The 142,606-nt window shown below is 33.4% G+C and overlaps 5 protein-coding genes and 1 non-coding gene across 7 annotated transcripts; 3 read left to right on the forward strand and 3 right to left on the reverse strand.

Annotated features, from left to right (window-relative positions):
- Nucleotides 1–26,687: 26,687 nt before the first annotated feature.
- Nucleotides 26,688–27,962, forward strand: LOC141706972 (uncharacterized). Its single transcript, XM_074509897.1, has one exon. It carries the CDS (start codon nucleotides 26,763–26,765, stop codon nucleotides 27,693–27,695), a length of 933 nt encoding a protein of 310 aa, XP_074365998.1. The 5' UTR covers nucleotides 26,688–26,762; the 3' UTR covers nucleotides 27,696–27,962.
- A 3,580-nt stretch (nucleotides 27,963–31,542) lies between these two features.
- On the reverse strand, nucleotides 31,543–41,475 carry LOC141706973 (ubiquitin carboxyl-terminal hydrolase 16-like). 2 transcript variants are annotated; one of them, XM_074509899.1, is made up of 11 exons: nucleotides 40,837–41,475; nucleotides 37,275–38,688; nucleotides 37,097–37,185; nucleotides 36,520–36,605; nucleotides 36,245–36,407; nucleotides 36,025–36,145; nucleotides 35,704–35,861; nucleotides 33,738–33,822; nucleotides 33,434–33,646; nucleotides 32,520–32,581; nucleotides 31,543–32,408 (listed from the first exon to the last, which is right to left on the reverse strand). In XM_074509899.1, the coding sequence occupies exons 1-11, from the start codon at nucleotides 41,133–41,135 to the stop codon at nucleotides 31,691–31,693; spliced, it is 3,408 nt and encodes a 1,135-aa protein (XP_074366000.1). In that variant the 5' UTR covers nucleotides 41,136–41,475; the 3' UTR covers nucleotides 31,543–31,690. The 2 variants fall into 2 exon arrangements, with proteins under 2 accessions (XP_074366000.1, XP_074365999.1); XM_074509898.1 differs by having other exon boundaries at nucleotides 37,097–37,188; nucleotides 40,837–41,474.
- Nucleotides 41,476–57,130: 15,655 nt separating this feature from the next.
- On the forward strand, nucleotides 57,131–58,694 carry LOC141706976 (aspartyl protease AED3). The gene has a single exon (XM_074509901.1). The coding sequence runs from the start codon at nucleotides 57,238–57,240 to the stop codon at nucleotides 58,564–58,566; it is 1,329 nt and encodes a 442-aa protein (XP_074366002.1). The 5' UTR covers nucleotides 57,131–57,237; the 3' UTR covers nucleotides 58,567–58,694.
- A 76-nt stretch (nucleotides 58,695–58,770) lies between these two features.
- Nucleotides 58,771–72,406, reverse strand: LOC141706975 (rho GTPase-activating protein REN1-like). The gene is made up of 24 exons (XM_074509900.1): nucleotides 72,244–72,406; nucleotides 72,091–72,151; nucleotides 71,852–72,013; nucleotides 71,506–71,542; nucleotides 71,064–71,140; nucleotides 70,513–70,583; nucleotides 70,306–70,384; nucleotides 69,224–69,365; nucleotides 67,739–67,858; nucleotides 66,833–66,910; nucleotides 66,022–66,077; nucleotides 65,869–65,938; nucleotides 65,562–65,646; nucleotides 64,301–64,544; nucleotides 63,869–64,075; nucleotides 63,489–63,611; nucleotides 63,237–63,286; nucleotides 62,605–62,665; nucleotides 62,421–62,504; nucleotides 61,744–61,845; nucleotides 61,529–61,674; nucleotides 61,031–61,088; nucleotides 59,944–60,117; nucleotides 58,771–59,505 (listed from the first exon to the last, which is right to left on the reverse strand). The coding sequence occupies exons 2-24, from the start codon at nucleotides 72,118–72,120 to the stop codon at nucleotides 59,170–59,172; spliced, it is 2,592 nt and encodes an 863-aa protein (XP_074366001.1). The 5' UTR covers nucleotides 72,121–72,151; nucleotides 72,244–72,406; the 3' UTR covers nucleotides 58,771–59,169.
- Nucleotides 72,407–91,841: 19,435 nt separating this feature from the next.
- On the reverse strand, nucleotides 91,842–91,948 carry LOC141710082 (small nucleolar RNA R71). Its single transcript, XR_012570621.1, has one exon. It is a non-coding gene; the product is annotated as a small nucleolar RNA R71 (small nucleolar RNA).
- Nucleotides 91,949–112,322: 20,374 nt separating this feature from the next.
- Nucleotides 112,323–116,541, forward strand: LOC141706977 (uncharacterized). The gene is made up of 6 exons (XM_074509902.1): nucleotides 112,323–112,736; nucleotides 113,602–113,692; nucleotides 114,176–114,336; nucleotides 114,856–114,883; nucleotides 115,005–115,113; nucleotides 116,050–116,541. Exons 1-6 carry the CDS (start codon nucleotides 112,503–112,505, stop codon nucleotides 116,129–116,131), a joined length of 705 nt encoding a protein of 234 aa, XP_074366003.1. The 5' UTR covers nucleotides 112,323–112,502; the 3' UTR covers nucleotides 116,132–116,541.
- Nucleotides 116,542–142,606: the final 26,065 nt, after the last annotated feature.

Below are 142,606 nucleotides of genomic sequence, written 5' to 3' on the forward strand. Positions count from 1 at the left end.
GGCCAATCCTACCTCTGGTAGTTTCCCTAACCATGGTCATCAATTCCTCAGTGGTCCTTTCTTCATTCTTGTCAGGATCCTCCTTGGGATCCTCCTCAACAACTATCCCTTCTAGGACAACCTCCTCAACCGCTACCTCCTCAATATCAACATCATCCGGTCCTGCGTTAGGACACTCTATCGGATCCACAATCCGATCTCCAATTAGTAATAAAGTATCATCGCGATGTTGCTCCTCAACCTCAGGGTTCGGAGTCCTGCTACCATATACGATAACGAACTACGCTCCTATCACGATATTTATAAGGGTTCCCATAAGGGTTTTAACTGTCAGTACTACGTTAGGTAGCCCGACTATGAACTTGGCAAGAGTTCTTATTATCTTAGTGAACTTATTATCTTAACGTCCCATCATCTCTGAGGTTTATAACGCTTAGCTCTGATACCATTTCTGTAACACCCCCAGATCCGGGGTCGGGGATCCGGGTCGTCACGGTCTTTCTTTCCACAATATCACTTCACTTAATTAATAATAATAACCTTATGCTGTGACCCCACACTAACACACACCACAACCCGTTATAGTCTCAGAGATGAAATTGAAATAAGTACAAGTCTTTGAATCCACAATTTAAAATTATTACAACCCAAAATGATTACTTGATAAATTTACAGTTAATTGCCATTATCTGCCACAAGTTATAATTATACATAATTGATTCTCAAAAATAGAATGCCTGATCTACCAATAGATCTACCTCTGCAGCTATAGCAGCCACAACATCATCGGGAAGACGCGGGACGCTTCCCACGCGCTTGTGCTGGGTCTGCTGGAGTCTGGCCATCTTTCCTAACTGTTGTTGTGTGATGAAGAAATAAAGCAAGAGTGAGCCTTACAGCTCGCAAGATAATATATAGTGATAACAATAATATAAGTATCTAAATGGATACTTACTAGAATCTTTTATCGTGTGTAAGATAATTACTAGTATATACTTACTAGTATATGAGCCTTCTCATAGTACTCATGAAAGTCTTGGTCAAAAGAAATGAACCAAGTTTGATATCTTAATGCGATGAAGTCGCAAAATATTCAGTATATATATACATATATACTTTTCAAAATATTGGAAGTCCTCTTCCATGCATAATATACACAAAATCCCAGTGTATAACTGTATAAAAATATCGTTGCAAGGTGATCTCATATATCTAACCTTGTCTCAACATTTTTCTGAAAATCTTTGTCATTCATAAGACAATTATTAATTAGATATAAGTTTAAAAGATGAGGTTACCAAATACCCCAATATACTTATATCTTTCCCAATACTACTTGAACTACCACTATTCAAGTTATAATCAGTTTCAAAAGTTCATCCCACTGATGAGACCACAAGATAAGACTTGAATAGATTCAATCTTTGAAATATTATTGAATGAAAAAGTTATGAGATACTTTATTTAGTCCCGATATATATATATCCACATATATATATCCCTTTAAACATTTCCTGGAATCTCTGTTATGCAAAGTATGAACAGAGTTTGAAACATCCAATGAATTTTGGAAAGGAAAAGAATTTTGGCATAAACCCGATATCTCGCTGATCAGGCAAAGATACCAATAAGTAACCTTTTCTACTGTAGATGGATGAATTCCTCACCGGTCATCACCCTGGCCGCATTAGGACCTCGCGCTCGACCGTACCCCGGTCCCTCACGCGTTGATGGACTGCCACCCAGCCACTTACACAATAATAGACCGTACCCCGGCCTGTCGCTTATGCCGACTCAATGAGATGGGCTTACTTCCCGAACGTTGGGCAAGTAATCAATTCATTTACCAAATCTGCAACCTCGTTGCGAATATAAAATACACCACAGAGCCGGATTCCCCAGGTTTTGAGCGAGTATTTAAATCCCCTTTAAAAGGAAGATCTTAAATATAAAAATGAGTTTTGGGATCCGCTCTGACTTTTAAAAATCATTTTGAAGACTCGAAAACACTTTAAAGAGTGTTTGGAGTAAGGCTGATTTAATGAAGTAAATCAGTCCCCAGAATATTAGAAAATATCTGAATATTATTAATTAAATAATATTCCCATAAAGAATAATCTTTATAAAAATAATTGAAGTAGAAGTATTAAAATTTATACTTGAAACGAGTATTAAATAACCAAAGATATACTTATATGAAAGTATTATCTTCATTTGAATAATCGAAAATAAGTTTGATTATTGACATCTTATTCTTTAATAAAATAAAGAATATATCTCAGCAAATAATCGGAGTCATAGATCCTCAAATGAATATTCAAATAATATTCAATAAATAAAATAAGCTGAGTCATAATACCTCGAATGAATATTATAAATAGTATTCATTAAATAAAATAAAGGAGTCATACATCCTCAAATGAATATTCAAATAATATTCAATAAATAATATAAAAGAGTCATAAGCCCTCGAATAATATTCGAAATAATATTCAATAATAAAATAAAGTTTAAAGTTATCGAATAAACCTTATTCGATTAATAGTTTGGAAAACTATAACCATATATATATATATAAATATATATATATATATATATCCATATCCATATATACAAGATTACTCGGGATCCTCGACTCCCGGTTTTAGAAAATATTTTCACCTTTGGGTCCCTATACTAAGGGTATATGCAAGATACTGCTATCCTCTAGCATAGGTATTATCAACTGAACCAACAGATATATATTTCAAGAATATGAAACAGGCATGCATATATACCATATCACATGCTACAATATATCGCAAGAATTTGCTAAATAACCAACATGCATCTATCCCAAGATAATGCATATACAAGTGTATTCATCACAACAACAGTATAACGGATAGAATACTTGCCTGAGCGACTTGGGTTACGAATGGCTCGGGACGAGTCTGGTAACCTATAAACAACAAGTAAGTTGGAATTAAACCAAAGTCACTTGTAAATCTATACTTTAACTAACTTATACTCTAACGCTTGTTTTGCGCTCACTGATTCGCTTAAGTCACTCGGGTACCCTCGGCTCCACCATTTTTAATAATTTAACCTTTACGAGTTTTAAAGCGATTCCTTCGCGAATGACTTACCAACTGCCTAACGCACTTACCATAAATGTTTCATACATTAATTCACCCTTTTTGGTCTTTAACCTACATTCCAAAGTAAGGCGAGGGAAAAAGTTTCGTCCGCGAAACGCCGTTACTTGAAACGGTCGTTTCTCCTAAACCGTAAATCGGAATCGGACGAACTACATATCAAAACGAAGCTCGTAACATGAGCTATCTAAACATGGCAGTGGTCACAATCTAGCAGGGGGTTCTCGGGTCCTAATGCTATGCACAAAAACAGTCCAAAGAAAATCGGACGTTACGACGGCTATGTTTACGTGATTTCCAAATTTTAACCCATTCACAAACAACCCAAATCAACCTCAAATCCAACATACAACCATCCTCCATCCTTATCACATCATAACAACCCCAACCAATTCAATTTAACCATTCATACTTATGCTTAAACTTTACTTTAATCATTCTTAAGTTCTTTTAAATCAAAACCACAATAATTACCATTCCATTTCACTACCATACCAAATCTCAAACTCTAAATCATAACAACAAGCTACAATAACATCCTACTCATCAAAATCACCTTATAATATATATGAACCTAGGGTTTGGAAATGGTATACCTTCCTTGAAGTGGTGGGTGGAGCTAGGAAGCCTTAAGAAGCTTGGAGAAGTTTTAAGAAAGCTTGGATCTTCAAGAAAACAAGACAAACTTCAAGTTAAAAATCTTGAAAACACTATTCATTGTCTTCTTCATTGATTAAATGAAGAAGTTAGAGAAAGAATTAATGGCTTAAACTCATGATATAGCCATAACTAAGCATGAAGATGATTAGGGAATTTTCTTACCAATTTAGGAAGCTTTGATCTTTGATTTTGAAAAATCTATGCTTTGAAAATGCTAAAAAGCCGTGAGCAAGATGAACTCATGCCTTGGTTGTTTTGATTTTTTGATGGAAATGATTTTTTACTTGGCTTGGTTGACTTGATTTGTATTTGATTTAGCAAATTACTATCTTGCCCTTGAATTTGTGTGGTTCTTATTCAACCACACCTCCTTCCTTCCCATGTCATGCTTACCTCATCCTCATGATGTCATCCTTCCTTCCTTGTCTTCTTTCTATTGGTTGGATGACATCATTCCCATTAATCCCTTTGATTAACTTCCTAATCGTTGCCTAATGACCGCTGATCTGTTGTACGGTTCGCTTAACTTTCGCTTTCATTTATCGTTTGAAGGATCATACCCGGGATCTTATTACTTAGGTCCCCTTAACCTTTCTCAATACATTGTATTCCTTTTATGATCCTCTCTTATAATCCTTTAATTTAAATCCTTTTTATCCTGTTACCTTATACTCAATTCTCTCCGTATATTGTGGATTTCCGGGAAAAATCAAAGTGTTCGGAATTGGATTCTGACGATCTTTACATACACTTATATACCACCTAGAGTACTAATAATATCCCATAAGATCAATAACAGAACCCCTACATAGCGTGGCATGAACAGTTTTCTCATTCAGCAAAAACACTATTCATAAGGGTTTCAAAAATTTCCAAAAATTGGGGTTATTACAATAGAAGCTGTGATGAATTGGGAAAGACCCCAGACTCCTACCGATGTCAGAAGTTTTCTGGGATTAACCGGATACTATAGAAGGTTTGTGCAATATTTCTCTAAGATTGTTGTTCCATTGACTAAGTTGACAAGGAAGAACGAGAAGTTTGTGTGGACGGATAAATGCGAGGAAAGTTTTCAAGAATTGAAGAAGATATTGGTAACCGCCCCAGTATTGGTGTTACCAGATGAGAAAGGAGAATTTGTGATCTTCAGCGATGCTTCGTATAAAGGACTTGGATGTGTATTGATGCAACACGGGAAGATAATAACGTATGCGTCAAGGCAACTAAAGTCGCATGAACAGAAGTATCCCACGCATGATTTGGAATTGGTAGCAATTGTGTTTTCCCTTAAAATTTGGAGGCATTATTATACGGGGAAAAGTGCGAGATCTACATAGATCATAAGAGTTTAAAGTATATTTTTACTCAAAAAGAATTGAATATGAGACAAAGAAGATGGCTAGAATTAATCAAAGATTACGACTGTGCAATAAATTATCATCCTGGAAAGGCGAATGTGGTAGCAGATGCTTTAAGTCGCAATGAAGGATTGAATATGTTAACTTCGTCGGAGGAATTGATCAAGGATTTTGAAAAGATGGAAATAGAGGTGCAAACTCCAGAATTTGGAGGTGAAGCAATATATGCGATGTCATTTCAACCTGAAATATTTGAAAAGATTCGATGTTGTCTAGAGCAAGTGATGAACCGCGAGAAGGATAAGTTGTCAGGAGAGGAAATCAAAGCTCAAAAGGATGAAAGAGGATTATATCGTGTTAACTCACGTATTTGGATACCTAAAGTTGTGGAGCTAAAGCACGAGATTATGCATGAAGCGCATAACTCGAGATTTTCAATTCACCCTGGAAGTACGAAAATGTATAAGGATTTAAAAGAGAGTTATTTGTGGCCAAACATGAAAAAGGAAATCGCGGAATGGATAAGTAAGTGTTATACGTGTCAAAGAGTAAAAGCGGAACATCAGAGACCAAGTGGATTGCTTCAACCAATGGACATACCAGAATGGAAATGGGAACATATCGCGATGGATTTCGTGGTAGGATTACCAAAGATCAATTCTAATCATGATGTGATTTGGGTAATAATCGATCGATTGACGAAATCAGCATATTTCTTGCCGATAAACGAAAGGTTTTCGTTAGAAAAGTTGGTCAAATTGTATTTGGACGAGATTGTGATGCGTCACGGAGTTCCAGTATCTATCGTGTCTGATAGAGACTCGAGGTTTAACTCAAGATTTTAGCGACAATTTCATGATCATTTGGGAACTAAGTTAAAAATGAGTACGGCATATCATCCGCAAATTGACGGACAAAGTGAAAGGACCATTTAGACGATCGAGGATATGCTGCGAAATTGTGTATTAGATTTCAAAGGAAACTGGTGATGGATTTTAATCGCAGCGGAGGCATGGTAAAACACTTTTACACATATAAAATCCAAATAAAAGCATATAAATCGTGGTAAAAACATAGGGATCGATTACTAACCTTTAATATGCGATCCAAAAGCAACGTTCGGAGATCCTTAGCAGCTGCTCCTCAAACGTGAAGCACTCCACCGGTATCCATCAAGAAAACGACGTTAAGAATGAGGAGGAGGAGGTGGAGAGAATTTGGTTTTCTAAAACTTTTGGGTTTTTGGGTTTTTGGGTTTCGAATAAAAATAGGGTCTATAATAGTATATTTATAGGCAAAATTTTCAGCTGAAATTTTCCCATAAATATTATTATTATTATCCCATTTATTATTCTCATTAATAATTAAAATACCTTTTAATTATTAATCCTTTTTCTAAACACTTTAGAAATAATTCTCTCTCTTGATTTAATTTCCAAAAATTAAATCCTTAATTAATAATATTAAGAACTTTTCTTAATTAATTTATAATCAATTAAATCTCATTTAATCAATTATTAAATTTGCCAATTAATTATTTATCTCACAAATAAATAATTATTAGCCATTATTAATTAATTCCTCCACCATTAAATCATTCTCTTTTTATGGTGTGACCCTGTAGGTTCAATATTAAGCCGATAGTAGAAATAAATAATAATAAAACTATTTTATCATTATTTATATAAATTCTCTAATTTATTAAATATGAGTAATTAATTAATCACATTTATTCTACATCGTGAGGGATACTTCTCAGCATATCGCGACTATCCGGATAATACGAATTCACTGCTTAGAATATCAAGAACCTATTCAGTGAATAGTTACCGTACAATAAACTCCTTCTACCCTACAATGTCCCGATTAAATACAAGGCATGGATCTCGTGTCAAGCCTATCTAATTTAATCACTTGCTTACCAATTACTATGCTTAGTTCTATGCAAATTAGAAACTCCTTTCTAATTTCATTCACTCTGGCCAGAGATTCCTGAACTAGCATAAGTGGATCAGCCTTGAACATTCGCTTCCTTCACTAGAAGGGGTAGATCCTTTATTGATCATACACTATCTTCGTGTACAAATTCTTATACCCAGTAGAGCCCTAATAATTGTCCCTGGAGACTAAGAACTAAACCAAAACATAGTTCAGTGTACACAAGATGACTATGATGACCTCAAGTCTAAGGATACTTGTACAACTATCACCATGTGAACAACTGCTGACACGTGAGTGAACTCCATCAGTTGTTCAGCTGTGCGAGTCATGTTCAGTGAACTTATTCTATAATAAGCACCTACATACTAGCTATAGTGCCACCACACAAATGTCTATGAGAACAGACATCCTTCATAATGAAGCAAGCATAGTATGTACCGATCTCTGTGGATTATTAATTACCAGTTAGTAATCCTACGACCAGGAACTATTTAAGTTTAGAGTTATCATCTTTTAGGTCTCACTATTATGATCTCATCATAATCCATAAAAAGCTTTACTCTAAACTATGGTATATCTTATTTAAACACTTAAATAGATAGAGCCCGTAATAAAAACAAAATAAGTCTTTTATTAATATCAATGAAATCAAAACAGATTACACAAGAAGTTATTCCTAAATCCTAATTCATGATTGGACTTAGGACATATTCCTTTCAATCTCCCACTTGTACTAAAGCCAATCACTCTGGTATCTAATACCCATCTAGTCTTTATGACGATCAAAGTGACTTTCAGAAAGTAGCTTTGTGAGTGGGTCTGCTATGTTGTTATGTGTGTCAACTCTATTTCAATACAATACAAGAAATGTTACCGCGCTCCCACTAACCCTTTTGTAGACGCATGGTTCATCTACGTTTTTGATAAAATTAAACTCTTTGATTGTCTCATCAAAACGAATGTTCCATCTTTCGAGAAGCTTGCTTTAAACCACATATGGTTCGCAGCAGCTTACACACTAGGTTTTCATTTCCCTTGGAAAGAAAACCATCTGGCTATATGCCAGATCACATAGTCGTAGTAAGCAGCAATCGCAAGCAAAACCCGAACTGATTTTAACAGGGCTACAGGTAAAAGGTTTCATCAAAGTCAATCCATTGCCTTTGTTTGAATCCTTTTGCCAAAATCCTGGCCTTAAAGGTCTCCACCTGGACATCTGCTCTAATCATTCTTACGTATACCGTATACATAGATTCCATTCCGGATTTCATGGCACTATGCCATTTCTCTGAGTCAACACTACTCATAGCCTCATTATAGGTCACAGGGTCGTCATCATCAATGATCGACAACTCATTGTCATTCTCAATGACAAGGCCATATTACCTCTCAGGTTGGCGAGACACTCTCCCTGTTCTATGAATGGGCTGTTCCACAAAAGGTTGTTCAGTCAGAACAGGTGTTTCCACTTGATCCGTAGTAGTTTGTGCTTCTTGAACTTCATCAAGTTCAATTTTGCTCCCACTGTTTCCTTCAAGGATAAACTCCTTTTCCAAGAAGGTAGCATGTCTGGAGACAAACACCCGATGATCGGTGCAAAAGTAATACCCTAAAGTCTCTTTAGGATATCCCACAAAACTACATTTTACGGATCGATATTCCAGCTTATCTGGGTCAACTTTCTTGACATAAGCTGGACATCCCCAAATCTTAACGTGTTTAAGACTCGGTTTCCTTTCTTTCCATATCTCATACGAAGTTTGAGGAACAGATTTTGGAAGGCACCTTATTCAGTAAATATGCTGAGGTTTCCAATGCGTAACCCCATAGGAATACTGGAAGATTTGCATAGCTCATCATGGACCGAACTATGTCTAACAAAGTTCAATTTCTCCTTTCAGATACTAATCTGGAGGAGTCCACTGGGAGACTATACCATTTACTTTGAGATAATCTAAAAACACTCCATTAATGTATTCACCACCTCGATCTGATCAAAGAGTTATAATACTATGTTTGGTTTGTTTCTCTACTTCATACTTATACTCTTTGAACTTTTCAAAGGCTTCAGACTTGTGTTTCATCAAACACATATCCGAATCTAGATCTATCATCTATGAAAGTAATGAAGTATGAAAATCCACCCATGGCATGCGTAGACATTGGTCCACATACATTTGTGTGTACCAATCCTAGCAAATCTGCAGCCCTCTCTCCATGTCCACTAAATGGAGACTGCAGTGCCACAATAAAGTGAGATTTTCATCATCCCTTTTCTTTTATTAGTTTGTTCAATCTGATGTAAATTATGTCACATACATACAGACCATTATTTAAAGTACCACGTTCATAAAGAATATTATCTCTAAGAATAGAACATTCATTATTCTCAATAATAAATGAAAATCCAGCCAAGTCTAACATTGGAATAATATTCCTCACAATCGAGGGAACAAAATAACAATTATTTAAAACAATAGTCTTGCCCGTAGGCATATGTAAATGAAATGATTCTACATCTTCAGCAGCAACTCTTGCTCCATTTCCCATCAGTAGAATCACTTCCTCTTCCTCAAGAGTCCTACTTCTCCTTGGTCCCTGCAACAATTGCAGATATGAGAACCACAGGTGGTATCTAATACCCAAGTAGAAATTTGATTTAATGACATATTCACTTCTATCATGAACATACCTGAATCAGAAGCGGTAGTCTCACTACCCTTCTTCTTCTTCAATTCTGCAAGGTAAACCTTGCAGTTCCTCTTCCAGTGCCCCACCTTGTTACAGTGAAAGCAAACAACTTTGCTCTTGGGGTCTTCAGCTTTTGATGGAACCGGCATTTTCTCACCTACTTTCTTCTTCTTGGAAGGGTTCCTCTTCCTTTTCTTAGGATTGGAACCTTCACTAATTAGAAGAACAGAACTCTTCTTAGGGGGAAAATTCGATTCTGCAGTCTTCAACATGTTGTGGAGTTCAGGCAGGCTGACATCCAACTTATTCATGTGAAAGTTCACAACAAACTGCGAGAACGAACTCGGAAGCGATTGCAAGACCAAGTCTTGGCTCAGCTCCCCATCCATGGCAAAACCAAGTTGTCCAAGACGTTCAATTAAATTGATCATCTTAAGTACATGGTCATTCACAGATGATCCCTCAGACATCCTACAACCGAAAAACTCCTTCGATATCTCATATCGAGCTGTCCTCCCCGCCACATCATACAACTCTTGTAGATGCATGAGGATAGTGTGAGCATCCATATGCTCATGTTGCTTCTGTAGCTCAATGTTCATGGAAGCTAGCATGATACATTGAGCAACATTTGCATCATCTATCCACTTACGATACACAACATGTTCATCATTATGTGCATCACTAACAGGTTCAGTAGGCTTAGGTGAGTCAATCACGTATTCCAGCTTCTCAATCCTGAGAACAATTCTCAAGTTTCGAAGCCAGTCAGCATAATTAGGACCAGTCAATTTATGAGCATCCAGTATGCTCCTGAGTGATAGTGCAGAAGACATAATGTATATTGTAAATTTGTAAATGATAAACACATAACAACACTTAGCAAATATTCGATTTCATTTTAAAATACTATATGAATCGGGTCTTTATTCATAAGTGGCTCCCACTAGTTATCTAATTTATTCAACCCCCTACGTGAAAAATTAAGCATTCATAATGCTAGTGGGAATAGGGATCCTACATTCCATTACACAACCTCGGCTGTGGCACGAAACGCCATGTAATGTTCAATAGGCAGACAACTCTTGTCAATTACATCTAATGTTATTCCCTAATCAAACTTTAGCCTCTTGAATAATTGAGTCACGGCTGTGGCACGACAAACTCAATATTCTAAGTCAAGTCTAACCAAACATTTCGTACAATTGAATCAGTCCCCAAAGGCCCACGGCTGTGGCACGTAACGACCTTTAGATTCTTATTCAATGTACACATCTCTATGTAATAGACAAGTATTTCTTATTTCGAAATCAAAGCCCTCGGCTGTGGCACGAAACGACAATGATTCAAAAATAAGAACTACTTTTCTATCATGTTGGAAGGCTATGACCGACACAAGCCCATTGTGTCATTGGCCAATTACTACTTGATATTATTTAATTTTAGAGGGATTATATTACGTTACAATCATAATCATATTATAAAGAGATTCTTCCTTTTAAATTAAATATTTCAAATCAATAATCAGATGATTCCCAGATCGGGTGGAATATTGTCAAGAGGCGTCACTTAATAACCCTTTCTTACAGATAGAAATCTGTTGTTGACAGAATCATCATTTCTCTCATATCGAAAATTCATATTCAATTACGTGTTTCATAAACACAAGAATCTCATGATTGTATTCATAATATTTTTATTAAGGTTATGAAACAATTTCACTATACTAGGTTGTCTAACAAACGCCTTATGTTCATTTAAGTTCACCTAAATCTATCATCGCATGATAAACTAAGCATATATCACATATATAAACATGAATAAACATCAAGGTAGGCATGTTACATCATCTAGCACATTAGTCTAAGCATTATACATCTCTATGTATCACATGAAGCATTTAAAAGCAATTAAAACAGTCAAAAACATCTTTAAAACACTTAATGGAATATAATCAGTTCAAAACTTTTATATAAACTAAAATTGATCACTCCATTAGATCCTTCTCGGAAAAACGAATCCAACGGTATATTGCACGCCCAAAACGGAGTTACGAAACTCCCAGAAAATCAATTTAAAATTAACAGACGGGCTGTAACGCATTACAGGAACGCGTTACAAGCCCTGTAACGCATTTCGGTGATGCGTTACAACCCTTTTAACCAATTAAAAGGTGTAACGCATTCCGTGAATGCGCCACAGGGTGTAACGCATTCCCGGAATGCGCGACACCCTTTTCCCCTCGTGCGCTGCACGCGCCAGCACTGCCGCCGCCTGCTTCTGCCGTGTCTGACAAACCCTGTACCTTTGTCTGCCTTTAATTCTTTTCGTGCAATCAACACAGCACACACAGATGCAGAAAAAAAAACAAATATATATACTTACAAATAATATATATATATATAATTTATTTAATTACGAATTTAATTGCAAGAACTTCAAAAATTCATAATAAAAAATCTATACATCATAAAATTATGAAAAAAATATCCAGACGATCTACAACACTTGTAGAACCCAGATCAACATTCCAAATTATTCTGAGAAACGATTTCTCATCAGACAAAATTAATCCATGATATAACTTGTAAAAATCATAATTAATTCATACAAGCACATAAAATTCTGAAATTTTTACCACAGATCTATATGCACACAACCTATGCTGTGATACCATTGATGGATTTTAATCGCAGCGAAGGCATGGTAAAACACTTTTACACATATAAAATCCAAATAAAAGCATATAAATTGTGGTAAAAACATAGGGATCGATTACTAACCTTTAATATGCGATCCAAAAGCAACGTTCGGAGATCCTTAGCAGCTGCTCCTCAAATGTGAAGCACTCCACCGGTATCCACCAAGAAAACGACGTTAAGGAGGAGGAGGAGGTGGAGAGAATTTGGTTTTCTAAAACTTTTGGGTTTTTGGGTTTTTGGGTTTCGAATAAAAATAGGGTCTATAATAGTATATTTATAGGCAAAATTTTCAGCTAAAATTTTCCCATAAATATTATTATTATTATCCCATTTATTATTCTCATTAATAATTAAAACACCTTTTAATTATTAATCCTTTTTCTAAACACTTTAGAAATAATTCTCTCTCTTGATTTAATTTCCAAAATTTAAATCCTTAATTAATAATATTAAGAACTTTTCTTAATTAATTTATAATCAATTAAATCTCATTTAATCAATTATTAAATTTGACAATTAATTATTTATCTCACAAATAAATAATTATTAGCCATTATTAATTAATTCATCCACCATTAAATCATTCTCTTTTTATGGTGTGACCCTGTAGGTTCAATATTAAGCCGGTAGTAGAAATAAATAATAATAAAACTATTTTATCATTATTTATATAAATTCTCTAATTTAGTAAATATGATTAATTAATTAATCACATTTATTCTACATCGTGAGGGATACTTCTCAGCATATCGCGACTATCCGGATAATACGAATTCACTGCTTAGAATATCAAGAACCTATTCAGTGAATAGTTACCGTACAATAAACTCCTTCTACCCTACAATGTCCCGATTAAATACAAGGCATGGATCTCGTGTCAAGCCTATCTAATTTAATCACTTGATTACCAACTACTATGCTTAGTTCTATGCAAATTAGAAACTCCTTTCTAATTTCATTCACTCTGGCCAGAGATTCCTGAACTAGCATAAGTGGATCAGCCTTGAACATTCGCTTCCTTCACTGGAAGGGGTAGATCCTTTATTGATCATACACTATCTTCGTGTACAAATTCCTATACCCAGTAGAGCCCTAATAATTGTCCCTGGAGACTAAGAACTAAACCAAAGCATAGTTCAGTGTACACAAGATGACTATGATGACCTCAAGTCCAAGGATACTTGTACAACTATCACTATGTGAACAACTGCTGACACGTGAGTGAACTCCTTCAGTTGTTCAGCTGTGCGAGTCATGTTTTGTGAACTTATTCTATAATAAGCACCTACATACTAGCTATAGTGTCACCACACAAATATCTATGAGAACAGACATCCTTCATAATGAAGCAAGCATAGTATGTACCGATCTCTGTGGATTATTAATTATCAGTTAGTAATCCTACGACCATGAACTATTTAAGTTTAGAGTTATCATCTTTTAGGTCTCACTATTATGATCTCATCATAATCCATAAAAAGCTTTACTCTAAACTATGGTATATCTTATTTAAACACTTAAATAGATAGAGCCCGTAATAAAAACAAAACAAGTCTTTTATTAATACCAATGAAATCAAAACAGATTACACAGGAAGTTAATCCTAAATCCTAATTCATGATTGGACTTAGGACATATTCCTTTCAACTGGAACGAACATTTGCCATTAATTGAGTTTTCCTACAACAACAGTTATCATGCGAGCATTGGCATGCCGCCATATGAAGCGTTGTATGGAAGAAAATGTAGATTTCCTACATATTGGGATGAAGTTGGTGAGCGCAAGATAATTGGCCCAGAATTAGTTCAACAGACGAAAGAAAAGGTGGAAGTGATTCGAAAAAGGTTAATTGATGCTCAAGATCGACAAACGAAGTACACGAATCGAGAACAAAAAGATATGCAATTCGAACCTGGAGATAAAGTATTGTTAAAAATATCTCCTTGGAAAGGTTTAACCAGATTCGGAAAGAAAGGGAAGTTGAGTCCTAGGTATATTGGACCATTCGAAGTACTACGACAAGTTGGAAAGGTGGCTTATGAATTAGCGCTACCTCCGCAAATGCAACATCTTCACAATGCGTTCCACGTATCTCTTCTAAAGAAGTATAATGCTGATGCAAGCCATGTGATCGAATTGGAACCAGTGGAAATTCAACCAGATCTGTCTTATATGGAACAACCAGTTCAAATCTTAGATCGAAAAGAGAGGACACTTAGTTAGAGTATTGTGGAGAAATCCGTTAATGGAAGAGTCAACTTGGGAAACTAGAAAGTGAAATGCAAAAAAAAGTATTTCCATCTATTTGCTTAGACTAGATTCTGAGGACAGAATCCATTTAAGGGGGGTAGATTGTAACGACTGGGAATTTCGCGACATAATTAAGTGAATAAAGTATGATTTTTGAGGTTTAATTATAAATTAAGTGATTAAATGATTTTGTAGTTATTTGTCCTTGTTGTATATTAGTATCTGGGAGCGTAGAAAGATGTGTTCCAATTTAAAGAGTCAGCTTAGGAGTTAAGCTGTGTTGTCGGGCCGTCAGATAGAACGGAACCCGTCTTAAAAGGGATTAAAGTGTTTAAATGTAAACTATGTGTTGATATGTGAAATGGAATGTTTAAGTGAGTATTATATTCTAGTGACATGTCGGTTGGTAAAGAATTGTAAAGCGTAATTGAAACGCTTAGCGTCGGGCCGTCAAGCAGAACGCAACCCGTTACGCAAAAAGAGGAATAATAATAAAAAGGGAAATTTCGTGATCAAACATGAGTTGTGATGTGTAAATATATATGCTTGCTTATCTGTATGCATGATTACGTGATTTGTTGATTTTTTTAAAAAGGATTTAAGGGATTTATTCGAATTTAAATAAGGTTTATTGAACCTTTATACATTTTTATAAAATTATTCGAGTAAGGTCAAAGCGTGGGATTTGTTTTGTTATCTTCAAAATAGTCCTAGAGACTTTCTAAAAATGATAGATGGATTTATTTCGTGACCGGTGCATTTTAAAATAATTTTATCGGGTTAAAATTCTATTTTGCGCGCAATCTTGTAAAATTCGTATTAAATAAACCGTACACTCAAAAATTATTCTGAAAATATGGCTGAAAAGCTAATTTCGAGATCTAAATTCTAAAATTATTAATCGTACCAATTCCATCTTTTCCAAGAGAGATATTTACTAATTAAATTCGTTTTAGGAAAGGAATAAAGAATGATTTGGTGAAATAATTGTCTAATTACTAAACTACCCTTCCTTGGTAATATATAAACCCCACCCACCCCCTTTCTTTTCTTTCCTCACCCCGACCCCTCTCTTTTTCTCTCATTCTCTCATTTCTTTTTCTCTCTCTCGGGTCTTCTCTCTCTCACTCTCGGTACTCTCTCTCTCTTCAACCATTCCCTTGATTCTTCATCATTTTCGATTGTAAGACCATGATTATGTGAGATTTTGCTTCATCTATCTAGATATATAGATGCATGTTGCTATCTCTAAGGTTTTTGAAAAATCCGAAGTTGAAGTTGGTGGTTTTGATTCGGTTCATATGAGGACAAAAAGGGTTTTGATTTTTTTAAATGATTTGAAGTGATGATATGTGCTTGCATGTGTGAATTTGTTGTGAAAATTGGTGGTTGAAGGTTGGAAACCCCCGAGTGGGGGCACCATCGTGAAGCCACCGCCACCGGTGATGAATTCTAGTGAACCGGTGGTGAGTGATGATGTTCTAACTGAGCTCTAACATTCATAAACTTGATTTTCTTTAGTTGCATGTGGTGTTTTGTTTAAAACCGAATGGGTTTTTGATTCTAAAAGAAATTAAGTTGATTTTTGTTAGTTGTTTTTAGAAAGTATGGAGTAATTAGATTAATTGATAGTTTGAAGAATCGAATTGATGCATGCATGTTATGATTTAGGTGAAATTCGAATGTTTGGATTTGTGTTAAAGAAATTTAGTTGGTTTAATTGATAAAATGACTTGTGAATGATGTGTTATAGAAATTTTTAGATGATTTTGGGATAGATTGAAGTGTGAAGTTGATTTGAATTATGCATGTTGATCTATGTGGTTAGGGCCGAATGATTGGCTTGTGTCGAAAAAGAAATTAATCAAATAAACTTGTGTGATTTGAAATTGGTGTTGATTGGTCGATAATTGTCGAAATTAAGATGATAGTTAAGCTTGTATGTGGATTTATAGTCATGCATGTCAAGATAGAGTGATGCATGTAAGTGATTAGGCTAAAAGATGATTTAAAAAGAATGAATGGTGACTTGATCCCAAGTTTATATGCGATTTTGGTGATGCATGTTAATGTTTGATTCTTGGGTTGTGTTTTATGGTTATAGCTGAATGGAATATAGGTATAAAAGTGATTGATTTGATTCTGTTACCTTGCTAAATGAATGCATGTGTAACTTCTAGAAGTAATGTGATTTATGTGTGTGTTTTGGTTCGAATGAAATGATGAAAAAGGAAGGATTGAGTCGTCTTGATATAAGGTTATATAAGTGATATGATAACTCAAGTATAGAGTTTGAAATACAAGGATTAAATGCTATATATCGTATTTGCATCGTAATGCATGATTCAAAGTCTATATGGTTAGAGTATATATATACGGGCTTTGGTATAAACTTGTTGTGTGATCATATTTGAGTACATATACTCTTAGGATATTGCGATTATGGGAAATTGTTAAGCGTTCTGGGAATGTCGAGTGAGAATCTAATTAGGGTTTAATTGTCGATTGTAGATTCGGAGCGTGAAGGCATTCGGGCTAGGAAAGGGAAAAGGATACTAGGTGGCAGTAGTTCAACTTTTGTGAAACAGGAAAGCGAATTCAGGCAGGTAACTCTACTTACTTGTGTAAATTATTATAGAGATGATATTGTTCATGCCATGTAGAGTATTAAACTTTTATAGTGATGTACCCCTGTTATTGATTCTTGAGATACCCTGTCATTGTCCTTGTGAACTTGTTATTGATAAGATTATTGTTCAAACCCTTTGGTAACCTTTTCTTATCCTGATCACCTGGTAATACCTTGAATTCTTGTAAACCCTATAAGAACCTTTGCGAAGCCCTTGTGTAATAATCCTTCATTTCTTTATAATCTTATTCATGATGATCCTTAAAACTGCTATGATTTCCTAACTTGTGTACCTTGTGATCATTTGATCAAGATCCCTAGAATTGAACTTCTCTTATCCTTGATTCATTTCTCTATCTTTGAATTCTTAAAATTGAACTTAAAAATGAGTTTCGACTTAAAAGAGTCTGAATGATTTCATATTCTTGGTAATGATAAAATGAATTTAGTAAAACCTTTCATTTCCAACACAAGGTTTTCCAAACGAATTCCTGATGGATTGGATTGAGACGTAAGAGACTAGTGGGACTAGTCCAGTCATATAAAGAGGCTAGCGGGGCTAGTCCAGTTTAAGGCTGAAATTATGTCATAGGTACCTTAAAGACCAAATGGAGGTCAGTACGGGTTGATCACCCGTATTATTATGAATTGAAAGTTAAAGAAGTCTAATCAAGGGTTTCATAATTATTTAAAGAGGAATTGAATTTTTATTCAGTGTTTGATTCTTTGAAAATGAAATGGCTTATATTGTTTTGAAAATAGATGATTGTGATATTGATTAGCTTACAGCTTGTGAACCCTGATTTTTATTCTGATGATATTATCAATCGTATAATTGATTTCTAATGATGAAAAGTTTTTCGCTTTCCATTTGATAGATCATTTGATATCTTGTTATCGATTTGTAATAAATGTCGGCTTTCACCCTATCTTGAGCCTTGTTTCCTGAAATCCCAAAGCTTTTCTTCATAACCCTTTCATAGCCCAAAAGACATAAAACTGCCACCTAGATGTTAAAGTAGAATGACCTGAAAAGTAGTAATGGTATATTATGGATTTTGTATCGTAGAACTGTTATATAGTTACTTGCTGAGTTTTATACTCATTTATTTTGCTTTGATCTAACCATGGCAGTTAAGCAAGAGGATGGCTAGGCTTAGGCGCACTGCTCGTAAGAGCGTACCTGGTGGTCCCTACCGTGTTGAGGGCTTCCAGATGCCAGAGCAGGTAGTAAAGGTTATGAGTGAGCAAGCGCTTAGCCATAAAGTTGTAAAGATACAATGGGTTATCTGTCAGTTCCAAGTCGGAATTGACTATGTAAATTTGGTTTTATTTTGGGTTGTAAGTTATATTTTATGATTGGTAGTTGTAATCTTGTCTCAAACTTTATCTTATTTGATCATGTTAGTAGTTAATCGGGGTTTATGCTGATTTAATTCATAGATTAAAGGTGTGTGGGTCCTCGTTTCCTAACCCCGAGATTGAGGGCATCACATTTGGCATCATTGAGAATGGAATTTATGCTTCATTACATTAAGCATAAATTTGGGGAGATTGTTACGTATTGATTCTCAATGATCAGAAGAAGCTCAGGATCTGGTTGTTCGGGTGTCATCAGTATTTGATGTGTCGTCAGGATTTGACACATCATCAGCATTTGGATGTCATCAGTATTTGGAGACAGTCAGCTTAGAAGATTTATTTTGTTCCTTGTATTGTGGAATAGATATCTTTTACGTCTGAGTTATAGGACTTTATCTATTCAGTTGAAGATATGTATCAGTTTCGGTTAGCTTTTGATAATGCATATCCTAGATTGTTTAGTTGTAGCTGTGTAGTATATAAACACAGTTTAGGTCATCACGTAGTGAAAAAAACTCGAGCATTATACGACCTAGAAGCTCTCAAGAACATCAGTATTTCTTGAGAGAGTTTTGTAACAGTTTTTATCAGAAATATAAAAAGCTGTTATATTTAATTACTTGTTCGAAACATTTATACAATTGTATCCAACCCCCTTAAACAATTGTATCTTTATTGGGCAACATAAACTTTGATGAAGTAGCCAATGAAGAAGGACTCAGAACAAACATAGATCTAATTGATGAGGTCCGGGACCAAGCTGTAGCAAAGATGGAAAGATACAAGGAGAAGACCATGGAGCATTTCAGTAAGAAGTCCGGAGTCAAAAACTTCCAAGTTGGAGACCTGGTTCTTCGAGACACAGAAGCATCAGATCCTACAAACATTGGAAATCCAATACCCAAATGGGAAAAACCATACAAGGTCAAAGAAGTCCTGAGACCAGGAACCTACAAACTCTTAAACATAGATGGCTCAGAAGTCCCCAATACCTGGCATGGACTCAGACTAAGAAAGTGCTAGCAATAGGAAAAAGCAAACAAAGCAACCAAAATCTTGTAGCCAGTATGGAAAGCAATCAGTTTGTTTTTCCTTATATTTTGTATGAAGGAAATTTTAGATAAATGAAAAGCATTTCTCTACATTACATTTATTAAATTTATCAAAAAAACAACCACTAATCCGGACAAACTATTAGTCTGGACTAGAGCAACCATATTTACATAGAATTATTTTTCTAGGCAAGAGAGCAACCACTAGTCCGGACCAATTATTAGTCTGGACTAGAGCAAACATATTTACATTGAAATAATTTTCTAAGTAAAAAAGCATCCACTAGTCCGGACCAATTATTAGTCTGGACTAGAGCAAACATATGTACTTAGAAATAATTTTCTAAGTAAAAAAGCATCCACTAGTCCGGACCAATTATTAGTCCGGACTAGAGCAAACATATTTACTTAGAAATAATTTTTTAAGTAAAAAAGCATCCACTAGTCTGGACCAATTATTAGTCTGGATTAGAGCAAACATATTTACTTAGAAATAATTTTTTAAGTAAAAAAGCACCAATTATTAGTTTGGACTAGAACAAACAAATTTACTTAGAATCAATTTCCAAAGTAAAAAATACATCCACTAGTCCGAACCAATTATTAGTCTGGACTATAGCAAACATATTTACTTAGAATGAATTTTCAAAGTAAAAAAGCAACCACGAGTCCGGACCAATTATTAGTCTGGACTAGAGCAACCATGTTTACTTAGAAATAATTTTATAAGTAAAAAAGGCATCCACTAGTCCGGACCAATTATTAGTCTGGACTAGAGCGAACATATTTACTTAGAATGAATTTTCTAAGTAAAAAAAAACATCCACTAGTCCGGACAAACAATGAGTCTGGACTAGAGCAAACATATTTACTTAGAATGAATTTTCAAAGTAGAAAAGCAACCACTAGTCCGGACCAATTATTAGTCTGGACTAGAGCAAACATATTTACTTAGAAATAATTTTCTAAGTAAAAAGGGCATCCACTAGTCCGGACCAATTATTAGTCTGGACTTGAGCAAACATATTTACTTAGAATGAATTTTTTAAGTAAAAAAACATCCACTAGTCCGGACAAACAATGAGTCTGGACTAGAGCAAACGTTACTTAGAAATAATTTTATAAGTAAAAAAACATCCACTAGTCCGGATAAGTTATTACTCTGGACTAAAGCAAACATATTTACTTAGAAATAATTTTTTAAGTAAAAAAAAGCATCCACTAGTCCAGACCAATTATGAGTCTGGACTAGTGCACACATATTTACTTAGAACAAATTTTCAAAGTAAAGCAACAACCACTAGTCCGGACCAATTATGAGTCTGGACTAGAGCAACCACATTTACCTAGAATAAATTTTCTAAGCAAAACAACAACCACTAGTCCGGACCAATTATGAGTCTAGACTAGAGCAAACATATTTACTTAGAAAAAACTAAAAAAACAATCATAAAAGCAAATAAATCAGAGTTAACCAAGCCAAACGAGCCCGGAGCTAAGAATAGTATTACAATTATAGATCAAGAATCAGTCTGAAAACAACAACAAGTTCAGAATTTAAGTTCAAACATTCAATTATGAATCTAAGAATCTGGAGCGGTTGGCGGGAGGAAGCTAGGACAAGGACCATCGAAAGGCCCCGGTTCCCGAGCCCAGCCTCGATATTTTGCTTTGCCTTAATGAATTCTTAAAAAAAGATTTCCCAGTCCGCCTCCGGATTAGTTTATAAGCCAAAGAGGAAGATACAAATCTCAGAAAAATTTATAATCCAAAAATGGAAGAAAAACAACAAATGCAGAAACATTGTGTACCTGACCCCAAAGACGAGTACACTCTTTTATTCAGCTGGAGAAGGAATCTCAGCCATAAAACGAGCAACTCTAACCTCCATCTCCGGGTTGTTCCTCTCTGAACATTCCTCTTCAACACCCTTCCCCTTGTCCACCTCGGACTCAGCATTAACATTAGCCTTCTCAGCGCGAGGCATCTTTGAACTAACACTCCGGAGCTTTCTTCTCCTCCTCGTAACATCCACTTCAGGAACATCGCCCAAAGGGTCAATTTCCTCCAAGTTCTCAAACTCATCTCCGGCCTCCACCTCATCGTTTTTCTCCGGAACCCTCTGCCGTTCCCCGGACTCCGGTCTAGAAATAACATTACTTTGAGATCCCTCCTCCGGAGGAGGGTTAGATCCGGAGCCCGCAACAGAAGCCTTCTTCGTCAATTTGAAGGCAGTTCCCAGCCCTTTCAAAGCATCACTATACGTAGAAGACGACATGTCCGGATTGAAATGAGGTAAACCTGCCAAAGCACAAACATGAAAAACTATAAGCACAAGTACTTTACAAAGAAATATTACAAGTCAATAACACCACATAGTCCGGAACACAAAAAACACACTTACATCCTAGTCGGTGAATAGTCGTATGGATCATAAAGGTGTCTCGGGTTAACAGGATACCCAAACACTCACAAAATGAAAAAAACTAGTCGGATTGCATCTCCCCGGAGAGTGGCCCGAGGAAACCTGGTCCAGACTCCCTCAGCAGCAATAAGAGGGAGATACTGCAGGTCTAGACCCCTCAGCATAATCAACTCCCCGTTCCAATGCTTCAGGGAAGACTGTTGGATAACCGGCTTATAAGAAGAACCATAGCCACACTCCGCAGCCCGGAATCGAAGCTCATACAGTGGCATCTGGCTAGACCTTACTAAACTAAATATATGGTGCCACAACCTGAATGTGGGTTGCACCTTAAACTGATTACAGCAAGCAAACCAAGTCATCCACTTTATCCCGTTGGGAGTTATCTGCATCGGAGACAGCTGGTACTCATATTTGCACAGATGCTTCAAGAAGAGGTGCCAGTGCGGATTCCACCCTGACCGCAGATGCTCCAACCACACCGGAACGAAACCATTCCCCGGTCTATGGTAAATCCGTTCTCCGGGCTCGGGCCACCTCCACTCAATTCGGGGATCCAGCTGGAAGGCAGCCCGGATTGATGGATCTTGTGCCGCATGATCCAAGGCAGCATACTCCTCTTTCAGCTCGTAAGGCTCATTGGCCACAATACTACCTGCAAACCTCCTATCAAATTCAACCCAGTCATACGTCCCCAGACCTGCATTCGGTTGCCTCGCATAGTCGGACCTGATACTCCTGTAGTACCAGCTATTTTTTATTTCCTCACTCTTAGTGATGAAATAGTTTGGCACATCAACCCACAACCCCTCCGGAGTACATGGAACCTTCCTAGGGGAAATCTTTCCTATGGTCAGGTTAGTGATGGCATTGGCGTCTGAAGTGCTAGCTTTCTTACCCATCTCAGTTCGGTCTGAATCAGAACTCGAATCGGAGTCTGAAGGTCCCGAATAGCAAGAGAAGGAGATTCTGGCACGAGCTTTAGTCCGGACCATATACCTAAAACAAGTGACAGAGGTTAGTCTAAAATCGTACCAGTTATTTATCTTGTAAACTATGATGGTCCGGACTACCCTATGTCCAATTTTATTAAATTTATAAACATCCAGTCCTGAGATGTGGACCTCAATTTACAAAAACACTCCCAAACCCGCGAAAGCAATTCAAACCTAGACTACAAAGTCCAGACTACATTCACAGTAACCCATTAAACACAGCCAACCTAAGTCCGGACTCAAAATACACCAGAACCAAGAAAACCACAAAAAACAAAACAATAAGTCTGGACCCATTTCAACGGTTCGGACTAAGCCAAAAACCACTAAACACGGAAACAACACCCAAACGAAATCAAACACCAAATTATATCCAAAACACAGCATACACATATATACATACACGAAAACTCAACCGAAAAAACAAGAAACATGAACACAATACCCACAATCACACAACCAAAACAGAACGAATATGACATAACTGATTAAAGAAAAAACGTGAAGAAAACAACAAGAAGGAGAGACAAAGCTTACAGGAACAGAGATTACGGAGCGATTGGGGACGACCAAAAGCACTTCTCGACCAATCGAAAATTCCTCCAAACGCCGAAAACATAACACAAGGAAAAAGAAAGCAAAAGAAAAACAGGAGAAGATTAAAATAAAAGAAGTGGGGGAGCCTTTTTATAGGCACGACGAATCCTAAAGGTCCACGCCACGTGACTCCATCTGGACCGTCCATCCGTAAATCATATATACACATCAATATATATATATATATACAGTGATTAATGGTAGTAATTATTATTGCACGTCTTTTGAAAAAAGACAACTGTAATAATTCAAATCATTGGGGGGGAATCAAAAATGCTTCATCTTCCAGTTCGGACCCCCTAGCTCAACCCAATCCGGACTGGGGGCAAGCAAAGCTCAAATTCTTCTAAAGACAACCAACCTTAGTCCTGATTGGCTGAACTCAACACAATCCGGACTGGGAGGCAACCAAAGCTTAATTTCTCCTCAAGACAACTAGCCTTAGTCCTGATTGGCTGAACTCAACACAATCCGGACTAGGGGGCAAGCAAGGCTCAAATTATTCTAAAGACAACTAGCCTTAGTCCTGATTGACTGAACTCAACTCAATCTGGACTGGGAGGCAACCAAAGCTTAATTTCTCCTCAAGACAACTAGCCTTAGTCCTGATTGGCAGAACTCAACACAATCCGGACTGGGGGCAAGCAAAGCTTAAATTCTTCAAAAGACAACTAGCCTTAGTCATGATTGGCTGAACTCAACACAACCCGGAGTGGGGGCAACCAAAGCTCAATTTCTCCTCAAAATAACTAGCCTTCGTCCTGATAGACTGAACTCAACACAATCCGGACTGGGAGGCAAGCAAACCTCAAATTCTTCTATAGACAACTAGCCTTAGTCCTGAATGGATGAACTCAACACAATCCGGACTGGGGGACAAGCAAATCTCAAATTAATCGAAAGGAAACCAACCTTAGTCCTTATTGGATGAACTCAACGCAGTCCGGATTGGGGGCAAGCAAATCTCAAATTCCCTAAACAAAACCAACCTTACTCCCCCATCCAGAAAATCTGCATAAGAGAGTGGGGGGCACATGATAGTACATGTAGCTCCTGCAAGAGCCATGCCCGGACTCCTAACTCCATCTAGTCCCGCACACCACTAGTCCAAACTCCTAACCGACCCAGTCCCCCAAGCCGAACTTTGAGAGGTCCAGCACGTGAGGCACATGCCAAAACACATGATAGGGACAACTGTCACCCATCAATTATATGAATAATGAAGGCACGTGTCAGAGGATCATCATAACATTCCCAACCATTCCCGTCCCGACACGTGTAAAGTATCCACTCCAGTCAGGTGTCATCCGCTCCTAGAAAAAACAACTACGATTAAAAGGTACCAACCCCAAAACCCTACCATTGGGCTATAAATAGCCACCTTGTATTCCTTTCTATCTTCGTCTTCCCCCAAAAGCGAGTTCTTACTCTCACACAGGAGGCGCCGCGGGACCCGAACCCCCCTTCTGGTGTTGTTTTGTAAGAACCCCGCCACAACTACACCTCCACGGCGGCGAAGGATCCAGGCACGGCGTCGAAGGAGCTGCCACGCCACCAGGAGTTATCAATGTCCTGAATGGATTTTCTCTAATAAAAAGAATGTATTAAAACAGTTAATAATTTATAGGTAATATTCTTGTATATGAGTAGCATTTTGCAAGTTAAGTTGGAGTAAAACATGGATGACAATCATGTCGGTCAAAAAGAATTGTGCAAAAATTAAATCCAAATCTGAATCCGCCGGGATATATTCGGCTTCAGTTCGGATTCAGTTTTGTACATCTCTACCAAATTGCACCTTGATTCTCACAAATTTTATTGAATGATTAATAGGATCTTATTCAAACAAAGGGTATAGATCTAACGATATTGAAATTTTTGAGATTGAATTAGAGGATTTCGAGTAGGCAATGGATCGGAATTCTAATAATGAAATTGTTGCTTAAAAAATGCAACAATCTTGACGGGTTATAAAATACTTGTATCCAACCCTAATACTGAAAACATATTTAACGATATAATATTAGACTTTAATGCAATAATTTGTACAAAATATAATCTTTCTACTACTAATATTAGTAATATTTGGTATTATATATCATAATAATACTTTCAAAATATAAAATATTATTTACATATTAACACGGGTTTTGGGTTAGAATGAAATGAGTTTCGGGTTTTCGGTTCAGGTTCGAAATGGTATGCCTTCAACCGAAACCCGACCCGAAAAGAGTTCGGGTTTAAAAATCATACCTGGACCCGAACCCAAACCCGAAATATTCGGGTTCGGTAAAACCCTGTCAAATCGATACGGATCGGGTATTCATCAGTTCGATACAAATTGTCATCGCTAAAGTAAAAATTTATGTACCCCATTAAAATTCCTTGCTACTATTAAATATTTTCTTGAAATATCAAAAAATATTAATACCTGATACCTAATTGAAATATGCATACAGAAAAGAAGATATCAATCATATATAATATGACCATAAATATTTTAATTATATTTTATATTCTGTAGAAAAGAGAAATACTAGTATTCCCAAAAAATTTCAGAATGCATGGTTATCAATATATAATTATTTATTATCTCGTTAATGATATGAAACACTTGTATATATATATGTTTGACGAATAAAATCACGCCACATATCATTTTGTAATATTTTTTGGAACCATTTTGAATACGTAGCACAGCTCGAAAGAGAAAAGTAAATACCTAATATTATAACGTATATTATAAACACTTTAGCCCCTATAATTTTAGCCATATGTTGCGTAAAAAATGGAAAAAAAATTATTAAAAATATTAAATTAATTTATATTTCATTCAAATTTACTATTTCACAATTTCCGATAAATTATAAATCGATATCTCACCCCGATTAACTCCGGGTTAAAAAATCCAGACTCTCCCCCTGCATTTCCCCATTTCAGTCTCCAAACCCCTCTTGAAAAAATGGAAGACACCCCCAATTCCAATTCCGACACCAGAGCGGAGGCGGAGCGCCTCCTTAGCATCTCCGAGAAGTTCTTAAACACCCGTGATCTCTCCAGTTCTCGAGATTTCGCTCTTTTAGCTCAAGAAACCGCTCCTTTACTCGACGGCTCTGATCAAATCTTGGCGATTCTCGATGTTCTCCTAGCTGCCGATACCAAGAAAATTAATAATCAGAACAACTGGTACGCGATTCTACAGCTCGAAAAACGGGATAATTTGGATAATATTAAGAAACAGTATCGCAGATTGGCGCTTTTGTTGCATCCTGATAAGAATAAGTATTCGTTTGCTAGTGAGGCGTTTCAGCTTGTCGCGGATGCGTGGGGGGTGTTGTCGGATGTGAGTAGGAAGAATGTGTTTGATCGGGAGCATGACTTCTTTACTAAGATTAATTTAGGGGGAAATGAAAAAGTGAATCGAGAAAAAGGGCATACGGGTGGGGTTTCGGGTACTGAGAGGCGAGAGGCGCGGAGTTTTTGGACTGTGTGTCCGTATTGTTATTATATGTATGAGTATCCTAGGGTTTATAAGGATTGTGCTTTGAAATGTGGGAATTGTAAGAGGGCTTTTCATGGTGTTGAGATTACGACTTTGCCTCCGGTTGTGCCAGGGCAGGATGCTTATCATTGTTGTTGGGGGTTTTTTCCTTTGGGGTTTGGAAATGATGGAGTTGGAGGCGGGAGTGGGAGTGGGAGAGGTTCGGGGTTTCCTAGTTGGGGACCGACTATGTTTGGGGCGAATGTGAATGGAGGGAATGAGGATGGGAATGTGAATGGGAATCGGAGTGGAAATGTGACCCCGGTTCATAGGAATGTGAGTGGGACTCCAACTGCGGCTCCTTCAACAGGTGTTAAGAGGGGCAGGGGAAGGCCAAGGAAGAATCCACAATGATGTGTGGGTTTCGACAAGTTTAAGAAAGTATTGAGTTCGGTTAGTTTTGCATTTGTAGTGCAATAGACAGGTAGTTTTTTTTATAAAAAAAAATTGTTGGTTGTTATGCTATTTAATGTTAATGATGGCAAAATTGCTATTAGAGGACTGGTGTTTTTTTAGGTTTCAAATCTTAAATTGTTATAACTGTGTTGGAAGTTGTAAGTTGTACTATTGCTGTTATTTGTTTTTTTCAAATAATAGACAGTTTAATAATTATGTCCTCTATCCTTATGATGGTCTTGTTTGTGATGAAGGCTGGTGTATATGATAATCTAGGAGCATGTTTTAGGCTATTTTCATGTTGTTGGACCTTTACATGATCATTTTGTATAATTTTTATGTACTTTGGAAACTTAAATACTTAGGTATGAGCGCATAGTTTTAAGTTGATGCTTTTTATTAAACAATTGATTGACCTTGTATAATCCTTTTACATCTCTGAAAAAGTTTCTTGGGATGGCATTTTGATAGTTGATGGGGAGAACGATGAAAGGGGATGGGAATGAGAATGGTTTGGAGTGCGAAATGAGTTTTGCAATTCCAACTCAATCAAGATGAGAACAACATTCTTATTCCCATTCCCATATAATCGGATTCAAATATCATTAATCAGATAGTCTGTAAGTTGATTACTTGATTGCTTGTTTCAACAAGTGTTCAAATTTGTGTTATCATTATCAACCTTAAACCACTCAAATCAAGGGCCACGTTAGGGGTATTGCAAGTTAAAACAAGGCCTGTAACTTTATAGTTACCAGGACTGTAATTTTATTGTTTGTTTAAAAAGAAACAAATCTTGGTTTACGGGTAAGACGATGACCCTCTTGCAGTCTTGCTTGAGGAATGGACAGGATGAAGGGATCAATTTTAAGATTTTTCATATGCCCGGGATATGTTTCCTAGCCTCTCCTTTTCAAAATTATATAAACTTAGTTTTCGTTTCTTTTCTCATTTGGTTATAAAAACTTTGGCTAATATTCCTTGTATTACGTCCTGGTATTCTGTTACAAAAATTTTGACAAGTTTTACATCTCGTTTGCTAGATCATATTCTAGTTTAATTCCTTCTGTTTCTTTCATGTTCTACTCCGGTCATTATTTTTCTTTAGGACATTTCATAGTCATTCTCATTTCTCAACCCCATTTCATTTGTAAGCTGGTACACTTTGTTCCTTTCATGTTCTTCTTCGGTCCATTATTTTAGAACTTCTCATGTGATTCTCATTTCTCGACCCCATTTCATCTGTAAGCTGGTATGCTTTGCTACTTGGTGTATCATGTACTTGATCCCCCACAGACTAATTTATAAAACTTGGATGAGGTACTGCATGGTTTGGACACGACAGTAGTGGCACTAGTACCACCCCTGAAATCATTCGATCACAATATATTCTGTGACAGATTAAATCTATATGAATGCAGCAGGGAATTACATTCGTTCTCGGGTTCTCATAAGATTCGTTAGGGTCCTCGCATAAACCAATGTTTCGAAAAAGTTTATAGCTGTTATATATTGTACGTGGTTGTATCTTTTAGAAAAAAGTTTTTAATCGGTCATTGTTTACAAAATCACATGTATTTAGTATGGTAAATATATTGAATATATAAAATTTCCTTTAATTGTTCTGTTTTTTTCTATTAATATTTTAATTAGCGTGCTCGTGGATTTTACTTTGAGTTCTTCTGTAGTTTATAGTTCAGTTGGCTGTAACGACCCGCACTTCCTGACCATTAACTCTAAAACCGAAACTAAAAGCAAATACAATTTCTTGATTAAAAAGTCTATTACAGAGGTCACTATTACAAAAGCGCAGCTAAAAGCGGAAGCCCAAAGGTCAATCTACTCCCATACTAAGATCCTCGAACTCCAATGTTATCCAACTCGAAACCTTAGGCGAAACCTGAAATTGAAAGAATGAGCTATACAGCCCAGCAAGAAACCAATCGATCCAACTAGCAGGCCAAGTAACATATACACATATAACAAAATACGATAATCTATACGATACGATATACGACATATGAAACAAACACTTTCGATACACTTTCATATTCTTATTCTTATTCTTATTCGATACACACAATACACACAGCACATAGACAACAATAATTCCAAAATCAATAACTCATGCCAAGACCACTACAACCCGGTGATAACGGTCCTAAATTTTCTGAAAACTGTCACTACAATCCGGTGACTGCGGTCCTAAGTTCTTATTCGATATTTTCACAAACCATGGCACAAATCAAAGATCTCAAATTATCGTCTAGACATCACATATACACATCGATACATATTCTATATCACATAATAATATCAAATATATGATCACTTAGCCCAAGTTTTGATAATCAAATATAAACGCACAACACACAATTTTGAAAATACTAGCAAGATTGATCGAAAACTTACCTCAAAATCTGACCAGATCTGAATTTAGCCTTTTTTGACCCTCTAAACGACGTTATCTTGAAAAACACAAAACACAAAAGTTGTAGAGAACGAAAAGACCTTTCCGAAAAGTCCAGAATCACTGAATTCTGACTTATGATGAATTTTCTACGAATTTTACAAAACAGCTGATTTTTGCTGAGAAAGTCCTACGAATTTTAATGATGAAAACAAGGAATACGAATATGGTGTATTTATAACGATACAAAACCCTATTTCTTAACCTACAAGTTATCCATATTAGAATCTGATCCAAATTTTAGGCCCATTAGTCTAATTAAATTTTAAATCCTAATCTTAATCAAATTTTAATACTTTTTTCTATTATTCTATTATTAATCGAATTCTAAAAAAATTACGGGATATTACAGTTGGCGTTGCCTAACTTTTGTTTTCTGAAAGTGATAATATACAACCCTTAGAAGCTCGTCACAACCAATGGAGAGCGTAACAAAAGGGTCTAAATCAATTTCTGAAATTTAAAACAGCGGTGATTTTTATAGTAATGCTACAACAAAAACTATGGAGACCAACTCCTCCACATTAGCTTGACACTACTGAAAATATATTTTTACAAGTACTAAGATCAAAACTCTTCAATATTCGAGAATGACTGAAGGATTCTCACCCAGCCTTTCACAAGGTAGAAATGAAATTAATGACCTCAACTTTTAATGTTCATAGATGCGAAGATAGCTTTGCATTGTTGTATTTCCTCAGGGATCTTGTTCTGCCACTGCATCTTTTTGGCCTAAAAAAACCAAGTTCCGATGGCTTCACCTTCCGTTCTTATCATCTTTCGGAAGTGCAAGGTCAATTATCAAATGCAATACCGAGGTACAGAGACTGAAACAATTTTTGGAAAAAGGTGCCAGGTTCATTAGGGAAGCTTAGTTTTCTTGTGTGAAAAGATTATTACTGAATTCTCAAGTAGTGTCTCCAACATAGGACTTCATAGGGACAACATCAACAAGATTGCTAACACCTTGAAGCTATTTCGGATCTTCAAGTATCGCTACTGCAGTGGTGGTAAACATGCCCTTCTTTCATTCCTTCAAACGACGAAGCAGGGTTAACAGACTACTTTCAATTCACTCTGCTTCTGCAATCAAACAACTTAAATGTAACCGGGATTGCTGTCCTTGGATCATGAGCGAACATCATCAGAAGCTTGTTATTTCTCGAAGCTGATCTTATACCCTGCCACCTCTGCTTCATCATTGAGATTGCATATAACCAGAATTCTACCCAGTTTTTCTTCTTTTCTTTTGGGGGGGGGGGGTCAAGATGGTGGTAGTTGGCAAAAGAAAATTGGACGGCAACAAATTTTATTTTACTCTGTAAAAGGGATGTATATTGACAAAATGGTGGCTCATTTATTTAACAAAGCCAAGAGAGTACATAAAATACAACAAACTTACTCCCCATACAGGCTCTCAAGCTCTTATTAATCCTCTCTTAGCTTATCAAAACCCTTAGTTGTCACATAATCTTTTATCCCGCTATCCTCTACTAGATCTTCTGAGAGACATCCCAGACTTTACACTATTCAAAAGGTTGGGCTTTCCTAATTTATCTAAGTTAGTTTCCCTACAGCTACTACAATTACTGTTACTATCTAATTTTCTACAATGCTTACTCTTTTCAGAATTCAAGACGGGGTCACTTCCTTTACCTTTCATATTTTCAACATTGCTACACTTGCTTGGTTGCTTTGCCCAAACATGACCATCCTCAGCATATTCTGCATGATCAGCTGCATAGAGGCTCTCTTTGTTATATCTTGTAGCATAATGATCCGAGCTGGTTTGTATATTTTTGGAGTACAGAGGAGAGGGAGATGATGAAGAAGATGAAGTGTCGGAGTCTGATGAATTCCACCGGGAGTTGTGTCTAGATTCACTAAATATTTGATCAAAAAAGTCATCAGAGCTTGTTGAATCCTTGGTGCTGCTTTCAGTACTGCATGAACAAGCCTCGGAGAATATAGAGGAAGAATTGTCACTTGACGAATCGTCATCCAGTGTGGAACAAACCCGTCGGTAACTTGGATGATCTTGAAAAAAGCCCTCACTGTTCTGATAATTCATATGGCCTGTTCTGGGGGAGTCACATGCACCTGTGGACTGGGATCTTGACAACAATGATAGATTCTTTGGTTTTCTTGGATCACGGGGTACCATTGAGTTTCTTATTAACTTTGGAGCCCGTGGAGAACACCTGTGGGAATATAGGCGAATCATTAGTCTTCAAATAACATTATAATCCTACTTTTCAAAAAAAATCAGTTGAATCAGGTTATCAGTGACGATAGCAATTAAATATCTGTACCTTGCATAAAGAAGCATATATGCTCCTTTCGTCAAGACGCTCTCAAGCTCCACATCATTCACCTGTAGTACCACCAAAGCATCAGAACAACTACAAAAAGACAGCATCGTCTAACGCTTCAACAATAAAAATGAAATTAAGATTTAACCACCAACATGGGAGTCAAGGATATATCTTGACATCCTGTACTAAACATAACCACCAAATCAGATAACGAAAATTACCCAGCCTACCTAATTCAATGGCTACTGTCCATACAAGTCAACGAAGACTTATATTTTTATAGTATATTCTCTGCAAGGTATAATACAAAGTAAAGTTCATTACATACTACTGGCAATTTGAGAGGGCATACAGGAAATCAAAATTAATATATTTACACATCATGCTAAGCAAAACAAGGTTTAAGATACTCTAAAAGAAGCGACGCAAAACAAGTTCATGATACTCTAAAAGAACCGACGCAACCCTCTTCGTATCAAACACAGTGTATCCACTTGCTTTTCCCAGATCACTAAACTTGTTTCACCCAAGCCGAAGAACAAAATTTATTCACAAAGAAAAAACTACAATTGAACAGGTTAAAGATTTACAAAAACTATGCGAGACTAATGCAATCACGAGTTCACAAACTTATATGAAATACTTTTGAGTCAAAACTATTAAAGCTCTGCTTGTATGTTCAATTATTATCAGTGTAATATTTTCTTATCCCCCCTTTTTCCCTCCACGTTAATTTTCTGTTCCACTTACCTCTTGGTTGTGCGTTTGTAACAGTTTTCATCAAAAAGAAAAAAAAAGAACAGTATCCATGAATTTGGTTAGAATGCTTGCAAGGAAACTTCACGAGAGAATTAAAATAACATGTCCTCCAAAATATTTAAATACAAGTTTAAAATGTAGGAGAAACGTACCGAACTATCATCAATCTTGAACCATTTGTTTTGAATATTTTTAACATAGCTTACATAATGACCAGAAAACGAGGCATTCATGATATCCAAGTGAACGACCACTCCATATAGCCTGTATATTGGAGACATATCACTTTTTGAGCTCATAAACGGGGTCATGTTCAAAACCTCCGGGAACTTTATAGACTTGCTAAGTTTTCCGAACTTGCCCGACTGCAAAAGTGTTGCAAGGTATAACAAACAATTAAGCACTGAACAAGACAAATACAGTAAAACACTAAAAGGTCAATTACGAAACATATACCTGAAACCTCTTCAATGCAATGGTCAGGACATTAGGAGCCTCTATTATGGTCAACTTCTTTTTAGCTTTCTCGTAAGATTTGCATCTGCAAAACAAAAGAACAATGTCAATAAGTTACTTCAATACCCTACAAAACTGAGACCATACGATTGGGTACTAAAGACAATTTAAACTTTATAAACTGTAATCAACTAAGATAGGATAACTGAATACATGCACAATAATAGCACTGGGAATACTCGTAATATTACTCCGATAAACATTAGCAGGAACTGCATTCAAATTGCAATAAAATCTGGTCATATGACTCATATCGCTATTCCAGGATTATTAATTTAACTTGTTACATAAATGGTCATAAACAGGACCAGTTTCCAATTGGATATATATACCACAAATATTAGTTAAAATATTTTTAAATTCAATTTTCATACTTTATACTTATCATATTTTCAAGGCTTCTCATTAATCTGTTAAACCAGAAAAGAGAGTTGCCACCAAAACACAACAGTACTTCGAGAAGAGATATTTAAAGCATCAGTTTTAAATCTGTAAGAAACTACACACACACACATAGGATAATAAAACGAGATCCACTTCCAGCATCTATCATCCGTTACATGTTGACAAGACATTAGATCCAAGTTTATGAATTTAGAGTGCTTTAGGAAAAACTGCAGAAATGCAGGTGAATAAGATAGGCAGGGTCTGACATAGTTGTGAGTTTGAACCTATGAAAACAGTCCCTAATAAATAAATAAATAAATAAGAATAAAGTAGCGTATAGCGGAACCTTTCCCCACACATGTTGACGTGGGTGCCTTGTGCAGTGGATAAGACCCTAGGGCCTAGAGTATAGTATCTCCTCAAACTCTCATACTTTTTTATCAGTAGTCCCCACTCCTCTAACTCCCATATTTCCTGATTCATGCATTATCTAAAATCTTCCCAAGGCAGTAACAAGTATTAAAATGATTAAGTGGTCACTAAGGGATGATAGTTCTTTGGTTTCTGATATTGGATTTGTACAAGTTGTAAGAAGAATTAGCAATGATCCATTTCTCAACATACAATCCATTTCTCAACATACAAAGCAATAAAATAATGTATTTTTATTTCATCTTACGTGTCTCGCTACTAAGAGCAAGTCCAATGCAATGCTATAAGTGGTGTCATTTCCATAATTTGAAACCAAATGCTAAAAATTTCAACTCCAAACGAGTTCTATCCTTGGATGCAAATAAGCATATATGCATCTTTGGTTCTAAATTTGAAACCAAGAATGCATTTATGCATCCATGCCACATCATCAAGTAACCATAAATGACATGCATACTGGTAAACTTTAATTAAGATATAGGAGGTAAAGACAAAAATGAGTTAAATTTGGAATTATTTGGTTTCAAAATGCAACTAGACTTGGAGTTGAAGTTCTATTATAGCATCAAAAAACACTTTTTGATGCCAAATTATAGCAATGACTATAATCATTTTGCATCTAGCATTGGACTTGCTCTAAACAAGTTCCCCACGTAAGATTTGATATCAACGAAATATTCCAAGGCAGTTTTTAACTAAAAAAGTCAATTCTTAAGATAATGAAAATAATTTCAGTACAGATGTTCATTTAAAAACTTTTTCATTAATCAATAGAACCAAGCCAACAGAAGGAAGAATAGCGGCCAACTAATATTGTCTCCATAATTGTCTTGTAAAAAATATCCTTTAATGGCATGTAATAGAAGACATACTTGTTTAATTTATTTTTCTCACAATTGGTTAGAGAGGGAGACAAGGAGATTGCAGTTGAATTACAGTAGTGAGTACAATTCTCACTCTCCCAGGCATCAAGACTAATAGCCAAGCTTCAAATATTCAAGTGAGTACCAGAATCCAAAACACAACTAAATTTAGCTATGCTAAGACATGCTTCTTGATTTGTGGCATATAGATGAATACAACTAACCTGCTACACTTGTACTTGTTTTCACCGTCAAGAATTTCAGTACCCGTAAACTTTCGTAGAGCCTCCTCCAGGGTACATATGTTTCCATCTATTTCAACAGCGAGGTCCATTATTCTCTCTTGGCGCTCAGACTTGACTCCACATTTCATGCATTTAATCTGGACATTTACAAACACCATCAAATATTTCAGATTCGTAAAGACTCAAGAACAATCTAGCATTCTAATTTAATGGGAACACAAACGAGCACAGACACACATGCAAAGGGAAGAGTTCTATTTGGTTGTAAAACTCATTCAACTTTCAGGAACCATATATTACCTTGGACCGGAGGTAACCCCCAAATGTGAGGCCTATGAGAGTAGTTTCTTCATTTAAAGAGCCTGGGCTTTTTGAGGTGGCTTCCTTGAGGCAAGAAGATTGCATTGTATCAATGGCACACCTGTAAACTAGATAAATTTCAGTACTGCTTATATTTTAATACTTTATGCATAAGACAACCTTCAGAAGTAGAAACTCTGCCGTCGCGAAAGTTACTCACCTTAAAAACTCATGTGCATCTTCTTCTTTACCATAATTAAGATGACTCCCTATGTTTCCGATATGGGAAAGTATTATAATTGGAGATAGTGGAGAATTGCCTTCCTTTGCCTTCACAATTAGACTTTCGAATTCACAGGTAAAACACCAACCTTTAGATTGACCTAATGCAACAATAATAATAAATATGTAAAGAACACATTTAAGTACAGATATTAAAAAATACAAGTTGATAATATTCAGATAACCCGATGCACGAGCTATTAAGAAACATACATGTCTTGGAATGGAGCCGTTGCAAAAGATATGCAGTGATAGGTGGTGTAAATGCCAAGCACTGGAGCACCGCATTTGCATAACAACTGCAAAAGTTTGAAAAAAGGAAAATGAGAACCACACGTTCAGTACAAAAGAAAGAAGATCAAACTCAAAGAAATTTGCACCAATTTTTATTTTAAAAAATATAATAAGATAAAATAAGACTCGCTAACTAGGTCATCTATGAGATGACCTTCTAGCTATTAAGACTTTAGATGGTGGTGTGCAACATGCAAATTAATAAACACAAACGTTAATCTCTCGATTTATGTCCTGACACATACTAAACCCAGATCAGGTCATTGGCATCTCAGCCTGCAAGTATGCAGAATAAACAATGATGAAGGATCCATAATAAAGATTTAGCTAATAGCTACTAGGAATTTAGGGGTTAGGATTAAGCAATATAATGATCAATATCCTAAAGGATTTAGTATTTGTTAGATGACTGGTACTAGATATAAACTTATTACTCTTATATGAATAGAAGTGTGTTGCTGTCTATTTGTTTTTTTTCTCCAAAGCCAGCTAATACCTGTTCCCACAATTTATGAGGCCACATGGTTGCATTTCAACTTTATTCCAATTGTAAAGCTTAACAAACTGTTCGTACGGAGATAGACCCTGCTGAAAATGGATTTAAAAGCTAAATTAGAAAAAAGCATACTTAGAATAAAATGCATTTATGAAATCTAACAGGTGGTAAACGGCACCTTGAGACTGTATTTTCCCAGAGCCTCACTACCAACCCCCGTTGAATAGTGTCTTGAAACTTTGGAAGGCTTGAGCTGGTCAACAACCTTCAACATAGTTGATTTTAAACCATGTTTAGCATTTGCTGAATCAGTTGGCAACTGGGGGGAGCAAGTGGTAACCCTATGAACACCATCATCAACATTTGACAACTTTGCCTTGTGATCTTCATCTATGCGGCAGCTGGATGTCAAGCCCGCATCAGAATTCTTGCACATTATAGTTCCAACATTCTGAGATCTCGAAGCACGTGAAGAAATAATTGTGTCATTGCCCACTTTATTTGATCTTTCCGAGCTATTATTAATGCTCTTAAAATCTTGAGCTACCATGTGCCCTTTATCAGTGGCATCTAGTACAGCACAATAATCACTCGGGGAAGATTTAGTCTCTCTAGACTTCAGATCCAACAAACCACCACCAGAGTCCATGTGTATACTTGTAGATATTTTTGATGTTGACATTCTGGAATTTAAAGCATCTTTACATGATTTTACTGATAAGGCAGCTTCACTAACATGCCTCTCAGTCCCAAATGCAGTTGGACCATCATCACTTATCATTGTTTTGGTTTTCAAGCCTTGGTGCACAGGAGGTCTATTATTTTTAGCCAAGTTCGTTGGAACTCTCACAGAAGATCCAGAACCTAACATCACGTTCAATTCACTTAAACTGGAACTATTACAAATATCATTAGCATCATTTGTAGATCTCCTAGATTTGATAGTTCCTTCCCAGAATCCAGAAGAGGGTGTGGCAGGATCAGAAAGAGAATCATTTGAACCACCAAAATTCCGACCAGATGAACTGCAGGATGCACAATTACAATTTCCATCACTACAAACAGGTGTGTTCTGACCAAACTTAATGGATGACTTCTCCAGAGAGGATGATTTCTCAGTGAAAGGTGACCTGTTTTGATCCACGTTCGTGCATGCAGTATCGGACTTAACTGGGATACCAGCAACATTCTGAATTCCATTTGATCCATCAGAATCATTCATGCTGTAGACAGAAGCATCAAGTGAAGCTTCACTGGAGGTAATAGTCGATTCAGAACTCCCGTCAAAAAAATGAGAAGTATCAGACGAGTTTGATTCCACATCCTCGGCAATAACTCCGCCCTCCATATCACCCTTTCTGTGCAGAACATCAGGGGTACCTACATGTGTATATTTTTCAGGAAACGCTGTGACTTGCTTAGCATATTTCCTCCGATCCAACTCATAGCTATCACCATGGCTCACATGATCGTCTTCATTAGACACTTTCTGACTATGAAGTTTATCTTCATAGCTCTTACTGAACATGGCATACTGATGGCATTCATCTTTGTGAATTTGTCTCCAGTGAATAATTTGACAATTCCCAGAGCTGAAAACATCAAGATCCATTAATAATTAACAAAAATATGAAAAATCATAGGTGTGTAGACACACAAACATCAAGTTAAAGAAGCATAATAGTCGAGCATTATCCTAATTTTTAATGTTTGGATTTAGAGTGGATGAGGCATTCTTAACTTCAGCTTTCCTTCTTTGGTCTTAACTATGCCTTGGACAATAGTTACAAATTGTTATCAATTAACTAGAATCGACTCCCTAGTATCAATATTTGATTTTAGCTTATAAAAACATCCCTCTTAATAATGTGATTACAATAAGGTGAGCACATATAAATACCAGATCTTAGCACCGCCTAGAAACATTTGAGAAACGATGAAAATCTGGCACTTTATTAATAACCAAAATAGAAGCCTATTCCAATTATATTCTTCAACAAAAAACTTAATTATAATTTTAATATTTAAAAAGAAGTGTTGAATTAGTCATTACTTGGCGTGACCGTAATTTAGATAGACCTATTATCTCCACATGTGCGAGCTTATGTAGTTACAAATTGATAAATTAAGGTGTACAGGAAGGTACATTCTGTAATTATTTAATAAAAAAACAGAAAAAAATTGTAGCGACAAGTGCTAAGGCATCTGTACAGATATAGGTTTTGCTAGATGCAAGATTCTATTCGAACTTTCGAAGTGCCAAAGATCGGTTACTGAGATGCTTAAAAACAAAACTAAGGATGTTATATACTGCAGCATGGAAAAAGGCCTGGTCTATATATCTTCTTTTCACTAACGTATCTGTCTTGAGAGGAATGCTCATTATTATCTTTAATAAACGTGATTTCAAGGATTAATTTCCAACTAGGAAGCAGAAATATTCCATACCTCACTGAAAGTTCAAGGTCTAGGATAATTATGCTACAATTTATGTATCCTTAATACTTTATTAGTTTAAGCATATTGAACACTTCACTATAATGTTTGTTGTTTCTACCTTCATGTTTAACAAATCCATTTACGGAGTGGGAATTGTGAGATGGTTTATTTTCCTTTGTAATATATATTCCTTTGAAAAAATTGCTATTAATAGAATTAGTACTATTTGTATCTATCTACGGAGACAGATAATACATGTGTTGAACCGTACAATAAATATCCAAAAAAACACCAGTAAATGAAACGCAGTAAAAAACAACCGTTTTCCACAATTGTATTGGTGCTTCTAAGGTACAGATTTTAAGCCTGTATAATTATGTGAGATGAATTTGCTTCATCACAACTTCTCAGCCCAATGAACAAATGATGTGTAATAGATAGGCTATTACTGTTGACATGTTACAAGGGGGATTCCAAAAATCTCCCTATTTGCAGCAGCACTTGTTAAGTTCAGCAATTGACACAATCAAAAGACATGGACTACACCAATTGCCAGAGAATTGAATGTTTTGGTGAGACACCTATAATTCGTAATGGACAGACCAAAGTCACAGATAATTATATAACCTATAACATTTAATATATGACTTATAACAATTTCACTTCTTCCACTCTTCTAACGTTACAAGTTTGGAAAGATCTATTTCTGTTGGGCATTATATTTTTCCTACGATGCGGTTTCACTAACTGTACTAATCTAACAAAAAGTTAGCACAGTCCAACTTCTTATAGAATTTAATGCAATAAATATTGAGTGGTATGAACTGATTCATGTACTTCTATGTACTTCTGCATGTGGTACATGTCATTAGTCATCAATGTTGTCTACAAAAATTAATTCATCTCAAACCTAGCGGCATCGTAAGCAACACATCATTTTTCTCATAACCTATAACAATACTAGTAATTAGTGGAGCAATCATTCAATTCGGCTCTACGACAAAATTTAACTATCAGAAATTCAAATCAACAAATGACAGTTAACAACACAATCTTCCATTCAGAAAAACCAAATCCGTCTTCTCAACTACCACAAATAAACTCCAATACCTCCAAAATAATGATCCTAAAGAACAGATATTCATTCATTCATCATAATACACCGCATTTCAACACTAATATCAAATTTACACCAAACAATTCACAATTCAATGCAATCCAAAAACCTAAAACACAATCACATTTTCACATTAACAAAATCCAAACCAAACTCATCAAAAAAACGACAAAAATCACCATACCAATAATAAACCGCTTTACACTGGGAACAAAGCTTCTTAGTAGGCGAAAAGCAAAGTGCACACTCATTCTGCCCCGCCTTCTTTTTCTCCTCCTCAACAACCTCCACAGCCTCCCCGATAATCGAATACTCCACCTTAGCCTCAAGCTCCACTCTAGCCGACTCCTCCGCAGCCAAAACCAACAACCTCCTAATCTCCTCCCTTCTCGAAACCACAATTCTCCATTTCCTCCTCAAAACCACCACCAAAACCACCACAATCACTAGGGACACAAACCCTAGATCCCCTCTCACACGCATTTACACAAACACATCAACCCTAATCTCAATTCTCACCAATTTAACAACCCTTTTCAACACTTATAAATCTTAGCAATACAAAACCATACAAAAACATAAAACATGTAAGTATCATTTATTTATTCATGTAATAAGATGTTAAGAGTGTCGTTTGGGCAAGCAAAAAGGACAGACATATAGATACAGAAGGTGTGTGTATATGTGACGATTGTAGGAACGTGGATTGTGACTGGATATGTGAATTTCAGATCAAGAATTTAGGGAGAGAGAGAGAGAGAAAGAGAGAGAGAGTGACAATGACAAGATTGTAAAATTATTACAGGAGAGTGTGTTTATTTTATTACATGGAGGATGGAATTTTATTACAGTGGGGGGAATTTAGAAGGCGCAATCTGTAAGTAAATGTCGGTAATTTATTACTACTGTACTAGATTTTGTACCTTTAATATCATTTAATATTATATTACATTGATGTTATCGATCAAAGTATCTTCGGGCATCTCCGGTTTTTCCTTTTGTAACGGGGAGTACTAAATTTCACTTTGAATGGGGCATGTGTTTAGCAATCAAGTTCGATTATATAAATGGTAAGTGTGCCTGTTCTTTACCGGGAGAGTAATTTTATAAAATATTTATAGGATTATTATTAGAATAACAGATGAATCGTGAACATTTAGGTAAAAAATCGGGCCTGAATCTGAAAACAGTAATGGCATGAGCTTGGGTTATCGAAACGAGGTGGTATTTGTAGTTGTTTTTAGATTGAATTTACAAAAATTCTGAGTGATGGTGACGAGCTATTTACTACTCAGCTATGGAAGTACTCTAAAATAATATTACAAAGCATCTACTCGATATCCTGTATATAATGTAAATGTATGTAACCCTGCAAATGATATGCATATCCTACATTTATTTTTTAAAACGACTAGTTATTTAACATAATATCAAAAATCGAGTTTGAAGAGAGATCCGGGTTCGAGTCCTCCTATCCTCGTTTGTTTGATTTTAATATTTATTATTGATGTTAGTAAGGTGTAATTCGGTCCAGGCGAGCTGAATTTCGAGTGTGGGTGTAATTCGAGTCGGGTTTAATTATGTCGAGTCGAGCCGAGCCGGCTCGTTTAATTAAACGAGTCTAAATCTCTGCCTAAATCTGACTCGTTAATTTTCACGAGTCGAGTCGAGTCGACTCGTTTAGCTAAACGAGCCGATTTTAACGTCTCATTCAATTTTAACTAAATCTAGTTTAAAACGTTGCCCGAATTCGACTCATTTAATTTCATAAGTCGGGTCAAGCCAACTAGTGTAATTAAACGAGTCGAAATCTCTACCCAAACTCGAGCCCGTTTACTACATCAGCCGAGCGAGCTCGCGAACTGCCCGAATTGTATTACAGCCTTAGACGTCGATATATATTTGATTATGTATGTAATCAGATAAATCGATACAAAAAAATTTATACGATTGAGGGGCAGATCATATAAAAAATGTAATTGATCCTTTTATTTCTTTATGTCATTTGCCTAGAGTTTCGGGTTTAAAACTGATATTTTAGCAATGAATCTAAGAAACCAAGTGTAGGGCTTGGGTATTGGGTGTATTTAAAATATATTAAAAATAATAGTCCTTGTTTTTTTTATGATTCTAGGCTAGAGTTGGAGTGAAAGAAACACTTATAATGGGGTGGTTTAGAATATCTTAAAAAATTAAAATATAATATAATTTTTAAATTATAAGCTAGAGAGTCATATAACTTCACAAAAGAGGTAAAATGAGCCGAATGTTATTATTTTTGGTGTTGGGGCATAATTAATAGTAGAGGTTAAAAAATACATTAGTCTAATTAATAGATATACTTTGAGTAAAATAACAAAGAACCTCTACCAAAGTGATTCCCTTTCAAATTACCATTATTGAACCAATCACCGCAGTTTAATTGTATTGCAACTTGAAGGATGATTAGTAAATTGGTGATAATTGCGAAAGTAACTACTCAACTGGAGATTGGCAGGCAGGGTTGCTTGAAATAAGCATTTTGATGCAGACAATTGAGCACAACCAACGGTGAAGATCTCACAAGAATATGTTTTTTAACGGTTGTGATTTATTCTAGGTAAATGAAATGACTAACGATTTTGATTTTGATTTTGATGGGTCACTTGCCCAATCACCGAGTTTCTGAATTTAAATGATTAAAATTGTGAAGATATTTATTTCTTGGGTTTGGTCAATTAGTTGATAGTACTATTGTAATACTGTTGTAAATATAGTGTGATTTGGTTGAAAACGAGTCATGCCTGTTTTTAAAAAGCAATAAGAAACCGTGTCATATCCGACTCAGCAAACATTAAGATTCAAGGTTTTGGAATTTTTATTCAACTTTTTTCCAACAAATAACAAGTTTATTTGTATTACTGTATTTAGTCTCGTCTAATTTTTAAAGCAAGTGCAAGACTAACTAATAGTTTTTCAACTATGAGTCTATGATATAGTATATAACTAATTTTTAAAATTCACATTAATATAAATCAAAAACGAATCTGCAATTTTTTTTTGAAAGATAATTCAAAGATAGTATGATGGCCAGGAAGAATGAGCAGGTCCCTTTGGCTAATATTGTGGCAAAAACAATCGGGTTCGTTTAGTTCGCCACTTTCTGAAATCAGGTATCAGTTTGAGTAATTTCACGTTTGATTCAAAAAAATCAAATTTTATACTCATTCCTCAAACTCCCGAAGCATGGATTTTTTATTCGCGAGCGTTGTAAAAAGCGCAAACCGGACCTAAGCGATGAGTTCACCTTCTAGCGCTTAAGCGCCAAAACGGGCACTTAAGCGGTTTTAAAAGCGGACGCTTAATCGGATTATAAATAAATAAATAAATATGTATATATTAAAAGTATTGAATATATTTTCGAATAAAGAGATAATATTCACGTATTATAATAAATCAATAAAATAATCATTCACAAAGTCATAATCAACTTAAAAAATACAAGTAACATTTAAAAATATCAAATTATACCTTTTTTAAAAATAAGATTTATTTTTTTCTAATTATTTTAATTCCCCTTTTAATTGGTCAAAAATCGCTTAATCGGTCAAAATCCGCTTAATTCTGCTTAGAAACGCTTAAATTTTATTAAACGCTTAAATATCCGATTTTGCATTAATCCAAGCGCTTTGACCTCCGATTCCGCTTAATCCCCCGCTTAAGCGTCCGCTTAATGCGCTTTTTACAACACTGTTCGCAAGTAGAGAGTTGGGTATAAGGGAGGGATATCAGTATCAACTTTTATTTCATTATTTTAATTTATATTTAAACAATTAAATATAAATATTTAGTATTAAAAAAATTTATGAACCTAAAAAATATTAAAATAATAATAAAATAAAATATCAAAAACTAAAGATGTCGTTTAGCTCGAAAACTAAAATAAACCCCGACATTTTATGTGCAAGATCAAAACTTTCCAACTATTATAACTGATAACTAATTATTAAAATCCAAGCCTTAATATAAATCAACAAACAAATTATTAAAAGTTAAAGATGACGTTTAACTTGAAAAGTAAAATGAATTTCGACATTTTGAATGCAAGGTCAAAACTTTTCAAATTACGAAATAGCTAATAATTAATTTTAAAATTCACAAATTAATATATAAATAAATTATTAGGATAAAAAATAAAAATAAAATTTAGCTCGAAAACTAAAATGACCTCCGACATTTGGGATTAAATGGCAATTATTTTTACCAAAAACAAAGAGAGGGGAAATTCAATGCAAGTGTTTCCTTTTATTGGCATGTGCGGCGATCAAACAAAGTGGGGATAGGCAGCCGTGTATTAAACGGAAACGTAAAATACACCCACTTTGAACTATTTCGGTGTTCACCAAAACTCACATTGTACACATTCTGAATATTCGAATTACCAGAAATGTTACCATTGGTGTAGGTGAACTAATAGGTCCACTTCCACTACACATTGATTGAGGGGTACAAATTTGCGTTAACAATTGATAAAATTAAATATATATAAATTTGATTCAAACCCAACTAAAATATTTATTATCAAATTTAAAATTTTTATTAAATTAAATGGTTATTACTCATTTGTGACGGTCATCGATAATAGAAATTGTTCTTACTAATAATTTATTTTACGTCATAATTTGAAATATTAATTTTTATGGTTATAGGAGAGCGGAGAAAGGGCAGGATTAAGGAGATTAGAGGGAGGCTGGTGATGTTAACCGTCCAAGATTATTACTATCTTTTATATAAAGTATTTAACAATTTTAAATTTGAATTAATCCCCTTTAAATATCATTTGTTCTCTCCTAAATTAAATCCGGGCTCCCCAAAAGCCCGAGAATCATCATCTTGTTGTGCGGCTACGTATATAAATTTTTTTTTTTGGGAGGCGAGGAGGTAAAAAGAAATGATTCCTTGGAAAATTTTGGATGATCCATACATGAATCTACATTTAAAAAAAAAGATAATTTGAAGTTTCAAACTAAAGAATGATGGTCAGGAAGAAGCAGTGTTACAGATTTCGGAAATCGGAACTATTCGGTTGAAATACCGATTTATAATTTATCAGACGATTTTAAAAAAAAATCAGATGATTAATCGGCGATTTATCAGAAATCGTTTAAATCGGACAAATATTTTTGAGCAATTTATCGACAATTTTTAAAAAATCGGTCGATTTTTATAATAGAGGGGAGAAGATATAATGCAACCAAAATATACATAGACCCCTATGTAATTGCATATCTATTCAATTTTATAATTATTTTTTTTACAAACGAAGGGAAATATCATTCAGAGAAATATATTCTCATCCAATTGTTGAAATGCGAGGTACTAAATTTTTTCATAATAGACAAAATTAATAGTCATTAAAGGATTTTTTTTCTAAAAACACTATTAATATCGAAAAATCTAATAAAATATTTGAATTGAACGATTATTTTAAATAAAACACGTGTATGTAATCACGAGTTACAACAATGAAATCATTTTGTTGTAGAGAAATTGGGCGGACTAAAGAACCCGCTCAGAGAAGAGAGGTGAAATTGGGTTATGCTCTTTTAGGTTTTTAGAGAAAGAATGAAAGTTACAATTAAACATAACTATATCATCTTGTTTATGTGATTAGCTGCGTATTTTTAATTTTGATTTTGAATTAAAACAATAAAATTTGGGGCTAATATCCAATTGAGACTCGACTGAAATTATCATTTTGTTCAAGTGTGAATAGCTGCATTATTTTAATTTGATATAATAAAATTTGGTATTACATACTTAACGGAAAACATTAAATAGAGTCTTAAATAATATTTTATTTGCTAATACAAGCATGATATATTATTGAAACCGCATCAATTCGGTATGGACTTTCACTCCTCTAACATTAAAACAAATTATTATAAAAAATATCACATTTTAAAAAGCATCAACGGGACAATAGATGTAATTGACATTACAAATATTTGTCATTATTTTTTAATCTTCCCTAATTGCTCACATTTTGTGGCAAGCTCAAATACATTTGCCTTAATTGCTTCCAACTTATCAGCAACTTCTTTCATCTGCTCTTCGATAACAGCTGCTTTCTTACTTTCTTCGACAAATTTCTTTTTATACTCCTCAAAAAATCGAGCAAACTCGTCGTCTTTCTTGTGAGACAAGTTACATCCTTTAACATCCTATACCAATCAATAATTATTAGTGAAAGTTTAATATTTTTTTAAAAAAACTAAATCAACAAAATAAATGTGACTAACGTGATGGTCTTGCTCAGAGGATGATGAGCCACTGGACGATGATCTGGACAAACTGGCCATGGAATTTTGATTGGACACCAAATTGAAGCTGATGGATAGTGAACTTTTAATTGTGTTTGATAGAGGGACAATGAAGGTGATATATATAGGTACCAAATGTAGGTGTTATAATACAATTATATGTTTTTAGCGTTTTTTTCCGCAACAGATACATGACACATTTTTTATTTTAGAATTCAAAAATCAAATTCTTCTTCTAAACTTATACACGGATATGAAATATAACCGTCGTTAAATATGCTTATTTTTTCGACCTTGTAATTCAATATTCAAATTTTTTTGTTAAAAAAGTTTAGAGATATTAAATATAACCGTTGTAATTATTACGTTTATTTTTTTTATTTTCCGGTTATGATTTAAGACACGTTATCTCTCTCGTGATTTAAAAATAAAATTTTCGTTGTTGAACGTTTTTTGTTTGATATTTTTTATCATTTAAATGAATATTTATCATTACTCGTAAACATTCATCTTGACGAACAATTTGACATTGAAATTTTTATGACACTCCGGTTTCTCACCGTTATATGCTAAATTTAGCAGGTCACGTAAAACTAAGTTGGACTTAATTTTGGGCTGACACTACAAAGGCCCGAAGAAATTAATCTGGACCTCTTTTGACATCCTTGCTCTAAAACGAAATCTTTCGCCAATTCAAAATTACCTTTTTTGTACTATTATCCTATTAGGGATTGTTGTCCCTGAGGAAGACATGCCTCAAGTTAAAAAAAAGCATTGGGGTACTTTTGTAAATATAGAGGTCGTATTTATATTTACAAATTTGTCCTTAAAATATTATAATATAAAATTTCCTAAACTCATGTAATTTACCTGAGGACACCTTAGGTCCAATTTTCTCATCTTATTATTACTTACTCCCTTTTAGGTTAGTAATCGAGCCGAGTCGAATACTGTCAGGCTCGGCTCGAACTCAATTAAAATAGTTCGGGCTCGAATTCGAACCTGACTGATCCTTTAATTTCAAGTTCAAAACTAGGGTCGTAAAATATTCGGTAGGCTCGAGTTCGGCTCGAAAGCTCAAATTAATTTACTAAATATTAACAAAAATTTGAAATATGATTAGTTCGGCTCGAGTTCGGCTCGATAAAAATAAATAATATTTAAAAAATATATTTATAATAAAAAATTAAAAATAATATAGGCTCGATAATTTGAAGCTCGATATTGGCTCCGTTAAAAAATAGAAAAGCTCAAGCCGAACTCGATTATTTTCGAGCCGAATTCAAATTTTTTACGAGTCAGACTCTAGTATCTCACTAACAGCTCATTTACACCCCTCCACCCTTCGTCCCTTTAAGTCCGTTAACATTTGAAATGAAGTTTTCAATGGACATTTTAAAACTCTTATCTAGTATAGTTGTATAACATATTTTGAAAAAATAAATCTTTTTGAAAAAAAATAAATATTTAATATTTATTCAGAACAAAAAAATTTCAAAATAATTTATATAAATATACTGGACATGAACTTTAAAATACGTGTCAAATATTTTATTTCAAATATTAGCAACTTAAAGGGACACAGAATATAAGTTTGTAAGTGTGATATGTACAATTATCTTATTACGGAAACAAACATTTAAAAACTCTGTTACGATTCTATCAACAAAATAATTTTTCATGATAAAAAAAACATAAATACCAAAAATAAAAAAAATTGCAGTAAAATGTCCTAAAATGTTTTTATATTCTATCACGATTCAAGACGACTGAGACAAGGCCTCATTCTGTTCGCCACATAAATGCTAACTTTTATGTTTGAAAAATTTTATACACAATAAAAATTGTTTGAATATCTCCAAACAATCAAGTCTTAAAAAATATTTTAAGAATCTCCTTCGCGACGGATATTATATTTTGATATAATTCATTCACCTGAAAGTATCTCTTGACAAAAAAATAAATAATTTGTAGTAATTACTACTGGTTATCATATTTTTTTGTCTCGTTCATTTCTATACAGTTTTACTTTTTTCATACCTTATTCAATTTTATACATTCTGAATCTTACCCAAAATAATAAAGTTTGAATATAAAAATTAACCTCACCCTCTTATTTTCACTCATTTCTTTTACTACACCCTTATATTCATTAAATATTGATTGAATCCATCACTTTATCCAATATTTTTATTTTTTCCATTAAATTACATATTTTCTTAACTTTGATACCTAAATTGTATACAAATCAATAGAAGAGAGGGAATGGTAAAAAATAGAGATATTTTTGTATGACATGACATATAGGCCAATCTGACATTCTGGTCCCAGGAAGGATTAACGAATTGGACTGCCACAATTTCTGGTACTTTTTTTTTTTGCCAAAATTTCTGGTACTTTTTTTTTTTGCCAAAATTTCTGGTACTTTTATATTCATCTGAACTAAATAGAAGTCTCGTGAGCTTCTTTTGGGCCTTCTTTCGATGACAGGATAAGGTTAATTTATATCTGGACCTTTTATTCTTATTAATTTTAAAATTATTATTTAGTTATTTTAATAAGGTCTCCAGTTCAGTGTCAAATAAGATTCCGGAAGTACACAACTGTTGAATTTAATTAAAAAAATATTATGTCTCTTGTATAGTATAGATAGTCTCGTTTAATTTTATTCAATTTCTTTTTTACATGTCCCTCTCAATTTTATATATTCCAAAAAAATAAGTTTTATAATATAAAATTTAACCACATTTATTTATATCCACTAATTTCTTTTCTTACAATTATTTTAGACATTTAATATTTATTGATCACATTATTTTATTCACTTTTTTATTTTTTTCTCTATTAGATTATATATTTTTATAATCTCGGTGCCACATCACATATCATATAATTCAATAAGACAACGGGAGTTATACACAATTTGGTATTATGCCTAGTTGTAGTTTGGTTATTCTCAATAATGACCCATATATTTAATTAAATGATCAGAATTGTTTAGTTTAAATACTAATAAAATACATTATCTAAGTTTTTAGATTTGAATCCCGGCAATATTATTATTTATATACCACGTAAATTTTTATATTCAGACTCCCGGAAATAACAAAATTTATATTATTTTTATAAACATATTAATAAGGTTAATAAATCAAATCTTATCAATCATAAACATTGGACGCTATATAACAATTATAATATAATCATAACTAGAAATGGTACACATTCATATTCAATTTTCATAATAAGGTTATAATTCTATATTTTTTTTATAAATAAAAAGCTTTCATCAATTTGAACACAGTATAGTCGGGATAAACCTACAACTGCCGATATAACCAGATGGTAAAACAAATAATTTATTAAAATAATTAGATGATTTGTTTTATAATCGTTTAACACACACAATTTACAAATATTTGAACCTAAAAACGAAATCACAGTCATCCCGAGCGATCCAAATTGCACTATTATTTAACCTGGTATCAAAGCTCAGTTTAGGGGGTGGTATCGAGTCCGAGTCCTCTCACCCCCCATTTATTTAATTTAGATATTTGTCATTGGTATTTGTTATTGGTATTAATTATTTTTGTTGTTGGCAATCGTAGAAAAACGTATCGTACCATTGACGAGGAATGTTAAAAAGTATAAGATCTTATTCGGAACTTTCTTCCTTCCTCTACCACCTTAAGGTTTTAGCTCTACTGGTTACTTAACGGCCGGATACCAGCTATAAACATGCCGAACGTATAAACTCGTGAAGGATGAACAATCTTTGGTTGTGAAAAGTGAGCTCTTGCAGTGATCACCACCGTCCCAGATTCGATAAAGACTTTCCATATTATCAATAATATTAATAAACTTGTTCTCAACACATCTAACACCAAATAAATCCAACAATAACTAAAAAAACATAACAAAACACTCTAAAATAAAAGACAAAACACACGCTCAAAGGAAAGAGACCCAGAAATACAAAAATATTGGGTTTTATTGAAATGAAATTAATGATAACAAAAGAAAAGGGACCCAGAAATACAAAAATATTGGGTTTTATTGAAATGAAATTAATGATAACAAAAGAAAATGAATGGACTGTGGCTTTCCACAGAGAAAACCAGTAAAAGTCCCTAGATTTACTTGAAAATGGATAAATCCGAGGAGAGGAGAGGAGGGAGGCCGTTGGACCTTCCAGTTTAATGACCAGGATCGTTAGATCAAAATATTAAGGGTCCAAAATCGAAATTTTCGTGTTCGAATTCCGCTAACATGAAACATTTTAAACTAGATATAAAAATGGCGACTAGGGTTGATGTTTCCATTTTTATATTATTATTTTAAAAAAAATAAAAAGGTTAACCGTTTATATTTTATCATTCATATATTATTTGATTTTAACTGAAAATTTTATAAATTCAAATTAAAATTTTCAAAATAAGACTGTCATTGTACATCAATTTATTTTATTATTTTGTTAGTTACATTCAAATTATTAACAACAATATAAACAAAAAAAATACAAATATTAATAAAGAGGGCTGTAAAAGCTAGTATTTGTAGTTCCCGGGTTCGTTTTTTCGGTGCAAGTACTCTTGCACATAGGGTTTATTAGGCCATTATTGAATTTCCGTTGGATATAATTATACAAACCGGAATATTAAAATGTGATAGTTTTGACCGAAATAAACGACGTTTGGTGGACTTGAAGATAGCAGTAGTAAATAAATGGAGGGAGGTGGGTCCGGCTCAGCTGGAAGTTTGTTTGTGCGAGTGCGCCCCGTGACCGACCGGATTCTCGTGGTTGACCAGCCTTGTCAAAAGATTCCAAAAAACCCAGCTCAAGTTGCTTTTGGTTCACGAGTACGTCTGTGCATGCGATTATACTACTGTGTATATTCCTATTCTCCTCATCCTTGTTTTCTCGATAACTCTTTTTGTTAGATCCCGTAATTTTGAATATAACACGACTTATATGATATACAATAACATAAAATACTAATAATTTATAGTTATCATTTTAGTACACGACATGGATATTTACAAATATGAAAGTATATGATCGGAATTTAGTATAGTTATTGTATTTCATTTTTGAGTACACCACATGACACGAAATATATGAAATAAATAAATATTATAATTAAAAATTAATATTTATAATAAATATATACATATATTTTTTTTAAATAATACTTGATTTTACAATATTTTATAAAATGTGATCCAAAATATATATTTTCAATTTATTTTGTAAAAAAATTAGCTAACAAACTTATATTTTTATATAATTTATTTATATATTTTAATTAATATTAATATTCAATTTTATATGAAAAACACGATACGAAATGACCAGAAATGAAAGTACATGAAACAAAGATACACGAGTCCTAAACATGTTGATTTTATATTTAACATTCAAGTATATGAAACAAAAAAAAATACACTATACAAAAATATACGACACTCACGAATTGACAGGTATACTTCATATCCTTTTAACAGAGAACTTGTCAAGATAGTTTGTATAATGGTATTCCCAGGGCGTCTCAACCAAGTCTGAGACCCTACGCGAATCTTAGAAATGAGGTACTTATTTTTTAACATATATCAAATTAATTAATAAAAAACATCCTTACATAATAAAGAATTTTTTTACAAAAATAGTATATTAACAAAAAATCTATGTTCTATTTTCAACTTGATATATTAAAAAATCCAGAATGAAGAGACTAGCACTACCTCATAAATCCTGAAATAGAGTTCACTGTTGCAATAACACATACATCAATAGAACATTTAAAAATTAATAAAACACAATATTATATTATTTAAATATTGCTCTTGCTTTTTTAGAAGCAAAATCACTAATTAATTTTTTGTATTTAATATCTTTTAACAAATCATTTTCAATGGATAAAATAGCTAACCCATTTAATCTTTCTTGAGACATGGTGGAATGTAAATAATTTTTTATCAATTTTAATTTTGAAAAACTTCTCCCCGCAGATGCAACTGTTACGGGGATTGTTAACAAAATTCGATAAATAATAAAATAATTTGAAAATGAGTCAATTTTACTAATAAATGATAAATTTATCTTTAGATTTCTTGTAAAACAACACGTTTGCTATTGATATTAAAGATCACATTTTTTTGATAAACTGATAAGCCCCAACAAATGTAACAACAGGAGCATCTCCAAGGGGAGTAGCTATAATTATTAGCTAAAATTATATAAAATATGTATTATCTAGAATTTGTTAAATTTGTAAGAAATTTTGCTTTGACGGTATTAGCTATAATGATTAGCTATATTTGAAAAAATAATTTTGATTTATTAATTTTAAATTTCAACACTAATATTTTTAATGACTACGTTTTGATAAAAAAAGGATTGTGAAAGAAATATTAATAAAACATTGATTATTTTTTTATTTAATACAAGTGGAAATAAATTATACAATTCATAAAAACATATTTAATGATATTATTGTAATATTTAAACATGTGAAAAAATTAGTTATTAAACATTGAATATACATTTCAAAATATTTGCTAACTTTTTTATTATATTAGTTTATTAGTAATTTTACATAAGTAATATAAATTCGGTTAACACTAAAAGAAAACTTATATTTTTTCCTGTAAAATATTTTAATATGTACACTTGACATTATTTTATATAATTATATATATAATTATATATATATATAATTATATATATATAATTATATATATACTATAAATATCAAATTATAAATATTTATATATATGTACACCCGTTAGGGTTAAAGTAGGATATATATATAATTATATATAATTATATATATATATATAATTATATATATATATATATAATTATATATATACTATAAATATCAAATTATAAATGTTTATATATATGTACACCCGTTAGGGTTAAAGTAGGAGAGTGCATCATAGTAAAGTTTTTTATATAGATGATGGCATTTCATTCAATATATCTAGCGTGCTGTCATCTAAAAATAGTTAGGTCTGTGCGTTGGAGTAGTCCTTTTTTTACATATTAGTTATAATTTCAAAAAGTTTCTTGCCACATAGATATTATAGTTAACAGGTGCATCTATTGGAGATGCTCTAATGTCATTTATTTTTTCAATTTGGTAAAAGAAAATCTAGGTTATATTTTCTAATACCAATTTGATATTATTTTTGGAGAATTTTTCTATTTTATATTTTTTACCTAAAATAATTTTCTTATAAAAATAATTAATATTTATGTATATATATAAAGGACAAAAAATATTGGGGGCCTTGTATATGGGGTTGCTAAGCACCGCTTAACTTTACTGTTGAGCCGGACTTGGGTATTCCAACTCATTGTTTTGACTCGTAATAAATATTATTAGACTGAAAATTTGCTTTCATATTACAGTTAAATATAAAGTATACATTATATTTTTATTTTCAAATAAAATAACAAAATTGCTAAAATAATATTTTTTCTCGATCATAATACTATTATTTTAAAGAGTTTTAAGTGTATAAAATATAACTTTGAAGATGCCGTTGTTATTTAACACACTATAGTTAGTAACATTTTCGAGAGTCCGAATTTTGTTAAAATAAAATGATATATATGATTGAGCAACGGGTCAGAGTCAAATATCGAAATAGAAAAATTTCAAAAATCGAATCAAACTCGTTTTATGGAAGAACTGAACTAGAACCGAACTGTAAATTTTGGTTTAGTTCAGAAAATCTGAATTTTTAAATTTATTTATATATATTATTTTATTTAATCTTAACTAATTTGGATTATATATTAAATTTAACTTAGTAAAAAGTATTTTTATTAAAAACATAGCATTTTATATTCGACTCCTTTCAAAAATTTAATATAAATATATTGGTAATAAAAATCAAAACATCACGTATATTTAAAAAATAATTAATGTAGCATAACATCAAATTTTGTCTTAAAATTTATTATAATCTTATATTTTTATATATGATAAAGTTTAAAATATAATATAATTATATATATATAGTTGGTTCTGTTTTTTATAGATCTAGTATGTTAATAACGAAATCGAACCAAGAATTATTTTTTTTAAAATTAAAATTTAAACCGAAAGTGAAATTTTAGTTCAGTTCAATTCTCGGTACTCGGTGTGACCGGAGTGCGTGTGAATACGTTTAACTCTGAAAGGAAAACTTCATGACTTAATTGCATGAAAATGGTATGAGTTATAATTTTTTTGCACAAAAACGGCTAACATATAATAATAGGCACTCGTATGACTCATGTATAATTTTTTTATCACCATGTTGCATTCCGTTAGGTATCTTTAACGGACGTTGGGGTTTTCATAAATTAAAGATGTAATTGCACGAAGATGACCTAATTATAATATTTTTTCACTAAAATGATCAATCAAGAAATTAAAAATCAAAGAGCATTTATAAAATAAATCAATCACGGAATTAAAAATCAAATAGCAGCTACAAATTAGCATAAAAAACTTATTTTTTTATAAAGTTAAATGACTTTCCTTTTGTATAACTACATAATCACACCTTAATCTAAATTTCCAATCTAAATTTCCAGGACATAGTCAAGACGAAAACAATACCTTAATCTATATTATTGGGACAGAGCCAAAACTATAATATTCACATAAAATAAGTGTTAAAAACATGCATATCGGCCATGTTTTGCTTAGAATTATGCAATTTCTTATTTTCATTTACAGTCTAATAACATGGAAAAAATAATTAAGGATATTAATGAAGAATACTAATGTACCAACATATCATGATGAATCCAAACTCCATATCGAATTATAGGATTCAAAATTTTGCAAGGCAACATCTAAAAATGATAGTTATAGAGTATCAAAGTTTTACATCTTAGGGACGAGACAACTCATACAAAATTAGTACATATTCAATAAGCACTATAAGCTAATGAGCATGATGTAAAGAAACACAAAATATTTCAGTATAAAGCCAACACAGATCGAATAAACTAAAGAGAGACCTTCGGGTTATACTGAAAAGCCAAGAAATACACACAAAATTATGCACTCGACTTCACACAAAATATCAGCAAAACCGTTATTTTCAACAGGGTCTGAGATAGAACTATAGAAAGATTTATAGCTGCTCTTTAGTTTTTAATTTCGTAACTGATTTAATTTGTTGATATTCTTTGATTTATTATTTAATAGATCATTTTTGTGCAAAAAATAATAATTAAGACTATTTTCATGTAATTATATCTTTAATTTAAAAAAATCCTAACGTCCGTTAAAAGTAACTAACGGAATGCAATCGGGTGGCAAAAAAATTATATATAAGTCATACAGGTACCTATAATATTTTTGTGCAAAACAATTATAACTCATGCCATTTTCGTGCAATTAACTCCATATTAACACATACAAGATAATTGTTTTCCCATTTGGCAAAATGTACGTATATATGTACTCTTTTTTTTTAAATAATTAACTTATTTTTTAATTTTGAAATTAAAATTTGATTATAATCATAATTAAAAAATTCATAAAATATAAATTTTTTACAAAGCATAGGCTAGTTACTACTCATAACTTTATTTGCAAGACATGCTTATACTTATACTTACCTTAGGAATCAAACTACCCCTAGTAAATTGTAAACCACATACTCTGTGAGCCCCAATAGCTAAAACCCAACTGCTACAAGCTCCCAAAAATTTGCAGGGTCCTCCCATAATTCCAACCAGTTCGTTATCTGAACAGCAATCCCAATGCTACAGCCTACAATGTACTTAACCCTACTTCCCTCCCTCAGGCTACAGCCGAAGCTCTCGATAAATAGGTAATCTCGTTAAAATCATATTTTTTTTAATTTTTATATAACAAGTATAATATATATTTTTTTGATAAAATAATTACCTCCTTAAAATATTTTTTTTTCAATCTAGATCCTATTAAATTAAAAAAGTTTAATTATATCAGTAATGCCATTTTTTCTAGTTTTTTTGTCTACGGGTATACACTACCAAGTTACGCGGTAAAATTTGATCGAGTCTTTTTGTGGTTGATAATATGTACCGACCATAATGAGCCAATTAATAAAAAGTGTATGATATCGGCCGTTAAAGGACAAATCCTATATTATAAATCAAATAGTCATAATAATGGGTGCTTGTATAATTCTCCATCGGCTTTAGCTTATATATGTGTCTTCAGTACATAGCTCACGGAATCATCCCATACATTACACTCTCTTGAACTAGGTTTGGTTGAGTTATAATGTGTTCATTTAAGGATTGCACCATTCTTCTAACCTTCATCTACACTCTTCTTTTATCTACAACAGCCACTGCTTCTGATGTTTGTTCTTCCTCCAACTCCAAATCTGAAATATCAATTGTCCACATTTATGGCAAATGCTCACCTTTCAATGCACCAAAGCCTTCCTCATCTTGGGTCAACACTGTCTTAGACATGGCCTCAAGAGACCAACAAAGGCTCGCTTACTTATCCAGCCTTGCGGGCCTGAAACCCACTAAAGTTCCGGTTGCGTCAGGCCAAAATGCATTGAACATAGGCAACTATGTGGCCCGGGTTAAAGTAGGTACCCCGGGCCAACTCATGTTCATGGTCTTGGATATTAGTAATGATGCTGCATGGATCCCGTGCACCGGATGTACACAATGTACATCCACCATATTTTCACCCAATGGATCTTCCACGTACGTTCCACTGGATTGTTCCATGCCTGAATGTATCCAAGTCCACGGACTTTCTTGTCCTGCATCGGGCACGGGTAAATGTCTTTTTAACAAGTCATATGGAGGGGATTCATCATTCTCTGCCACACTTTCCTATGATTCTATTGGTTTAGGTAACGATGCTATTCCAAATTATGCATTCGGATGCATCAACGAAGTTTCTGGCAAATCAGTTCCTCCCCAAGGTTTATTAGGCTTAGGCCGAGGACCCTTATCACTTCTTTCACAAACTGGATCACTTTACTCGGGTATATTCTCATATTGTTTACCAAGTTTCAAATCATATTACTTCTCTGGTTCACTTAAACTAGGTCCTCTGGGACAACCCAAAAACATCCAAACCACACCGCTTCTGAAAAATCCACACCGTCCTTCACTATATTATGTAAACCTCACCGGTATAAATGTAGGTCGTGTCAGTGTACCCATTGCTCCGGAGCTCCTAGCATTCGACCCAAACACCGGTGCAGGAACCATTATAGACTCTGGCACGGTTATAACCCGATTTGCCCAACCCGTGTACACTGCAATAAGGGATGAGTTCAGGAACCAAACAACAGGTCCCTTTAGCTCATTAGGAGCATTTGACACATGCTTTGCAGCAACAAATGAGGATATTGCACCTTCCATAACGTTCCGATTTACTGGATTGGATTTAGTGCTGCCAATGGAGAACAGTTTAATACACAGTAGTGCGGGAACAACAGTGTGTTTGGCAATGGCAGCATCACCAAATAATGTAAATTCCGCGGTGAATGTAATAGCAAATTTGCAGCAGCAGAATTTGAGGATCATGTTTGATGTTGCAAATTCTCGTTTGGGTATTGCTCGAGAACTTTGTAACTAGTACTCTGGTTGATCATGTTGCTGCATGTATCACTATTTCAGCTTTCATTTCCAAATCTTTTTGTATGAATCTGCATGTATGTTAACTACAAAACTTCAATGCAGAAGCTGTACCAATACCATGACTAATGCCTGGTCTTGTGTGCGTGTGTGTGTCTGCGCGTGTTTGTAGGTGACATAAAAAGTTGAACAAGCTTCATCCTCATTACATTTGAACAATGATTTTATAAAAATTGCCAGGTTGTTCAAGCTCCCTAGGCTTAAAATTAGGATTACGTTACAAACTTAGAGGGCTCGACTAAATCAGGCTAGATGTTAACAAATAAATCTTGTATTCAACATACAAACCTAAAGTACAATTACCCTACTTAATTCCTAAACCAGCCAAACCAAACTATTAATGTTCCAGAATATTAAACCAGCATCAGTTCTGAAAGATCATGGTACGCTAAGTGCTTAGCTTCCCTTGAGCATTGCTTACACCATCTTGTAGATTCCCGTCAAGGGCTACATTCATAAAGCTGCTTCCCTGTCGCTCAGTGAGCTACTGTCTTCAAAAGGATGAGTGGACATGATAAAAGATGGAAAAAGCAAGCACCGGTCATCATCTTGACATTGTCCTTGCAGGAGCTGCATTTCGACCTTTTTCAATGTGGTCTGATTTTCCTCTTTCAAGATTTGGGGCCCCATGAGTATCAGATTTTTTAACTCGATCCGTGGATGAACCTTCTGTTGATACCCCTTTATCTGAATTTTGGTCGATATGGTCCGATCCTCTGGATTTTTCCGATGAATGACTCTCAGAATTATGAGCAGGCTGACCATGAGATCGGCCTTTGTCAGAATTTTGGACGTCAGATGTAATTTGAGTCCTCTTTTCTTTCAGAAAGTTAAGCCGACTTGTTAGCTTTGACAGTGCATGATTCGAAGAAGTAGTTCCCTGTTATTGGAAACGATTTAGAGTCTCTAGTAGTGATGCAAATAATTTCTAATAAATTGGCTCAATGAGTAAATAAACACTCTATTAGTTATACTCTGCATCATATCTGTGCATTTATTCTGACTGAAGTCCGAAACCAAACTAGAGTTTCTTGCAGTCATATGTACCTGTAAATATTATCATAATTTTATCTAAACGATATGCGCCGCCAGTAGAATGTAGCACAAGACCACTTTCATTATTCGCAGAACCCAAGGACGTAGTCATAAAGATGAATTTACAGTATGCAACAGCTTATGTTGAAAACATACAAGGTTAAAGGAAAACAAGGTGCTTATCAAAATTCTAACACATGTAAATGTATAGTTTTTGACCTTTCAAACATCCTGATAATAGTAACTTTGGGGCTTTTGCCTGAGAAAAGAAAACTATACGTACCTCCCCCCTGGAATTCTGCCTCTTGGAATATTGTGCAGCCTGCCTGCCTGCTGCTGAGTCATTTGACGGAGAATTGGGCGGATATCCAGAATGTTTTGAGCCGCGCACTGAATCTATTTGAGACTTTGGTTCTTTTTTTGAATCTTTCTCATCGTCTGCTCTGTTTGATTCCTCCTGTTTACACACAGAAAGAAAAAAATGGTGTTTCAACAAGGACTTGCTTATTTCATTTAAATATTATAGACATACATGATTGAAAGAAGCTTAGATATATAGCATTCACACCAAAATCTTATTGTTTCCAAATTAAATGCCACCAAACATTGTAACACTCTGCAAATTTGTTAGGTGCATGTTATACTGGAGAGCTGAGATCCAATTTGACACATTTAACTAATGAGATGTTGATTATAATGTCACAAATTTGCAAAAAAGAAAGACCAATGCATATTTCTCATTGCAGATATACTTATGTCTCCTAAATGATAATCTTCTCATTGCAGATAGATGTGTACTCATTGTGCTTTGAAATTGAGTAGTTTGGCCAGTCAAAGTGAAAGTTAATAACATCATACAAGGACACTCTATACTACTCCCTTTCTTTCAGAGTAGGTTACACAGTCTATATTTCCCTGTTCAATGTCAATTTGACAATTATCGAACTGTAAGTGATGTGAACTCTTCGATATATATTTTATGGACTTGAAGCTTTTCTTAGAAGTAAATATATATTCACAAACACTCCCAAAGTTATTAGGATGTTAAATGTATCTATGTAATATTTGCAGTTTCATTTAAATTGAAAATTGGCTTGAAGTACCTATCAACTCTAATATCTAGAGGGAACCAGGATATTTTAATGTAAGTGAATGCAACCAGAACTAAATGCAATGAAAATCATTACATGTATCTGGGAACCTCACATGGTGTTGAACGTCTGGACTTGGTTGGGCAGTGAACAAATTACACAAAAAAATTGCAGTAGATGAAAATATCAACTAAACAAGGCAAGACTTTGTCTATGATTACCGCTGGTATAATAGCTAAAACATGGTAAATACTAACTTTTAATAGTTAATGTAAGTACCTTGTTCCTAGTTTCAGATTGTTTTGTACTTGCAGCAGCATCCTTATGCTTATCTTTCCTGTTTGCAGGTCGAGGTGCTTAATAGGCATCAGGATGTTCTAAGAAATACAATCTATTCAGAGTAAAAAAATCAGGAACATTTAAAGTCTTTACACATTTATATGAGTCTCAACTATCTTTTCAATTATATTACCAAAATCTGAAGTTCCCCCTCTGATTTTAGTAAGAATATTGGACCCCCACAAGTAAATGGGAAGGTGGGAAAAAAACAGTAGGGAAAATTTACAGCATGTCTTCATGGTTTAAACTATGTTCCAGAAGAAGGATAAATGACGTCAAGATTTTTTAATTTTTATAGACATTAAATGAGTAGCAACTATAATTTTACTTATATTACCAAAAGCTGAAGGTACCTATCAACTTAATAAGAATATATGATCCAAAAACATGCATGGAGAGGAAGGAGGGGTTATAGAAAACAATGGGGGAAATGTTTACAGCTGGTTTGAACTCTGTTCACGATGTTGAGGCCGGTCACTCATCAAACAACAAATTTGTTCGGACTGTTCGTGATCATCAGCACTCTGCCTCGTATTGGTCACATCTGTCTTTGCTCCTGAAATATCTTTAAGCTCCTCCTTGACCTTTAAAACTATCATTCAGTATACTGACTAGTATAATTCCTGGGTGATGGTCTCTGTATAATAACTGACCTTATCATCAGCAGAGGAGGGATGCTCACACACTTCCAGTCCAGCTTCCAGTGCAGCCCTCAAGTCCCTCTCCTGATGCAACTGTTCACAGAGTCTTTCCACCTATCAAGACAGTTTATAGTCAACCTGGGCAGTATTATTTGACGGAAGTAGACTCCACTATAAGAATGCAAATTAAGGCTAACATCAACATTCTCAGAATTGCTAACGCAGAAATATATAGTTAAACATAACAAATAAAATATAAAATGTTGTCGATTGCTACATGAAAAAACAACTGCGAAAATTCTAGTAGGTTCTTTAGAAACTATATTAAAAATCATTTAGCAAAAAAAAGACTAGTTTAAAAATCATTTGATGAAGATAAATTATGTCATTTGATTAGATAACTTCGAAATGGCCATAGATTTAGGTTCTTTCGCAACATATTAAAAACTATTTGATTATAGTCAAAATTTCAGTATTAAAAAACTAAAAAGAAAAACCACTCAAGTAGTTGTGTGCCAAATTAATGATAAGTATGAAGTAAAGTTTTTCCATTCTACATAATCAACTATTTTTGACAAATGAAATTCAGCATTTACCATTTGAACAACTGAAAAGCTATCTTATTATATTAAAGTGATGAGAAGAGTAAATGAACTTATGTAGACTGGAAGAGGCACCCTCACACATACATCTTGCTCAAGTATTATACGTTGTTCATGTAAAGAATTCTTGTGTTTCTTCAGATTTTCATATAGAACTGCATTTGCTTTTTCCTGTAGTGTAGAATAAACATAATTTATTAGATAATACATGACAATTGTTCAACATATAAGTGTAAATTCTGAAAAAATGTAACACAGCTACATTATATACCTCCTCCTTGATCTTATGTAGTAACTCGGCTCTACTAGCTTCTAGCCTTTCAACTTCAGCTCTGATAGAGGCTCAAAATATCAGAGATGAAATCAGGTCATTCAGGACATATATAAGAGTTAACATACATTAATATATCAAGGCACAAATTGTGCAGGTCCACATTCAAATTCACGTTGATGAAGAGACAATTAAAAAAGTTTCCAAAAATATGTTTCAATGTAAACCAATTAACTTTTGTTAGTTTCATCTTTATTCAATGATACTATACACACACAACACTCAACTATTCACCACACACATGAGAATAACTGTGGTTGCACATGAAGATGCTCTGTTGTTTGGTGCAATATACTATGTTTTGGAAAGTATATTAGGCATGGGAAATAAGATGTCTGCATAATATTTTCTGAGCTTTTAATATATAAATATTTCCTTCACTACCCTAAGTCTTTTTTTTTGGCTTCTGCAATATTAACAATCATAGGAGAGCTAGAATTGTTTTTCATGAAAAATATTCTAAGCAAACAAGTGGAGTCTTAGTTAAAGTAACAGCTGAAAAAACACGTAGCATCACAGTGGTTAGGTAAATACTTATTAAGAAACAAATAAATGAACTATAAAATGCTTACATGTCATCAGAAGATGTATCAATAAATTCCATGGATCTATTCTTCCTTCCCTGGGTCCACATGCAGTAAGAATTAGTAATTGAAATGAAGATGCAAATCTACAGTGCATACTGAAAATAAAAGGAATAGCTTGCATAAAATATCAGATGGTGAGAAGAGATACATTTAGGATGGTTCATAAACGAGAAGATAAGTAAAATGTAATAAAGGAGTACAAATGACTCAGAAAGACTTAAAAGATCTTATACTTACAGAAGTTCGTCCCCAGTTAGCAGATCGCCTATGTCTCCTAGGTCCATTTAATAAAGATGCACTTCTCTCAGTATCTTTTAATCCACTCCTTTCAACATCATCTACTCTAGAGGATTTGGCATCCTGAAGTTTTAGAATGCTCGTTATAAATCAAGTGACTGGCGGAATACCATACAGGGTAATTCAAAGGGGCTGGCATCAAAATTTATATTTTATGCACTGATGGTTTGTTTATGACTTATAAGTTACAACATATTTTCATTCTGGTCTGAAGATATTGGGCACTTTGGAATAGGCATTGCGTTACGTTATATGTACACAGCCAACTATTTTAGTAATCTAGCACACCCAAGCTGAGACTAATATGTAAAGAAACCAACCTTTTCCTCAGAGATGTCATCATCAGATTCACCAGTAAAACTTCCACTTGCAGGTTCTGAACCTTCATAAGATTCTGAATATGAACCCTCAGTTCCGTCATCTTCTTCTTCTTCATCATCTTCAAAGGATTCATCATCACTAAGCTCCTCACTCTCGCTTCCACTTTCTTCTGAATCAGAGTATAACCCAGAGTCATTGGAGCCATCCTGTAAAAAAGTTTACAGGAAAACTTAGGTGTGATAGAGAGACTACCAAAGTAAAAGGCAATGTTTTCATTATTTTTCAGAAAAACTAATGTCTACCAAGGTTCTGGTCTTCTGGAACTATAAAAGAGAATTGCTAAGACTTATTCAGATCATATCAATAAGCAGAATGAGCTACCATAATTTCTTTCTAAAAATTTGTATGATTGACTAATTAATATTGCTTACCCCAAAAAATTTATTATACTCCTCCAGTAGAGTAATAACGATGGCTTGAGCATGGTTTGCTGCAGCAGCTGCTTGCATAAGTTGAATTGAACTATCACCACCCATATCAAAATCATGATCAAGCTCACATTCACCAGCCAAAAGGGGGCGAAGAAGCAGAGGTGCCATGCAAGCTGCAACAGCTGAAGTGCTCATACGATTCACAGCCTTGTGAGAAACCACAATTTTCATCATAGAAAGAATTCTGGAGATTCAAAGGCGCAAAACTAAGTCATTATCAAAACTGGGAAATCATTGGTTGAGTTAGTTCTTGAAAAGGAACCAAGGATCAAGGAAATAAGAATACCCTTTAAGAACTTTCCTATTTAATCCCACTTCTATTATACAGATAAAAGAAGATCAAATGAGAAGAAATATCATATTTAACGGCACGATCTTGGGTTGTGAACCCCAACTAGTTTAGAAGCGGGTATTCCCATCTTGTGTAGTTACTCTCCTTCCGAATTAATGACTTAATTTGTTAATTACTTCATCCATGGTTTTACAGTTTTTTGCTATGAATCTTAGAACTGCTTTGTTGATCATAAAATTGATATAAATAATTGATTAGGCCGCCTCTTAGTGGGAACAAGAGTTAATGCATAATACTATAGTCAAAATCTGAGAAGAATTGGCAGGAGTAAACAGGATGAACACCGGTTAAGCAGATGAAATGGATCAAGAAGTTTGTCTTAAAGAATTAATAAACTAAAAGGCAAACCCTAATTAGCTAAAAAGTGGAAATTGATTGTTAACAGTAGACTACCATATGTTCACTAAAAATAATGTTACAATTTCTTTTTAGAAAAATACAACTGAAAGTATATATGCAAACAGCTAAGTTAAACTCTCAGAGGTAATAATTATAGTCTAAACGTTCCGGTAAAGCATTTAAGCCCATCCACAACTTCATTTTTCCGGGGTTATTAAAACACTAAATAAGCAAATACACAAACACGTACATTTATGCACACACATTACAGATATCAGTTCGGATCTGATAAGCATTTCAAATTGAGTTTTAAAGGTCAAGTGTGCTTGTACATTCCATTATGAAGAAGTGCATAAATTCACATTTAAAAATTCAACATAGTAGACTGTTGCATGGGAAAGGCAAGTTCAAGAAAATCGCAGGACTAATCAGCACATTAAAATAAAGAACCTAGTATCAAAACTGACTTGATTACCATCTACAGTTTAATAAATTAGAAATCTGAACTACCTTTGTAGTAGACGGCGATTTGGCTCTGGAAATGTTTCACATATAGCTGCACGCATAGCAGGGATTCTTTTGCTACGATCAGCGCCTATCATAATGAGTAAAATGTATGAATTTACAGATATATTAAAACAAATATAATTAAAAAAATTTAGTTGGCTCTTGAAGACCATCACCAATAAATTTTTCCAAAAACTAAAGTATCCTCACATCCAACAAAACCCTATTATTTGGTGCAGAACATCCTATTTTTCTTATAATAGTATTGCATACATAGAGTATGATTCACTATAACAATTAACAAACTTACGAGAGGCTTCTAGTAGTGCGGTGCAGCAAGATGCAGGAACTGGAGACGAGGGTAACTCCCTGAGAATATACTGAAACAGAATATAAAGAAAATGAGAAGTCTCTAACAATTATTATGGCTTGACGCTCATAATACATGTCTTCAATCAAGTACCTTGATACAATCTGCTATAACATGTGCATCGTCATTTGGAGAGAAATCTTTCTTTCCTGAATCAGAAACAAAAGAGGTCCAAGATTAACAGAACTCGCTGACCAAATTGGTTAGGCAACTTACTAGCAAGCCATGGATCAACTTGTTGCTGTTTCTATGTTTCTATTTCTTATTTAATATTATTGGTGTAATTGTTTATTTTAAAACAGAATGACTAAAATATCTTGCCCTAGATTGGATATAGGAGACAGGAAGGAAGCGCTTATTGGTTTATTAACCATTGACTGTCTTGATCCATCTGTTATTTACATAAAAGTATTGTATGATCGGACCACTATCGAGTGTAACGTGGTGAAGCAACAAATAACAATCATGAATAACAAAAAAATTAATTGGTAGTGTAAAATTAAAAAACTAATTTCAAGTATTGTGGGAGCTTAAAATGAAGCATTTTACAGCCAAAACCTATTTCTTCCCTGAAACCTATCCAATGGGTTGTCCAGAAGAGCAAGTTTAAACTTTTCGTGTCTTAAAATATGATAATGATGTAGAAGGGGACTCTGGGAATGAAGTGTCCTATGCTTGTGGTTGATAGTAATGCATAAAAGAGTCATTACTTGTTACTAGTACATAATATGGCAGCCCAGACTAAAATTACCATGTGAAAGAGGAAAACAATGTAAAAAAGAGGAAAAACTCAGGAATGGTAAGCATACTGAGAATATCTACTACTAACAAAAGCATCTCAGAAATTGTAGTAATGCCGAGGAAAAACTGAATAATTAATCACAATAGTTGGAGGGATACTGACCTTGCTCGAATTCTCTAATTAGGTGCTCAACATCTTCGACGTCTGCAGCTTGCCGCAAGATCCCTTCTACTTCGACTCCTGAAATATTAGTTGTAGATGAGTAATTCTGTATAAATATGATAATATGGCCTACAAAATATATTTATATGACAGGTAGGTGATTTATGGACTGGTGAGTGATTTATAAACTCATTAAAATATCAGAGCCTAATTAATAATTGAGTAGGATACCCATTAAGCAATTAAAATATCTTAGAAGCTCAAAGTTTCTAGATTAAGTTTGATCAATGGTATGAGTAATGAGTCTTTGAGATATGTCTATTTCCCGTACCTTCTGAAAACTATCGTCCTGACATTGTTCTATAGTCATTTATACACTCTCACTTTGTTATCCAAATTAATAAACACAATAGCTAGGCCATACATTGCATGTTCTGCATGGATGATGAATGTTTTGAATCCTTGGTTACTGCCATTTTAATAGATAATAAGATATATTTTTTACAACAGAGACGTGTGTGATGAAGAGGGTGTAGGTTTTTTTTTGCTAAGAGAAGGGGTGTAGTTTAATTTCACTAAGCCAAAATCTAAACTGCTTTTTTGCAGATCTTGTGCCTACATGAGTACATGCATCTTAAAACAACACTGTCATAAAATATATGCAACTTGCATTTACTTCCGATTAACGAAAATGGTCCATAATTTTTCAATATTTAAAAGCACTTACTATATATCACTTTATTGTCATTCTTTTTTTCTTATAAGATGCGGAAATTCTGGATGTGGATGATAAACAGGTAAAGTAGGACGAAAAAGAAAAAGAAGGTACGTCATATACATATACATATATGGTTATTAATAGACGAGGGATGTTAAGAGTAAAATTTAGTAGAAATAAAACTTCACCATGCTCTTCCAGGAACCTAAGAGCCTTCTCAAGGAAAGACGGGGTTCCGTCTACATCCTCCAGAGCAAGTAAAATCGGTCGACCAGTGACTAAAGTTTTTGGTGCCTCCTTTTCTTTTGCTATAAACATAATAACGCAAAGCATCAGCTAATAGAAGAGAGTACAACAATAGCAAGCAACCCGTCAATAACAGAGACTGAGAGGGAGTACAAACTAAATTGTCACATTTTAACATCACAAGAAATTTGCAACATTATAGATATTCTATGTGGACAATTATATCTTAATATGGGCCTTCTAGAGTCTCAAATGTACAAATACACCATAGTTTTCCCCTAGTATTTTTCAGGTACTTAACTTGATACCTGTTTTCCGCGTTCTTGTTTAAAAAAGGACTATTTATTAGGACACCTGAAAGACTGTTTTATCAACTATACAAAACAAACTAAAAAAATGTGCTTTCGATATCTTATGATCTAGCTGTTGATATTTGAGTCATTAGCAGTAGAAGCTCAAGTAGACAAACACATTAATTCTTTCAAACAAAAGCCTTATTCTTTTTTGCAAAATTAACATCATGGGTTGAGGTGTTTTATAAAACTCAGATAGTGCTTTTATTATAAATTATACAGATAGTTATGAGGGTTGAGACCGAGTATGGCTGGACGACATGTAACATTCATGAGTGAGATTGTTCCTGGAATTAATGTGCTGGAAATCCCAAAAGCTGGCTTTCAGAAAAAATAAATCCATCAGAAAATTCAAAAAAAAATTATGTTTGAACTAAGTTAGCATTAAGATATTAATTTATGCACTTATTATACCCATTTCTCTTTATTCCAGTAGAAAAAGGGTGATTCAGACAGAGAGACATGGAAAATGTAGTTTTCTTTCTTTTCATTTTCATGTCGTCATAATTAGGTGTCAGCTCAATGCATGACAAAACTTAGCAGTTGTTAGCCTTTGGGTTAACGTGGACAAAGGTGTAGTATTTCCACGAGCTAACTGGTTGTAGTTTAAAAATAAAATAGAAATTGGCAAAAGACGATGAAAAAAATTAGTCCAAAACTTTTCCAGTAATTAAGTATTTCATATAGGTAATCACAGTAAAGGTTAAAAGCTCAACCCATACTATATTTAGGATTTTTTTTAGAAGTATTCAATTCTTTATTTATAAAGAATGAAGGACACAAAATATATACAAGTACTTGAAAACCTTTGAAAGATGGAAATATTTACTTTATTTACCTCCAAGACATGAACATAATGACCAGTTAAAAAGACTTTCAATCTAAATTGCATTAAAGACTTTGGTTTCCTATAAATAACCATCTGAAGGTACCTTCTGTTTTAGCAGGCAAAGCCAATTTCTAGAATTCTTTGATTATGTGATTCTAATTTAACATAAAAATATGTAGAATTCACTAAGAATGCACAAGCAAATTCATAAACATGAAATGCAGTTGAAGATATGAAAGACATACACTGTTCTGTAGGAGCATCAGCTGCGTCAGACTGATCATTTTTCAAAACTCCATTTTGTCCCATCCCGATGGAAGCAGGGGCATTTGCCAATGCTTCCTCTAATGCTTCTTTCCATGCTGTAAGATCTTCAGACGTTTCAGCCTGTAGTGATAATTTCTTATTAGTACATGAAAACCACACCTTCCCAGGCTGTTAATGCAAAAAAAAATGAGAACAAGTGATTCGGATGATAGCGACTACATAACAAAATACAGCACGAAAGCTGAAAGAAAAATTATTTTCAATTTATTTCAATATCAAAATTGCAATTCCTCCAAACTAAGTCATGGAAGACACCAGCAACAACTGCAGACCACAATGATGCTAATTGCTAAATTTATATTCTACATCAAAAGGACAGGACTGTAATCATTATAAGTCCTAAAATTCCCTCTATTGAAGTAAACAAGCAATAAAATTTCCAAAGAATCCTGGAGTGCATCTGCCTCCCGAATTTCCAAATATTGCGCACAAGGAAGTTTAAGGAGTAAACAACCGCCCACAAACCCCCTCAAAGTGTTACCACAATTATGATATCAGTTTTTTTTTGAAAAAGTAGCAATTGTAACTAATGAACTTGCATATTTAGATCTATTGTCTTATGTTATAGATAAGTGTATATATTTCCGTATATATGCAATTTAATTCAATATTTAGCAAATAAAGTAAAAAATTTGAAGCCCTTCGCTAGTTTAAACAGTGTACCACTTGAACATTATATTCAAACATTTTATAATTTCAGCAAACCATATGTCAAGCTGGACATGTAAAAATTCTAGAAAAATTATTATGATGAAAATTTCTCCGAGATAGAAGTGAAGGAAAATTGAAACTGTGAGATACAACAATTTTTTCTTTCTTTTTTCCTTCTAGTTCAGTCATCAGTAGAACATTGCCAGCTTATAAATAGTTGAAAATGGCAAAATCTAAGAAACTTAAGAATGTCAAATATGACTTTTTTCATACATAAGGTGATCCGGTTAAGAAAGAGGAATAGTAAGAGACATGAAGACTAAAGCTCAGGGCAATTTTAAAAAAAAACCTTAAGTGTAAATGCTCTCCCATCACGGCCATCAGGGAAGAGCACCGTCAAGAGTTTCTTGTCCGCTTTGACAACCACACTGAAGAATTCAGAAAAACTACTTACATCTGGAATAACTAACATACTGAAAATTCACTAATTGATAAACTAGAGCACCAGAAAGTAACTATAAAAAATTGCTTTAATGAATTAAAGTAACAGGCCAACCTGCCTGAACTGTTCAGGTCAATACCGCCAAGAGTAAGATTTGCCTCGCTTCCCTTTGGAGGAACAACATTCTGAAATGTGAAAACCACCACTGATTAATTATTAAGAATTTTACAATCCATATGCACAATATATGAAACTGAGAAAGTCTAAAAAGTTACAAAAAATGGCCAACAAGAGGATAACTGTATATCTATGTATATGTTTTCTTATGCTTCTTTTTGTTACTTTCATCATGATAATTAAAAAAAATCAGTATAATTTTCTTAGCACATAATCTCCTTTTACTTCTCAGGAAATTTTTTGTACATACTGCTGGACCATTGTCTAATTGACAGAAACTATTAGCTATAATTTCATTGAAGCTTTATAGGTAACTATATATGCCTGCTGCAAGTACCATTCTATAAAAGTACAAGGCTTTCTCAGTTCCCATTAAAACTTAATTTAAATTCTTCGTAGACATTCGTTGTCCTCCCATCCCGAAAAATATATGTGTATATATTGATTAGCATTATAATCAGATAAGAGTTTACTTTAATTCAACTTACTGGATCACTCCTGAAGAAGACAAGTGAGGTACTTGTTAAGATAAACCATCTCTTTTTCCAGGAGGTCCATCCAATTCCTACATCAGAGTAACGAGATAGTGATTCCATAGGTCCATAACAGTAAAGAAGAATATACAAGTAATTATATAGAGGCTAATTACTGAGAGATATGTGTCTCATAATGAAAAATTCTATAAATATATATTGCAATAATCTGGTTAAAATAATCTGTAAGATTCATAGATGTCGCGAGGAGAAAACTCTTGCATTTCTTTTGCAAGAAATATCAATACATTTTGATCACTAAGAGTTTAAAAACCATTATGAAACAACTGTTATAAACTGTAGTCATGTAGGAGAGGAATGGATATACATACTATCATAGAACCAATCATGTCAAACCAAATTTTTTTGCTTAACATTTAAAGAGAAAATAGCAGACCTCTGGAAGATAAAAATAGTGGCCCGCTCTTGTAAACCTGCATTGCAGAGAGAAGATTTAGACCAAATCGAGCTTTGACAAAGGTACTATCAAATTCCATATGTCATTCAAATCACAATGTACATTATGAAATCCACATTAACCAATTTGTTTTATACAACATGTATAAAGGATCACAATTTTTCTGCACTTCTAAACAATTTGTTGTACACAAAAAAAAACGCATAACATGTGCATAACAATTGTTCCCACATTCACCATCTACCTATAAATATATCACAATAGTAATGCGCTGAAATCGCATTTGAATAGGTGGAATTTCGAGATTTAAATAACAAAAAATGACCTTATTCCCCGCATGACAATTTTCTTGATCAGGTTTGGCAGGTTCATTTTCCACAGGTGTGGGATCAGCTCCCGGTGCGGGGTCAGCTGCAGGTGCATTTGCGGGTGCGGGTGCGGTTGCGGATGCTTCAGGTGGAGGTGCATTATCACCGCCACCCGCAGCCTGACATTAAAAGAAAAACATAAATCAATTATTCGATCGCATATAAAAAAATGTACACATTACAAAAAAAAATGTACCTGAGAAGAGTCAGCATTTTTGTTAGTCATGATCTAAATTCAAGTGCATTCGATAATTAACCTGCATTGATCCGGTTAACGAGAACGAGAATGAGAAACACGGTAAGTAAAAACACAAGTACATTTATTTATGTATGAACAAGGTGATGATACCTGTAAGAAAGAATGTTTAAGATGGAAATAAGAGGAGAGAGAAATGGAAAGTGAATATGTTTCTCTCTCTTCAGTTTTGATATGTTTGTAGGTTGTTGAATGGAGGAGAGAAGGGCAGAGTTAATTTTAGTCGTTTTAGGTTCCCTTGCATTTTGGGCAAGAACCAGGAGCTTTTTGCGCTTTGTTTTCTCGCATTCTACACGTTGACCGTTTATTTTGTTACCTTCTTTCTATGCGCACTCTCCCTCCATTTTCCTCCCCCCAATTTTGTCTACGTTTTCCCATGTATACATACGTGCACATGTTTACCAATAATTTTCAAATCTTAATGGACGATATAAATTATAATGGGAGTAGTATCCCTCGTACGGCTGTAATTCGAGTCCGGCGGCTCGCCCGACTTAAACTCGTTTAAGTGGACTCTATGTTAAACGCACCGAGTTTGGGTAGAGGGTCCGGCTCGTTTAATTATTCGAGATGGCTCGGCTCGACTCGTGAAATTAAATAAGTCGAGTTCGGGTAAAGATTTAGGCTTAATTAAGTGTAAAATTAAACGAGTCGTCTCGCCCGACTCGTAAGAACCGGCTCGTTTAGCTAAACGAGCCGGCTGGACTCGACTCGTAAAATTAAAAGAGTCGAGTTCAGACAGAGGTTTAGGTTCGTTTAACTAAACGAGCCGGCTCGGCTCGACTCGATTAATCTCGGCTTTAATTACGCCCGACTCGAAACCCGGCTCGCTCGGCCCGAATTACCCTAATCCCTCGAGGAGGAGTGTCAGAGGGTTTTAACCGAAAATCAAATTGCAATCACCAACATGCGAATTTTGAAACTAGTAACCAATTGATTTGATTTTAATAATTGTGTTTTTAGTTTGAAATGGTCCGTTTTCGGTCGGTTTTTTTAAGTAAAAAGCAGTTTTCATTAACAGTTTTTTAATTAGAGTAATTTTCATTAACTTGAACATAATATAGTGAGGATAAACCTCCAACCGCCGATACAATTTGGAAAATAAATAACATACTAAAAATAATTAGATGATTTGTTTCTGATCGTTTAACACATTGAATTTAAAAAATTCTTGAAACTAAAAAGAAATCAAAGACATTCCAAATCCAAAGTGCAACAACATCCCGGAAAACAGTAACATCACAATTGACCATATCACGTAAAATTTATTGTTAGCCCAATATTCAGAAATACCAATCGCAGAACATAAACTGAGATTAGAGAAACGACATCTCAACTATCTACATGTATCTACATGCCGGATTTCAGCGATAGACATGTCGAAAGTGTAAACCCTCAAATGATGAACAATTTTTGCTTTTGAAATGTGAGTTCTTGCAGTAATCATTAATGTCCCAGATTCAATGAATGCTTTCCAGATCACCAAAAATATCCACAAAATCGTTCTCAACAGATCTAACACCAAATAAACTCAATCATAACTAAAAAAAATATAACAAAACACTTCAAAAGTAGAGACAAAATACACACTCCAATAGATGAGACACGCAAACGCCAAAAAATTTGGATTTTATTGAAAGAAAATTAACGAGAACAAAAGCAAATAAAGTGGTTGGGGCTTTCCACCGGAGAAAACCAGTGAAAGCCCCTCGATTAACTTGAGAAATGATAAATCCTAACCCTAGGATAAGAAAAGAGGAGGGAGGCTCGATTTTAAAATAAAAAAATATTAAATGTCTTAATTTTTTTTATCGTAGAGAACCCGCAGCCGCTACCCTTCGTGTGCACACTGGGTAAACCCCACGGGTTAACTATATAAAATTACTAGTCTATACCAATTTTTAAATCGAATATCTCAAAAATATTTTTAAAAATATTCAACACTTGAAAGCGTATTTTAAGATATGCGGTTATGAAAAAATGGGGTGGTGGCCTTAAATTTAGGGATGGGCATTTCCCCTGCCCATCCCGACTCTGATCCAATCCCCGCTCTGTTGTAATCAAAGATTTTTTCGGGTACGGGGGTGGGGGGATCAGAGAGTTATGTATGAAAAATTCGGGAATCGGGGGCGGGGCGATGATAGTATCTCCCCGCCCCGATCCCCGACCCCGAGTCGTATTTTAAATAATAATATTATATAAATAAATGCATCAAATAAATATTGATATATATATATAATATTATTATTATTTTTAATTTCTTATCTCCTAAATGATTTAAGTTTACTTATCGTGGTATTATTTCATTATAATAATAATATTTTTGTTTATTATTCATACTACAAATAAATATTATTTCAAATTAAGGCTAAAAAATAATATTAAATTTTGAAGAAAATCTATTATTGTGATTTACTACGTAAATTTTTATTGAAAAATATTATTTATAATTTAATTTTTAATAAACAAAAAAATATAAAAAAACCTCGAATCCCTGCAAGGATCCCCGTTCCTCGTTTGAGGCAGGGATCGGGGCGGGGATACCACTCCCTGACCCCGAAGTGACCCAATGGCCATCCATACTCGATGGCCATCCATACTTAAATGTCACTTGGAGGCAAATTATGCTCCAAAATATCACTTTTGAAAAAAAAAACCCTGAAATGTCACTTCACAACTGCATTTCGTCTAGCGTTTTGTACGATTTTTTTAATCAATAAAAGGCTACTTCGCTAAGCGTTTTGCATGTTTTTAATATTTAAACTACAAAACGCTACATAAAAAGACGTTCAGCTTCAGTTTTAAAATTTTAAAAAAATCTAAAACGCTGCATAATAGTCCGTCCCCTGACTTCTTTTGATTTTTTACAAAATGCTAAAACGCAAGACGAAAGTCCGTCTTGAGCCTAAACGGAAGTTAAAAATACGTTTAAAGTCAATTTTTTTAAACGTTACATAAATGTCACTTAAAGAAACGTTTTAATTTAATTTTTTTAAAAAAGAAAAATATAGCACGAAGCCACGTTTTGCTTCAAAACGCTGATTCATGTTCCGTTCACTTGAATCATAGAACATCTCCAGCTACTGTAAGTTTTTCTAATTATTCAAAATTACACAAAAATTATGAAATTTTCTAATTACCGAAATTAAAGCATTACAATGAAATTAAAATAACAAAACACACGTATACGTAAAAATGATCAATAAAAATCTTCAAATTCAAGAAATTTTTTTAGCCGACATTAATACAAACAAGTTTCACTAATAAATGTCTACGAATGCAACATAACATTAATTAAACAACTCATTTTTTTCCTTTCGGTGCTTGGAAATCCATCACATTCTGGTAACTCATGGACTTCCTTTTTCCTTTTTTTTTCTCAACATATTTGCCATGGATCACGTTTGGATAGTTAATACCCGTTGTCCAACACGCATCCCCTTTGTTCGGAATGGGTTCAAACACTCCATTATAAATCATCGATACATTCTCTAATTTGTTGAGTTCATGAACCAACAGTTCATGGCTCAACTTCAAATACGTGCAACAAGCAACCACATGAGAACAAGGAATATGATAAGATTGCCATTTCCCACAAGAACACAAATGCTCGTGAATCCTAACAGTATGCCCATTACCCCCTTTTTGGTCAACTTTCCTAGTGACTACTTTAAAAAACAAAGAATTTCGATCATAGACTTTGACACTATGACCCCCTAGCATGCACAATTGACCAACTCAACATCTTGATTCCATGATTAGTAAACAATCGACTATAATTTGATCCTTAACTAGTTCAAAAATATCATGAGATGTCAAATTAGGATGACCTTGGGTAACGGTGGTGCGCAAACATGTGTGTTGTCCCGAAGTTTCCATAATTTGGAATTTTCCAAGTGATTTTCGCAACCTAGCATTTAAACTTCATTCACAACCACTATCCTTATTTTACAAACCATATTCCAATACACCTCACTTGATCTAATCACCTTAATCTCTTGATGATTCCCGATATGAAAATTTGTAACCGTATCATAACACTTTTTTTAAAATTGAATATTATCCCCTCCCTCAACTCCATCGGCTCCGATGTCTCCACCCGTGTAATCAAACCGACCTAACAACATCATAAGCATCCAAACCTGTACTACTACCCGTATCACCACCAATATACATACTACTAGTTTCCAAACCCCTACTACCACTCCTCTTGGAAACTCTGGAACTAGTTTCCATAACTCTCGAACTTGTTTCAATCAATGGACAAGTTGAACTTTTTTGTAAATATATTTCAACAAAAAGAGGAGGTCCATTCGAAACAATAATTCCAAACATCATCTCAACATCATCATCATCATCAACCGGAATAAAATCAAATTTCATATCATTTAAATTTTTCCATCGATAACGCAAATTAAAATCATACAAACTTCTATCAATTTTCAATTTCAAATATAATAAATCACGCACATTATTAAAATTCATACTAGAAACAGGTCTTACTTACTTAGAAACCGGTTTATCATATACGTAACCCTCTAATTGAGTTTTCCGTATATTACCATCCGTGTAAATCCACACAATCACCGTAACTGATTGCGCTCTCGATCCCGAACCCAAAGCCATTGCGAATAAATTAAAGTTTTAATAAATACTAATATAACAAATTTTTCTTGATATTGGGGGTTTTAGGTTTTTAACACTAGTGGTTTGTTTGAGAGAAGAGCAGAAGCTTTTTGAATGAGAAAAGAGGAGAAACATAAGTTGGTCTGGGCTGATGGACGCGTACTAGAATAAAGCATAACGCTACACAAACAAACATTTTAAGTAACACGCTAATAGAAAAAATGTTTTGTCATTTTTTTTTAATTTAATAAAATCTAAAAAATAGTAAAAACAACACACGAAATAACGTTAGACTCTATTTTTTTATTTAAAACCCAGTAAACGCTACTCTACTGAAGGTTATAAGTAAAACGCTTATAGAAAAAATGTTTTATCATTTTATTTTTTATTTAATAAAAAATAAAAACATTAAAATGACACACGAAGTAATGTTAGGATCTATTTTTTATTAAAAACCCAATAAACCGCTACACTAAAGAACTTTTTAACTAAAACGCTAATAGAAAGAACATTTAGTCATTATATTATTTATTTAATAAATCTGAAAAATAGTACAAATGGCCCATGAAATAATGTTAGGCTCTATTTTTTTTATTAAAACCCCCCGTAAAACGCTATCCACTGAACGCCATAGTAAAAATGAGGGACGAAATACCGTTTTAGGTACAAAACGCGAGACAAAGTCTCATTTTGGTCAAAACGATGTACCTGTACTATATAACGTTTTACTATAATTTTTTTAACATGTTACTTTATATTGCACATCTATGCCCTGTTTTACAAAAAACTAAAATTCATAATCTGTAATTTACAAACTGGTAATTTATAAACTCGACGCAAGGTACATATCTAAAATATAAGCAAATACAACCAACAAAATGATTAAATATGATTGTAGTAAAGTCTTAATTCAAATAAAAATAAAAATAACACAAGGTAATTACTCCCATCTCCCGGTCTTTTAGTCTACAACCTTAATATTTCATAAATTAAACTCCCAAAAATTGAGAAACTAAGTAGCATCAACCACCCAACATGTTAGCATTTTCCAATTTCTGCATAGTTCCTAAAATCCACAATCCACTCCATCATCTGCATTAAAAAGAAACTTTATTAAAATACAACATGAATTAGGAAATGCAGTAAATTAGCAGAAAATGGTCTAAAACAATGTAGAGGTCCAAGAACGACTCTGACAGACACAAGGTATACTTGAAGAGTCTACGAAACAAAGGCAAGCATTAAGATTTTTAAACTGTCATTTCGCTCTTTGCTACTTGGACTATCTCTTGGTAGCATTGTAAAATTAAGATGGACTATCTTTTAATTAAGATGATAAAACTCCTAATAATAATAATGGTAAATACAAGATTCTCTTATTCAACTAACTAAAATTAACAACATTTAGGACTACATTTATACACGAAAGTAATAATTAAGGTGCATACTAACCGCGCACACTTAAACACTTGAAGTAAAACTTACCTTCATTTCTTCGCACACTTCTGCCCATCAGTCCCACAGTTAGGAGGATTGAAAGTTCTCTTTGAACGTCGTTTACCTTGAGAAGTGTAGAAAGCTCCCCACTTCCTAGGACGATCCTGGGAACGCTGGTCCTGCGAACTCTGGGCATAGGCACTCTGAGAAGATACAACATCTGTACCACCATCAGAATCAGTAGGAGGTGTAGGTGTAACATGTAAACTAAATGATGTAATAGAAAGCTCCCTAGTTAGCCGCTCAATAGGCCAGTGAGAACGATGCAGAGAAGGAGGCTGCTCAGTGGAATTAATCGGTAGGACGCATCTCAGTGGAAGGGTCCTCGGTAGGAGGATGCTCAGTACGTGGCTTGGGATTAGGAGTCAACCCAATATCAAATGGGAGTGGGATGCATCTCAACAACAATCGTGCCACCCACAAACGTATGATCCAAACGATTCACCCATATAGCTGTACTAGATGCATGTTTCCGAATCCATTTGATCTTGTCACTGCCTCTCAAATTTGTATTATGCTTTGTATCCAAGTACACAACATCAACATGAAGAGTCTGCACGAGCCCAAACTGTCTAGCAACTCTATCAGGGCAATAAAGCTCCACAATGAAGATACACATCAAAGGCCCGCAGTATCACCAAATATGCTCACCAGACAAGCAATAAGCTGGAAGATCAGCACTGACATCAAGAGGGTAAGGCTCCCATATGAACTGCTATGGTCCAAACCCATCCAAGAGCATCTGAGTAATAGGGAGGGTACGGTCACCCGTAGTAGTGTAGGAATAACCATAAAACCACCTATAATCACATAACAATAAACATTCAGTTTAAGGCCTAACGACCCTAAACCCTAAATGAAATTAGGTTTAGGCACTATGGTTTAGGGCCTAAAGACCCTAAACCCTAACATGTTCTATATTATATCAAATTCATTTAAGCGCTTTTAAAATCCAATTTGGGAATTAGTGAACCTAAAATAATAAAAACTGCTAAATGACATGAGTTCACGTAGAGCTGTAGGATGCCCCTCCCAGAAAGGAGTATAAAATAAAGAGACAGGGGTCCGAGTGGGAGAAAGAGTGGGAAATCTCTCCCACATCCATAACTGCAACAATATAAGACAACCAGTTATCTTATCAACGTCCTTCCTGCTTGCTTTGCATAACTCCCTATAAAAATATGCAAGAATTGCAGCCCCCCAAACATAATCTCCACATCTGTCTAGGCCACGAAGAAAGTGCAGAAATATGGGATGAAAGAGACCTCCATAATGATCAGTAAACAATAAACCACCACTCAAGTGAACTAAATGACACAACACCTAAAACTGAATATCATCTGCTGATGCATTATTTGGTAAATAGGGTGGAGCACATGAAGAAATAAAGGTCAAACGTACTCTGGCTCCATTCATGTATTTTTTTCGGATCGGGAGTGTTGCCAAATATCTCACCAACATAAGTATACCAAGTCATACTAGGGCCAGGGGTGACATCAGAAATAACAACATCACCATCAATAGGAAGCCCTAAAAGAATAACTACATCTTGCAGAGTAATAGTGACCTCTCCTATTAGCAAGTTAAAGGTATGTGTCTCTGGTTTCCATCTCTTAATGAGAGCTGATATGAGACTCCAATCAAGCTGTAAAGATGCTACCCATGCCACACCATAGAAACTAGTAGCCTGAAGTAAAGTAACTATACGAATATCCAGCAGAGGAAGATTATCTTAATTATTAGGAATTTTATGCCAAAACTTCAACATATCACCACATCCTAACCTCCAAATATCTGAAGATCTATGTGAATTCTGAAGATGAAGAAGGCAGAGTTACAGGGCCCGGATGCATGCCGTACAAACATTTACGAAATTAGTAAATCTAGAAACAATTCACAAAACTTTGCACAATATCGACTATAAACTAAACAAACCAACAAGAATGAAAACATAAAAGACTAACTACTAAAATTTTGCAACTAGAATTGATCATTGATTTTCATCTCTCCGTCTCTGCATGTATGCAACTTACTACATACATAGTGATGAAGTTACATTGGCCAACTAATAAAAACATAGTAGTTGGTAGGAGTTTCATGTAGACTCACTTGAATATATGCTGAATATGAATATAAACACAGCAAAATATTGAGATTATATGTCTGGATGTCATGTAACTGTAAGCATTTCTAATGTGTTACAAGTTTGATATTTCGGCAAACTAAAATTTGTCTAATTAACTTGTTATTTTAAATCCTACTATATCTTTGTTTTGATCCATTATGGTTCATACAAGCCTTAAGCAAAATTATTATTTTAGAAACACAATGTGTTAAACCTGGATAACTGAAGATGTTAGTCTGTGAGGAAAATATGGTTATAAAGGAATAGAAGACTCTAAATGTTCCTTTTGCTTGAATATAATAATTCTTTAAAAGCCAAATCAACTGTAAGATACTTAAGTAACTGAACATGAGCGATTACTTAAGTTTGAAATGCAAAAATGACGTTGTGAAAGAAGAACATAACAATGTAATATAAATAAGCCAACTGACCTATTAAGCCATCTATAGTAAATATATCACATATAATTCACTTCTTCGGAAAATTTCTTGCATCATGGCCTCTCCTGCACGTACGCGGTTTCTATTGAGTCTGACTTTGAGCATAAACTATATGCCACCCAACTATTTACTATGAACATAAAAACTCGAGCAATAAATATATGCCACACAAATTCAAGGCCTAAATTATTTTTTTAATTGTAGGTAACCCGCAGCCACTACCGTTCGGGTGCGCAGCCTAAATCATTTTCGTTACGAGTAATTCAGTTTCAGTTATTCAACTAATTATGATGAACGTAGAAACTCGAGCAATCACACAACTATATGTCATACAAATTCAATGCCTAAATCATTTCGTCATGAGCTAACCGTACATACAAGTGAACAAGTATATTTCATGTACGATAATTCAACTAAATACGATAAACAAATAGATTATGCACAATATCATCTCATAGTCTAACTCATAGGAATAAGATATAATAGAAGTAAGTTGTATCCTTTACTTAATGTACAAACTACTGTAGTATTGTACAACATCCATACACTTAATACATATAATAACACATGTAACCTAATTGCATCTTATAGTCTAAACATATTGAAAGCACATAAACAAAAATTAAACAAGAAAATACATAGAACATAAAAAGGAATTATACCTCTAGTTCCATGATTTATGAGGATCAACAATAATAAACCCTAATTCTTCTCAATTCCAATACCTAGCAGAAGAATCCAAAACATCAAAAATCGTTTAAAGAATGGAAAAAAGAGGGATGAGGAGGAGAAGAACTGGGTTTGCTTCAGTGCTTTATGATGATGTTGGGCATGTATGTATTTTCTATTTTAAAAAAGTAGTAAAATGTGGGTTCGTGTCACGTTTTATGAGAAAATAAAACGCGATATTATCTACTGTTATGAAGTGACATTTTGGGTTTTATTTTTCAAAAATGACAATTTGGGAATTTTTCTCTAAAAATTGACATTTAGGTCCATTTCTCGAAAAAATGTATCTTGAAATATTAATTTATTATATTATATTTAACTAGTAATTTTGACCATATTTATCAAATACGTTATTTTGATAACGAGTTTCAATTATTTTGATATTTTGGTCTTTAATGATGAGTAATATTATGAATAAAATAAGAAAATATTAATATTAATTTAGGATTAATTGTAAATTCCAGAATTAATCCAAAATTTATCAGAGTATATTACTTGATATATTTATTATTAAAATATCATATAATTTAGGGTTTTTTGAAAAATACCCCAGTCTAAAAATATTTTTGCAAAAATACTATCTTTTTTAAAAAAATTTGCAAAAAAACATTTTATTTGCAAAAAAACTATTTTTCAATTTTTTTTATAAAAATACGATATTTTGCAACTTGATTCAACTAGATACAACATTCGACGAATTTATGCAACTCCATGCAACCTCATGCAACAAAAAAACTTGATCATGCTTGATTTTAGTTAATTTTGGTTGATACCGTATTTTTACAAAAAAAATTCAGAAGATAGTAAATTGTAAAAAAATATAAAAAATTTAGTATTTTTGGTAATTTCTCTTTAATCTACTAGTCCTATTCTATTAATTATTCATTACGTAAAGGCATATTTATTCTATCATAAATCTTGATTCGCTGAATCAAGATTTTAGAACCACTAACAATTACATGATAATTGATTTTTTGAATTATTTTTCACGTATACTATATTTAAAAAAAATAGTTGTTGAAATAATTTTTTCCTAAAAAATCATTATTTTTAATATAATTTAGAGCTAAAATAACTAAAGTACATTTCAAATAAAGATATCTTATATATACATTACTTAGTATTTTCGTTCGTCATATTTCAATTATTATTATTATTATTATTGTTATTGTTAAATATGAAATTTAAAAAATTTAAAAAGTAAGAAAATGAGTGCAAGTAAAAAAATTACATATTATTTTATAAATGTTAAGAAATAAATAGCACATATCAAAATTAAAAATATTAAAATTTATTGAGACAAACACGAAATTTTTTAAAGCTGTACTTTAGTTGGTCGGAAAAGATAAGTTGAAATTACGTTTTTTTAATATGCTTAAAAATGTAAAATAAAATTACATTTTAAAAAAATTAAAAAATAAAGTAACGTTGCTAGCATAATTCGATGAAAAAGAGGTGAAGATGACACTCTTTAATATGCACCCGGATATCCCCGGGCCCGGATGGTATGAGCCCGAGTTTTTACCATAAATGTTGAAATATTGTTAGGGATGACATGGTTTATGGTTTCAGTAGTGCGAATGTTTTTTGAAACATGAGTGTTGGATGATCAGTTAAAGAACATGAACATTGCCTTAATTCCTAAAAAACCAAATTCAATGTTCATGACTGATATTCGCCCTATATCTCTCTAGAACGTGATTTATAAAGTCATTTTCAAAGTTGTGACAAATCGACTGAAGACTGTCATTGATTCTTTGATCTCTGAGTGACAAATTGAATTTATCTCCAGATGATTAATCACAGATAATATCATGGTAGTTTTAAAGCCATGTAGTACATGAAGCAAAAGACCAAGGGGAAAGAATGTTGGATGTCTTTAAAGTTTGACATGTCCAAAGCCTATGTCTGCCTCGAGTGGAACTACCTAGAAGCTATGCTTTTAAATCCGGGTTTTAATTAAAAAGTGACTCAGCTACTTATGAGTTGTATCACTTCAGTAAGTTACAGTTACTATTAAAGACGGTTGCTCAAACTCTTCTGAATGATGTAATGGGTGCGTTCCTATTGCTTGTGGATTTAAGCCAAACAACTTGAAAGACTGGTGTGAAAATTTGATGGAGGTCAGATTCTAAAAAAGAGAGAGGTTTTTATTGGAAAAATTGGATTGAAATGTGTAAAAGAAAATCATATGAAGGTATGGGGTTTTGGAGCGTGAGAGATTTTAACATAGTCCTTCTAGGTAATAAAGGTTGAAGGCTGCTTAAATACTCAAAAAAATTGGTGAGTAAAGTTTTTAAAGCACGATATTAACCCCAAGGTTCCTTTCTCAATGCTAAGATTGGTTATAATCTTAGCTATATTTGGAGAAGTGTGTTAGAGTCCCAAAAGATAATTAGAAGGGGAGTTTGATGCAGAGTTGGAAAGGGTTAGTCCCTCAACATTATGGAAGATCCATGCTCCCTTCACCAAATTGAGCTTATCTTTAGACGAATAATGCAGTTTTAGAGAGACATACACTTTCTTCTTTGATGAGCATTAAGAGTAATAGTTAGGATACTGACTTAGTACTAAACATGTTCGATAATAGGGACACAAACATTATTTTGTCTATACCATTGGATAAGGAAGTTGAAGATTCGTGATACTGGAGATGTGGAAAATTGGGCAATTATTATGTAAAGAGTTATTAACTGTTGCCTAGTAAAGTAATTGTTTAAGGGGGGTTGGATACAATTACTAAACAAATTGATATATTATGAAAGTAAAGTAAGAACAGATGAATCAAATAACAGTTTATATTGATCTTTAATAAACTATTACAAAACTCTCTCAATAATAATATTCTTAAGAGCTTCTAGGTTGTGCGAATACTCGAGTTAAGTACTTACCACATTGTGCTAACCTATTATGTGTTTATATACTACACAACTACAATCAGTTACTATCAATCACAAGATATGTTCTAGTATAATTCTACAACTTTCTATACATATCAACTACGATCCTATAAATCAGCACCTTCTGGTTTATCTCGTAATTATGACTTGTCATCTAAGTCATTCTCAACGGATAACCTGATCAATGGATATACGTTTTAGCTTCAACGGTGATTCATATATAGATATCAACGGATGACTGAATAGATTGTCAATGGATGATAATAAAGCTTTCAACGGATAATCATATCCTAACAGTTGATCATATCCTGATTCATCTGTCAGATCCTGATCCCTTGATAAATCCTGATTCCTGACATAGACAGTTCCTAACAATCTGCCCTGATTTATGCTTTGCAAAATAAGCATAAATTCCAAGTTAATGTCTAGTGCCAAAAACCAAAGAGATAAATTTTAGAGTACAAAGCATACTTTGTTTCAGACTTGAATCTTCATATTTCTTGATAAACTCTGCAGTATCTCTGAACAAAAGCTTTAACTTTGTCATCAACCTTCTTCAACAATATCTCTTCTAATATGATCTTCAAGTTCTTCTCATATCCAGATTTATCTGACAATTGATTAATATTAGCTCTTAAGTTTCTGATAGGCATTCTTTCAATCATCAACTCCTCTAGTGTCACATAGCAAGCTTTAGAACCATCAGGATTCATAGTTATGTGTCTCTGTGTAAGAACATTTTCAATCACAGCTTCTCCTTTCTTTATGTTGACTTCTTCCCTTTTGAAGTTTATGTATGTAGGAATGTATAATCCAAAGTAATATTGACCATAATCCAGTATCCTCTTTCTGGCAAGAATCATTTTTGATCATAACTTTGAAATTTCATCTTTAACTCTTAGCAACTAATGAATATATTTCAATTCCTTTGTAGACATGATCAGCAGTTCATCCAGTGAAATAACTTGAACTTGATCATTTTGCAGTAAGAGTAAGATTTCCTGTTTAGGTTCAGAACCATCATGTTTATCAAGAATAATCTTCACAGCTTCAAGTCTATCCAGATGGTCATCAGTTACTTTCTGACCAGGACTATCAGCAAGAGTGAAGTTCAACAACTTTAAGTTGACAAGTTTAGCTTCATGATTTCCTATTCTGGCTCTTATGAATGGTTCAATCAACTTGAGATTCTTGGCTTTTACTAACCAAGACTGTTTATCTCCCATGATATTAGAATCTGGTAAACCATCCATCTTTATTCCTTCAGAAGTGAAGCTCAGTTTGTCATTACAAATAAGATCAGTAATATTTTTCCATTTGTACTTATTCTTGATCTTTCGAAATACTTGAACATTCCTTTCTGCTCTTGCATGTAACATCTTCATATATGTACTCCTCCATCTATTCCCTTCAGATGTTCTAAGCATATTTTTGTATGCTTGATTTGCTTTGTCAACAACAATTTTGATTTTTCCTTCTTGTGCCCTTTCTTCTTTGTCAAAAGCCATTTCTTCTTCCTTGAAATTTTCAGCATTAAAGGCTTCAACATAAGCAGAGAGAATCTGTAAATCCATCCGAAATAGAATTTCTTCTTCTTCAGATTTAACAGAATCAGGAATTACTATCACTCTGTCAGTGTCATAAAAAGAATCAGAACATGTATCTTTGTTATCAGGAATTGAACTTGGAGTAACAAGAGCAACTTCTAAATTAGATCCATGTGATTTACCTTCAAAGACTTGAGTTAACTGTGTAGTTTGATTTTGAATTTCAGTTCCAGTTTGAACTAGCACAATATCAGAGGTATTCTTTGCTTGCTTATCATCATCATCATCATCATCATCATCATCATCATCATCATCAAAATTGGTATTTCTTCTCAAAACTGATTCAGGTTGACATTTTGTCTTTGGTACTATCTCCCCCTTTTTGGCATCTAGACTCTGTAGAAGAGAGAAAATAGCATCCAACTTAGAATTTGTTACAATCTGACCAACCTCCAGAGCTTTCAGCTTCTTAGACATGTAATCTTGCTTAGCCTCCATGATGAACATACTCTTGATCAAGCCAGTATATTTGTTTGTTCCTTTAATATTTATACAAAGATCAACAATCTCTTCTCTAAGATCAACATTATCTTGTTTGAGTGCAGAGACAGAAGAATGCAACCCTTTGACTAAAATGGTTGTGATCATGATAGATGCTTTCATAGCAGAATTAGAAACCAACTGAACAACATGATCGGCTAAAATCTGAGCAGATTCTAGAGAGATCTTTTCACTTGATAATCTCCAGGTTTGATTCCATTCATGAGCTCTATGATGAGTAAGAGTACGAGCATGACCAGATGATGAACCAAAATTAAACATTTTTAGATGCTTCTATTCCAGCTTACAGAGCAACATCATCAGTATTATCATCATCAAAATCATCAGTCTCAACATCATCACCAGAAGATTTCTCAGGATCATCAGATTCAGTATTAGGAACTATGCCTTTAGGCTTTAAATCAGAACTTGACTTAGATAGCTTAGTTACCTGTAAATATTCTGAAAGAAAAGAACCATAAGTACCTAAATCTCTCTGTTCTTTTAAAGTGATCTCATCACTTCTCACACCGCTCATCTCATGACTTTTAATATTCAGAGTTTCCTCACAAGGATTAACTAAATCCAGTCACTCAACTACCTCTCCTTTTGCCAGGTAAGGATCCTGCCTCTTTTAATTCAGTTTTTCTCTAAATCTTTTCTCTCATTCTCACATGAAAGGCTCAGATAAGTTTGTTATACAGAAATAAGATTTGGCTGAGAAGAGTTGTATGTGATAGAGGTATTCCTTTGTAAAGGGCTAATCATAGTCATGTCATCAGATGATATAATGTGTAAAGGATTTGTGCCTTGAGGAGTAGAAACCATTGGTATGGCCTTGAGTGGTTGTACCAAAATGGCGTTTGTAGAAGTACCCAATACATCAGGATGTGTTCTGTCAGGAACAGATGCATCAGGAATTATCCTTGAATCATGAATATCCTGCTTGTCAGGAGTTGACCCTATATCAGGATTTATTAAGAAGTCTGTAACAGAACTTTGGACTGTTGGTTCTTGTGTGACTTGAGGATTAAAAGCTTCTTCAATCCTTTAAACTTAAGGTTCTTGTGTGCTTCCCTAAAAAATAGGATCATTGATAATAGCATCCAAAGTAGTAATGTGCTACTGATGAGCTTTTTGTCATGTACTGTCTTCTGAATATCATCAGCCACAGAAATATGACTTCCTTGAACAATGTCAGGAATAGTAAAACGAATCTCAGTGCTTGCATCTACACTTTGAGCAAGTGGTTCTTGTGTAGCTGGGGCATAAACATGTGCATCTTAACTTTGAGAAGATGGTTCTTGTGGACTATACCCCTTCTGTGGTGATCGAAGCTTGATCTTTTTACTTATATAAACTGTTGAAGTATTTTTTTTTCTCTTAATAAACTTCCTTACACCAACTTTCTTAGCAATTTCATCAATTTTGGCTGTTGGAGAATCAATAATTGTTATCAGGATTTATCACTATCTTGTCAGGAATTTCTTGAGACCTGTCAGGATTTGACGATAATGTATCAGGATTTGTTGATTCCTGATTCAGAGCAATATCAACCAATACATTTAAACCATTTATTTGCGTTGAAACTCTTTCTGCTAATTTTATCAGTCTTCTTTTCTTAGGTTTAGCAGCTGCAACAAAACTTTGGTCTTCTCATGTAATAACACCAATATCCTCCATTGGACCAGCATGCTTTTTCAACTCAATTGGACCATCACTGTCACTCTCAGTGTTCGATCACTCATCTACCAGCTTAACACAAGTTGTAGTGTTTCTTCTCTTTCTTCCTACATTCTCCTTGATGCTTGTGAGTGAGTAAATACTTTTATGCTTTACTCCTCCTTGTTTCTCCAATAATTTAGGTGAGTGTGAAACAATCTTGGAGCCTGATTGTCTCCGAGACACATCAGTCCTAGCTATTGTCTTTGATTTTGCAACTGATTCTTTTTTAGAAGAACCACAGGTGATAGAGTATTTCGATTTAAGTGAAGAAAAATGAACACTGTCGTCAGGAATAGGGTTTGATGTGCCATGTTCCATAGTGTTAGGATTTGGAAAACTGTATTTGTTTGGCATTTTGGTGGACAAAAACACCAACAATTCTCTTGGTAAAACTGTATCTCTCCTGAAAGTATCTTTCCTTTTTGCCAAATCTATCAAAGATTTTAAATTGAATTGAAAGATCATTACCAAATCATCATTTTCAAAACTTTCACCAGGCAAAATAAATGTAAAAATGAATTGAAAGAACCTAGTGTAACCGAAACCACCAGCTTTATCACTAAATCTAGCTATTAGGATTTGCATAATAATGTTACCATAATCAAAAGTATGACCATATATCAATGAGTAACATATCTGTAGTGAAGATAATGGAAGAGCATCAAAATTAGATATATTATTCAGAAAACCTCTGCTTATACAGTCAAAATAAAAATTCTATTTTTTTCGTAGCTTTGTTCTGAACATCTCCCGAGCTTTAGTGAAATCAACGCTATGACCAATCTCTCTGACCCATTAAAAGAGAGTTGTAGTAGGAGTCACAACTGGTGTCCTGCCATTCAACGCAGGCAATTGCAAAACTGCCTACACTACAATTGCATTGATATCATATTTCTGATTCATGTAGGTGAATAGAATGACCCCTTTCTCAGCATCAACATTTGAATTTTCCCAAATCTACATAATCTGTTTAAACCAAATTCTAGAAGGAGCAGTGAGAGCATACCCAATATCACTTTGGACTAAAAAATCTTGAATTACTTTGAAAATATCAGGTGTTTCAGTTTCATGCAAAGGGGTACAATTTGTAGCCGTAAAAGTCGTGTATGGATGTTGTTCCCCCTCAACATATGGATCTTTATGAAGTAGCGCTAAATCAGGATCATAATCTTCATCAGGATCAGACTCAGTGTCAGGATTTACTTGTCACCGAAATTGGACAAGTCATCAGGATTTGAATTATCTCATGACTTGAGTCTTTTATTTGCAAACACAAGTTCTTCATGCGTGTCTTCGTCAATTCGAGTGATCTTCTTGTCATCGAAGGAAACATGAATTGATTCAACAATTGTCCTCGTTCTCAGATTGAATACTTTGCAGGCTTTTGATGAATGATATCCAACAAAAATCCTCTCATTCATTATTCTGTCAAGTTTTCCAAGATATTACCTTCTTATGTAGGAAGACATAGACGATAATATCACTGCTGTAGATTCAGTCTTTTGGAGGAAATTGTTTTTAAGTGGCATTTATGTCCACTTAGAATGCTTCATAAAGGCTTGAATTGGTGTTTTGTACTCGAATTGTTTGTGTTTTTATTATGTTTTGTAGTGTTTTTGCATTTCAGGGCATAGTTGAAGGAAGGATGAGGTTTAGCATTATTTTGGTGCTAAATTGGTGTTAGGAAGGTGTCTTAGATGTTCTCCTGTTGATCGCCATCAGAAACTAACAAATAAAACTGAAGCAAGAATTTTTTCCAGAAGGTCAGCATGCCCGCGCTGTGTTAGTGTGCGCCCGCGCCAGTTTGTCAGAGGTACAACGCGCCCGCATTGGGATAGCGCGCGGCTGCGCCGGGTCGAATTTTGAAATTCCTGATTTGATTAGAATACTGATCTGCTGGACTTCTGGATTGATTGGGCTGCTATAAAAAGACTCTCTAAAGATGTTTTTCATAGAGAGACTAACGAGAAGACGGAGAGAAGACCTAGGATCACGAATTCAACGAAGGCGAAGAGGATCTAGTTTATTCTTGTGATTCTTTGTTTAAGTTATAATCTTGGATGCTAGTTTTCTTGTTTGTTGAACCTATTACTCTTGATTACGTACTTTGTTTATTATACCATGCTTTCATCGGAATCCGCAGTGATGATGAGTTCGGTTATGAACTAATCGTTATCGTGGGATTCTAACGGATTTACTTATGGATTTCTTTAGTTAATTTGTTCGATACCTTAGTGTGTGGTGATTGTCTGATATCCTAGTATTGGTTGTGCTTATTCGTCTTATGAGCGTCGCGAACTTATAAGATAGCGTGTTAATCTCTATTGAAGCGAAAGTGAATATAGAGGTTTAGAACTTGCCATGCTAGCATAGGTTCATGTAATTGTTATGCATGATTCGTAAGTAATTTTAATCATCTTACTTGCCCTATGTAATCACGATATATAACTTGCGCATTAAACCTTTGTGTTGTCAAATTCTATAGATAGATAGGGTCTCAACATATTTGGTGTCTATTTAGCTTCTATCTTTTTTATGGATGTCTGGTAGTAGGGTATTCGTACAACAAAAGTTGGCTTTTACTAGTTTCGTGTTATCTGATTAGTTGTCATCACCATTGAATGCTAAGGTTAAGAACAATTACTTTGAATGAAGTATTTAATGAAGTTAGAATCCTATATTTATCTCATATAGTAAATCAACTCCTTTTATTCTCTTAGTTAATTACATGTTAGTTAATATCTTAGTTAACCAAAACCAAACTTGTTATTCGTCTTAATATTGAATAATAACCATACCATCGTTGCATAAGTACATTAATTGAAATTAACCTAAACCAGTCTATGTGGGAACGAACTAGAAAGAATTCTATATTACTTGCGAACGCGTATACTTGCATAAATATTAGCGCGTGTTTTCGTCCTAACAAGTTTTTGGCGCCGCTGCCGGGGACTCGATGTTAATTTTTAGTTTATGTGCTTGTCATCAGTGGTCGTTAAAGTTCACCGACTCAGATATTTTACTCACTTGGGTATTTGTTATGTTTTAGGTACTCTAGAGAGCGTGTATGCTAACGCGTTCTCGATCTCGCAAGAGAACACTGGATAAAGCGGGGGAAGTAGTTGAAGAAGTTTTTGTTGAGGAGAAAATTTAAGAAGAAGCTCTAGTCATAATGGGAGAACCTGCAGCGAATCCGAAGGCTTTGATGGACTATTCTAAGCCGAAGATCAATGATATTCAGTCTAGCATTATCAGGCCAGCCATCGCGGCTAACACCTTTGAAATCAAGTCGAGCACGATTCAGATGATACATAATTCAGTTCAGTTTGGGGGTTCTCCTATAAAAGATCCCAACATGCATATTAGAAATTTCATCGAGATCTGCGACACTTTCAAGTTCAATGGAGTTACTGAAGATGTTATTAAGCTGAGACTTTTCCCATTCTCTCTGAGGGATAAGGCTAAGTGTTGGTTGCATTCTCTACCACCAGGCTCTATTACTACTTGGGAATATCTGGCTCAGAAGTTTCTAACTAAATTCTTCCCTATGGCGAAGACTGCTGCAATCAGGAATCCTCTTACTCAATTTGTGCAGCAATCTGAAGAATCTTTGTGTGAAGCTTGGGATCGCTACAAGGAGATGCTTAGAAAGTGTCCTCATCATGGGATGCCTAACTGGATGATCATTAATTGCTTTTAAAATGGGTTGGGTGCAACTTCTAAACCCATGCTTGATGTAGCATCATGTGGAGCCTTATGGGCTAAAAGCTACGATGAAGCTTATGAATTAATTGACCTGATAGCTGCTAAAGAATGCTAGAAACCAACTCAGAGAATGCCTCAAGGCAAGGTAACATGATTTCTAAAAGTGGATACAGCTACTGCTATAGCTGCTCAACTTCAAGCTTTGACGATGAAGGTGGATTCTTTGGCTAATTATGGGGTTAATCATATCACTAGTGTCTGTGAGCTTTGTGCTGGTGCGCATGAGACAGAGCAGTGTGCTATTTCTAGTGAATCAGCTCAGTTTGTGAGCAATTTTCAGAGGTCGCATCAACTAGTTCCAACCACTTATCATCCCAACAACCATATCATCCTAACTTCAGCTGGAGGAACACTCGGAATGCGGTGCAACAGCCTTATCAGCAGTATGCAACAAAACAATACAACCCTCCCGGTTTGCAACAACCACAATATGCACCAAGACAACAACTCCAACTTCAGCAGCTACCACAATCAAATGAAAAATCTGAATCGGAGGAGTTGAGACTCATGTGCAAGAGCCAGGCGGTTTCTATTAAGACCTTGGAGAATCAAATTGGGCAGATTACCAGTGCCTTACTGAATCAACAACGTGGTACACTACCAAGTGACGCTGAAGTGCCAGGCAAGAGGGAAGCTGAGGAGCAGGTTAAGGCAATCACATTGAGGTCTGAGAAGGTTGCAAATCCTGAAAAATTTCAAGTTTCAGAAGTTGAAGTTGTCGCTGAAAAAGATGTGCAAAAGGAAGCAGATGTAGAACCAAGGAAGACAGTTGTTGTCAACACTCTTCCTGAGGGTAATACAGGGGAAAAACAGGTCTATCCTCCACCTTCATTTCCTAAGAGGCTGCAGAAGCAAAAGCTAGATAAGCAATTTGCTAAGTTCTTGGAAGTTTTCAAGAAACTTCATATTAACATACCTTTCGCTGAAGCTCTTGAACAAATACCTAGCTATGCGAAGTTTATCAAAGGTATTCTCTCTCGGAAAGTTAAGCTCGATGACTTAGAGATTGTTGCTCTTACGGAGGAATAGAGTGCTGTGCTGCAACAGAAGTTGCCTCCTAAGCTTAAAGATCGTGGAAGCTTTACTATTCCTTGCACCATCGGAAACTTGTCGTTGCCAAGTGTTTATGTGATTTGGGAGCTAGCATCAATCTGATACCTTTTTCAGTCTTCAAGAAGTTGGATTTACCTAATCCTAAGCCTACTTATATGTCCTTGCATTTGGCCGATCGTTCTATTACATATCCATGAGGCATTGTGGAAGATATTTTGGTCAAGGTGGACAAACTCATCTTTCCTGCTGACTTTGTAATTCTTAATTTTGAGGAGGATAAAAAGATTCCCATAATCTTGGGAAGACCAGTCTTGGCTACTGGACGAACCTTGATTGACGTGCAGAAGGGTGAGCCCACTATGCGAGTGCTGGATCAGGACTTGATTTTTAATGTGTTCAATGCCATGAAATTCCCTACTGATAATGAGGAGTGCTTAAAAGTGGAATCGGTTGATTCCGTGGTTACTTCAGAACTTGATCAAATGCTAATGTCTGATGCCTTAGAGCCTTGTTGGGGGAATTCAGATAGTGAAGATGATGAAGGTGATGAACAGTTGCAATATTTGAATGCTTCTCCTTGGAATCAAAGGCTGGATATGCCTTTTGAATCACTTTGATTGGAGGAGCTGAAAAGTCTCCAAAGCGCCTCAAGCCATGTATTGAGGAAGCTCTTATACTCGAGCTTAAACCATTGCCTGGACTTTTAAGGTATGCTTTTTTAGGTGATACATCTACTTTGCCTGTTATTATTGCATCTGACCTTTCAGGTAATGATGAGGAAAAGCTCTTGAGAATTTTGAGAGAGTTCAAATCATCAATTGGATGGACAATAGCAGAGATCAAGGGAATCAACCCTTCTTATTGTATGCATAAAATTCTGCTAGAGGAAGGAAGCAAGCCGATTGTTGAGCAACAGAGAAGGCTTAATTCGATTATGACAGAGGTTGTGAAGAAGGAAATTCTTAAGTGGTTAGATGCAGAGATCATTTATCCTATTTCCTACTCGAACAGTCATGGGGTGGAGAGTTTGCATGGATTACAGGAAGCTGAACAAGGCCACGAGGAATGATCACTTCCCTATGCCATTTCTTGATCAGATGCTTGACAAGTTGGCTGGGCATGAATACTACTGTCTTCTGGATGGCTATTCAGGCTATAATCAGATTTGCATTGCTTCAGAAGATCAGGAAAAGACTACCTTCACTTGTCTGTTTGGTACTTTCGCCTTCAGAAGAGTTTCTTTTGGGTTGTGTGGTGCACCTGCCATATTTCAGAGATGCATGATGGCTATCTTCTCTGACATGATTGGTCAGAAACTGGAGGTGTTCATGGACAATTTCTCTATATTCGGTGATTCTTTTGACGAGTGCTTGCAAAATCTTGGCGCAGTTCTTAAAAGGTGTGTTGAGACCAATCTGGTTCTCAATTGGGAGAAATGTCACTTTATGGTGCAACAATGCATCATTCTTGGGCACAAGGTCTCTAGTAAAGGTCTTGAGGTGGATAAATCCAAGGTGGGGGTAATTGAAAACCTTCCTTTACCAATTTCAGTTAAGGGAGTCCGCAACTTTCTTGGTCATGCGGGTTTCTATTGGCGTTTTATCAAGGACTTCTCTAAAATATCTAAACCGTTGTCCAATCTTCTAGAGAAAGATGTCCCTTTCAAGTTTGATTATGAGTGTCTAGCTACTTTTGAGAGCTTAAAGAAGAGTTTTATCACGACACTTGTCATAACTGCACCTAATTGGGATGAACCTTTTGAAATGATGTGCAATGCAAGTGACTATGCAGTTGGAGTAGTTCTTGGGCAAATGAAGAACAATATATTTATGTGGTCTACTATGCTAGTAAAACCCTTAATGGTGCCCAACTGAACTATACTACTACTGAGAAGGAACTCTTAGCCATTGTCTATGGTTTTGAGAAGTTTCGTTCTTATTTGCTTGGGACGAAGGTGACAGTTTTCACTGATCACGCAACGATTCGCTATCTCGTCTCGAAGAAAGACTCGAAGCCTAGACTGATTTGATGGGTTCTTTTACTTCAAGAGTTTGAGTTGGAGATCAAGGATAGGAAATGTACTAAAAATCAAGTTGCTAATCATCTCTCTCGTTTAGAAGATCCAAGTGCAACTTCATAGGATAAGACATTGATAAATGAGTCTTTTCCCGATGAGTAATTGTTTGGGGTGCAAGAAGAGGAACCGTGGTTCACAGACATTATGAATACCTCGTGAGCAACATTATGTGTCCAGACTTGTCTTCTACTCAAAGGAAGAAGTTTCTTCATGAGGTGATATGGTACATGTGGGATGATCCATTTTTGTTTCGACAAGGAGCTGACCAAATCATCAGAAGATGTATTCCGTACAACGAAACTGAGGGTATCTTGCAAGACTGTCATTTGACTGTTTTACGGAGGCCACTATGGTGGAGAAAAGACAACATCTCGTATCCTTCAAGCAGGATTCTTCTGGCCTACATTATTTAAGGATGCACATCGGTTAATTTTGAAGTGTGATCGCTGCCAGCGTATTGGTAATATGTCCAAGAGGGATGATATGCCTCTTAATGTGCTTCTCAAGGTTGAGGTCTTCAATGTTTGGGGAATTGACTTCATGGGGCCGTTTGTCTTATCTTGCAATAATCAGTATATCTTGTTAGTTGTCGATTATGTCTCGAAATGGGTGGAAGTCAAGGCTTTGGCGACGAATGATGCGAAGTTAGTGCTTAATTTTCTTCACAAGTAGATATTCACAAGATTTGGGACTCCAAAAGTCATAATCAGTGATGAGGGGTCGCATTTCTGTAATCACAAGTTCACTGCTATGATGCAAAGATATAATGTGAATCATCGTATTGGTACAGCCTACCATCCTCAAACTAATGGTCAAGCTGAGGTATCTAACAGAGAGATCAAGTATATTTTAGAGAAAGTTGTGTGTCCATCAAGGAAGTATTGGTCTTTGAAGCTGGATGAAGCTGTTTGGGCGTATCGAACAGCATACAAGACTCCGTTAGGTATATCGCCGTATCAATTAGTTTATGGTAAATGATGTTATTTGCATGTGGAGCTGGAGCACAAATCATATTGGGTGTTGAAGAAATTGAACCTTGATATGGATGCAGCTAGTAAGAAAATGATGCTTCAATTGAATGAACTTGATGAGTTTCGACTTCAAGTGTATGAGAACAACAAAATGTACAAGGAGAAAGTCAAGAGGTGGCACGATAGGGGTCTCGTGCTCAAATCATTTATGTCGGGGCAACAAGTTCTTTTGTTCAACTCTCATCTCCGTCTTTTTCCTGGGAAATTGAAGTCGAGGTGGTCAGGGCCATTTGTTGTCAAAACTGTGTTTCCACATGAAGCGGTGGAGATTTTTGAGAATGATCCAGGCCAAGCATTCAAGGTAAATGGACAGCGATTGAAGCATTACTATGGGGACACGGCAAACTGCGAGGTGGTTAGTGCCATTTTATTGTCCACTCGATCTCAGGATTCTATGTTAAGCTAATGACGTAAACCAAGCGCTTCTTGGGAGGCAACCCAAGATTGTTGTACATTAGTAGAAGATAGAAGGAAGAAAAAGTGGAAGAAAACACAAAAAAAAGAAAAAAAATTAGTGTCAACTACAGAAGCACGGCGCGCTCGCGCTGGGAAGCGGGGCGGCCCCGCTGAAAGTCCAGTAGCTGCGCGCGCCCGCACTGGTATGCGGGCGGGCCGCGCTGCACCCCTGTAGTAGAAAAAAAAATCAGAAAATGAAAAATCAAAACAAATATTTGCACCCAGCCGAAATTTACTCCCTCCACTTCTATATTTACCTCTCCAAATCAATTCCAATAACCCCATTACTCCCACTATTCCCATAATCAAATCCCACTTCTTTTCCAAAACTAATTTTTCAAATCCCTATATATACACACACTTATATACAATCCTTTCCATCACTTTTCAGTTCTCAAACCTAAATCTCTCTTATACACATATCTTCTCTTTCACTTATTCAAATCCAATGGCACTCAAGAGACAAAGAACTCAAGTTAGCAGCAGCACCACCAATTCTTCGAGTGATTGGGGGTGTGAGGCCTAGGTTTGCTACTTCGGAGGCTGAAGCGGAATATACGAGGCTGTTGACGAAGCCCGTAGTGAAAGAGAGGGGTTTCTGCCATCGAGTAAGGATGGTAAGTTGCTTGAGATGATTTTAGAGATGGGTTGGGTTTCATTTTATGAGGCACCTGCTGTGCCTATGAGTGTTGTTCATGAGTTCTATGTGAACGCAAAGGTGGATAAGAATGGTTTTATTGTGGTGAGGGGGTTGACGGTGGATTACAATGCTAAGGCTATTCAGAGGGTGATCGACCAACCCGAGAGGAGGCCAAAACAGTAGGATTGGAATGCTAAGACGTGGGATGATTTTAACTTGGACTTGATTGTTGCTACGCTCTATGTTCCAAGCACTCATTGGAAATTCAAGAAGGGCACGAACGAGTATGATACTTTCCCTGCCTCATGCATGAACATGTTTGCTCGTGCATGGAATTCTTTTATTTGTGCAAACATCATGCCATCTTCTCATGTGCATGATGTTACTGTGGATCGTGCACGGTTATTGTGGGGGATTCTTCAGAGAGAGTATGTGGATCTCGGGTCGGTGATTTATTAGGGTTTTCTGAGGTTTCTGCGAGGCAGCACTACGGGTTCCATTACCTATGCGTCCATAGTGACGAAGCTGTGTGTAGCACTTGGAGTTCATTGGCCCGCACACGGGCATCTTCAGTTTCCTAGTGCCCCGATTGACAGTTCGACGATTTTGAGTATATAAGAGTGGTATGGTGGGAAGGCAGGTGAGAAAGGGCTACGCTACACCTATGATCACTTTCCAGGTGGGCAGCCAGCTGAAAGGAATATGTCCTAAGTCCAATCATGTATTAGGATTTAGGAATAACTTTTTACGTAATTTGTTTTGATTTCATTGATATTAATAAAAGACTTGTTTTGTTTTTATTACGGGCTTTATCTATTTAAGTGTTTAAATAAGATATACCATAGTTTAGAGTAAAGCTTTTTATGGATTATGATGAGATCATAATAGTGAGACCTAAAAGATGATAACTCTAAACTTAAATAGTTCATGGTCATAGGATTACTAACTGGTAATTAATAATCCGCAGAGATCGGTACATACTATGCTTGCTTCATTATGAAGGATGTCTGTTCTCATAGACATTTGTGTGGTGACACTATAGCTAGTATGTAGGTGCTTATTATAGAATAAGTTCACTGAACATGACTCGCACAGCTGAACAACTGATGGAGTTCACTCACGTGTCAGCAGTTGTTCACATAGTGATAGTTGTACAAGTATCCTTAGACTTGAGGTCATCATAGTCATCTTGTGTACACTGAACTATGCTTTGGTTTAGTTCTTAGTCTCCAGGGACAATTATTAGGGCTCTACTGGGTATAGGAATTTGTACACGAAGATAGTGTATGATCAATAAAGGATCTACCCCTTCCAGTGAAGGAAGCGAATGTTCAAGGCTGATCCACTTATGCTAGTTCAGGAATCTCTGGCCAGAGTGAATGAAATTAGAAAGGAGTTTCTAATTTACATAGAACTACGCATAGTAAATGGTAAGCAAGTGATTGAATTAGATAGGCTTGACACGAGATCCATGCCTTGTATTTAATCGGGACATTGTAGGGTAGAAGGAGTTTATTGTACGGTAACTATTCACTGAATAGGTTCTTGGTATTCTAAGCAATGAATTCATATTATCCGGATAGTCGCGATATGCTGAGAAGTATCCCTCACGATGTAGAATAAATGTGATTAATTAATTTATCATATTTAATAAATTAGAGAATTTATATAAATAATAATAAAATAGTTTTATTATTATTTATTTCTACTACCGGCTTAATATTGAACCTACAGGGTCACACCATAAAAAGAGAATGATTTAATGGTGGAGGAATTAATTAATAATGGCTAATAATTATTTATTTGTGAAATAAATAATTAATTGGCAAATTTAATAATTGATTAAATGAGATTTAATTGATTATAAATCAATTAAAAAAAGTTCTTAATATTATTAATTAAGGATTTAATTTTTGAAAATTAAATCAAGAGAGAGAATTATTTCTAAAGTGTTTAGAAAAATGATCAATAATTAAAAGGTGTTTAAATTATTAATGAGAATAATAAATGGAATAATAATAATAATATTTATGGGAAAATTTCAGCTGAAAATTTTGCCTATAAATATACTATTATAGACCCTATTTTTATTTGAACCCAAAAATCCAAAAGTTTTAGTAAAACAAATTCTCTCCACCTCCTCCTCCTCCTTAACGTCGTTTTCTTGGTGGATACCAGTGGAGTGCTTCACGTTTGAGGAGCAACCGCTAAGGATCTCCGATCGTTGCTCTTGGATCGCATATTAAAGGTTAGTAATCGATCCCTCATTTTTTACCACGATTTATATGCTTTTATTTGGATTTTATGTGTGTAAAAGTATTTTACCATTCCCCCGCTGCGATTAATATCCAACAATGGTATCAGAGCATAGGTTGTATGTATATACATCTGTGGTAAAAATTTCAGAATTTTATGTGCTTGTATGAATTAATTATAATTTTTACAAGTTATATCATGGATTAATTTTGTCTGATGAGAAATTGTTTCTCAGAATAATTTTGAATGTTGATCTGGGTTCTACAAGTGTTGTAGATCGTCTGGGTATTTTTTTCATAATTTTAGGATGTATAGATTTTTTATTATGAATTTTTGAAGTTCTTACAATTAAATTCGTAATTAAATAAATCATATATATATATAAATTGATTGTAAGTATGTATATATATCTGTACTGCTGTCTGTGATGTTCTGCACGGATAGTTAGAAAAGCAAGGAACAGTCAGGTCTGACATGCACGGCGTTCGAGAGAATCTGTCCGGCGGCTATATAAAATAATAAAAAAAAGGGTGTCGCACATTCCGGGAATGCGTTACACCCTGTGGCGCATTCACGGAATGCGTTACACCTTTTAATTGGTTAAAAGGGTTGTAACGCATCACCGGAATGCGTTACAGGGCTTGTAACGCGTTCCTGTAATGCGTTACAGCCCGACTGTCCAGATTAAAATTGATTTTCTGGGAGTTTCGTAACTCCGTTTTAGGTGTGCAATATACCGTTGGATTCGTTTTTCTGAGACGGATCTAATGGAGTGATCAATTTTAGTTTATATAAAAGTTTTGAACTGTTTATATTTCCGAAAGTGTTTTAAAGCTGTTTTTAACTGTTCTTAATTGCTTTTAAATGCTTCATGTGATACATAGAGATGTATAATGCTTTGACTAATGTGCTAGATGATGTAACATGCCTACCTTGATGTTTATTCATGTTGATATATGTGATATATGTGATATATGTTTAGTTTATCATGCGATGATAGATTTAGGTGAACTTAAATGAACATAAGGCGTTTGTTTGACAACCTAGTATAGTGAAATTGTTTCATAACCTTAATAATAATATTATGAATACAATCATGAGATTCTTGTATTTGTGAAACACGTAATTGAATATGAATTTTCGATATGAGAGAAAGAATGATTCTGTCAACAACAGATTTCGATCTGTAAGAAAGGGTTATTAAGTGACGCCTCTTGACAATGCTCCACCCGATCTGGGAATCATCTGATTATTGATTATTGATTTGAAATATTTAATTTAAAAGGAAGAATTTCTTTATAATATGATTATGATTGTAACGTAATATAATCCCTCTAAAATTAAATAATATCAAGTAGTAATTGGCCAATGATACAACGGGCTTGTGTCGGTCATAGCCTTCCAACATGATAAAAAGTAGTTCTTATTTTTGAATCATTGTCGGTTCGTGCTACAGCCGAGGGCTTTGATTTCGAAATAAGAAATACTTGTCTATTACATAGAGATGTGTACATTGAATAAGAATCTAAAGGTCGATACGTGCCACAGCCGTGGGCCTTTGGGGACTGATTCAACTGTACGGAATGTTGGGTTAGACTTGACTTAGAATATTGAGTTTGTCGTGCCACAGCCGAGACCCAATTATTCAAGAGGCTAAAGTTTGATTAGGGAATAACATAAGATGTAATTGACAAGAGTTGTCTGCCTATTGAACATTACATGGCGATTCGTGCCACAGCTGGGGTTGTGTAATGGAATGTAGGATCCCTATTCACACTAGCATTATGAATGCTTAATTTTTCACGTAGGGGGTTGAATAAATTAGATAAACTAGTGGGAGCCACTTATGAATAAAGACCTGATTCATATAGTATTTTAAAATGAAATCGATTATTTGCTAAGTGTTGTTATGTGTTTATCATTTACAGATTTACTTTGTACGTTATGTCTTCTGCACTATCACTCAGGAGCATACTGGATGCTCACAAATTGACTGGTCCTAATTATTGGCTTCGAAACTTGAGAATTGTTCTCAGGATTGAGAAGCTGGAATACGTGATTGACTCACCTAAGCCTACTGAACCTACTAGTGATGCACATAATGATGAACATGTTGTGTATCGTAAGTGGATAGATGATGCAAATGTTGCATAATGCATCATGCTAGCTTCCATGAACATTGAGCTACAGAAGCAACATGAGCATATGGATGCTCACACTATCCTAATGCATCTACAAGAGTTGTATGATGTGGCGGGAAGGACAGCTCGATATGAGATATCGAAGGAGCTGTTCGGTTGTAGGATGTCTGAGGGATCATCTGTGAATGACCATGTACTTAAGATGATCAATTTGATTGAACGTCTTGGACAACTTGGTTTTACCATAGATGGGGAGCTGAGCCAAGACTTGGTCTTGCAATCGCTTCCGAGTTCGTTCTCGCAGTTTGTTGTGAACTTTCACATGAATAAGTTGGATGTCAGCCTGCCTGAACTCCACAACATGTTGAAGACTGCGGAATCGAATTTCCCCCCTAAGAAGAGTTCTGTTCTTCTAATTGGTGAAGGTTCCAATCCTAAGAAAAGGAAGAGGAATTCTTCCAAGAAGAATAAAGTAGGTGAAGAAAAGCCGGTTCCACCAAAAGCTGAAGACCCCAAGAGCAAAGTTGTTTGCTTTCACTATAACAAGGTGGGGCACTGGAAGAGGAACTGCAAGGTTTACCTTGCAGAATTGAAGAAGAAGAAGGGTAGTGAGACTACCGCTTCTGATTCAGGTATGTTAATGATAGAAGTGAATATGTCATTAAATCAAATTTCTACTTGGGTATTAGATACCGCCTGTGGTTCTCATATCTGTAATTTGTTGCAGGGACTAAGGAGAAGTAGGACTCTTGAAGAAGAGGAGGTGATTCTACTGATGGGAAATGGAGCAAGAGTTGCTGCTGAAGATGTAGAATCATTTCATTTACATATGCCTACGGGCAAGAATATTGTTTTGATATATTTTTGTTATTTTGTTCCCTCGATTGTGAGGAATATTATTCCCATGTTAGACTTGGCTGGATTTTCATTTATTATTGAGAATAATGAATGTTCTATTCTTAGAGATAATATTCTTTATGGACGTGGTGCTTTAAATAATGGTCTGTATATATGTGACATAATTTACTTCAGATTGAACAAACTAATAAAAGAAAAGGGATGATGAAAATCTCACTTTATAGTGGCACTGCAGTCTCCATTTAGTAGACATGGAGAGAGGACTGCAAATTTGCTAGGAATGGTACACACAGATGTATGTGGACCAATGTCTACGCAAGCCATGGGTGGATTTTCATACTTCATTACTTTCATAGATGATAGATCTAGATTCGGATATGTGTTTGATGAAACACAAGTCTGAAGCCTTTGAAAAGTTTAAAGAGTATAAGTATGAAGTGGAGAAACAACTAAACATAGTATTATAACTCTTCGATCAGATCGAGGTGGTGAATACTTTAATGGAGTGTTTCTAGATTATCTCAAAGTAAATGGTATAGTCTCCCAGTGGACGCCTCCAGATTGGTATCTGAAAGGAGAAATCGAACTTTGTTAGACATAGTTCGGTCCATGATGAGCTATGCAAATCTTCTAGTATTCCTATGGGGTTATGCATTGGAAACCTCAACATATTTACTGAATAAGGTGCCTTCCAAATCTGTTCCTCAAACTCCGTATGAGATATGGAAAGAAAGGAAACCGAGTCTTAAACACGTTAAGATTTGGGGATGTCCAGCTTATGTCAAGTAAGTTGACCCAGATAAGCTGGAATATCGATCCGTAAAATGTAGTTTTGTGGGATATCCTAAAGAGACTTTAGGGTATTACTTTTACACCGATCATCGGGTGTTTGTCTCCAGACATGCTACCTTCTTGGAAAAGGAGTTTATCCTTGAAGGAAACAGTGGGAGCAAAATTGAACTTGATGAAGTTCAAGAAGCACAAACTACTACAGATCAAGTGGAAACACATGTTCTGACTGAACAACCTTTTGTGGAATAGCCCATTCAAAGATCAGGGAGAGTGTCTCGCCAACCTGAGAGGTAATATGGCCTTGTCATTGAGAATGACAATGAGTTGTCGATCATTGATGATGACGACCCTGTGACCTATAATGAGGCTATGAGTAGTGTTGACTCAGAGAAATGGCATAGTGCCATGAAATCCGGAATGGAATCTATGTATACGATATACAAAAGATAGATTATAGCAGATGGCCAGGTGGAGACCTATAAGGCCAGGCTTGTGGCAAAAGGATTCAAACAAAGGCAATGAATTGACTTTGATGAAACCTTTTACCTGTAGCCCTGTTAAAATCAGTTCGGATTTTGCTTGCGATTGCTGCTTACTACGACTATGAGATCTGGCATATAGCCAGATGGTTTTCTTTCCGAGGGAAATGAAAACCTAGTGTGTAAGCTACTGCGAACCATATGTGGTTTAAAGCAAGCTTCTCGTAGATGGAATATCCGTTTTGATGAGACAATCAAAGAGTTTGATTTTATTAAAAACGTAGATGACCCATGCGTCTACAAAAGGGTTAGTGGGAGCGCGGTAACATTTCTTGTATTGTATTGAAATAGAGTTGACACACATAACAATATAGCAGACCCACTCACAAAGCTACTTTCTGAAAGTCACTTTGATCGTCATAAAGACTAGATGGGTATTAGATACCAGAGTGATTGGCTTTAGTACAAGTGGGAGATTGAAAGGAATATGTCCTAAGTCCAATCATGTATTAGGATTTAGGAATAATTTTTTATGTAATCTGTTTTGATTTCATTGATATTAATAAAAGACTTGTTTTGTTTTTATTACGGGCTTTATCTATTTAAGTGTTTAAATAAAATATACCATAGTTTAGAGTAAAGCTTTTTATGGATTATGATGAGATCATAATAGTGAGACCTAAAAGATGATAACTCTAAACTTAAATAGTTCTTGGTCGTAGGATTACTAACTGGTAATTAATAATCTGCAGAGATCGGTACATACTATACTTGCTTCATTATGAAGGATGTCTGTTCTCATAGACATTTGTGTGGTGACACTATAGCTAGTATGTAGGTGATTATTATAGAATAAGTTTACTGAACATGACTCGCACAGCTGAACAACTGATGGAGTTCACTCACGTGTCAGCAGTTGTTCACATAGTGATAGTTGTACAAGTATCCTTAGACTTGAGGTCATCATAGTCATCTTGTGTACACTGAACTATGCTTTGGTTTAGTTCTTAGTCTCTAGGGACAATTATTAGGGCTCTACTGGGTATAGGAATTTGTACACGAAGATAATGTATGATCAATAAAGGATCTACCCCTTCCAGTGAAGGAAGCGAATATTCAAGGCTGATCCACTTATGCTAGTTCAGGAATCTCTGGCCAGAGTGAATGAAATTAGAAAGGAGTTTCTAATTTGCATAGAACTACGCATAGTAAATGGTAAGCAAGTGATTGAATTAGATAGGCTTGACACGAGATCTATGCCTTGTATTTAATCGGGACATTGTAGGGTAGAAGGAGTTTATTGTACGGTAACTATTCACTGAATATGTTCTTGGTATTCTAAGCAGTGAATTCATATTATCCGGATAGTCGCGATATGCTGAGAAGTATCCCTCACGATGTAGAATAAATGTGATTAATTAATTAATCATATTTAATAAATTAGAGAATTTATATAAATAATGATAAAATAGTTTTATTATTATTTATTTCTACTACCGGCTTAATATTGAACCTACAGGGTCACACCATAAAAAGAGAATGATTTAATGGTGGAGGAATTAATTAATAATGGCTAATAATTATTTATTTGTGAAATAAATAATTAATTGGCAAATTTAATAATTGATTAAATGAGATTTAATTGATTATAAATTAATTAAAAAAAGTTCTTAATATTATTAATTAAGGATTTAATTTTTGGAAATTAAATCAAGAGAGAGAATTATTTCTAAAGTGTTTTGAAAAAGGATTAATAATTAAAAGGTGTTTTAATTATTAATGAGAATAATAAATGGGATAATAATAATAATATTTATGGGAAAATTTCAGCTGAAAATTTTGCCTATAAATATACTATTATAGACCCTATTTTTATTTGAACCCAAAAACCCAAAAGTTTTAGTAAAACAAATTCTCTCCACCTCCTCCTCCTCCTTAACGTCGTTTTCTTGGTGGATATCGGTGGAGTGCTTCACGTTTGAGGAGCAGCTGCTAAGGATCTCCGATCGTTGCTCTTGGATCGCATATTAAAGGTTAGTAATCGATCCCTCGTTTTTTACCACGATTTATATGCTTTTATTTGGATTTTATGTGTGTAAAAGTATTTTACCATGCCCCCGCTGCGATTAATATCCAACACCAGCACCTCATGGGTATGCTGATGGTACAACTCAGGCGAGTAGAGCGGCATGGAGACATCAGTTGGGTAAAGCCGGTCCTTCACAGTCGCAGTAACAGCAGGAAGCAGAGGACAGTGCTGGCCAGCACAGTATAGGCGCTTGGCGAGGCGGATGGATGCGATGCATGACATCCATAGTAGGTTTGCACATGATCTCACCCAGGCATTGGGGACAGCTTTTAGAGCCACAGGAGTTTACATCCGGTGTCCAGTCTTTGGTGAGGATGTTGTGTACCCGCCTCCTGACACTCCACTCGCAGAGGGTGATGACCATCCTGATTTCGAGTAGGTATGCCTGATTCCTTACTATTACCTTCACTGAGGACAGTGAAAACTTTAAGTTTGGGGGTGGTAGTTAAGGAATATGTTTGTGTGAGTCCATATAGTTTGCATATTCATGATAATTTTGTTCATATAGTTTGCATATTTGTCATGTAGTTATTTATTTTTAGTTTTTTTTTTTATTTTGCATATTAGTATGTTTCATATAGTTGCATTTGCATTATACCATAATCCCTTAAGTTTGCTTTTCCGATTGATTTGTGATATTGATGCTAGTGTAGTGATGTCATATAGAGGAATGTTAAGTCCTAACGAATTGATTTGCATGTTAGAAGCAAGAAAAATTTCACTAAGTCTTATAGGTTGCTTGAGTTCTAGATCATGATCATGTCTTGTTTGTTTGTTGAGGTTTAGTTAGAATTTAGGATATTCTCTTAGTGACAACATAACATGGATATTTAAAAATTGGAGAAAATATTGGATTGTATTGCTAGTTGTTGTGGCTAGGTGTCAAATGGCTAGTAGCCGACTCATATTTATATGAGTAGTCTAGGGTTGAGCGAGATGGAGCGAAACTCACTCATTCAGAAATTATTGAAAAAAAAGAAGAAAAAGAAAAAATACGAGTTATGTAAAATTGATCACGAGTGAGCTCTTTAATACTCGAGTTATTAAGTTCTTAGGGGACTTTGTGCCTAGTGACCTGAGACTTTTATAGTCTGGGATTCACTAGCCTAACGCTCGCTACATGGATATTATTGCATAAGTCTTTTGTGGACCTCACTCATTGTACGATCAAAAAAGAATATTTGTGTTTGTTTATGTGTTATCAATAAGGCATGAATCCTTGTATAACTCCAGTAAAAATTAAAGTGTTGTCAGTCATTTTGAGTTTAATGTATATTCTATTTATAACCTTGTGATTGCCTTGATGAGTAGTGAGTCATGGTTATTGATCTATTTGCGATAGTATATCTGTTAAGCAATTGCACACACACACATTTCTGGCTGGTAAGTTGATTTGTGGGATTTGATTGAACTTTGTTCATCTGATTGCATTTGTTGACATGTTTCTGGTTGATTGGTTTAGTTATTCTGAGGGGATCGTTGCATTCATGCATTTTTATTTCTTGTTTTTGAGTCTGTTATGCTTGAGGACAAACATCGGTTCAAGTTTTGGGGTGTGTTAAGTGGCATTTATGTCCACTTAGAATGCTTTATAAAGGCTTGAATTGTTGTTTTGTACTCGAGTTATTTGTGTTTTTGATGTGTTTTGTAGTGTTTTTGTATTTCAGGGCATAGTTGAGGGAATGATGAGGTTTAGCATTATTTTGGTGCTAAATTGGTGTTAGGAAGGTGCCTCGGATGTTCGCCTGTTGATCGCCATCAGAAACTAACAAATAAAACAGAAGCAATAATTTTTTCCAGAAGGTCAGCGCGCCCGCGCTGTGTTAGCGCACAGTCGCGCCAGTTTGTCAGAGGTACAGCGCGCCCGCGCTAGGATAGCGTGCGGCCGCGCCGGGTCGAATTCTGAGATTCCTGATTTGATTAGAATACTGATCTGATGGACTTCTGGATTGATTGGGCTACTATAAAAAGACTCTCTAAACACGTTTTTTCATAGAGAGACTAAGGAGAAGACGGCGAGAAGACCTAGGAGCACAAATTCAACGAAGGCGAAGAGGATCTAGTTTATTCTTGTGATTCTTTATTTAAGTTGTAATCTCGGATGCTAGTTTTCTTGTTTGTTGAACCTATTACTCTTGTTACGTACTTTATTTATTATTCAGTTTATAAAGACCTAGTTTGTTATACCATGCTTTCATCGGAACCCGCAGTGATGATGAGTTCGGTTATGAACTAATCGTTATCGTGGGATTCTAACAGATTTACTTATGGATTTCTTTAGTTAATTTGTTCGATACCTTAGTGTGTGGTGATTGTATGATATCCTAGTATCAGTTGTGCTTATTCGTCTTATGAGCGTCACGAAATTATAAGAGCGTGTTAATCTCTATTGTAGCGAAAGTGAATATAGAGGTTTAGAACTTGCCATGCTAGCATAGGTTCACGTAATTGTTATGCATGATTCGTAGATAATTTTAACCATCTTACTTGCCCTATGTAATCACGATAGATAACTTGCGCATTAAACCTTTGTCTTGTCAAATTCTATAGACATATAGGGTCTCAATATATTTGGTGTCTATTTAGCTTCTATCTCTTTTGTGGATGTCTGGTAGTAGGGTATTCGTACAAAGAAAGTTGGCGTTTACTAGTTTCGTATTATCTGATTAGTTGTCATTACAATTGCATGTTAAGGTTAAGAACAATTACTTTAAATGAAATATTTAATGAAGTTAGAATCCATGTTTGTCTCATATAGTAAATCAACTCCTTTTATTCTCTTTGTTAATTGCATGTTAATTAATATCTTACTTAATCAAAACCAAACTTGTTATTCGTCTTAGCATTGAATAATAACCATACCATCGTTGCATAGGTACATTAATTGAAATTAACGTAAACCAGTCTCAGTGGGAACGAACTAAAAAGAATTATATATTACTTGTGAACGCGTATACTTGCATGAATATTAGCGCGTGTTTTCGTCCTAACAGCTGCGGAATTTAAAGTTCGGACCTCTAATTATATTTTTTTATGGAATGCATTCATAAACTGTCTACCAACTAAAGACATGGTACATATTGTTAGAAGGAATTACAATTCGTGCCTTCTGTATTGCAATATCATGAATATATACATGAGTTCAGGAGATACAAGGAATATATATATTTACAATATCTATGACAATATTTACATAATCATCTTTGGTATCAATATATATATATATATATATATATATATGCCAACATACCCCCACAGTCGCAGTGGGAGGTGAGTGTACGCCGAGACTGCTCCGAAACTCTTCAAACAAAAATTTCGCAATCGTTTTGTAAAAATATCATCATATTGATGACGAGAGGGTACATGAAGTACTCGGACCTCACCACGGGCTACCTTTTCCCCAAAAAAATGTATATCTAATTCAACATGCTTCATCCGCTGATGTTGTACAAGATTACCAGAGAGATAAACAACACTAATATTGTCGCAATAAACCAGGGTAGCCTTTTTCATCGACAATGTAACTCTAAAAGAAAATTTCTAATCCAACAAGTTTCTGCAACCACATTTGCAACCCCCATATATTATGTCTCTGCACTTGAACGAGACAAGGTGTGTTGCCTTTTCGAGGACCAATAAATGATATTGTCCCCAAGAAAAACACAATAACCTGAGGTAAAGCGTGGGGTGTCTGGAAAGCCACCCCCAATCTGCATCGGTATAAGAAATTAATCTTGTAATAGAAGAGGGATACAGGTGCATACCAAGGTCAAGAGTTCCTTGCAGGTAGCGCAATATATGCTTTAAAGCGTTCATATGATGTTTTCGAGGGTCATGCATGTATAAACAAATTTGTTATACGACATGAGAGATATCAGGTCTCGTAAAAGTTAGATATTGAAGAGCATCTGCAAGACTTCGATAAAGAGAACTATCATTAATATGAGGACCATCAGTTGAACTTAACTTTGCCTTTGTATCAAGCGGAGTAGGTGTTGGTTTGCACGAGGACATGCCTTCTCGCTATATGATTTCCTCAGCGTACATTTTATGAGAGAGAAATAAACCACCTGCATGGCGAGTAACAGCTATACCAAGGAAGTAACTCAATGGACCTAAGTCAGTCATTGCAAACTCAGAGCTCAGATGAGATATTATTAATTTCCTAAGAGAATCTGAAAAGGCTTCCAGAATAATACCATCAACATATAACAATATGTATATCATGTTAGAACCATGTCTATAGATAAACAACGCATGGTCAAATTTACTATGCGTAAAACCAATGGTGAAAACATAAGAAACAAAACGTTCATACCATGTCCGAGGGGATTGTCTAAGATCATATATGGACTTTTTGAGTTTGCAAACATAGTCTCGATGAACAGGGTCCTTGAATCCCCGGGGTTGATACATATATACTGTCTCTTCAAGATTCCCGTGCAGAAAAGTATTTTTAACGTCCAACTGATGGATGGGCCATGATTTTGACAAGGAAAGACTAAGAACTGTCCGAATAGTAGCCGGCTTCACTACCGGACTAAATGTGTCATCGCAATCAACACCTATTTGCTGAGACCTACCATATGCAACAAGATGTGGCTATACCACTATAGTTCTCGTTGAGACCTGCGACTAAACGAAGAACAAGCCTATCGTTTGACACTAGAGATCCGACATTAGCCAATTGATCTGCAAGCACTTTTAGTTTCTGACAATATGCATATTAATTTGGAAAATCTTGAAGAAAAGTAGAAGAGAATTGATTTTCCAGATAGAGAGCACGGGAATTTCTATTATCTTGGAAAACATCACGGAGACGATCCCATGCTTGCTGGGCGGTAGAGCCAGGTTCAAGAATTGTGTGAAGAAGATCAGTAGATATGGTTCCATATATCCACTAGAGTACAATAGCATCCAGACGTTACCACAGATCTTTGTCAGTTTCTGCTTTCGACGAAGTTTCCTTTGCTTTCTCCGTCGTCGATGGTGGTATGATGTCATCAAGTACCTGATAAGCACGTTCAATTATTTTAAAAAGTTCGGCCCAAGAAGAATACTGCACGTTTTCCATATCCAAGATTACTGAAATGAATTTCTTGATATTAGAGATAGAGAGAGAGCAGGATGAAAAGGAGATATTTTGGTTGAATTTGCCATTAGAGAAGAAGAGGATTGTATATAAGACTTTGAAGAAAAGGACGGTTGCTGGTAGGGTTTGAGAGAAAGAGAAAAAAAAATTGAGAGAGAGTAACCTATATGCTCCGATTACCATGTTAGAAGGAATTACATGTCGTGCCTTCTGTATTGCATTATCATGAATATATACATGAGTTTAGGAGATACAAGAAAAGTATGTATTTACAATTTCTCTGACAATATTTACATAATCATCTTTAGTATCAATATATATGCTAACACATACAAGGAGACTCGGAAACTGTTTAACATGTTCTCATTTTACGTCCTCAAACTATATCCAGTTGGGAGAAATTTCACTCTATTCATGTTCAAGATGAGTTTAACAAGTTTAATGAGTGGCTTCAATTAGTATTTCAGCTATAGAGTAAAGAAAAAGTTTGTATTATTGCCACAATTACTTGGATGCTATGGAAGGGTATAAATGAACTTATATGGCATCAACGTAGTCTGGAGTCTTCAGAATTGGTTCGTTCAGCATACTCGATATTTAACCAATGGAGAAGAGTTCAAGATCACACCTTTGATCTTATTCTGGAATACATGTCTCAGGAAGACAACGAGGAACATTGGAGCTAACCATAACCAGGAAGTGTTATGGTAAATTCAAATTCTGATGTAACCATTTTTTAGGAATCTAACTATTATAGCCATGCTTTTGTAGCTCGTGACCATGAAGGCATATTGATTGAAGTTAGATGAAAATGTTTAAGAGGCGGTCCTAGCAAACCACGTGAACCAAAGTAAACCGCATTTTAGCGACAAGTTCTGACTGAGGAGACATAATCATAAATTATACTCCCGTGAAATTCGAACCCATGACCAAAATGATAGTTATCCCCTTTATAACCAAATGAGCAGACTACTATTTGTGTACTTAGAAACAATGATAAATGAATGTTGAGTCCTACTAGTAAGCCTAAACAACAAAAACGTGAAATTTAAATTTGTTAAACAATTCGCAAATAATGTTGCTCATTTTCTAGCAAAGCGAAACATAATTATTTTTATAGTTGATCGTGTATGGAAGGGTGAGAGATATATATCCTGATTTGCATTATGTATTATCAAATAATTTAATTAAGTAATTAATAAAATTCGACCCTATTATGGAAAAAAACAAAGAAATGTTAAATTGTCACAAGCAGAAATGTTAAATAAGCAATCAAAAAAGCATATTTGTTGCATCTTCTTCATAAAAAAGGAAAAACAAAAAAACAAGAAAAGACGTGTAAATCCAGGCGGCGCACGTCAAACCCCAACAAAACAAACAAAAAAACACTTAACCACAATCCAAACGCTGCCTTAACCTTGAATTATTATCATCTTCAATCTCCTTCAGAACCTTCCTATACACACAACCACCTGTATCTATACCTTCATATCCATGGAAGCAGTAGAGATATCCGTACCGATCAGCGAGAGAGATCGAGTGCGCGTGAGGAGGAAAACACTCGACGCTGTGCTCGAACAATGTCAGAGAGCTCTTCAATTCCTTAGCGATACTGGTTATGTTGACGATGATGATGACGATGATGACGTTGACGGTGACGTTAGCAGAGCTGAGAGCTCGAGCTCGTCTTCTGGTGCTGTGCCGTGTCAGGATAGAGAAACTGATGAGGTATATGTGTGTATTGGTGTAGGTTTATTGTTTAAGCTGTATGATTTTGTGTATGTAGTTGAAAAACTTATTTGTGTGATTTGATCTCGATGAATTGATGAGATTCTCGGTTTCGAGGATATTAGTTTTTGAGGTTTAATAGTTTAATTGCGAGTGAGAATGAGTAGGTGATGTTTGTTTGTTATGGAATTGATTAGGTGCGGTAGAATCTCGATTTGATGATTACGATAGATTTGTGTGTTTTACCTCTATGAATCGATAATGTTCTGTGGTCTGAGGCTAGTCCGAGGCTAATAGTTCATAGAGAGACTTAAATTTAGCATAATTACTTAGATGGGGAAGGATTTATTAAAACTTAAGGCAGAACGCTTAATAAGCAGTGTAAATAGAATATTTTTAGTCTAGTAGATTAAGAAAAGACGAGGCTTTTTAGGAAAAATGGTTCGCATCTTGTGATATGAATATTGACGGTGAAATAGATTAATATAGGAGGTAAATTTGATGAAATGGCCCTTTAGCACAAATTGGTAGTTAAAGGCTTGAAGCTATGCTTGTGCTTTTGCTATAGATGGACCTCTTAGATTGATAAAAAAAATTGATATTAGTTGCTTACTAACAGTTCAGAAACTTGTGCAGACTGCAAGTATAAAATAATCCCAGCAGTCGGGTCATAATAATACAAATCAGGATAGTTTTTTTTGCTTGTATGGCATATTAAATAACTTTAACTTGTAGCATGCTCCCAGTTTCTGTATTATTTTAGCAGCTGTTGTATAGATTCTTTGCACAAATGCTATAACTTATTTCATATTAATATATATTATATGGTTTTAGATTTGTAAATCATATATTTTCTGTTCTGCAGCTATGCAGTCTCCTTAAATCTAGAGTTGAGAGCCCTGATTTCCTTGAAAAGCTAGAGAGCGCCCAAGTATCAGTTCCACAAAATACATTTGGTATTTTTTTTAGAGAAATTTCAACTTTTATGCTATTTTTAATCTCAAATCCATTTTGCACTAACCTTTTCCTGCATAGTACTTGGTATACTTAATATTTATGAACCGAATCACATATGTATCGTGGATTTGTGGATTTAAAAGATACAAAGCATATTCTCTCGTTTCAGATTTAGTAATATTAAATGTTACCCCGTCCGTCCCATCCAATTGTATACATTTTTTTCAATGCTTGACACACATTTTAAGGTGAATATAAAGTACACTTCCATAATTTATTTTTGAAAATTTCTTTCTTTGTATCAAACTTTAAAAAACAAATTTTTATTCAGAAGATTTAAAAAAAAACCTATTTACGGAACAATACTTCAATGGAGCCTTAAAATGCGTGTCGAGCCCCCGTCCCCCAATGTGAACTACCAAGGGGGACAGACGGAGTAACATTTAATGATAGTAACTAATATTATCTTTGTTTGATGGCAGAAGAAGGCAGTACGTGGGATATGATTAATGAAAAGGATGTGTGGGAAAGTGGGTGTATCAATTCAGAAGAGGAAGATTATGTTCTTGTTAGGCAAGAAGATATTGTAGATGGTATTGCATGTTTCATGGCTGCATATCTATTGTCACTCAAACAGACTAAGGTAAGTCACGTATGTCAATAATCATTTGTGTTGGTTCCAAATTTTCAAGTCACTTTCCAGATTATTGTTATTGCTCAAGTCACATTCCTTATTTTCATTATTGCTTTTCAATTACCATCTCGGATCTTGATACTGTTGAGTGCACACTAATATATAGAGATTTAATGATGAAATTCTGGCCATACACCTTAGTCCGCACAAATAAGTTTGAGTGCCCTGGCCAGTTTCTTCTGTCAACCCATGACAACAATGAAATAACTGCTACGAAATAACATGGAATCTAGATTACCCAGATTAGAGTAGCATTTGATCTTCCTGAATTTAGATCACAGGGAAAAACAAAATCAGTTGTATTTGACATTAATCAGTAACATGGTTGTGGCCCAGGACACCTTATTCTGGATTAATTAGTTCTCATGTTCTAGCTTTGCATATTCTGTATTTCTTCTTCTTTTTTTTCGAATTACAATGATAGTGTACTTTTCCTGATTTAGTGTCTTATTTTTTCTCTTTAAACAGGATTTAACCCCAAATCAACTCCAAGATGGTGAGTACAATTTTCTAACAAGATCTTTGTATAAATCTTGATGTAGTTTTGTTCATCCCATATTTTACGTATTCAGAGATTTGAGGATAATAAAGATCTGATATGAGCTGAAATTTTTCAGCCCTGAGCAAGACCTTCTCGTTGAAAAAGAAGAAGGGAAAGCTTCGGAAGGCATGGGATGGAAGCAAAGTCATATATAATGTTGCATCATGGGGAGCAACAGCAATTGGGTATGTTCCTCGTATTGAGCTAATTTAGTGAATTGTAGATCTTGGTTGCTGTCTTGTATTCCTTATCTTCAAAACTTTTCTTTTCTGTTACTGATACATTATTTCTCTGGCTTTAGCACATGTTCGATCTGGTTGTAGATAGCGACAAATGCCTGATTAGCCTTTTGTTATGTGCGTGATATCATGTGCGTATCAGAAAAATACATATACCCAATTATTATGTGTGTATATGTGTGCGACAATGTTAAAATGTGTGTGTAAATTTTACAAGTCCTATAATGATCGAAAAATAAATTCATTAAAAGTTGACAAGAGTGTTGGATGTCGAATTGTATTTCTTTGAACAAAAATATATGTTTATTGGTAATATATTTCAGGATATGTATATTTTTTTGCATAAATGTATGTGTAATGTATTTGTTATCCGAAAATATGTTCCCATCTCACCATCCCCTGCTGCTTGTACTTCTTGGCCAAAGGTTAGTCCTTTAAAATGTTGAGAAGTCAAGGTTTAATTTACAGTATTTGGGGGATAAGGTTATAATGGTATACAGGATACTCAAGTCATAAAAAGAGTTTGAAAAAGAAGATTCACCTCTGTTTTGGTCTTTGACCATGTCTTCTTGTGTACAGAACGGTTTACATTTTGCAGTTTGCACTTTGACAGAGTTTGATTTAGTTGAATTGATGAATTACTATGTGTAGTAGTTGAATTGATGAACTAATACTGAGTTGGTGCACATAATGAAAATGTCATGTTGAAATCTTTTGCTTGCCTGGGTAATGGGTTTTTTTAAAACTTCCTTGAAACTCAAATATATACATAGCTTGTTCTTACTTTTTTGGTTATATGTTAAATATCTCTGGCGTGTCTACTAGCCTTGGCACTTTTTCCGTCCGTAAGTTAAAACGGTTGTGTTTTGTAATCTGTAACAGGATATACCAAAATCCAGCTCTTCTCAGGGCAGCTTCAGCAGCCTTTTGGACCTCATGTAATGTGATATCAAAGTTGTTCTAGTTGCTGCAGTTTCGCTACTTAGATGAAGCTTTAGTAATGCTTGAATTCACCGTTGTAGTGTACTGGAGCAGCATTGTGTTGCACATAACCTGGTATCATAGTTGCCATTTTTTGTGACACATGGTCTGATTGATCTGATCTTGCTAAAATCCTGTAAATATCTCATCAGCTGATTCTTGTGTGCAATTACAATTGTCGGATATAATGAACAGGGTGTCTATTTAGAAGAAAAAAACAAAAAAGAAAAAGAAAGGAGTTACAAGTAGGCAGAAATGTAATATTTTTTCAGATGTCTGATTGTCAGCATATGGACTTGGAATGATTGCCTAGTTTCGTAAGCCTTAGCGGTGTAAATATTTCTGGTATTTTATTTTTTGAGGTTTGACATCGTATCTTGTCACCTTTCATCATTGGTGCTCAAACAAACTTGATTCCATACATCTCATTGGTTTGTCAAACAAAACAAGATCGAACAAATTAGAAAACAAAAAGAAAGAAGAGAACGAGTTCTTTTGCAAAAAAAGAAGGAAAAAAAGAAGGCCCGAGTTCAAACCCATTATATCATAATTATATCCTATATATAACTGTAGTAAAAAAGATAAAATGGTATGGTTTGGTCGTCCGGAGACATATACGTGTTGACAAACTTGAACCTAAACCTAATATGAAAATAATAATAATAATAATAATAATTTTAAGACTTTTTAAATATATAATTAGTTATTATTCTTTTCATTTGTATCAAATATAGTTCGAAAATATTCTTAATTTGAGAATAACCTTACAAAATCATTAATCTACGTACTATAAACAAATATTCTTAATAATAAAATTATTACAATTAAAAATTGAAATACAAATTTAATAAAATACTTTATATTATATTTATTTCATTTATTTTAATATTTTATTATAATACATAATAATCTGTATAACAAATACAATATGTAATTAATTAAGAAATTAAAATATAATTACACATTCTTAAATGATATAAAATAATATTAAAAATATTATATATATAATACAAGTAACATTTATCTTAATAAAAATAAAACTAAGTAAGATTTAACAAATCATTTGTTAATCGGGTTAAATTATATCATCTTTTTAAAAAAAATATAGTATGTGTAAGTTTGATTAAAAATATTTGTAAATAGATAATTTTTATTTTTATTTTATAAAATAAGAAACACATTTATATTATATTTAGGTATAAATATTACAAGCGTTTTGTTTCATTTAAGGATCGTCTTCTAAAAATTTTAGAGTATATTATTTTATAAAACATAAAAACTAGAAAGAAATATTATAAAAATCGTAAAAAAAACTATTACAATTCATAATTGAAAAAATAAACTTATAAAATAAATTTAAAATTACTATCATAAAAAATGTAACAAACCCGACAAGATGAAAATTCCAAACAACTTTTCAATTTTTGATCAAACTCCACAAGATTAAGAAAAAAAAAAATATATATATATATAAAAATAAAATAATAACTATGTAAACATATTATGTGAATTATAATTATATATTCTTAAATGATATAATATAATATTAAAAGTATTATATTATATATATCATAAAAACAATAATTTATTTAAAATATTTGTAAATAGATTATTTTAATTTTTTTATTAAATAAAGAACACATTTAAACTATATTTAGGTATAAGTAATACACATGGTTTGTTTTATTTTGTAAAAAGAGAAAATATAGTTTGTCTTTGAAAACATTTAGAGCACATGAAACTTATAAAACTTAAAAACAAGGAAGAAATATAATAATAAAAAGTATTACAATTCAAAATTTAAATATAAATCTAATAAAATACATTATGTACATATTCTTAAATGATATAATATAATATTAAAAGTATTATATTATATATATATCATTAAAGCAATAGTTTGATTTAAAATATTTGTAAAAAGATTATTTTAATTTTTTTATTAAATAAAAAACACATTTAAACTATATTTAGGTATAAGTAATACACATGTTTTGTTTTGTTTCGTAAAAAGAGAAAATATAGTTTATTTTTTAAAATATTTAGAGCACATGAAACTTATAAAACTTTAAAACAAGGAAGAAATATAATAATAAAAAAGTATTACAATTCAAAATTTAAATATAAATCTAATAAAATATATTATGTATAATATTTAGTTTTTTTTATTTTATTATTGTATTACATAAGTAATTAATCAAAAAATTGAATAATAATTATATATACTTAAATTCTATAAATAATATATAAAGTGTTATATATATAATACAAATAACAATTATCTTAATAAAATAAATATAAGTAACAATCAAAAAATCATTTGTTAATCGGATTAAGGTAATATCATTTTCTTAAGAAAATTGAAATAGGTAAGTTTGATTTAAAATATTTTTGAATAGATAATTTTACACATTTATATTGTATTAAAGGATAAATATTATATGTGTTTTGCTTAATTTGATAAAATGAAAAATTAAGGACTTTTAAAAAATTTAGCTCACATGAATCATATCAAACATAAAAATTAGGAAGAAATATAATAATAATAATAATAATAATAATAAACAATTAAAATTTAAAATTGAAATACAAATCTTATAAAATATATTTAAAATTACTATTATGACAAGTAGGTGTATAGTATTTTTTTAAAATTATTACTAGCACCGAAAAATTATAAAATATTATTACAAACGCGTTAAACTACAAATCCCAACAATTTATGATTAAACTTCATAAGTTTAAGAAAAAAAAATATAAAAATAAAAGAAAAATGTTTACATAACCATATTATATGATATGATTAAAATATTTTCTTTACAAATTTATAATATGAAAAAAATCAAACAATGAAATAAACAAACTAAACTATAATAAATATGTTATACTTTACGTTATTAATGTCAAATAAAAAAATACAACAATATGTTCATTATGTCAATAAAATTATTTGAATAATAAAAATAATAGTAATTTTGATAATAGATATTGATATTAAAAAATAAATAAACCAACTCATTTTGCCAAAAAAAAATTTATATATAAAATGGTAATAGTTTCATACTCATCACTATAACTATAATATTCTAATTAGGATTTAGTGATGAGGACTAATATTATAATTAGTAATTAATCATTAAAATATAATATCATTATCGAAGGATAATCATCATATAAATAAGGTTATTAGAATAAAAAAATAATAGTATTTTTTGTAAAAGATATTTATATCAAAAATTAAATAAGCCAACTCATTTTGTCAAAAAATAATTCTCATGTGAAAAATTATTTATAAGTTTTCATGTGCGTACATGTGTAAAATTAATTTTTTATATTATTAAATAATGAAAACATTTACTATATGTTTGATTATAAATCCTACAAACTCTATAAATAATAAATTTTGAAAAAAAATATAATAATGATAAAAAATTAATACAACTTAAAATAAAATACAGTTTTAATAAAATGAAAAAAATAACATGACAATAGATTGCAAAGTATGTTTTTTAAATGTTATTACGAAAACTAAGAATTTATATGATTTTTTTGATTTTTTTTTTCTCTTTTTAACTAAATTTTAAAATAATAATTTTATTTCCTATTCAAATTTTATGTTTTACGAAAATAATATATTTTTCAAAAAATTGTACTTTTTGTACTTATATATTTAGTTATTATTATATTTTTATATTTGACATTTGATGACCTTAATATAATATATGTGTTATAATTTATTTTATTTCTTCATTATTTGATTTTTTTCACATTATAAATTTATATTCTAGTAATGATTTTGAAAAAAAATACTTTAGATCTAATTGTCATAGTACTTTATTTTAGTAATCAATTGATAGTACTTTTAAATGTATTCTATTATATTTGTATTTCAATTTTGTATTGTAATAGTTATTTATTATTATTATTATTATATTTATTACTAATTTTTATGTTTTATAAGATTCATGTACTCTAAATTTTTTAAAAGACAATCCATGATTTTCTTATTTTACAAAATGAAACAAAATAGATGTAATCTTAATATGTTCCTCATTTTATAAGATAAAAATTAAAATTATCTATTCAAAAATATTTTAAATCAAACTTACCCATTCAAAAACTTTTTGAAGATAAAAAATAATTTCTTGATTGTCGCTTATATTAATCTTATTAAGATAATTGTTGCTATACATATAACACTTTTAACATTATTTTATATCATTTAATAATATTTAATTATAGTTCAATTTCTTAAATAATTACCAATTATGTTTGTTATACGGATTACTAAATATCATAATAGAATAATAAAATAAATGTAATAAATATAATCTATAATGTATTCATTAGATCTATTCATTAGATCTGTATATCCATTATTTTTTTGCTAAATTTGAATTTACATTTTAAATTGTAATAAATAAATTATTATTATATGTATTTCTCGTTTTTATGTTTTAGAGGATTCATGTGCTCTAAATTTTTTAAAAGATAATCCGTAATTTTTCCTTTTTACAAAATGAAACAAAACAATATAATATTTATATCTAAATATAATTTAAATGTGTTCGTTATTTTATAAGATACAAATAAAAATTATCTATTCAAAAATATTTTAAATCAAATTTACCCACTCCAATATTTTTTTAAAAAAATGATACAACTTTAGTCTGATTATAAATGATTTGTTAATTGTTACTTATATGTATTATTATTAAGATAATTGTTGCTTGCATTATAAATATATATATATATATATATAATATAAAACTTTGAATATTATTTTATATCATTTAAGAATAGATAATTATAGTTGTCAATTTCTTAATTAATTGACTATTTGTATATTATACAAATTATTAGATATTATAGTAGAATAATAAAATAAATGAAATAAATATTATATATATTATAACTATAATATAGCACTTGCTGTGACGACCAAACCGTATCACTAAAATCCCCTTTTAATTGTTGCCTGTATTTATTTTTATTAAAATAATTGTTGCTTGTATTCTATATATAACATATAACTTTGAATATTATTTTATATCAATTAAGAATAGAGAATTGTAGTTGCCAATTTCTTAATTAAATTTTTAAATCAATAATTATTCTTTACTTTACTAAATTTTAATACAAAAATTTTATTCCTTAAATATTTATATTTTTTAAGTATTTTGTACTTATATATTTAGTTATTATTATAATTTTATATTTCATCAAGACAATTTTTGTATAATATAATAATAATTTTAAAAAATATTACGGCTTTTAAAGTGTTACTAATATGTATAACTGTATTTCATAATTATGCATAATTATTATTTTATTTTATTTTTAAATATTTTAACATTTTAATAACATGTAATATATATTTGTACATATTTATTTTTAAATAATTTATTTTTAAAAAAAAATATTAAATTTATTCATTTAGTTGTTATTATATTTTATATTTGATTGTGATACGAGTTTCATCATTCTACCTTACTACTTTTTTCAAGTATATTTTTAATAATATGTTTACATAGTTAGTATTTTATTTATATATATATATATATATTTTTCTTAATCTTGTGGAGTTTGATCAAAAATTGAAAAGTTGTTTGGAAATTTCATCTTGTCGGGTTTGTTACATTTTTTATGATAGTAATTTTAAATTTATTTTATAAATTTATTTTTTCAATTATGAATTGTAATAGTTTTTTTTTACGATTTTTATAATATTTCTTTCTCGTTTTTATGTTTTATAAAATTCATATATTCTAAAATTTTTAGAAGACAATCCTTAAATAAAACAAAACGCTTTTAATATTTATACCTAAATATAAAATAAATGTGTTTCTTATTTTATAAAACAAAAATAAAAATTATCTATTTACATATATTTTTATCAAACTTACACATACTATATTTTTTTAAAAAAAATGATATACTTTAACCCGATTAACAAATGATTTGTTAAATCTTACTTAGTTTTATTTTTATTAAGATAAATGTTACTTGTATTATATATATAATACTTTTGATATTATTTTATATCATTTAAGAATGTGTAATTATATTTTAATTTTTTAATTAATTACATATTGTGTTTGTTATACAGATTATTATGTATTATAATAAAATATTAAAATAAATGAAATAAGTATAATATAAAGTATTTTATTAAATTTGTATTTCAATTTTTAATTGTAATAATTTTACTATTAAGAATATTTGTTTATAGTATGTAGATTAATGATTTTGTAAAGTTATTCTCAAATTAAGAATATTTTCGAACTATATTTGACACAAATAAAAAGAATAATAACTAATTATACATTTAAAAAGTCTTAAAATTATTATTATTATTATTATTTTCATATTAGATTTAGGTTTAAGTTTGTCAACACTATACATCACACCCATGTCTCCTGACCCGGTGTTTAATTACAATATTAGTCCTGACCAAACCATAACATTCTATCTCCTTTACTCCAATTATATATAGGATATAATTCAATATTTATTTCATTTATTTTATTATTCTACTATAATATCTAATAATTTGTATAATAAACACAATAGACAATTAATTAAGAAATTGACAACTATAATTATCTATTCTTAAATGATATAAAATAATATTCAAAGTTTTATATTATATTATATATATATATATATATATTTAAAATGCAAGCAACAATTATCTTAATAATAATACATATAAGTAACAATTAACAAATCATTTATAATCAGACTAAAGTTGTATCATTTTAAAAAAAAAAAATTGGAGTGGGTAAATTTGATTTAAAATATTTTTGAATAGATAATTTTCATTTGTATCTTATAAAATAACGAACACATTTAGATTATATTTAGATATAAATATTACATTGTTTTGTTTCATTTTGTAAAAAGGAAAAATTACGGATTCTCTTTTAAAAAATTTAGAGCACATGAATCCTCTAAAACATAAAAACGAGGAATACATATAATAATAATTTATCTATTACAATTTAAAATGAAAATACAAATTTAGCAAAAAAATATTGGATATACAGATCTAATAAATACATTATAGATTATATTTATTACATTTATTTTATTATTCTATTATGATATTTAATAATTTATATAACAAACACAATAGGTAATTATTTAAGAAATTGAACTATAATCCTGGTTCACGTGATTTGCAGACTATTGCGTGAGCCCGTAGGGTTTACTCAGTGCCCAGACCAAGGGTAACGGCTGCGGTTACCTACGATAAAAAAAAATTGAACTATAATTAAATATTATTAAATGATATAAAATAATGTTAAAAGTGTTATATATATATAATACAAGCAACAATTATCTTAATAAGATAAATATAAGCAACAATCAACAAATTATTTGTTGTCTTCAAAAATTTGGAAGGGGTAAGTTTGATTTAAAATATTTTTGAATTGATAATTTTAATTTTTATCTTATAAAATGAGGAACATATTAAGATTACATCTGTTTTGTTTCATTTTGTAAAATAAGAAAATCATGGATTGTCTTTTAAAAAATTTAGAGTACATGAATCTTATAAAACATAAAAATTAGGAATAAATATAATGATAATAATAAATAACTATTACAATTCAAAATTGAAATACAAATATAATAGAATACATTTAAAAGTACTATCAATTGATTACTAAAATAAAGTATTATGACAATTAGATCTAAAGTATTTTTTTCAAAATCATTATTAGAATAGAAAAAATTATATAATATAAAATATTCTCCTTATAAATTTATAATGTGAAAAAAATCAGATAATGAAGAAATAAAATAAATTATAACACATATGTTATATTAAGGTTATCAAATGTCAAATATAAAAATACAATAATAACTAAATATATAAGTACAAAAAGTACAATTTTTTGAAAAATATATTATTTTCGTAAAACATAAAATTTGTTTAGGATATAAAATTATTATTTTAAAATTTAGTTTAAAAAAGAAAAAATATTCAAAAAAATTATATAAAGAAATGATAATCCCGTGCATCGCACGGGTACAAAGCTAGTTATAATGAAAATCTGTAAAACCTTACCGAGTCTAAACTCATTAATCATTGTACTCGTTCCTCGCAACTTTTATTTAATTTAAAATAATACTAGATATATCAAATTGGTATCAAAATGTATCACAAATACCACGTGTTATGGATTAATTGGTTACAAATAAATTAATAATTGTAGAGCCCCTCATTCACGTTAATTCCACCAATAACATCATCTAATATGGTCAAGTAAACGTGACCAAATTTTGGTAAATAATTTGGTAACTCTAACACTATTCTCTAATTTGAGACTTAAATGAAATAATATTTATTTTAAAAATAAATAAATTTCTGTTGAAGAAAATATGAATTGCTACAAAATATAAGAACAAAATAAGAACTGGAGCAAATTCGTAAATATAGTCTCGAAGCGACATTACCTTAAAAGAAATTATCAAATATTTTAATTTTTTTTTAAAAAAAATTGAAATATTACTATCTTATAAAAATATTTGTAAAAATATGGTACAACCAAAAATCAACTAGATATGCGGCTAGTTGCATCAAGCTTTTTTGGTTGCATGCAGAAACTCGTCGAGATTGCATCCAACTTCATTGACTTGTATTTTTGTAAAAAAAATTGAAAAATATTGTTTTTGTAAATAAAAACATATTTTTGCGACTGATCACAAATAACTATGAATGGACACCTAATAGTGCAAACTCAGTAAAATCAAATTAAGAGAGTACAATGATTATGGTGTTGATCAGTATTTATATGCTCCTCAATTTCTCAAGGAAGCATCGTTTATTTAAGGAAGACAATCTTGGTCAGTACAAAATAATTTTTATTACAATCAGCAGAAACAACAATAAAAACTTCCACCTACAGAAAAGAAGGAACCTGCTGATTGGGAAGTTGCACTAAAAAAAATGATACAAGGAACTATTGGGGCCTACATCAGTATAGAGACTAAATTTGAAAAGGTTGAGTTAAGGTTTGATCAGATGGCGTCGTCGTAAAAGATGTTGAAATCGCAAATTGGCCAAATTGCAACTAAGGTTGATGTTTGTTAACAAGGAGCACTTAATCAATCCGATGTGAATGTCAAAGAACAATGCAAGGCTATCACTTTGAGGAGTGGAAGAAAACTACCTGAAATTACGGGTCCACCACTTAAATATGCGATTCTTCCTCCTAAGAAGATAAAGACACATCAAGTTAATATGGAGATTTCTGAAAGTGTTGACAACGAACCAAAAAAAGAGAAGCTCACACATAAAGCGCCAATGAAACCATAAATCCCTCCAATTTCTTTTCTACAAAGGATAAAAAATTGCAAGTTAGAATAGCAGTATGAAAAGTTTTTAAAGATGTTTCGTGAGATTCATATTAGCATTGGCTCAAATGCCCCTTTATGCGAAATTTATGATGGAGGTGTTGTCCAATAGGAAGAAGTTTGAGGAGGTGAAAATAATCACTCTTAACGAAGAATGTAGTTATGTCATTCAACGCGCAATTTCTTCTAAACTGAAAGATCCTATGAGTTTTTTTTTGCCATTCACCATTGGCGAAGTCAAAATTAAAAAAAGTCTTGTGTGATCTTGGAGCTATTGCGAGTTTAATGTTGCACTCTATGTACAAGACTTGGCTTGGGAGAGTTAAAGAAGACAACAATTTCAATTCAAATTGTAGATAGATCGATAAAGTATCCGTTGGGTGTACTCGAAGATGTTTTAGTAAAGGTGGATAAGTTTTTATTTCATGTGATTTTGTTATTTTGGAGGTGAATGAGAATGTTAATGTTCCACTTATTTTGGGAAGATCATTCTTGACGACTCTGGGAATCAACATTGATGTGAAAGCTGGTAAGCTTACATTGATCGTGGGTGAAGAAAAAGTTGATTTTGATCTTGATCAAGTTATGAAAGGGTTGTCAGTCAAAATCGAGTGGTATGCGGTGGATGTTGTGGAAGAACTTGTGAAAGAAGTCAATGATCATGTCCTTGGGGTGGAAGTTAACATTGACGAAAATTCTTCTTTTGCACTTGAACGTCAAGGTGTGAATAAAGTGGATGTTACACTTGGACTATTCAAGGCGATCATAAAATTTCCACCATAAAAATCAAAAGAATAAAAAACAACGAGTTAATGACGTTAAACAAGCGCTGCTTTGAAGGCAACCCATGGAATTTCATCATTATTAGTATTATGTTAGGTTTTACTATATGTATAATACTTATGTGTGCATGGACTATGCAGATGAAGGAGAAAAATTTTGACAAGTGCAAAATATGTGAAGTTGAAAATTTCAAGGCCTTGAAGTACATATACAAGGGCTTGAATTTCAATTTGAAGGGTCTTCATGGAGCAAATGTTTAGGGGAGCTTTTCTTCTCCTTTTGTCTTATTAGTTAACTATATAGTATATTATTTACATGTTAATGGATGATGATTGTTATTCCTTGGGGACAAGAAACATGCTAAGTTGGGGGGGTCTTTGTTCGTAGTACTTGTGAGTGGGTTATATGGTGGTGTACTGGTAGTAAAAAATAAAACAAAAATTGCATTATACCATGTAGTTGCATTGAATTGCATATCATATCATGATCTCATTTTAGTAGTAATCCAAGTCAGTGACTGATGATGATACTATGTTTAGCTTATTTTTGACTAATTCTTGCTATGATCGAGTTTTAATAACGATACATGCGTAGTGTCATAAGGCTAAACTCCTTTCCACAACAGTAGCTGAAAACAGTGCAAAACTTAATTCGTGACATGACTTTATTATGCTCTAGAACTGAGACTTATTTCTTGAGGGGTAATCGCTTGTTGATGATTAGAATTTTGAGTATTCTCTTTTGATATTAGTACGTAAATGCAAGTTTTGGGGAGCTATGTGGGGTATACATGCCTTTTAAAAAAATAAAAAAATATATAGATGTATGAATAGTACCAATAAAGTATACGCTAAAATTTTTGATATGATTGACTAAGTTGAGTTCATTAATACTCAAATAATTAAGTATGAGGGGACTTTGTGTATAGTAACCTAAAGCCTTTTATGTTTTGGGATTGCTGACCCAACACTCATTACATGGATATTAATGCATAAATTTTTAGGGAATTCCGGCCATTGCATAGTTAAATAAACCACTTAATATATATGCGTGTATGATATGGTTGGCAAAGTCTGTTAGAGGTCGTAACTCACTTACACTGAGGAGCCACCCAATGTTTGACCGACCTTTTATAGTCTTATGACGATCGTAACTCACTTACACCGAGGAGCCACCCAACCTTAGACCGAGCAGTAAAAAAAAGTACCATATGTGCATATAGTTGTAGTGTTGTAGAAAAAAAACATGGAAATCCTTTGTGAAACTTGAAGGATGGCTAGTGCTAAGTAGCGAAGTGTTTAAGATCTATTCTAATGCTCAACTTAGGGCTATTAACTTGCATGACTTGTCATGTTGAAACTTGTGTATCTTTGTTCTTGATTCATTAGAGAGCATTTTGTCAAGTTAAGCATACACGCACACTCTGTACTTGTGTTTAATATATGATAATATTATGTGTGAGCTTGATATGTCTAACCTTAATGCATAATCTGAATGATATTGCAAACTTGGTATACACTATTATAGGTGTGATCTTTGCATTTTAGATCATTTAGTTGCATCCATGTAGTTGCATTTTAAACGAGCTAGATGAATTTTCTGGGAACATTCACTATAGTCCCTCACGAGACCTTACTCGCCCACTAGGACTACCTTGGGGCTTAAAGGGCTTGTTGTGTATGTCAAATACAACCGTGATCACCTTACAATGGTATTAGATAGTAGTATATAGTGATCATATTACTCGAGGACGAGCAAAGGTTAAGTTAGGGGTATTTGATGCATGACTAATTTATAGCTATTTATGTCATGTTATACTTCTTTTAACCTTGTTTTGTGACACTTTAGTCCTAAATAATTAGTACTAGTTATTATTTAACTTCGATGTATGCTAAGTCTTAATCTTTTTATGTTTATAGGAAATTATGGAAGAACAAGGTGCAAGAGAGAAAAGTATATGATAAAAGAAGAATTTAAGTGATTTCAGGACCTAAGCTTGGAGGCTAAGGGCCTGGAGAACTTAGTGGGAGAAAATGCATATATATCGGGGCCTGATCTTGGAGACTCAGGGCCTGTGAAAAATAGATTTTCGGGCCTGGGAAAAAATCAGGAGCTCAGGGCCTGAGCTCTTGTGAAGAGGCCCTGAGGACATCATGTGAGGTTCCTGAGCTCTTGTGAAGAGGCCCTGAGGACATCATGTGAGGTTCAGGGCCTGAGCCTGACGAAAATTATAATTCAAATAGATTTCTACTTTGTTTTAAATCTCTTTTAGTTATCGTGTATGCTTGAAAAAGTACCGTGTGAGTATATAAATAATTAGTTAGGATTTTATAGAGAAAAAAATGTATAGAGAGAACTTGAGCAAGGATTGAAGAGATTCACTCCAAGTTTGAGAGATTTCATCAAGTTGTATTTTTCTTAAGTCTATACTCTTGTAATCATGGTGTCATACATAAGTGATGATGTCAAAGATTACTGAAGATAACAATATCATTAGTGGCCCTGGTCAAAGTGTAAACCATAGCCAAATGAATATCTTATCTAGGGAGAATAATGAACTGTTACTTTTCATAATCTGTTAAGCTTGGGGTTAGTTCTGTTAACAGGCATGAATGTATGTTAAGCAATCTTCTCACCAATTGGGAGAGTTTGTTGTGCAAGACATGCATGTATCTAAACAAGACTAAGATATTTTGTCAACCCTAAGTAAGTTGTATTGTAATCTTAATCTGTATTTTGTACTTGTAACATTTATAGATTGTAAAAATGTCAAAGGGGCAGACTTCAGCCTTTTTCTATAAACAGTATCAATTCTAAGAATTCTATCTGGAAGAAGATCAAGAAGATCATGCCTCAGAAGAATTATAAAGAAGCTTGGAGTTGAATAAAGCTGTTTTAGGAAAAATACTCTAAGTCAAGATATCTACAAGTCACATATTTAATGTTATAGAGAAGTCATTCAAGAACTCCATAATGGCTTATCGAGAAGTCAGGAAAGCTACTAGAGAACTCAGAGATATCGACAAGCCAAATTGAAGAACTGAAGATCGGAGATATGGACAAGTCATTTCTTCACTAGAGAACTCAGAGTTATCGAAAAGTTTACATTCATTAGAGAACTCTGAGTTATCGATAAGTCAAGTTCCACTAGAGAACTCAGAAATATCGATAAGTCAGAATTCACTAGAGAACTCAGAGATATTGACAAGATCACTAGAGAACTTTGAGATATCGACAAATTAATTTGACTAGAGAACTCTGAGATATCAAAAAGTTAAATTTGACTAGAGAACTCTAAGATATCGATAAGTTAAGAAGCTACTAGAGAACTAAGAGTTATCAATAAGTCAAAGTGAAGATGTGAAGACTAGAGATCTCGATAAGCCAAAATTCTCTTATAGAGAACTGAAGACCTCTACAAGCCAAACTAAATATAGAGTACTAGAGATCTCGATAAGCCAATATACTTATCGAGATGTCAGGTGCTCTATAGACCTAAAACTGGAGATCTCGAGGTAAAATCTCAAAGTACAAGTTGCAGATCAGTTCAATATCCAAGATTAACAATCAACAAACAATCCAAACAGTTGGATTGACAAGTCTACAAAAAGCAGCTTGAAGAATGTGCAAGATCAATGGTAAAGATTAACTGACAAAGGAAGATCAAAGTGAACACATGATGCTAAAGATATGCTAAGCCAGAAATGGAAGATCTACTTTTCTATAATTAGAAATGACAAGTGACAGTTTAGAAAAGATAATAGCATGTCTTATTACACACTGTGTAAACCAGCAGTTAACTGAGTTATAAAGTTAACACTGGTCCTTAGTCAGTCGTAACAATTTAGATCAAATTTCTTGTAACACTCTCAAGGAGAAGCTAAGCTCTTTATCAACAAAGAGCCTAGTAATCTTGTAGAAAAATAGTCTTAATTTTTATATAAAATTAAGTGAGTTTTGAAGATCTGTGTTCTTTATTTTTTGCAAGCTTAAATTTTGTATGAACACATTTTATTACAAGATTTAGTTTACTTTGTTCAACCATAAACATTCAAGAAAAGAACAAAAACAGTAAAACACATTCACCCCCCTTATATGTGTTATTCATTTCCTAACACATGGTTTTGGATATTAGCATATGTTTGATTCTTTTATCGGAATGAGTAACTAATTCTCTAATTCGAGAATTAGATAGTATTCGTTGATAATATTTGTTTGTTTGATTATAGTGTGAATTCTCTACTTTGCTAATCTATCATTGAGGGCTTAACTCAATTAAAGGAGTCATGAACCTTTGAGTATCTATAGAAGTTGTAATTAATTGGGAGATGATTCATAATTCTTGTTCATGATATGTGTTAGGCCTTAAAGTAACTGTAGAGGGGTGAATAGAGTTATAAAAATCAAATCGAATTAAGTACTCAACAATGAAGAACAATTTTTATATTAATGAATAAAAACTGATTACAATACTCTCTCAAAGGATGAATAGATATCCTTGAGAGCTTCTAGGTTATGTGAATGATAGAACAATGCACGAAACGTAAAGTGTTAACCTAATATGTGCTTATATACTGCACAGTTACACAATCAACTAGTTGATATGATGTACATGAATAAGGAATCTTAATACATATCCAACTATTGATTGCTTCAAATAAGTAAAGTCTTACACCGACATATCTCTGCAAATATATCATCCTTCAACATCTCCTGATTTCCAGCGTGACAAACACTGATATGAAGAAATGCTGATGATAAGTACTGATCAACAAATACTGATGACAAATGCTGATGATGTCACATTTGTCAAACTCTGATATCAAATACTGATGGCAAACTCTGATAGTTATATACTGATATCATCAATTATATCTAACAATATGATAGACGTAGTTTAATTATTGATTGGGAGATTAATACGCAATCTATGAAACTTATAATTCTTAGGTCTTAATAATTTATGATTATATTTCAATTGATCATGGGAGTGACTTTGGGATATTATTGAAGGCATTATTTTGTATCTTGGGAGAGAACAATATACACTTTAAAAGAATTATTTTTAGCAAAGTACGAGAAGTAAATATCGCAATAAATTAACATTCATTGAGACAATTAAAAAACCTTAGTTCTCAGGTTATTTTTCCTTTTTTTATAAATATTCGTTATAATTGCTCTATAGTTTAATTTAGTTAGTTAAGAACACACCAAAAAATTCTACGCACTTCTAGACATTAAGAGATCGTATACCTAAATTAATATTGATTTAGTCCTTCCCTGAGAACGAACTACACAAAAATATACAATAAAAGTTATGGGGTGAAGAACGTATTTGGTCTCATCCTACTTGGATAAAATGTGTAGCTGGAAGTTATTACATGCATATTCCATACCTTGAGAAATCTGAAGCTTGCTTGCGCTCTAAATGGAATTGGAGATTAAAGTTGAACAAGGGAGTGTTGTTTGTGAGAATTTTCGGAGATGCTACTACCAAGATGCTTGGTCAGATTGTTATTTACCGAAGCAAAAAGGTGGTCTAGGCATTCATAACATGTTTAAATGGAATGACACTGTTGTTGTTTTTCAACTTTGGCGTATCACACAGCCAAATAACTTCAGTGTTTGGATATCTTGGTTAAATAAAGATCTTCATAAGAAGGCGTATTTGGACAGCTAAACTTCCGTATAAAGTTCTTTGTGTCTAAGGAAGATTTTTTCTACTAGAGAAATTTCCAGGCAATATATTCACTACAAGTTTGGCAATAATGTTTATGCAAAATGATAGTTGGGTTTTACCTCATTTAAATCATGTTGACATTCGAAAGTTAAGAAATGACATTCTTAACACACAAATTCATGTTACTAAGTATTACATGCCTCCGATATTTGTCTGAGCCAAATCTGGACCTCTATAAGGTATTCTAAACCCTCCCCAGATTGGTTACATGTTGTTTGGCATAAATTTTCAATCTCGAAGTGTTCGTTTATAATGTGGTTAGCAGTTAAACATCGTCTTCTTCCTAAGGATAAGATGATAAGGTTTAGAATGGGGGTCACTGTAATACCCCGACTTGTCAGACAATAGTTATACTTAAATATTCAACTAAAACTCCAAATTATATTTATAATAAGAATAAGTTTCTAGTTGTCCATAAAATTCTAAAATCCAAGACAGAATTAAAATCATCTAAGTTGAAACTAAAGTCAAATCCTGGAGAAGAGCTCCAATGCAAACATAATCACTAAAACATTATTCCAAAGCAAGCTCAAATAAAGTCCACCTTTAGGATGTCCCAAAAGCTAAGTACCTGAAAATTTGTAAGTAATGAGCCAAAGAGCCCAGCAAGAGAACAATTCTACACCAGTGGATCAAGTATCATGATTTTTATAAAACCAAAATCATTGTCCAAAAATCCATATGACATAAAACATAATTTAATTCCACAGCTCGCTAAGGCCATAAATACCTAGTGACGCAGTATCAAAAGTTCATAATTTTTCTCAATAATGCTCCCCTTACTAAGGTATCATAGAGTGTGCGCTCCCGAAGGCATCTTAAGTAGCACTCTCTAGTAAGGTATCAAAGGCTAGTTCCGAAACTATATACAATTACTAACTGGTTCATAAGTCAGAGCTCACTAGGAATTTTTATTTCTAAAACAGATTACTTGATTCATAAATTTTAAAATAAAAGCGGTGCAAAAATATTTAAAAGATTTCAAATAAAAATAAAAGTGTGAAAAGTTAACTTACCTTAGTGTGCTAATGACGGTCCAAAATATGGCCAAGTAATTCATATATTTAAGTGAACCAAACAAAGATAATTACTGACCTAATTTATACAAGTAAATATAGAAGTTCTTGGTGTCTAAGGAAGATTTTTTCTGTTGGAGAAATTTACGGGCAATATATTCACTACAAGTTTGGCCTGAACTCGAATCCATGGCTCCAAAATACTTCTCTGCTGCAGAAAAATCGGGAAAGAATAATTACTACTGCTGGTCCTACTTTTTTTTCTCGAGTTAATTTGTTTATGCAAAATGATAGTTGGGTTTTACCTCATTTAAATCATGTTGACATTGGAAAGTTCAGAACTGATATTCTTAACACACAAATTCATGTTACTAACAATATAGTCTGGGATGAATTACATGCCTCCAATATTTGTCTGAGCCAAATATGGAACTCTATAAGGTATTCTAGTCCCTCCCCAGATTGGTTACAGGTTTTTTGGCATAAATTTTCAATCTCGAAGTGTTCGTTTATAATCTGGTTATAAGTTAAACATTGTCTTCTTCCTAAGGATAAGATGATAAGGTTTGGAATGCGGGTCACTGTAATACCCCGACTTTTCAGACAATAAATATACTTAAATATTCAACTAAAACTCCAAATTATATTCCTAATAAGAATAAGTTTCTAGTTGTCCATAAAATTCTAAAATCCAAGACAGAAATAAAATCATCTAAGTTAAAAATAAAGTCAAATCCTAGAGACACGGCTCCAATGCAAACATAATCACTAAAACATTATTCCAAAGCAAGCTCAAATCAAGTACACCTTTAAGATGTCCCAAAAGCTAAGCACGTGAAAATTTGTAAGTAATGAGCCAAAGAGCCCATCAAGAATATAATTCTACACCAGTGAATCAAGTAGCATAATTTTTATAAAACCAAAATCATTGTCCAAAAATCCATATGACATAAAACATAATTTAATTCCACAGCTCGCTAAAACCATAAATACCTGGTGATGCAGTATCAAAAGTTCATAATTTTCTCAGTAATGCGCCACTTACTAAGGTATCATAGAGTTTGCGCTCCCAAAGGTATCTTAAGTAGCGCTCTCTAGTAAGATATCAAAGGCTAGTTCCGAAACTATACACAATTACTAACTGGTTCATAAGTCAGAGCTCACTAGGAATTCGTATTTCTAAAACAAGGTACTTGATTCATAAATTTGAAAATAAAAGCGGTGCAAAAATATTTAAAAAATTTCAAATAAAAATAAAAGTGTGAAAAGTTAACTTACCTTATTGTGCTAATGACGGTCCAAAATATTGCCAAGTAATTCATATATTTAAGTGAACCATACAAAGATAATTACTAACCTAATATATACAAGTAAAGATAGAATTTCTTGGTGTCTAAGGAAATTTTTTTCTGCTAGAGAAATTTACAGGCAATATATTCACTACAAGTTTGGCCTGAACTCGAACCCATGGCTCCAAAATACTTCTCTGCTGCAGAAAAATCAGGAAAGAATCATTACTACTGTTGGTTCTACTTCTTTATCTAGAGTTAATTTGTTTATGCAAAATGATAGTTGGGTTTTACCTCATTTAAATCATGTTGACATTGGAAAATTAAGAACTGACATTCTTAACACACAAATTCATGTTACTAACAGTATAGTCTGGGATGGTTTACATGCCTCCAATATTTGTGTGAGCCAATTCTGGAACTCTATAAGGTATTCTAGTCCCTCCCCATATTGGTTACAGGTTTTTTGGCATAAATTTTCAATCTTGAAGTGTTCGTTTATAATATGATTAGCAGTTAAATATCGTCTTCTTCCTAAGGATAAGATGATAAGGTTTGGAATGAGGGTCACTGTAATACCCCGACTTTTCAGACAATAAATATACCTAAATATTCAACTAAAACTCCAAATTATATTTCTAATAAGAATATGTTTCTAGTTGTCCATAAAATTTTAAAATCCAAGACAGAAATAAAATCATCTAAGTTGAAAATAAAGTCAAATCCTGGAGACACAGCTTCAATGCTAACATAATCACTAAAACATTATTCTAAAGCAAGCTCAAATCAAGTCCGCCTTTAAGATGTCCCAAAAGCTAAGCACGTGAAAATTTATAAGTAATGAGCCAAATAGCCCAACAAGAAAATAATTCTACACCAGTGGATCAAGTATCATAATTTTTATAAAACCAAAATCATTGTGCAAAAATCCATATGACATAAAACATAATTTAATTCCAAGGCTCTCTAAAGACATAAATACATGGTGACGCAGTATCAAAAGTTCATAATTTTTCTCAATAATGCACCCCTTAGTAAGGTATCATAGAGTGTGCGCTCCCGAAGGCATCTTAAGTAGCACTCTCTAGTAAGGTATCAAAGACTAGTTCCGAAACTATACACAGTTACTAACTGGTTCATAAGTCAGAGCTCACTAGGAATTCTTATTTCTAAAACAGGGTACTTGATTCATAAATTTGAAAATAAAAGCGGTGCAAAAATATTTAAAAGATTTCAAATAAAAATAAAAGTGTGAAAAGTTAACTTACCTTAGTGTGCTAATGACGGCCCAAAATATTGCCAAGTAATTCATATATTTAAGTGAACCAAACAAAGATAATTACTAACCTAATTTATACAAGTAAAGATAGAAGTTCTTGGTGTCTAAGGAAGATTTTTTCTGCTAGAGAAATTTCCAGGCAATATATTCACTACAAGTTTGGCCTGAACTCGGATCCATGACTCCAAAATACTTCTCTGCTGCAGAAAAATCAGGAAAGAATCATTACTACTATTGGTTCTACTTCTTTTTCTAGAGTTAATTTGTTTATGCAAAATGATTGTTGGGTTTTACCTCATTCAAATCATGTTGACATTGGGAAGTTAAGAACTGACATTCTTAACACACAGATTCAGGTTACTGACAATATTGTCTGGGATGGATTACATGCGTCCAATATTTATCTGAGCCAAATCTGGAACTCTATAAGGTATTCTAGTCCCTCCCTAGATTGGTTACAGGTTGTTTGGCATAAAGTTTCAATCTCGAAATGTTCGTTTATAATGCGGTTAGCAGTTAAACATCGTATTCTTCCTAAGGATAAGATGATAAGGTTTGGAATGGGGGTCACTGTAATACCCCGACTTTTCTGACAATAATTATATTTAAATATTAAACCAAAACTCCAAATTATATTTATAATAAGAATAAGTTTCTAGTTGTCCATAAAATTTTCAAATCCAATTCAGAAATAAAATCATCTAAGTTGAAAATAAAGTCAAATCCGGGAGACGCAGCTCCATTGCAAACATAATCACCAAAATATCATTCCAAAGCAAGCTCAAATCAAGTCCACCTTTAAGATGTCCCAAAAGCTAAGCACGTAAAAATTTGTAAGTAATGAGCCAAAGATCCCGGCAAGAAAACAATTCTACACTAGTGGATCAAATATAATAATTTTATAAAACTAAATTCATTGTCCAAAAATCCATATGACATAAAACATAAATTCCACAGCTCGCTAAGGCCATAAATACCCGGTGACGCAGTAGCAAAAGTTCATAATTAAAAATTAGGAAAGAATCATTACTACTGTTGGTTCTACTTATTTTTCTAGAGTTAATTTGTTTATGCAAAATGATAGTTGGGTTTTACCTCATTTAAATCATGTTGACATTGGAAAGTTAAGAACTGACATTCTTAACACAGAGATTCATGTTACTAACAGTATAGTCTGGGATGGATTACATAACTCCAATATTTGTCTGAGCCAAATCTGGAACTCTATAAGGTATTCTAGTCCCTCCCCATATTGGTTATAGGTTGTTTGGTATAAAGTTTCAATCTCGAAATGTTCGTTTATAATGTGCTAAGCGGTTAAACATCATCTTTTTCCTAAGGATAAGATGTTAAGGTTTGGAACTGGGGTCACTGTAATACCCCGACTTTTCAGACAATAATTATACTTAAATATTCAACCAAAACTCCAAATTATATTTATAATAAGAATAAGTTTCTAGTTGTCCATAAAATTCTAAAATCCAAGACAGAAATATAATCATCTAAGTTGAAAATAAAGTCAAATCATGGAGACGCAGCTCCAATGCAAATATAATCACTAAAACATCATTCCAAAGCAAGCTCAAATCAAGTCCACCTTTAAGATTTCCTAAAAGCTAAGCACCTGAAAATTTGTAAGTAATGAGTCAAAGTGCCCGGTAAGAAAACAATTTTACACTAGTTGATCAAGTATCACAATTTTATAAAAAGCAAAATCATTGTCCAAAAATCCATATGACATAAAACATGAATTCCACAGCTCGCTAAGGCCATAAATACCTGGTGACGCAGTATCAAAAGTTCATAATTTTTGTCAATAATGCGCCCTTACTAAGGTATCATAGCGTGTGCGCTCCCGAAGGCATCTTAAGTAACACTCTCTAGTAAGGTATCAAAGGCTAGTTCTGAAACTATACACAATTACTAACTGGTTCATAAGTCAGAGCTCACTAGGATTTCTTATTTTTAAAACAGGGTACTTGATTCATAAATTTAAAAATAAAAGCGGTGTAAAAATATTTAAAAGATTTCAAATAAAAATAAAAGTGTGAAAAGTTAACTTACCTTAGTGCGCTAATGACGGTCCAAAATATTGCCAAGTAATTCATATATTTAAGTGAACCAAACAAAGATATTTACTAACCTAATTTATTCAAGTTAAGCAAACACATTAAATCCAACTTGGGAAAATATCATGTTGAGCGGCAACATTACGGTAGATTAATACATATTAAAATTATGTACCCTAACATGCTCACAAAAAGAACAGAGTAATTAGTTGAGAACCAAAACAAAACAGAGTAATAGACTGATAACATTAAATCATAAATAGAATAATAGGTTGACAACAAAACAGAATACAAGAGAACACACTTTAAGATTTTAAAGCATAATTTGGATAATATAAAATAATAAATAATTAATAATAGCTTTTCATTCATCAAAAATATTTACTAAGTACCATAATATATAAATTAATACAAATATATTAATAACACATAATAATTTATACATAAGATGAAAATAAATATACACACGTTACCAGGCACATTAAACTTACCACATGTATAACACTTTGAAAAATAAATAATAAAAATATGTGTAAATTTTACTTTAACTAACATACAATTAATAAATACATTATTAAAGTCTAAACATAATATATTTAGTATAATAACATGTCAAAACAATACTAATTCATTTTATTTTAATACTCGCTAATAAATTATCTATGACTGCCAAAATCAATGATAGCAATAATTATAACAATGCATAATAATTATAATATTAATAAAATATACAAGTTAGTGAACATATTGTATAAAATATTAATATTACACTAAAACATAAACGTGTATATAATTATATCTAATGACAATATAAATCATTACCTGATACTTTGCAGACACCTGCATATCTTAATAAAATCATAAGATTCCTATCATAAATTATCTTATCTAAGATCAATGACTAATTTAAAAATATGGTATTTAAATATTTAACAAATTACATACCAAGTACATATGAACTAGTTAACAAATTGTTCAAAAATGGAAAGTTTGAGGCATGTTTAAGACTTGTTCTTGATGTAATTTCCTAAAACTAATTGTTGGAGGTTGTTCCTTGTAATGAGGACTTAAACGTTCATGTTTGGATCTAAGTCATTTTTTTAGTGTAATCAATAGAGAAATTGAGGTGAAGTTAGTAGTTTGAAATGAGTTTGTGGGTTTTGTCCCACATTGATTAAGTAAAGAGGGGTGTAGTGCTTTATATACTACCATGTGCAAGAGTAGTATACCAACTACTAAGGCATGTGGGTATGCATGGTTTTATTGTGTGCCTCGCGCGTGTCGCCAACGCCTCGCCACACTGCGCCACGCGTCGGGTCGACGGACGAATGTCTCGGTGTCTCGCGTACGCGAGGCGACCTGACTTGTTATATTGTTTTAATCTGAATATTGAATCTGTGTAACAGAATATCAGTACTTGTTAACCAGGAATTATAAACTCTGATTTGATGGAATAAATATTGATCAGCCTTGGATCAGGATTTGTTGTGGCTGTCAGAATCAGGATTTGACTGATACTGATTGTTACGTTTCCGATTCTGGAAATATTCCATTAAATGCAATTTAAGTCAGAATATTTATTTTAATTAATGTAATATATTCAGTTACGTTTCATGTTTGTATTATATACAAAACTAAACGTCTCACATACGAGTGAAACCCAAGATGTTATCTCTCTCTTTTTCTCTCCTCCATAACATACAGATTATCATAGTTTTTCTGGGCGAACTGAGGTACTGGTTGATGTTGAGTGCTACATGTATGTGGACGAAGTTTCTGTGATGTTGTATCCTTGAAATGATATTGCTGCAACCCAACACAGCGTAAGTGGGGCAATAATCTCTTCAAGAACAGTCTAGACTTCTCGAAGGCTAGGCGCCTCGGCTGTTCATAGTTCTTTCAGATTTGTTAAAGCTTCTGTTAGAGCTAAGTGTTCTATCCACTCTTTGTCAATCCAGTTACTGATTTATCTTGTTGTTTGCCTTCGTGTTTTATTTGGTTAATTGGTTATTGCCTATTCTTGTTAATTCTGATTAATATAAGCGTCATATTGTTGTGCGTAGTGTTAATTATACCCAACACAAATATCAATATCTAATTGCATGTATAAATCACGTATTATATCAAATCAGCAAGTATGCAAGCATTTGAAAGAACTTGACATCTATATAAATTAAATATATTAAAGTGAGTATAGAAAGGTAAGAAAACACATTTTAAAAGAAAGTTAGACGAAAACATAGAGAATGAGGAGTACATTTGACGTAGTGCACTCTAATATGACGATTAGTTATCACCCACTATTGTAAAATGACCCATATCTTATCTCTGAGTACCGTATTTTTTTTACCAACTAAAATATGCATGTAAACATATAAAATAGTATATAATTATTTTAAAGATATTTTAGAACATAAGGAATGTATTATTCAAATCTATATCTTTAAGGGGGTGTTTGTTTTAATAAATCTGGGTATGAGGTATGGGGTTGGAATGGATAAAACCCATACCATGTGTTTGGTTAATTTTTTTTTGTTTTCAAACTCATTCCTGAAACCCATGAGGTATGGGGTTTAGAAACCCATGTGAATAGCTGAGTATGAGTTAAATCAAATTTTTGGGTATCGTTTTCATTATTTTCTCTAGTCTTTCTTTTTAACTAAAGTATAATTCTTTTTTTAGCTCTAGTTTTAATATTGATGAATATAAAATGTGAATGTATATTTAATTTTTTTAAATACTACGTAAAAATATTTATAAACTCATATTTTAGTAAGAAAAATTATCAAAAATACTAGCTTTTTTTATTTATTTCTTTTAGCAATTGTACTATCTTCTAATTTTTTTGGCAAAAATATAGAATCAACCAAAATCAAGCAGACATACAATTAGTTGAATCAATTTTTTTTGGTTATATTTGAGGTTACATGGAGTGGCATAAATTCGTCGAAAATTGCATCTAATTGAATCAAGTGCATTAAACAGTATTTTCGTAAAAAAATTGGAAAATAGCATTTTTTAAAATAAAAAAGTATTTTTGCAATTTTTTTAAAAAATTATAGTATATTTGTAAAAATATCTTTAGCCTTAGATGTTTTTCAAAAAAATTATATTTTTAGCCTTACTAATTATGATTGTCAAGTGATCGTGTATAATTTTAGATTTTAATATTAAAATAATTAATTAACAAAAAATAATAATTAAATGTCTTTTGATTCTTGATTCCAATTAGTTTATCAACGAGATATATTCTCATCCTATTTTGAACCAAACAGGTACCAGCTTAACCCGATTCCTGATTCCAACCCGATACCACCCAAAGAACCAAACGACCCCTAAAATCTTTCACGTATGTATATGGACCCATTCAAATTATAAAATATTTATATTTACAACTACTATTAACTTAAGTCATATAAATATATTTTAAACAAAGAAAAATACTGGTGATTACATTCTACCCACCTTAAAAAAATTTGGTCCCCAAATTTAAAAATACATAAAAATATACAAATTTCAAAAAGTCACATAACATATTCATTTAGGAACCAGACATGATAAAAATAATTTTGTACCTTAATTTGTGTTTGGCTCTGTGGGAAATTTAAACACACGTCCATAGTTTGGTCCAAGCGCGGCTAGAGTGCCAATGTTCCTACTGCCCTTGTCCTTTGGAGTATCGCGTTTTAGACACTCTGCAATCTTATGTCCATACTCCCCACAACTAAAGCAGACTACAGTATTCCAGCGACAATCCTTATCCAAGTGACTCCTTCTACATCTAGAACAAGAAAGCTTAGCTTCTGAATCGCGTCGATTAAAATTTCCGCGATTATTAAACTTCCTCGATGATCCATTCTCATTAAATCCACTTGTAGGCTCAGCTTTTTTCTTAGACTCAAAATCTTTTCTTTCGTCCTCTACTATTAATCCTCTCTCCACTACTAAAAGCTTGTTCAACACCATCTTGTAACTACTTAGTTCAAATGCCGACACATGCCTCCTTATCTCACTTCGTAGCCCCTCTTCAAACCCACGTGCCCTACTAACCTCGTTTGTAACCAAAGATGGCGCATGCTTGGCTAAACGGGCAAATTCAGCTTCATAATATGAGATAGTTTGCTTTTCTCCTTACTCCAACCTTATAAAATCACGCTCCAACTTAACCTGAATCGTTTTAGTAAAGTATTTGTCCCGAAATGACTCCTTAAAAGTTTTTCAAGTGTATGTTTGGACAGCTCCTTCCTTGTTGCTTTCAATACGTCTTTTCTCCATCAGCCATCAATAGGCACTCCCTTGGAGTTGGTAGTTTGACAAACTGACTTTATATTCGTCTGTACTCCCTAATAAGTCAAAAATCTTCTCGATCTCTTACGATCACTTATCGACTTCCGAATAATTCGTGGATCCTTAAAAAATGTGAGGACTTAACTTCTTAAATTCCGACATCCAGAACTCACAGGTCATGCAGACATATGAAGAGTCTCTCGTTTCCTCTCCAACAAGCATCACACTTAAACAACGTTTCCCTCTTGAACAATGTTAGCGTGTGCCCCTGATGACCTTCATGATGAAGCCCTCTTAGTTCAAAAGCACAAAACACGTACAAATACATCATTTTAACTAGTATTGCACGTATACGCGAAATTTAAAGGACGAGAACAAACATCACAAAGGTATGTAGGACGACGAGGCGTGGTGGAAGAGTAAGAGGGTGTTGTAATTCTTCACAGCATCTCCTTTTAGGATGGCTAGAGTGCTCTTTGGGTTCAACTAATTTCCAGCAAGGTAGAGATCAAAAAATGGAAATTACATGTATTAGTTTTACATGGAACAGTTATTCTACTTCATATAATGCATGCTGTAGTTGCAAGCTTACGTAAACATTTATTTTAGTTTTGTCAAACGATCTACGA

Source organism: Apium graveolens, chromosome 2 (assembly GCF_009905375.1).
Source record: "Apium graveolens cultivar Ventura chromosome 2, ASM990537v1, whole genome shotgun sequence".
Lineage (NCBI taxonomy): Eukaryota > Viridiplantae > Streptophyta > Magnoliopsida > Apiales > Apiaceae > Apium > Apium graveolens.

Excerpts from the sequence above, each read along its gene's own strand:
- LOC141706972 (XM_074509897.1), top strand. The coding sequence starts at position 26,763 with ATGGAAGACACCCCCAATTCCAATTCCGACACCAGAGCGGAGGCGGAG.
- LOC141706973 (XM_074509898.1), bottom strand. The coding sequence starts at position 41,135 with ATGCGTGTGAGAGGGGATCTAGGGTTTGTGTCCCTAGTGATTGTGGTG. Across the intron at positions 38,689-40,836 it reads TGTAAAGCGGTTTATTATTG|CTCTGGGAATTGTCAAATTA; the intron begins GTATGGTGATTT and ends TGATGTTTTCAG. Across the intron at positions 36,408-36,519 it reads ACGGCTCCATTCCAAGACAT|GTCAATCTAAAGGTTGGTGT; the intron begins GTATGTTTCTTA and ends TTGTTGCATTAG.
- LOC141706976 (XM_074509901.1), top strand. The coding sequence starts at position 57,238 with ATGTGTTCATTTAAGGATTGCACCATTCTTCTAACCTTCATCTACACT.
- LOC141706975 (XM_074509900.1), bottom strand. The coding sequence starts at position 72,120 with ATGACTAACAAAAATGCTGACTCTTCTCAG. Across the intron at positions 67,859-69,223 it reads TGATGCTCCTACAGAACAGT|CAAAAGAAAAGGAGGCACCA; the intron begins GTATGTCTTTCA and ends TTATGTTTATAG. Across the intron at positions 59,506-59,943 it reads GGCAGAATTCCAGGGGGGAG|GGAACTACTTCTTCGAATCA; the intron begins GTACGTATAGTT and ends TTCCAATAACAG.
- LOC141706977 (XM_074509902.1), top strand. The coding sequence starts at position 112,503 with ATGGAAGCAGTAGAGATATCCGTACCGATCAGCGAGAGAGATCGAGTG. Across the intron at positions 113,693-114,175 it reads AGTTCCACAAAATACATTTG|AAGAAGGCAGTACGTGGGAT; the intron begins GTATTTTTTTTA and ends GTTTGATGGCAG. Across the intron at positions 115,114-116,049 it reads TGGGGAGCAACAGCAATTGG|GATATACCAAAATCCAGCTC; the intron begins GTATGTTCCTCG and ends AATCTGTAACAG.